Raw genomic sequence first — 141,180 nt, 5'->3', positions numbered from 1 at the left:
TAGTGTTGGCTAATTAGCATACTGCGTGCAGTTAAAGTACAATGGCCGTATGTATATACTGCAGCAAATACATTATATTACACAAGGCCAGGGAACCTTAATAAAAGTATATAAGGTTGTTATAATGCCCTACACATCTGCCCACAGTATTGTTTAGGTGCCATATGTTAGCAAATGTAGGGGGGAAGGAGGATACCCAAAAAAAAGATTTACAATCTTTTTCAGCCTATCACCCTTTAAATAGAAAAAAAACCAGCGTTTTTTGGGACTTAGAAAAATGTTCAACTACTCTATTGCACTTCTCCTGGTCTGAGGTGGTGAAGGCAAGTCTGGCGATAGAGGTAACGGTCAGTAAAATCAAAATCGTACTGAATTTGCGTAGTAACTCTCTTTCGCCAGACCAAAAATTCGCCTGGCTTTAGAGTACGAAGTTGCGCCAGAGTCTATCTCCTTGGCGAAATTACGCCAGCTACCGTTAATAAATCAGCGAATAGCCCTTTAGTAAATATCCCCGTAAAAGTTAACTCAAAGGTGAACAACCCCTTTACTGTATTTTTAGCAAGGTGCTTGTAATTACAATTTCTTTCATTAGGCGAAGTTTATGTTTGGTTTTACATCTTTAGCAGACTTTTATGTCTTTAACAGGTTTATTTTGCAAAATATCTCCATTGTTTTCTCTTTTATAACAGGATTATATTAGCCCTCCGAGTTTAATTTATTACCTTGCATATTCACAGGCTACACTCTGGTTTTGCTTCTAAAATTGTCCTGCAAGCAGGAAGCAAGCGCTTATGAATCCCATAAATATTATCCAGTTGCACCTACTGCATTCAGCAGGATTCTTGTTATACTCTAACCCCCTTTTGCTTTATTCCAGTACCTGACCCAGCTTCTGCACATGACCCATTTACTAAATATGTATATCCAGATGCACGGGTCACACAATATATATTTCACCATAGGGGTAGAGTTACCGTGTGACTTACAAGAAACTAATTAAGAGTTCCAGGAGCCCAGTCAGCATAACAAACGAGGCAGAATGGTGTAATAGATTCCCGTAGAGAGAGGGTAGGATGGGAACAGCTTATTATGTTAAAGTGAAACAAAAGTAGACCTGCACACCTCCATCTGGGCCAGTAAAACCTTTATCTTATCTACCTCTCTGACCTTTGTTCGAAATTATTTACTTAGCAAAATCCACTTCAATATCCAGTTATTGGTCTGTAGTTCTCATGTTCGGCTTCCAGAGACACAATAGGCTTCGATTATTTATTATTTATATACATTTTTGGTGCTGGTTTTCACAGAGATGAATGACCGTTCCAAAGAGGGGGGGGGGGCGCCATGCTCCCTACCATAGTTTTATATTCCAATGTCTTCATTTTAAAGGAAGGGTAATAAATTATTCAGACCGTATAGGTATAGGATTTATTATTCATGATGTCTGGTGCATGGGGTTTTCTGAATAAGGGGTCTCTGTAATGTGTTTGAATGGTTCCTGGTTCTCTGGTTTCCTCCAAGACTCAAGAAAAGACACACAGGCAGGTTAATAGTTAACCGATGGAACGGATCCAAGTTTTTTGTGGGAATGTGATAGGGACCATATAATTATATGTAAACTATACAGTGCTGACATATTACGCACATTACAATATTAAGGCATGCTCCACATTGTTGTTATTAGCCTTTATTTATATACCAGAGCTTTACAGAGATTGCTTATCATTGGCAATCGGTCCCTGCCCCAGTGGAGTTTATAATCTGCATTGGAAAAGTGAATTTAAAAGCCACAAAGTTGCTCTTGTTCTATTCATCCATGTAAACCAATCAGCAATCTATACCTCCCAACTGTCCCTTTTTCGGAGGGACAGTCCCTCTTTTGACAGCTCAACCCGCAGTCCCTCATTTGTACTGGAAAGTCCCTCTTCTATGCACAGAACAGCCAGAAAAAGAAACAAAGTTTTTCACTTAATTGGCTTTTAGCAGAGAGCTCAGAACAGCTAACAGGTGCAAATAAGATACTTTGTAACAATTTTGAGACACAAAAACACAGTTTAGATAAGGAGAAATATTTTCAAACTTTCATAACCTGCCAAATTTTGTAAAACAAACATGGTAATTAGGGGGTGTGGCCACATAAAGGGGTGTGGTCAAAAAATTGCTGCGCTACGTGCGGGAAAACATTTTTTGTTCCTCTTTTTACTTCCAAAATATTGGGAGGTATGCAATACAAATTTACATGTCACCTGTTTGAAAGCACAGGTTGATAATGGTTATGTGCCTTGGTGCAGCATTTATAACCTTTATTAAATTAGCCCTTAGGACCCTTAGATGTTCACACACAATGATCAATATAATCACCTGGAGAGCACAGTGCAAATCCTTGGGGGCAGATTTACTAAGGTGCAAAGTTGCTAACGCCAGCGACAATTTGCTAGAGTTGCCACCCGCAGGGACATCGCTGATTTACTAACAGGCGCAGGTGCCAATTCGCTAGCAAATGAGAACCTTGCTAGCTGTCATTCGCAGTCTTTCGACCAGGCGACATTTCAAACTGACGTTACTCCACTAAAATGCGGATTTTACTGAACTTTACCTCTTTCGCCAGAGTTGCCTTCACCACCTCAGACCAGACAAAGTAGCTAGAACTTCCTCAATCTTCTGTCACTTACATGATATCCTGTGTGCCCAAAATGTTCAAAAAACGCTGGCGACTTTTCCTTTTTTGAAGGCGATTGCCTGCAAAAGTCCTGATTTGAACTTTTTTTGGGTAACCGGTTTTCCCCATACATTTTCAAACATATGGAACATTAATTTTACAGTGGGCACATGTGTAGGGCATTATACTAACTCTATTGTCTTTATTAAGGTTCCCTGGACATGTGTTTTTAAAAGTGGAATTTGTAAGTATTTGCACCAACATTTAACATAAAGACGTCCATACAACTTTAAATTTCCCGACAGTATGCAAATTGACCTAAGCGCAAGATCACTAGCAAATTTTCGCTAGGGGCAAATGAACACTAGCGCATCTTAGCTGTGAAATGCTCGCACTGCCGAAGTACCGCTAGCGAAAAGTCGCGAGGCACCCAGGACGAAAGCCCGCATATTAGTGAATTGGTGTAGTCTTAGGGGGCAAATTCACTAAACGACGAAGCGCCTAACGCTAGCGTGAATGCGCCAGCGTAGCGCATTTTCGTTAATTCGCTGATTCACTAACGGACGCTGGCGTAAATTCGCTAGTGTTACTTCGCACCCTTACGCCTGGCGAATTTGCGCAACGGATGTAACTACGCAAATTCACTGACGCACGAAGTCCCAAAAAACGCTGGCGTTTTTTCATTTTTCATGGGTGATAGGCTGAAAAAGATCGAAATTTTTTTCCTTCCCTCCTACATTTCCTAACTGATGGCACCTTAACTATACAGTGGGCACATGCGTAGGGCAAAATAAACATTTTATTTGCTGTCTTGAAGGTTTCCCAGGCTTGTGTAGTGATGCTACATATACCTCCATTGTAACTTGAATTTTGCGTGCCGTATGCAAATTAACCATCGCTAGCGCAACTTTGCTTTGCTTGGCGAATTAACGCTAGCGCAACTTCGCAACCTTACACTTCCCCTGAGCGCAACTTCGGATTTTAGTGAATTTGCGTAGCACTGGCGAAAATACGCCTGGCGAAGTGCTGCGAATCTCTGCGCAACAACGAATCTTAGGGAATGTCCCACTTAGAGTGCATTTGCGATGGGGGCGAAACGGACGCTGGTGAAAATTCACTGCTTAGTAAATCTGCCCCATGGTGTAGTGTGCCTGTTGTAACACTTTTCATCCTTCTTTCCATTCAACATACATTTTTTTTCTGCACTTCATTTTGAAGGTGCAGAGATTGTGGGTGACAGAGCAGCGACAGACTCCAGACAGAAGTACATGAGGGAATTGGCGCACACGCTAAAAACATCGACACATGAATAACATACCAATAGAATTGTTTTGTCATCTGCATAGATTTACGCTGGCTTTGTTACAATCAAGGTACTCAGAGATAAACTGTCTAAGTTCCTTATTACAGTCACGTAGCCAAGATTAATTCCACCCGTAGCAATTAACCTGGCAATATGTTTGATTGTTTTTGTTTTTTAAATGATGGGGAATAACTTGAGGTAGACATAACGGCATCATACTATCCTCTTCTCCTTGCAGATATTGTTCAGATTTGAATTTAACTCAAGGTCCCAGTGATCACCAAGGTCACTGCGCCTCCCTTTGCTTGAACTTGGTATTATGTAACATGGTATTGCTGTATTTAAGCTCTTCTTGGATGACAGGTTTTCTGGATAATTGATCCCATACCTATATTTATTAAGTGTGCTAATTGGGACTAGAGCCCAACAGGATTCATTTAGAACACAAATCAAAGAGTTTCTTAAAATAGGACTTAGCATCTCCCTATAGACTTGAATAGTCTAATAGCAGACAGGAAACGGCATGCTTTATTTGAGGTTAAAAAAAATAATTTTCCCATTTTTGTTAAGGTTTCAGATTACGGCAGTGGAATTCTCAGCACATCATGGAGGCACTTCATGCTCAGGACAAAGCATACTTTTGAAGATCACCAAAAAGAAGTCATTGATGCCTTTGGAACGGGATTCAAAACAATTTCGGAAGGTTAGGGGCTCCACACACAGGATGAAACATAGGGGCCAAATTCAGCTTGTATAGCTCAGTAGACCTCTACAGAATTTGAGCCAAGTTAAAAAAATCAGCTGCAGAATGTGGAGTTCAAAAGACCTCTGCTTTTGCAAGTAGAGGGCATGGTGATAGCTTTAGTAGGGTGGCTTTTTAGCATCAAATACAATTATTGCTTTGTTTTTTAAACCTTTGCAGTAATTCTGCTTTTTCCTGTACCCTCACAACCAGGCTTCAGAATAAAAGATGAATACTAGTGTGCCTAATTACAAATATAAGCAATACAAAATAGGAATAATAATAAAAATGAAGCCATGAGTTAACAGCCTTTAAGTTGTTTTAAAGTTAATGGACTCATTTCTAAGCAAAGAGCTCATGAGGAACCCAAATTAGGTTCATAGGCCACTGATCCACACTGACATGCTTGACATGATGTATATATTAATGATCTAGTTGGTTGGTTAATACTAATATTTAAACAGGCCACCAGTAATCTTATCTTGGGGTTATAGATATAACAATATGACCTTTTGCAGTCATTAACTTCTAATGCAATAATGCCTTCAGTTTGGCTGTCCACACTTCTGGCCAAAAAACTTAATATAATTGGTCAAATAGTACAAAAATAACGGTTGGAACTCTCCTGGTTTTTATAACCCAACCTTGATCTAGTCCACCACATCACATTGGGATAAGGGTTCTTACCAGCATTTAAACTATAGACATAACATTAGTAAATAAAATACTGAAAAAGTGCAACTATTTTGTTTGAAGAACATGACAGGCTATGCATTCATCTAAAAAAAAGTCAAGAAAGGCATAATATATATAGCAGAGGCTACCGACTTTAGATATGTGCGTTCCTGTACGGGTGCAGGTGCAAAACCCTAGATTGGGGAATATAATGATGAGCAATTCAGGTTAGATTGAGGATTTTTTTTTTTGTTTTTTTAATGTCCTGGGAACTGCTGGACCAATTGCATGGTAACTCTTATTGCAGAGTTTTTTTTACTGTAACCTTGTTATAAGCAAAGGGAGGTCCTGACCATGTTCTAGACTACAAAGGTTAGCAAGAACCAGAAGAATGTGAAAACTTCTGTTCAAGAAACTGGCAACTAAACCAGCCTTCCGGTTCTGTTCTGCTTTTCAGCAACTGCGCTTCATAATGGCAAAGTGTATTTCACCCCTTTTCAGCCTCCACCAGGTCAAACGTTACATCACAAAGTATTTGGGTTTAAATTAACTTAACTTGCAGCCAATCACAGGGTCAGCCAGTGACTGGCTACACAAGGGAATTTGAAATTCACTTGCAGCCATTGACCAGGTGAGCCCTACTTATATCAGCTAAGTGAATAAGGACACATACTGGCCGGTTAGTATTAATTGCTACTTTTTTGAGGCTTAGGGTTTTTTGTTTAACTTGGGGAAGGTCAGTTCCAGGAATTTCCAGCATCTCCCCATGACCATCACCTTAATTCTACATATAAGATAATTGTGCTAGGCAGGGAACCACTGTAAAATCCATTTCCCCAGGTTCTTACATCTACCCCTCCCCGGCCAAAGTCAAAAGGACAAATGAACGGTTTACTACAATTATTGATGTAGTGACCAGATGCATACATCTAGTCACTATTGTATGTGTGCAGACATACAGTAGCTTGGTCAGGATCCATAACGGGGCTAGGTCTTGGGGTGTCATCTGGGCTTGTTACCTCTATATGCAGCAATTGTTTAACATGGGATAAAGAATTAACTGTAACAGTATGTCCTTTAAAAGACCTCAGTCTTTCAAAAATCCCTGACTTTGAAAGTTACATTTCTAATCATCCCCAAAGTTGCAAGTTAGGGAGAAACCCAAGGTTAATGATCGTCGTATGGGAATAAGCAAAGCCCCCTTGTTCTCCGCCGAAAGCTCCAAAATAATGACGCTTATTTAGTACACAAAAAAAAAATGTAATGGAAGGACATTTCTAAACCTTCTTGGGACTCAGTTATTGTCGCTTCGGATTTGAAATGATTTTCCATCTTAAAAAAAAAAGAGTCATTTTTGCTTTATTACTTTTATGTTATCGGTTATATTTGTAATTATTAAATGCTAATAGGACAGTTATCAATTATTACATCTTAATTACCCTGCAATAACTATCTTATTGTATTTTAATTAAATTCTTAATTGTTGCTGAGAGTTCCAACAGTTCTCTGCTATAATCTCCAGGTTTCATTAGCTAGAGCATTAGCCTTTGGTAAAAGGGCATGATTTGAAGATGTGCTCGGCAAAAAAAAATTGGGTTGGATTATATTTTCTAAAAATAATTGAGTAAGAGGGGAAAATAAAAGGAATGTGTTCCTAGAGTGGGCAGCTATCTCTCGGGAGCAGGCAAGCAAAGCAAAAGCAAGGATTTCATTAAAGTCTTCCAACTGAAACAACTTTACGTGGCCGCAAATTCTACCCCACGATAGCAAAGGGTAAAGAGGATTAGTAAACGGTATATATTAAAATGTTAGCGAACCTATCCGCTCTCCCACAGATTTTAAAGTAAAGCTCACTACCTTGAAAGCAATTACATTTTTTAAAATTAAATTTCATTGTCGGAGAAGGATGTCACTCGGCATCTGAAACAAATAAAAAAAAAAAATGAGGGGGGACCCTAATAATAATAACACACGGCGCAAGAGGAGATTGCAGTAATTACAGAAATAAAATGAACAATTTTAATAGAAATGGGGGGGATTGAGTCAGAGGTCTTTACCAGTCCAACTTTGTGCACCCTTTATACTGTACAACAACAAGGTTACAGGTATAAGAAACATTGTCGTTAAGTCACAAGGGGTCATTTACATTGCCTAAGGATGCAAGGGGTTAGAGCACTAAGGGGTGCCACTGGTATTTACTTAGCAAGCAATCGCATCCTGGGGTCATTTTTCAGGAAAGTTTCAGGTCTCTAACTAAAAATTAAACACAAAGGGGTCCGTTTACTAAAGCGCGGTAAAAATATTCGCACAAAATATAGACAAATGTGTTGCCAAATATGTTTTCGCCAGTTTACTAACCTGCGGTAAATATAAATTTGCGGATTTTCTTGCACAAAAATATGTTTTCGCCAGTTATCGCATTCGCTGAAAAAAACGCTACGTAAAAATTAACGCCTGCTTTACTAAATAGCGAAATGTGCAAAAGACTAAATTTACGCAAGAATATTTGCAACATTTTACCGCCACCTATGTAGTGGCGTAAAAGTATTTTTTCACCAGAAGATTCTCAAGGGGCAGGAAATATCCCATAATACTAGTTTTTTTTTACCCATCATTCTTTGCTGACAGGTTTCTGCTTCTATCTGGTGCAACAGCAGCAGTTTCAGCTCAGAGTCGTATTATTGGCAGTGGTATCACAGTCCAAGGATTCGTCTGCCTCTACACCTTTTTGGTTTCATTGTGATTGGCTACATTAAACTCTGCATTTCTATGAAACAAAGAGATTGACTGGTATGATTTCTTGTTCATATGATTCTATTGGCAGAAGGGTTTATATGATGCAGACATGTTTGATTGGTGTTACTCTGGTAATGTTGTTGGATGGTATAATCATCAGTCAATAAAGTTTATAAGTTTTGAAGATGCATTTCTGGCCATAAATGTCACAGTAAAATGTGCCATAATAACCGCCATAAAACAAGACTATTTTATAGGATATATATCCGCAAAAACGTAATTTGTCCAGGAAAATCCGCAACTTGCTAAAATTACCGCTAACGTAAGCTGGTTCCGTAACGTAGTTACCGCAACTGATCGCAATGACTTCTGAGCGCATCGCTGTTTAGTAAACTTAGTCACTGCGAATATTCTGGCGGAAAAATATTCTCAGCGATAACATGCGAAAACTTAAAGTCAGATTTACCGCACTTTAGTAAACGGACCCCAAAGGCCTAAATCCGTTTCCAAAGAACAGAACATAGTGTGCAATGTGCAAAAAACTGGCAGATCACAGGCCTTTTTTTTCCACACTATGATCTACCCTCTTGTAGTTCTACAGATATTCTAATTAGTGACTTAACAACTGTTCTCAAATTTCATCATAATTGGCCTTGGGATACAGCCGCTGCAAACAATAAAATGGTTGTGTCCAGAGTTGGATATAAACTATAAAATGGCCTTTGCTTACCAAGAGACCCAAAAACTCTGTATTCCTGGTATTCCCATCTCATAAGTATTATCCGTCTTGAACAAACTACTGTATATGTCTGTACAGAGCACTATTATTAGCTAAACATGGGTAACTTTTTACTGGAAATGCCCTGATTCTCCATCATATGAATGGTGGTATAAATCAGTTAATGATCTGTGTAAAATTGAAAAAGCTTTGTTTGCTAAGAAAGGTAATCACCAAAATATGCAGAAATCTTAGAAAATGGAATAGGTCTTAACTCAAGTACTTAAATGTGATCATCCTGTTTAGCTTCTGTCTACACTGTTATACCTGCATCATTACCTTTGTCTGTTGTCAAATACTCTTTAATGAAGTGTTAATTGTAAACCTTGCATAACTCTGTAGACCGGTGATCTCCAACCAGTGGCTCGCAAGCAACATTTTGCTCTCCGACCCCTTGCATGTTGCTTCAAGTGGCCTCAAAGCAGGTGCTTATTTTTTGAATTCCTGGCTTGGAGTTTAGTTTTGGTGTTCTGCCAAATAAAGCCTTCTTTAGCCTGCTAGTCCCCATTGGAGCTACCAAAAAGCACAATCACAGCACTTATGTTGCACCTGGAACATATTAGATGCTTGTGTTGCTCTCCTAACTCTGTTTACATTTGAATGTGGCTCATGGGTAAAAAGGTTGGGGGACCCTTGCTGCAGGTATTTGCATATATTCCTCTCTGTAATATTCAATCTTTTATATTCATAAACTGACCTGAGTTAAAAAAAAAAAAAGTACAATGAGCTAACGTTCTCACCTGCTCTAAATGGCTGATCTGAGTCACCAATTGGCAATGACAATTGACAAATAGCTTGGTTGAGTTGTTTGCAGTAGATTGAGCAAGCACACTAATAAAACATAAAATGGTGCTTGTTTATAGCAACTTTAGATTCCCTCGAATGTAAAATCTTCTCATGCTCTGAAGTGTCAAGTGTCAACTGGGTAGAATACTCAAAGCAGTGTTACAATCTGAGCATGCTCCTGAAATTTACATATTATAGTCTCTGTTATAGTCTCAGTATGGCCTCCCTCAGTGAAAGAACCCATATGACAAAGTAAGGGATTTTTTTAAAACCTGCAGTTTTTTTTCCAAAAAACGATATATGTAGTTTGATTAAACGTGTTTATGTTGTACTGGTCAGATTGTTAATATGTGTTTGATTTTGGGTGTGATAGGTGCCCTTTAAGTTTTATTATTTCTGTCTCGATATGGATATGGTTTTTTGAATTTGGTCTGATAGCAAATCCACCACAGAACATTAGTCCAACAAATTGGCACCTCCTTAACCTTTTCCTTGTGCTTTCAGAAACAACTGTAAAACAAAAACAAAATATATATACATGTATGGGACCTGTTATCCAGCATGCTTGGTACTTTTAATACTGGATAATGGCTCTCCTGATAATTTGTATCTTCATACAGGGTCAGACTTGGGGGCCCGGTGCCCACCGGGGCTCCTGCCTCAGGGCCCCGTTCTGGACCCCGGAGGATGCTGCCTCAGTGGCTTCTGTCCGGCAACCCACATGACTCGCATGTGTGCAAGCGCGCACTTGTGCATGCACATTAGCGTATGCACGCCAGCGAACATCAGAACACACTCACACATGCGTGGTAGCACACATACTGCTTTTTTTGCCGCTAGGAAGAAAACCAGAGTGCGGATCTGGGCTGGTGGGGCCCAATGGAGCCAGGGGCCCATCGGGTTTTTTCCCGGCCCAGTCCGACCCTGCCTTGATACCTTAAGTCTACTGGAAAATCATGTAAACTTAAATAAACCCAATTGGTTTTGCTTCCAAAAAAAAATCATCAAGCCTTTCCATTATTTGGAACTTTCTGGATAACAGGTTTCAGGATATTCCATCCCATACCTCTGTGTGTGTGTGTCTGTGTGTATATACATATATACACACATATATTTATATATATTTATATTATATATTTATATAAACGAGGCTTATTGTGACAAGACTATTGTGATGTTGTGTTGAATGCAGTTAAAGTCCCTTGTGCCTATTAAATCTATTTATTTCTAGTAAACAATCCTGTAACATATACTAAGAACACCAGGAAGCTCATTCAGAGCATCAGTTACTGCGACAGATGGCGAATGAGTCAGAATATAGTGCAGCAAATTGCTTAGTCATTCACAGCACAGGTGTTAGGGCCACTGGCAACATGATACACAAAACAGGACAAAAGAACAAGATTCGGTGGTGGTAGTTCCTAAAGAAATTGTCATTTGAATGCTGGAAAGAGTCAGAAGAAGGCAAATAATTCAAAAACGATAAAAAATAAAAAATGAAGGCCAATTGAAAAGTTGCTTAGAATTACCCATTATGTAACATACTAAAAGTTACCTGAAAGGTAAAGCACCCCTTTAACAAGCTACCTACCTTTTCCACATTTCATATATCATTCAGGATCCTTTAATCCTCATTGGGTAGCAGAATATCTCGAACATTCTCTTTTTTTTTTTTCCACCTGCGCCCGACTGTGTCCGCCCGAGCCCGACTTCCGGGTTCCTTTTATAGACCAGTGCCGACCCGCCAATCACATCACAAAAGGGGCAGGTCTATAAAATTTGAACCAAGAAGTCGGAAGCCAGCATTTGTAAGGTTGCAGGAGGGGAGAGCAGTCAGAACAGCTCAACTCACACCCGCCGTGTCCTGGAAAGGGGGGTGCGAGGTTGGCCCGAACCCGCCCGTCCCTCGGGTAAACCCGCGGTTCCGTATTGGGCTGGCCCGCACATCGCTAGGGGGAAAGTTTCCTAATTATCAACCCATTCTTCAATTCCTGGCTATTGTACTTATTAGGGATGGGCATCATTCCACCTATAAAAAATCTCTCTCTCTCTCTCTCTCTCTCTCTAATCTCTCATCCCAATCTCATTCTCCCAATTGTTATAGTTTGTTTCTGTCTCTTCTATAGAATTCATATGTGTCGGTTTATGGTATTTTAGCTGCTCCTTTGGCATTATTTCCATCCACTCAGTAAGAGCCGCACTAATGCGTTTCATATTAGCAGCCTGCACTTTCAAGGCTTGGGATGTACAAAGAGACGCAGTGTTACCATGACTGCAACCAATCACCTTTAACCTTTCTGACAAGCATGAGAATAATAAAGCGCATTCATCTATTTACAAAGGGAATTCGGCACCATACTTTCAAATTAAACAAAACAGAGAATTATGACAACTCATTATGATATAGACCCAGTCTTACAGGTCAGAGGAGGTGAAGAAACTATAACTAACCAAACTTTTTTTTTTTTTAAGAAAAATCTTCTTTTATTTTTAAGGGATGCGCCACCATAAACCAGTTTTGTATGTAAGATATTTTAAATCTGAGCAGCACATCCAATATATTTACAGTCGTTAAAAACTGTCAATGGTTTTTAAGTGATTTATATAATTGCCATTGGAAGCAGCATCTTTATATTCTCTACACTGCTGGTTCTGACTCCTGAAACATCACAGCAGAAGCTAACCGACATGAAGATGAACTGGCGTCTACAAGGTTTCAAGAGTCAGGAGTGGGTGAAATGAACAGACAAGGGATGAGCTAACTCTGCTTTCCATAGCAAATGACTTTTAAACCACTGAAATTCTCGAATTGGAAACTTATTTAGAATTATATTTCTTTTTAGGCAAAAACCAGATATTCAGGGGAGATTTTCTTTACTATTATGAACGGTTCACTCAGTAATAATTACGCAGGGAGCATGGTCACGTCCGTATGATTCACGTCTCATATATCAATTTTGCTTCCTCTGTGTTTCCGCCCTTAAGAAATCGCATTGCTAAGAATATGTCACTTACAAGTGTTTGCATGTCAGTGTTTGTCTTTAACCTCTTACCTCATAATCACGAGGGAAAATCCATGGTTAATGGTTGTCAAAATATAACATGAAGAAAAGTTTCATCTCGGACCCAAATAAAGAATATGTAAAGACAGGTGTGGGACCTGTTATCCAGAATACTTAGAGTTTTCCGGATAAGGGGTCCTTCCATAATTTAGATTGCCTTACCTTATGTTAAAATGGTAAAAACATTTAAATGTTTTGCCTCCAATAAGGATTAATTCTATCTAAGCTGTTATCAAGTAAAAGGTACTGTTTTATTGTTACAGAAAGTAAAGGAAATCATTTTTCAGAATTTTGAGGGTCTTCCCGTGATTCGTAGCTTTCTGCATAGCGGGTTTCCAGATAAGGGATTCCATACCTGTATTATATTGAGCAGCTGGTAGTTGATAGGTTAGTATTGCTGCCTTGCCACACAGTTATGAGTTTGATTTGGATGTGGACACTATGGGGCTGATTCACTAAGCTCGAGTGAAGGATTCGAATGAAAAATACTTCGAATTTCGAAGTATTTTTTGGGTACTTCGACCATCGAATTGGTTAAATTCGTTCGAAGTCGAACGAAATCGAACGAATCGAACGAAAAATCGTTCGACTATTCGACCATTCGATAGTCGAAGTACTTCCCCTTTAAAAAAAACTTCGACCCCCTACTTCGGCAGCTAAAAGCTACCGAAGTCAATGTTAGCCTATGGGGAAGGTCCCCATAGGCTTGCCTGTGATTTTTTCATCGAAGGATTTTCCTTCGATCGTTGGATTAAAATCCTTCGAATCGTTCGATTCGAAGGATTTAATCGTTCGATCGAACGGAAAATCCTTCGATCGATCGATCGCAGGATCAGCGCTAAATCCTTCGACTTCGATATTCGAAGTCGAAGGATTTCAATCCGAGGGTCGAATTTCGAAGTATTTTTAACTTCGAAATTCGACCCTTAGTGAATCGGCCCCTATATGTGATAGGGACTATTAAGCTCTGCTGGGCCAGGGACTGATTTCACAGATCAATAACCTTTAGAAATCCCTTATAAATTACAGACATTAAAGGGGTAGTTCACCTTTAAGTTAACTTTTAGTATGTTATAGAATGGCTTATTCTAAGCAACTTTTCAATTGGGCTTCATTATTTTTTTAATCGTTTTTTAATTACTGACCTTCTTCTTCTTCTTTTTCCAGCTTTCAAATGGGGGTCACTGACCCCATCTAATTACAATGCAATGTAAGGCTACAAGTGTATTGTTATTGCTACTTTTTCTTACTCTTTTTATTCAGGCCTCTCCTATTCATAATCCAGTCTCTCACTTAAATCAATCCTTGGTTGCTAGCGGCATCTGTTGCTAGCATCCATTTTGCTAAAACCGGAAAGCTGAAGCTAAAAAGCAATAAAAAATAAAAAATGAAAACCAATTGCAAATTGAATATCACTCCCTACATCATGCTCAGACTAGATTCGACCAGAATTATGCCTTTTTCAGCAGGATTTGGAATCCTTCTGCCCGGCCGAACCCAAATTGGGCAAATTAGGGGCAGGGAAAGAAATCATGTGACTTTTTGTCACAAAACAAGGAAGTAAAAATTTTTCCCCTTCCTACCCCTAATTTGCACAGTGTCGGACTGGCCCGGGCCAGAACCCCCTATATATTTAGATTTGCGCTGTTGCGCATGCGCACCGAACGGCTTCCTCGCTGAGCCGGCACGTCACAGTGGGGGGACGGGGGGCCGGAGGGGGGCCCTCGGCATCAGTCCCAGTGGGCCCCGGTCCCCCCAGTCCGACCCTGAATTTGCATATGCAAATTAGAATTCGGATTCGGTTCAGTATTCGTCCCAATCTTTCGCGAAGGATTCAGGGGTTCGGCCGAATCCAAAATAGTGGATTTGGTGCATCCCTAGCGCAGACTTAATATAAAGGTGAACAACCTCTGTATCACTTTAAATGACTCATTTGTTAATGCCCGAGACACAAGGGCAAGGGAACTACAGGGAGCAAAATCAAAAATCTTATGCAAAGTGCAGCTCCTAGTGACATAAAGCTTGGCTACAGTAGAGCTAACAAAAACCCCAAACCTGTAAAAATAAAGCTTTTGCCTAGTTCTCATTTTTAAGAAAAAAAAAACCCAAAATCCTCATTGAAAATTCCACTAAATTTTTTTAACAGGATGAAATGAGAAAACATAATGAAAAAAACCTCAAAAATAGAAACGGGAAGTAGGTTGTATATTGTATTCTGCATGCCGCAGGATACAAAGACACTGGCCTTTATTTATATATATATATATATATATATATATATATATATATATATATATATATATATATATATATATGTTAGTACCAATTGTAAAACCAATTGTAAAATATTTATGCATTATTTCCCATTACTACTTTTTCCTCAAATGACTCCCAGCAATTTGGAAAAACTAATAGAACCGGTAATTATCCTTCATACTTAGCGCAGTGTATTAACAGCAGGGGGAATTTATCATAAGTGTCATTTTTATTCATTTATTAATATTGTGATCATTTATTTATAAAGCAGCAAGCGTATTCTTCATTACAGCGGTATAACTTGGAGCAGGCTGGCAGCAGTGACATCCAGTTATAAATGATCCGGGGAGTCGAAAGAGCAGAGGTTTTACACTGCCCAGTAGGGATGTAGCGAACGTCGGAAAAAAAGTTCGCGAACATATTCGCGAACTTGCGCAAAAATGCGAGCGGTTCGCGAACGGTTCGCGAACCCCATAGACTTCAATGGGAAGGCGAACTTTAACATCTAGAAAAGACATTTCTGGCCAGAAAAATGATTTTAAAGTTGTTTAAAGGGTGCAACGACCTGGACAGTGGCATGCCAGAGGGGGATCAAGGGCAAAAATGTATCTGAAAAATCTGCCTGTGTGTGCTTGGAAGAGATAGTGTAGGGGGAGAGCTGTTAGTGATTTCAGGGACAGATGATAGTAAGTTTGCTGGCTAGTAATCTGCTTGATACTGCTCTGTATTGGAGGGACAGAAGTCTGCAGGGATTTGAGGGACATTTTAGCTTAGGTAGCTTTGCTGGCTAGTAATCTACTGTTCTCTTTAAACAACTGCCATACGTTGACCTTGTAGGCATTGTTTGCCCAGTTTTTTTGGACGCAGCCACTGAAGCACAGTTGCCAGAAAAAATATGCCATATAAATGCTGAAAATAGTCATTTTTCGCCATACGTTGACCTTGTAGACATTGTTTGCCCAGTTTTTTTGGACGCAGCCACTGAAGCACAGTTGCCAGAAAAAATATGCCATATAAATGCTGAAAATAGTAATTTTTCGCCATACGTTGACCTTGTAGACATTGTTTGCCCAGTTTTTTTGGTTGCAGCCACTGAAGCACAGTTGCCAGAAAAAATATGCCACATAAATGCTGAAAATAGTCATTTTTTGCCATATACGTTGAGTCAACGTATGGCAAAAAATGACTATTTTCAGCATTTATATGGCATATTTTTTCTGGCCTCTGTGCTTCAGTGGCTGTGGCCAAAAAAACTGGGCAAACAATGCCTACAAGGTCAACGTCGTTGACCTTGTAGGCATTGTTTGCCCAGTTTTTTTGGCCACAGCCACTGAAGCACAGAGGCCAGAAAAAATATGCCATATAAATGCTGAAAATAGTCATTTTTTTGGTCGCAGCCACTGAAGCACAGTTGCCAGAAAAATTATGCCATATAAATGCTGAAAATATAAATTTTTTTGGTTGCAGCCACTGAAGCACAGAGGCCAGAAAAATTATGCCATATAAATGCAGAAAATATGCATTTTTTTGGTCGCAGCCACTGAAGCACAGTTGACAGAAAAATTATGCCATATAAATGCTGAAAATATAAATTTTTTTGGTTGCAGCCACTGAAGCACAGAGGCCAGAAAAATTATGCCATATAAATGCAGAAAATATGCATTTTTTTGGTCGCAGCCACTGAAGCACAGTTGCCAGAAAAATTATGCCATATAAATGCTGAAAATAGTAATTTTTTTGGTTGCAGCCACTGAAGCACAGAGGCCAGAAAAATTATGCCATATAAATGCAGAAAATATGCATTTTTTTGGTCGCAGCCACTGAAGCACAGTTGACAGAAAAATTATGCCATATAAATGCTGAAAATATAAATTTTTTTGGTTGCAGCCACTGAAGCACAGAGGCCAGAAAAATTATGTCATATAAATGCAGAAAATAGGCATTTTTTTGGTCGCAGCCACTGAAGCACAGAGGCCAGAAAAAATTAAACCAGTAGGGTTTGCACCCTAGTTTGTAACGGTGGCGGAGGGAGGAGGAGGACGCTAAAGGACAGCTGTGTGTGGAGTCATGAGGCTTGAAGAGAAGGACAGCTGCATAGAAGTCAGAACAAGTCTTCCGGCGTGCAGTAACCCTCCGAGATCCACCCCTCATTCATTTTAATAAAGGTCAGGTAATCGACACTTTTGTGACCTAGGCGAGTTCTCTTCTCAGTTACAATCCCTCCTGCTGCACTGAAGGTCCTTTCTGAGAGCACACTTGAGGCTGGGCAAGACAAGAGGTTCATGGCAAATTGTGACAGCTCTGGCCACAGATCAAGCCTGCGCACCCAGTAGTCCAGGGGTTCATCGCTCCTCAGAGTGTCGATATCTGCAGTTAATGCCAGGTAGTCCGCTACCTGCCGGGCGAGGCGTTCTTTGAGGGTGGATCCAGAAGGGTTGTGGCGCTGCCTTGGACAGAAAAACATTTGCATGTCTGACGTTACAGACTGGCCAAAGGGCTTTGTCCTTGCAGGTGTGCTCGTGGCAGGATTACTGGCACCTCTGCCCCTGGAATGTTGATGAGTTCCTGAAGTGACATCACCCTTAAAAGCATTGTACAACATGTTTTGCAGGCTGGTTTGTAAATGCCGCATCTTTTCGGACTTGTGGTATGTTGGTAACATTTCTGACACTTTATGCTTGTACCGAGGGTCTAGTAGCGTTGCGACCCAGTACAGGTCCTTCTCCTTAAGCCTCTTGATACGGGGGTCCTTCAACAGGCATGACAGCATGAAAGACCCCATTCTCACAAGGTTGGATGCAGAGCTATCCATCTCCGCTTCCTCATTATCAAGGACTGCATCATCCACGGTCTCCTCCCCCCAGCCACGTACAAGACCAGGGGTCCCCAAAAGGTCACCACTAGCCCCCTGGGAAGCCTGCTCCTGTTGGTCCTCCTCCTCCTCCTCCACAAAGCCACCTTCCTCCTCTGACTCCACTTCTGGCACCTCTCCCTGCGTTGCAGCATGTGCCTGGGTTCGTTCTGGTGATTCCGACCAGAAATCGTGCGCTTCCAGCTCCTCGTCACGCTGGTCTACAGCCTCATCTGTCACTCGTCGCACGGCACGCTCCAGGAATAAAGCGAAGGGTATTAGGTCGCTGATGGTGCCTTCGGTGCGACTGACCATATTTGTCACCTCTTCAAAAGGTCGCATGAGCCTGCAGGCATCGCGCATAAGCACCCAGTAACGGGGGAAAAAAATCCCCAGCTGTGCAGATCCAGTCCTACCACCCAGTTCAAAAAGGTACTCGTTGACGGCCCTTTGTTGTTGCAGCAGACGTTCCAACATAAGGAGCGTTGAATTCCAGCGAGTCTGGCTGTCAGAAATCAAACGCCTGACTGGCATGTTGTAGCGCTGCTGAATGTCAGCAAGGCGTGCCATGGCTGTGTAGGAACGTCTGAAATGGGCCGACACCTTTCTGGACTGGGTGAGAACGTCCTGGAATCCTGGGTACTTGGAGACAAAACGTTGGACTATTAAATTTAACACATGTGCCATGCAGGGCACATGTGTTAAATTGCCTAGTCTCAACGCTGCCAACAGATTGCTTCCATTGTCACACACCACTTTTCCGATCTGCAGTTGGTGTGGGGTCAGCCACCGATCGGCCTGTGACTGCAGAGATGACAGGAGTACAGATCCGGTATGGTTTTTGCTTTCCAGGCACGTCATCCCCAAGACAGCGTGACAACGGCGTACCTGGCACGTCGAATAGCCTAGGGGGAGCTGGGGGTGCACAGGTGTGGAGGAGGAGAAGGAGGACCCAGCAGCAGAGTAAGAAGAAGAAGAAGACGAGGTAGAGAGCGATGGAGGAGTAGAGGTGGTGGCAGAACCGCGTGCAATCCGTGGCGGTGACACCAACTCCACTGTTGTTGTTGAGCTACCCATTCCCTGCTTCCCAGCCATTACCAAGTTCACCCAGTGGGCAGTGTAGGTGACATACCTGCCCTGACCATGCTTGGAGGACCATGCGTCAGTAGTCATATGGACCTTTGGCCCAACACTAAGTGACAGAGATGCGGTAACTTGGCTCTGCACATGTTGGTACAGGTGTGGTATTCCCTTTTTAGAAAAAAAATTGCGGCTGGGTACCTTCCACTGCGGTGTCCCAATTGCTACAAATTTGCGGAAGGCCTCAGAGTCCACCAGCTGGTATGGTAAAAGCTGGCGGGCTAAGAGTGCAGACAAGCCAGCTGTCAGACGCCGGGCAAGGGGGTGACAGTCAGACATTGGCTTCTTACGCTCAAACATGGCCTTCACAGAAACTTGGCTGGTGGCAGATGACTGGGAATGGGAACAGGTGGTCAAGGTGGAAGGCGGAGTGGAGGGTGGTTCAGACGGGTCAAGGAGAGCAGAGGTAGAGCAGTAAGATGCTGGACCAGAAGGAGTGTGGCTTTTAGTTTGCCTGTTGCCTTTGAGGTGTTGCTCCCAAAGTGCTTTGTGCTTGCCGCTCATGTGCCTTCGCATAGAAGTTGTACCTATGTGGCTGTTGGGCTTACCAAGGCTCAGTTTCTGACTGCACTCATTGCAAATTACAATGCTTTTGTCAGAGGCACACACATTAAAAAAATCCCACACTGCTGACTTTTTGGAAGTGTGCGATCTGGCGGTAACAGTAGAAGTTGGCGGAGTTGGCGGTATTGGCGGCAATGGCGGGTGCGTTGGCCGGCTGAACACAGGTGCCGATACATGTTGTTGCCCTACTGATCCCTGCGGGCTGTCCTCCCTGCTTCTTCTAAGTCTTATTCTCCTACTGCCTCTCTGACTCTCCGTCTCTCCATCTGAACTACCCTCCTCTTGCTCTCTTCTACTAGGCACCCACAAAACATCAATCTCCTCATCATCATTCTCCTCAGATGCATCAATTTCTTCTGACACATCACAGAAGGAAGCAGCAGCGGGGACCTCCTCCTCATCACTCATTATGTCCATCTCTATCGTGTTCTCTGCCAGAATTAAATCTGGTGTAAGGTCCTCATCTCCTTCATCTTCTTCTGGCAATAATGGTTGCGCATTACTCAGTTCAAGAAACTCATGGGAAAATAACTCCTCTGACCCCAGTGAAGAAGGGGCACCGGTGGTGGAGGAAGTGTTACGTGGGGTGGCCATAGCAGTGGAGGATGAGGAGGATGTTGTGGTAAAGTTAGAAACGGTAGAGGATGGGGTGTGCTGTGTAAGCCAGTCAACTACCTCTTCAGCATTTTGGGAGTTCAGGGTCATTGGCTTTTTAAAACTGGGCAATTTGCTAGGGCCACAGGATTGCATAGCAGCACGGCCCCTAGCACGGCCTCTGCGTGGCGGCCTGCCTTTGCCTGGCATTATTTTTAAAAAAACAACAACAACAACAAAAACTCAGTTGGTTTTTCTGGAAACGATAATACACACAGCTAGATGGCGGGTTGAAGAAAACAGTGTGCAAATAATGCCTACAAGGTCAACGTATACACTACTACAGCGGTGGATACGGATTACGTAAAATATATGAATGCTGCTTGAAAAAAAGTAACTCAAGTGGTTTTTCTAGAGACGATAATATTATCAATATTTAGACAAAATGTGAACAAGCTCACACAGCTCGATGGCGGGTTGAAGAAAACACTGTGCAAATAATGCCTACAAGGTCAACGTATACACTACTACAGCGGTGGATACGGATTACGTAAAATATATGAATGCTGCTTGAAAAAAAGTAACTCAAGTGGTTTTTCTAGAGACGATAATATTATCAATATTTAGACAAAATGTGAACAAGCTCACACAGCTCGATGGCGGGTTGAAGAAAACAGTGTGCAAATAATGCCTACAAGGTCAACGTATACACTACTACAGCGGTGGATACGGATTACGTAAAATATATGAATGCTGCTTGAAAAAAAGTAACTCAAGTGGTTTTTCTAGAGACGATAATATTATCAATATTTAGACAAAATGTGAACAAGCTCACACAGCTCGATGGCGGGTTGAAGAAAACACTGTGCAAATAATGCCTACAAGGTCAACGTATACACTACTACAGCGGTGGATACGGATTACGTAAAATATATGAATGCTGCTTGAAAAAAAGTAACTCAAGTGGTTTTTCTAGAGACGATAATATTATCAATATTTAGACAAAATGTGAACAAGCTCACACAGCTCGATGGCGGGTTGAAGAAAACACTGTGCAAATAATGCCTACAAGGCCAACGTATACACTACTACAGCGGTGGATACGGATTACGTAAAATATATGAATGCTGCTTGAAAAAAGTGACTCCGGTGTTTTTTCTGGAGACGGTAATATTATGGATATTTAGACAGAATGGGAACAAGGTCACACAGCTCGATGGCGGGTTGAAGAAAACAGTGTGCAAATAATGCCTACAAGGCCAACGTATACACTACTACAGCGGTGGATACGGATTACGTAAAATATATTATGGCTGCTTGAAAAAAGTGACTCCGTGTTTTTTTCTGGAGACGGTAATATTATGGATATTTAGACAGAATGTGAACAAGGTCACACAGCTCGATGGCGGGTTGAAGAAAACAGTGTGCAAATAATGCCTACAAGGCCAACGTATACACTACTACAGCGGTGGATACGGATTACGTAAAATATATGAATGCTGCTTGAAAAAAGTGACTCCGGTGTTTTTTCTGGAGACGGTAATATTATGGATATTTAGACAGAATGGGAACAAGGTCACACAGCTCGATGGCGGGTTGAAGAAAACAGTGTGCAAATAATGCCTACAAGGCCAACGTATACACTACTACAGCGGTGGATACGGATTACGTAAAATATATTATGGCTGCTTGAAAAAGTGACTCCGGTGTTTTTTCTGGAGACGGTAATATTATGGATATTTAGACAGAATGGGAACAAGGTCACACAGCTCGATGGCGGGTTGAAGAAAACAGTGTGCAAATAATGCCTACAAGGCCAACGTATACACTACTACAGCGGTGGATACGGATTACGTAAAATATATTATGGCTGCTTGAAAAAAGTGACTCCGGTGTTTTTTCTGGAGACGGTAATATTATGGATATTTAGACAGAATGGGAACAAGGTCACACAGCTCGATGGCGGGTTGAAGAAAACAGTGTGCAAATAATGCCTACAAGGCCAACGTATACACTACTACAGCGGTGGATACGGATTACGTAAAATATATTATGGCTGCTTGAAAAAAGTGACTCCGGTGTTTTTTCTGGAGACGGTAATATTATGGATATTTAGACAGAATGTGAACAAGGTCACACAGCTCGATGGCGGGTTGAAGAAAACAGTGTGCAAATAATGCCTACAAGGCCAACGTATACACTACTACAGCGGTGGATACGGATTACGTAAAATATATGAATGCTGCTTGAAAAAAGTGACTCCGGTGTTTTTTCTGGAGACGGTAATATTATGGATATTTAGACAGAATGGGAACAAGGTCACACAGCTCGATGGCGGGTTGAAGAAAACAGTGTGCAAATAATGCCTACAAGGCCAACGTATACACTACTACAGCGGTGGATACGGATTACGTAAAATATATGAATGCTGCTTGAAAAAAGTGACTCCGGTGTTTTTTCTGGAGACGGTAATATTATGGATATTTAGACAGAATGGGAACAAGGTCACACAGCTCGATGGCGGGTTGAAGAAAACAGTGTGCAAATAATGCCTACAAGGCCAACGTATACACTACTACAGCGGTGGATACGGATTACGTAAAATATATTATGGCTGCTTGAAAAAAGTGACTCCGGTGTTTTTTCTGGAGACGGTAATATTATGGATATTTAGACAGAATGTGAACAAGGTCACACAGCTCGATGGCGGGTTGAAGAAAACACTGTGCAAATAATGCCTACAGGGCAAATAATGCCTAAAAGGTCAACTTATACACTACTACAGCGGTAGTAAAATAAAAAAAAGTAAAATAAAAAAAAATGAATATTAAAAAAAAAAAATTAAAGTTGGTGCTGCTGAACTACTAGGAGCAGCAGATTAGCACACCAGTCCCACTCCCCAACACTGCTAGACTAATAGCACTGGGCTCTTATAGTAGTAGTAGTAGTAGTAGTAGTAAAACAACAAAAAAATAAATAAAAGCAGTCCTTACAAGGACTACTGTTATTGCAGCAGTCAGCAGATGAGATCAGAAGCAGGACAGCTGCCCACTGCAGCTACATACAGAGCACTGCAGTAGAAGGTAGATTACTAGCCAGCAAAGCTACCTAAGCTTAAATGTCCCTCAAACCCCTGCAGACTTCTGTCCCTCCAATAACAGAGCAGTATCAAAACGATTACTAGCCAGCAAACTTTCAACTGTCCCTGAAATCACTAACAGGCAGCAGCTCTCTCCCTACACTATCTCTTCAGCACACACAGGCAGAGTGAAAAAACGCTGCAGGGCTTCGGTTTTTATAGGGAAGGGGAGTGGTCCAAGGGAGAGCTTCCTGATTGGCTGCCATGTACCTGCTGGTCTGGGGTGAGAGGGCAAAAAAAAGCGCCAACAATGGCGAACCCAAAATGGCGAACGTCGCGCGACGTTCGCGAACTTCCGGCGAGCGCGAACACCCGATGTTCGCGCGAACAAGTTCGCCGGCGAACAGTTCGCGACATCTCTACTGCCCAGAAGCACGGTTATTCCCAATATCCCTGAGGAAGCACCACCCATGGGTGGGATGAGGAATTCTAATGGACCCAGTTGTATTCCTCAGAATTTGCAGCCTTGATACTGAAGTCATAAGTGGCAGAACTAGTTCTTACTGGGCCCCAGAGCAAAGTAAACTTCTTTAAACATTAAATAAACCCAATCGGCTGGTTTTGCTTTCAATAAGGATTAATTATATCTTAGTTGGGATCAAGTACAAGGTACTGTTTTATTATTACAGAGAAAAGGGAAATCATTTTAAAAAAAATTTGATTATATGGATAAAACATAAAAAAAGTCTATGGAAGACTGCCTTCCTGTAATACTGAGCTTTCTGTATAGCAGGTTTCCGGATAACAGATGCCATACCTGTATGTATCGTAGACAATTGGGGCAAGGGTAACTGCCATGCTGCTTGTGACATTCACTATAGACTTTAATCGAAAATGACCATCTAGCAGTTGTACAATATATATATATAAAAAGATGTAGATATTGGATTCAAATCTTCGTAGATCATGGCAGCTTTAGCACATCTGTCTAATTCCAAGTACACAAGGAATTTGCACATGAGTAATAGTTGGGAATTGAACCATATGGGGAAAAAAAGAATAACATTTTCAAATAATATTACTGAAAGTGTGTTGCCTTGCAATGGATTTTATGGGCAGAGAGGTTTTTTTTTAATAGTAAAACATATTTTTGTAGTTGAATTAATGAGACAAAAACAATTTGCGACCCACCTGCTTTTAATTAGTAATATTTTGAAGCAAGTGAACTCTTCCTACATTTATGATGCTTTTGCTCCCTCTAGTGCCTGGCAGGTAGGTAGCACCCCTACTGTTCTTAGAATGGGGACAGAACAGTCTATATATATATATATATATATATATATATATATATATATATATATATATATATATATATATATATATTATAATTAAATGTGATCCTGTTCTCTCTGGGGGGCTCTCTTTACCGGTGGAGGAAGGGTTAACCATACAGAAACACAATCACAGCGTTAGTGTTCATTATACCCCAGGTATGGGACATGTTATCTGTGTCCCGGAAACCTGGATTACGGGAAAGCCATCTACCTTAGACTCCATTTTATGCCACTAATTTAATTTTTTTTCAAAACTTTTACCTTTTTCTCTGTAAAAATAAAACAGTACCTGTACCTTATTGGAGGCAAACCAATCCCATGTGTATTTAATGTTTAAATTATTTTTTTACTAGACATTAGGTATAGAGATCCAAATTGCAGAAAGACCCCAGGTCCCAAGCATTCTGGATAACAGGTCTTATACCTGTACTCACAAACAGGACCGGATTTGTGGCGAGGCCACAAAGGCCCGGGCCTAGGGTGGTAGAAAATTAAGGGCGGCATGCCGCTCAGCCACTTTTTGGGGAGCTGTGTGTCCCCATTCTGCCGGCTCTTACACACATGCACTAGTGGGTGAGGGGAGAACAGTAGTGCAGCCGGGCATTTGGACCGTGCGGCCTAGGGGGGCCCATCCCAGAAATCCGGCCCTGCTCACAAATTAGTAAATCAATCCCCAGCTCTAAACACTGTTTACAGTGGCGTATTGCTCCAGGAATCTCCTATTCCTGAGATTGATCGCTTGAATTCCTATACTGGCGGGTGACATCATGGGGTACTAACCCTTCCTGGCCTCCTTGTTGGAGCCTCTGGCTACTCTACTAACTACCCTGATCCTGCCTCTCACTTAGAGAGTTAACTTTTAAAATATTTCCTAGCTGCTGAGGCCTATCTCCACCTCAGTCCCATCAGCACACACATTCTCTAAGTGAGGACCCAAGAGACAGAACTTGTGATGACTTCCACTTTTAAAGACTGGGGAACCCTGACTCCCTGGACAGTTATTAAACTTCAAGGGAAATTTATTTCACAGTATTATCGTTCACTGTACATGGAATTGTGCATGATGCTGATGTATTGATTTCATGTTCTGGACATCCCTGTGAACTCAACATATTTTCATTTATTTGTGCCAGATATATTTTTTACATCTGGACTGTATTTCAAGGTCCTGCTTTGAATATAAAACTGGCTATAGATGTGCAAGTTTAAGTTGACAATTTGGCTGAGTCAACAGCTCATCTGCTGTATTGGACCTTGCATCTACTCAGCGGGGTTGATAATTCTGTCTGGAGACAACCACATTGGCCCAGAATGTAGGTAGAGCCACTGGGCAATGATCTGCTTGTGTGGCAGATCTTATTTTGTATGGCCAGCTTTAGAGAGAGGTAAAATCTGCTACTCATGAATCTGTCCCACTACTGGAACTAGGAGTAGGCAGCAGGGACACCAGCTTACAGAACAACCATTTTGTAAAATGCAGATGAGGCACAATAGCAGAGTTTATTGAGATTTATTATGCTCTGTTCTTCATAATTTTCACCTGAAACTTCACAACTGATATATGATCTTAGATACAGGCAGCTTTGGGGAGAGCTGAGGGTTTGATCAGGTCACGGCCAAGACATAATGCAGCATGGACCAACAAACTAACATCAGACTCATGTGTATCTTAGACCTGCTCAGTTGGAATAACTGTTTTGTATCCTGCTCCCTGAGTGATCATAAATGTACTGCTTGATTAGCATTGATAGAGTTCAAGTGCAATTAAGACCTATGCTGATATTTGTGGACTATGACTTGAGGTGGGGTGACAAGGCTATTAGGTTGTAGTGGGTACATATTTTTTTCAGTGATGATGCTGAATGCTATGAAACTTTTCATGGAGACATTGACCATATTAGCATTTTTTTAATGAGTGTGTAGGGACCCATAGGGTCAATGTGCCCCTATGGCTTTAAATCCCTATACTTCCTGATCTCCCTAGTTGCTGGGCAGATGCCCATGTAGCTAGTTGTAATTTACATATCCCAGTTATTGGCCAAGAGGTGCTGTGACCACATCCTGTCACACTTTGGTATAGTGAGTGAGAAGGGGTGGATCTTTATTTTTGCGAAACCAATTAAGACCGCTTCAACTCACCACCACTTAGCTGTTCCCCTGTAGTGCCGGGTGCTCAGTCCGCAGTGTCTCCACTGCCAACAGTAAATACACGAACAGGAGGACGGCACTCCGGTAAAAAACAGGTTTTTATTGCTGAGTACTGTAGAAATACATAGGCCTTTGATTAAGGGAAGGTGTTCCCAAAACGCGTAAGGCCTATGTATTTCTACAGTACTCAGCAATAAAAACCTGTTTTTTACCGGAGTGCCGTCCTCCTGTTTGTGGATCTTTATTTTTGGCTTCTGGTTGCTGACCCAGCTGGATGTTTCCAGGGAGCCTGGGTACAACAAGGTCCAGTAAAGCTTGTTTGCCCGAGAGGGACCTGAACCTCTAGTGTGGAAGTCGGGTAGCAGTGACCCCGTGAATGAGGCTATTGAGTGTCAGAAATATAATTGTTATAGTACGCTCTAGGAGAGTAAGACAGTGAGGGAAGAGAGAAACAGCAGTGTTGTGCTCCATCAAGGAGATGTAGCAGGGAGTAGCTTCCCAGGCTGTAAGATTTGCCTACAGTGAAGGGACACAGTGGATAGGGTGTCAGGCTTTAGGTTCTCCTCCATGACCACTCCACTGGGTGAGAGCCAGACCACATGTGAGTTATTTCTGCCTGGAGGGAAGTTATACTGCCTTGACTACATCCTCAGGGAATGCACCTGCATCTGCCTCTGATATACTGTCTGAGCTGTGTGCTTATATATTCTGCAAATACCTCTTTACTGATGTATGTAACCTGTGGATCATTTGTCTCTGATAAATAAAGTTGTTTTGTTCTGATTGATTTTCAAGAACCTCATGGCACTCATTTCTTTATTGGTTAAAGCACAGTAGCCTGTATGGCTGTACAATGGGGCACAGAGCAGTGGAATAAGATTTTCGTTTCAGGGGAGACTCCCTAATCCTGATGATGATAGGGTGTACCTCCCCCTGAAACGTTGATACTGTTGGTGATACAATAAAAGGGGTAAGCTCTCCAACTGCAGAAAATTGTGTGTGTGCTGATCCGTGAAAAATGTTGCTGTAAATCTCATTTAATGCAAAATGCAAAAGTTTATTTCAATATATATGAAAAAAATATCCTTTGGTCTTAAAGATGACATTTACTTGCTCCTGCTTTATGCTGTCAAACAGCAGCCAGAGAAGATATTTTTAATTTGGAAATATGGACCACTCCTGATATATATCAGTTCCCTGATTTGAAGAAGTCCACTTTGTTAAATACCTGTTGACGAAAATGATGCGCTGTTACATTTATGTGTTTCAATTTGTAGTGTTCTCAAACATTAGAAAATACACACACACTGTAAAGAACACATAGGGTTGGAAGCCCTTGGTGGATGAGAGAGTAAGTGTAAAGACTTAGGGATGCTACTATGATCTTTTGCTATCATAGCTTAACATGCTTAACTTCTGCAGGTAATTTTAGCGCTGACACCTCCTCCAGGGTTTCTGCACTTTCCTTTCGGATTTTAAGTCTCGAACTTTGTATTTCTTCTCTGTGCTCACGTGCCTTTGCCCGTAACAAGGCAATACTGCATGACCTACGTGACTCTTTCTCCTCTTGCTTCCCTTGCTTTGTAGGTTCATGTTTTTTGTCTTTCAAAGTGTTTGGGGCCTTAGAATTCCTCCCTTCCCTGCCCTGGGTGTCTACAGGAGGCTTGTCTTCTGGCTCTCCGTGCAGACGACTATCTATCTTCATCTGTCTCCTCATCTTTGCTCTGCGATTCTGGAACCAAACCTTACAAGATATGGAAATAATGGCAAGTTTACTCCATAACATTCTTCAAAAAATGTGCACAGTCTTCTGCAAAGTTTATCTACCCTTTTAGAATTTGAACAAAATGTAATATTGGCAAATCTAAGCAACACTTTAACTGGTACTGTCTTGCATAAAAAAGGCATTAACTCAAGGCATGAAAACATAATTTTGCCTTTTTATAGGTCCCTGGTAAGGCCTCATCTGGAGTATGTCATGCAGATTTGGGCTCCAGTTCTTGAGGGATATAAATGAGCTGTAGAGATGGTTCTTTACAGTGAGGACAGTGAGGTTGTGGAATGCACTGCCAGGTGATTTTGTGATGGCTGATTCAGTTAATGCCTTTAAGAGTGGCTTGGATGATTTATTGGACAAGCATTATATCCAAGGCTATTGTGATACCAAAATCAACAATTTTTATAGATATTGGTGTACATATAGTTTTATATATGTGTATTGATATTGTAGATAGGTCTGTATAGATATGTGTATATATGTGGGGTTCATTTGTTGGCATTAAACTTTATGGACTTTAGTCTTTTTTCAACCCAACTTAACTATGTAACTATGCAGTAGGAGTGAGAAATTTGTATTACTTTGGAAAGGATACTGTTCACAAAAGATCCAGCTTTAGGAAACACGTATGTCCCCTTCAATAATAAAGCTGTAATATTAAAGCTACATAATGCCCCCTCCCAGAGACTCACCTGGACTCTTGCCTCGATTAAGTCCAGCCTAAGCGCCAAGGCCTCTCGTGTAAAGACATCAGGATAGTGCGTTGCCTGAAAAGCCTTTTCCAGTTCTTGGAGCTGCCAACTGCTGTAATTAGCTCGGGCTCTGCGTTGCTTCAAAGGGCGGCCCTCATCTGAATGGGAAAATCCACAAACAAGGCAAAGATAAGGATTCTGGCAGTGCAGAGAGGATTACAGTTATGAAAGGGCTCTGTCATCAGACAAAATCTCAAATAACTTGCAGCCTCTCTGTGCCTACTGCACCTTTGGCCCTCACTGCTGGAAAATTCTTGGTGGCTGCCATATTGCCTTTAGCCGTCAAAAGGATTAATAAGATGCAGAGTTTGGGGAAAACAATCTATGATTTTGTTTAACCATGGCAGCAAAGACGAAGGACCTACCGCTTGCGTCTCAACAAAACATTGCTTTGGTGGCTTTGAATTATTACACACCCTACAGTTTATTTCATGCAGCAGATGTCTCGATTTCTTAAGACTGGTCTTTTGTCAACATCAAGACCTTCATCATTTATGTTGTATGAAATTGCGTTTTCTTTCAACTCCGGCATCCACAGAGAAGTCAGAGAAGGAACGGTATCTGCAATGTTAAACAATTCTCTGTAGCAATATTTAATAAAAATAATATTGTCCGCAAACAACTGGATTGTAAAACCAACAAAAGCTCCAGGTTCAAGAATCAAAAAATGATTTATATTATTATTATTATTTTATATTTTCGCTTCTTATTTTCATCTTTGTTGATTAATAGTTTTTTTTCCTTCCTTGAGAAATAATATTTTGAGTTTCTTATATAAATGTACTCTTAAGTTATGCAGTTAATGTCTAAAAAGTAAAGAATGGGTATCTCCATCCCTGAGATGTTTGCCTGGAGTCAAAGTCAAAATCTTTTGAAATGGTAGAGCAGGCAGGCCATAACTTATATTTCCAAGCTTGGTAAGCTGAGAAAATTGGTACTATCACTGTGCACACATAGAAGTGTGTATGATAACACATGTTCACTGCTGATATCTGTTCTGTTATATAGGGCCTGCAGGGATGTTACTGCTTTTCACCACCTCAATTTAAAGTGTTTCATGTCTACAACCAGGGACCTGGTGCTTACTGGATACTTTTCATACATGTTGAACCACAGTCGGTTGGGGCCTGGTGGATAAAATCAATGCCTTTTACCCATGCCAGGGTTTCCTAGTAACTGATCCAATGACACCTCTTATTCAACTGCAGGCAATAGCCCAATTAAAGGGCTATTTAAGCTTTCCTCTAGCATGCCGTGCTGGATCATTAGCCTTCTTGTTTTGTCCAAGCCGTAGTCGAAGTTCCTGTCCTATAAGTCAGTTGCTGCCCTGCTCTTCTCCTCTGGTTTTGATTCCCTTGTTTCTGACTCCTGGCCTGTTATTGGATTTCTGCTTATCTGCCACCAAATGAGTCCAAATGTGACCATCTTAATGCCAAAGCCCTGCAGATCGGAATATTTTGCAAATGCCATCTGAGAAGATGTGACGGTATTGATCCGTGATTAGCTGTTGTGTGTTGCCCTGTGATGTGAAAACCCAGACTGGTGACAGTTTACATTAAGGAAGATTGGCTGCTGTAATTTTGCTTCTTATTCTAAGATAACTAAGTAAGAAAAATTACCCTTAATCCCCTTCTGCTGACTTGACTGCATCTGTCAGCTGCAATAATGGATGAGCTCTCCTCTCAGGAACCTAACTCTGCACGTACAGCTATGCATTTATCATTCTGTTTGAAATGAAGCATTAGGGGTAGTATCATCTAGCTCAAAGATGTCCAACCTGTGGATGTTAGGAATGGTATTTAAGAGGAAGGCTCGCATCTGGTCTACCATAAGGGCAATGAGCAACTACAGTATCAAACCTGTTCTTGTCAATGTGCAGGCCATTCTTAGAATTTGTGTATATGCCTATCCAGTCCTTTGGCACCTTACAATTTGACCCACTTAGATTTTATGTGTGTGCTGCCCTACTCACAGTGTTTCTGTTTCTCCTTACCCTCATGCTGACTTCATAATTCTGACTCATGTCTGTTTGATCCGTCTTATGAAGTTGTGTCTTCCCTGTGCTTTCTTGTGTTTTCTCCTGGTGCTCAGCATAATTGCCACTTACCAGATAGGTTAAGTCGCTTCTGATCACACTGACCCTAAATCCTGTGGCTGTTATTAGATTATATAATTAATATTCAAATAATATGCAAATGTATCAATTAGGGAGGTGAATTACTTTACAATAATTTCATTGTCCTATTTTGATGGCTTACGGATTCTTAGCAATTTAAGGCCCGAGTCGGCAGCTTATTGGCCCGTGTTTGGGGCCATCTGACAGGCTTCAATATCGGGCAGGTTAAAAGATCCCGTCTGATCGCAGCGCATCTATGTCCCTAGGTCCCACGATCGGATCTGCCCCATATTGCTCACTTCATTGTGGGCATATCGGGGAGAGATCTGCTCATTTGGCAATCTCTACATCTATGGCCACCTTTACTATATATAAGCAGCCATAAAAGCCTGGCATTCGTTTGCTGTCTCTGCGATTGTACAAAGACATTTTGGAAGGCTGGACTTGGTGGACTACAACATTTATTAAAAAAAATTTTATTCTGTGTCTCACTGGAGGTTGAGACAGGAAAAGGAAAAGATTGTAAGATTTACGGTGGCCATAGACGTAGATCGGATCTCTCCCCGATATGCCCACATTGAAGTGGCCGATATCAGGCTAATCCGATCGTGGGCCCTAGGGCCCAACGATCGGATCATAAATGATCTGATATGGGCAGTCAGATCGGAGGACCGCATACACTCATAGATGCGGCCAAGATCTGATGGGATTTTTTAAACTGCCCGATTGAGATCTGACTGACTTTCAGGGAAGCCCATAGGATGACCCCACACACGGGCCAATAAGCTGCCGACTCGTCCTGTCAGTAGCTTTTATCGTCCCATGTATGGGAGCCTTTATCTACAGATCCAGTGACAGAAGCAAATGAATTTACCTCTAGACTACTACTCCTCAGACACAATATTTGTTCTCATTGTTTCATGTATATACATGGTTAGTCCCACCCTAGAGATAAAAGTGATGTAAGTAAACAAATGGAATTACCTGTAACTTCACAGAAAGCTGGGATTCTCCTCTGAGCAGATATGAGCAAAGCAGATTTAAGAGCAGCTGGTGGGTTGCGAGACTGGAAGATCGGAAGCCCAAAAATGTGAGATGACAAAAAAAAGTTGGGAAATTGACCTGATAAAATGGGGCTGTGGATATGAGATCCCATTGGCAAGGGTGACATCAGCCGACCTGGGTTGTACATGAGACACTAAAGAGAAAGAGTTGCATGTGTTTAGATAACAACTGGCTCTAGAAATACATAAGTCTCCTGTAGCTTCATGTAATTTGATCAAAGTAACAAGGAGTTTAAAGAAGAACTTAATCTAGGTTTACCCGATCCCCTGCAGGAAAGGCAAGTACCACAATGGTGCTTAAAGGCCCCCATAATAAGCGACAGTGTCACCAATCTGACCTACCATCCCCATTCCCATATGGCCGTTTCCAACTTTGCAACTCTACAATTTAGGTTTATCGATTAAAATTGGTTTTGCAATACAAAACGAACAATATATAAGTAATATTTCTCAGATTTCTCCTTTAAATACGGTTTACTTTCAATCGATTATCTTATAAACATATATACAGAGAACAAATGTCTGCAGATTTTTAGTTTATTATTAAGCATGGCAGCTGCCATAAACTTATCATTCATGAGGAGGATTCCAAATTTCTGGGGCCCATAAAAATCCAGCATATAATTTGGGGAAATGCTAATCTGCTGTCCTTGATGCTCTTGGAACATTATAGCTAGGGGATGGGTTCAACAAGAAAAGCTATATTAAGAATAAAAACTTGATTTCCTTATAAGGTCCCTGCAATGCTCCAGAATTTATAGGTTTAATTTATGGGCTTTTGGGAAAGAATGGAACTAGATCTGCTTCTACACCATTTTAATATGTTGTCACTGTCCTGATCTCACAACATTTTGTCTTACTACCCCATACGCTAACATCATGTGTCCAATTATCTACTCTCAGATTTGAATATCAATTCCATCAGAGCACACTGAGCTACCATCACATTTTGGGGGGAATAGGGGTTTCCATGAGTCTAGCAGGGATCAATGTCTTTGATACCATAGGGATGTGGTGTAGGTATGTGCATAGTATGTGCATAGGTATGTTGTTCTATGCAAAGAAGTAGACACTTTTCCTCTTTACTTAATCACCCCATAGGATGGACTATGTGGAATTGTTTTGATATTATATGCCCCCTAAAATGTTATAAAGCTGCCTTTGATATGCATACTGATTAATGTATAATAACTAGAGCAACAAAAACATCCAACTAATGGAAGCAGAACAATCAATCCACATTTGCTCAGCTGTCCAACCACTGGGCACAACAAACAAACTGCTTTAGGGTACGGACGCTCATGCAAGTTTCTCCACGCAATGAAACTCCGCACATATGTCCATATACTTAAGGGTAGGACTACATGGACGTTTTCGGCGCGATCCGACGTGCTGCGACAAAATGCCGCCTTCAAATTGCATGCAACGAAAATAAGGTAATTGATAGAAATGTCAGATGAAGTCGCAGAGTTGATCCGACGCGACACGACTGTCGGATGCAGACGCATCGTGCAGTGTCTGCATCCGACAGTCGTGTGGCGTCGGACCAACTCTGCGACTTCACCTGACAATGCATTCACTTACCTTATTTCCGTCGCATGCGATTTGATGCCGGCGTTTTGTCGCAGATCGTGCGCAAAACATCCATGTAGTCCTACCCTTAGGCTAAACTACAACATGAGATTTCGTAGGATGGTGTTGGATTGCCAGAAAGCATCCTACAAGTCAGACACAGTTGCATGGGTCAAAATATAATGGGACTGATACGAAAATCTGCTGTATAAACGACATGGCTGTCGGATGCAGACGCTGCATCTTCACCCAACGAGATAAAATCTGATGGTGTTTTTTTTCTCATTAAAATACATTGAATTTCGGATGTAGATGCATGAACAAACCACACTATCCGATTTTATCTGATCCGAGTTTACATTATAGCTATGGGGATCAGATTTTGTAGGATCCAACAAAATCTGGCAAGATCAGATAAAATCTGACCTACAAAATTTGATCAAAATCTCCTCTGTGTTTTAGCCCTTAGTTGCTGTAATGAAAATGCTTGGCCGGGCAAAAGACTTGCACTTTCATTCTTCAGAAATAGATTTCACAACTGGACACCCCCCATAAGAAACTACATACATTAGCTTGATAATTACTTGGAGCTCTTATAAATCTTTGGGATTGTTTAGACATTGGGTAGGGTCTCAATACTTGCAACTGCTAGGGCCACACCATTTATACATCTAGAAAAACCTTTTGTCTTTCCCCAAGTAAATATAGAGTCTCCAGTGCAGCACTCGCTCTACACAGCAATGACCTTACCTTTCCTCCAGCTGTTTCAGAGCCTTGTAATTCCTTTTCATAGGTCAGCGCTGCAAATATATTCATCCAGTTTTTTTTTTATGTTCGCTGCATATTCCAACAAATCTAAAGCTTAAAAATGACAAATTGCACATGAATCTGCAGATCCTAAATAATTCAACAGGACATTGCTGCAGCCAGTGTTTTCTCAAGAGACACTCACCCTGTGCAGGTGTGAACTAAACCTGTAGGTACGAATACCTGAAGCTTCTTCTCAATCTTCCCAAGATCTTCAATCATGTGCAGGCAACCAAAGAACTATTTTTTAACTTCAAAGAAGCTCTTAAGTCAATTAAAGGGAATAGTGACTGAGATCCTGGATTCGGTTTCTAAGTAAATAGTCACCGTTAATGCATCTCCTGCACTGACCCAGAAAAAAGCTGTCACTAAGGGTATGTGCTCTCCCAGTGCCAAACACACATGTAGCATGAAAGAATGGTTTCTATTGCTGATATTTTTAATGCAAAAAGTGTTTGTCTGTGGATATATATATATAAATATATATATATATATTACATTAGATGTGCACGTACAGAGTTAGAAATAGCTCACAAAAAACATACAGTATATTCTTCATAGTTTTTAAACAATTACATAGTAAGTTAGGTTGAAAAAAGACACACACGTCCATCAAGTTCAAACTTCAAGTCTATATACAGTGGTGTGAAAAACTATTTGCCCCCTTCCTGATTTCTTATTCTTTTGAATGTTTGTCACACTTAAATGTTTCTGCTCATCAAAAACCATTAACTATTAGTCAAAGATAACATAATTGAACACAAAATGCAGTTTTTAAATGAAGGTTTACGTTATTAAGGGAGAAAAAAAACTCCAAATCTACATGGGCCTGTGTGAAAAAGTGATTGCCCCCCTTGTTAAAAAATAACTTAACTGTGGTTTATCACACCTGAGTTCAATTTCAAAGGTTATAAAGCCATTTCTAAAGCTTTGGGACTCCAGCGAACCACAGTGAGAGCCATTATCCACAAATGGCAAAAACATGGAACAGTGGTGAACCTTCCCAGGAGTGGCCGGCCGACCAAAATGACCCCAAGAGCGCAGAGACAACTCATCCGAGAGGCCACAAAAGACCCCAGGACAACATCTAAAGAACTGCAGGCCTCACTTGCCTCAATTAAGGTCAGTGTTCACGACTCCACCATAAGAAAGAGACTGGGCAAAAACGGCCTGCATGGCAGATTTCCAAGGCGCAAACCACTTTTAAGCAAAAAGAACATTAAGGCTCGTCTCAATTTTGCTAAAAAACATCTCAATGATTGCCAAGACTTTTGGGAAAATACCTTGTGGACCGACGAGACAAAAGTTGAACTTTTTGGAAGGTGCGCGTCCCGTTACATCTGGCGTAAAAGTAACACAGCATTTCAGAAAAAGAACATCATAAACAGTAAAATATGGTGGTGGTAGTGTGATGGTCTGGGGTTGTTTTGCTGCTTCAGGACCTGGAAGACTTGCTGTGATAGATGGAACCATGAATTCTACTGTCTACCAAAAAATCCTGAAGGAGAATGTCCGGCCATCTGTTCGTCAACTCAAGCTGAATCGATCTTGGGTACTGCAGCAGGACAATGACCCAAAACACACCAGCAAATCCACCTCTGAATGGCTGAAGAAAAACAAAATGAAGACTTTGGAGTGGCCTAGTCAAAGTCCTGACCTGAATCCTATTGAGATGTTGTGGCATGACCTTAAAAAGGCGGTTCATGCTAGAAAACCCTCAAATAAAGCTGAATTACAACAATTCTGCAAAGATGAGTGGGCCAAAATTCCTCCAGAGCGCTGTAAAAGACTCGTTGCAAGTTATCGCAAACGCTTGATTGCAGTTATTGCTGCTAAGGGTGGCCCAACCAGTTATTAGGTTCAGGGGGCAATTACTTTTTCACACAGGTTTGGATTTCTTTTCTCCCTAAATAATAAAAACCCTCATTTAAAAACTGCATTTTGTGTTTACTTGTGTTATCTTTGACTAATAGTTAAATGTGTTTGATGATCAGAAACATTTTGTGTGACAAACATGCAAAAGAATAAGAAATCAGGAAGGGGGCAAATAGTTTTTCACACCACTGTATAACCTGCCTAACTGCCAGTTGATCCAGAGGAAGGCAAAAAAAAAAACCCATTTGATTTGAAGCCTCTCCAATTTGCTTCAGAGGAGGAAAAAATTCCTTCCTAACTCCAAGGAAATGATTTGTTCTCTGTGTATTTAAGTCAAACAATTATTTCTCCTGTGTTTTTCTGTGTTCACCTTGAAATTATTTAGTTTGATGTAAACCTGAAATTTGAGTCATGCAATTTACCAGCAAAGTGGTAAAGGTTTCGGCCAGAATGATTCCCTGTGGGTGGTCTGCGGGTACCAGTAGCTCCCCATCTTCTTTTCTGCTGATTCACTGCACATGCTCTGTGCTGCTGTCACTTACTGAGCTTAGGGACTGACGCACAATATACAGTACACATAGAATAGAAATGTCACAATATACAGTACACATAGGGGCACATTTACTAAGGGTCAAATATCGAGGCTTAATTAACCCTTGATATTCAACCCTCAAAGTAAAATCCTTCGACTTCGAATATCGAAGTCGAAGGATTTACCGCAAATACTTTGATCGAACGATCGAAGGAAAAATTGTTCGATCGAACGATTAAATCCTTCGAATCGAACGATTCAAAGGATTTTAATCCATTGATCGAACGATTTTCCTTCGATCAAAAAAAGCTTAGAAACCTTATGGGGAAGGTCCCCATAGGCTAACATTGAAGCTCGGTAGGTTTAAAGTGGTGAAGTAGGTAGTCAAAGTTTTTTTTTAAAGAGACAGTACTTCGACTATCGAATGGTCAAATAGTCGATGATTTTTAGTTCGAATCGTTCAAATTGAAGTCGAAGTCGAAGTACCCAAAAAAAAAAACTTCAAAATTCAAAGTTTTTTTCATTCGAATCCTTCACTCGAGCTTAGTAAATCATTGCTGCTGTTGACAAGCTGAAACTTTAGGCTGGTGCAATAAATTCAGCATTTTTAGCCCTATTCGTTTTTAGGGTTTCCTTTAAACATAATTTTTTAGAGTGAAGTCCCTTTCGGTTTTGTGGGACCCTGAGTTGGTTAAAGTAATTTGGGTAGGGTCAGGTAGCAGGGAGTTTACCTGGATGTCCAGTTTGAGGCCCATGGTCCTCCAAGTTATTTTTACTGCCTTACTCATGTATACTTAGAAATGTTAATACATGGTTGCTTTCCAAATGATACTATGATTAATTTCTCACCCACTTATTCGTTTTTAAATCACAGTATTGTGGGTTCTAATCAGATCCCTACTGCAGACCAGTTTTCGTCCTGGTTGAAAGCCATCGCAAGTGATTCTGATCAACGTATACAAAGGTGATGGTACTGTTTTTCACATTTAGAACTAAGGTAGCAAGAACTGGGAGTAAAATCTCCCTGGCATGCACATCAACTTGCTGTTTACTTGACCAACACTTGTATATCCGGAATAATGTACCATGGCCCTATTGTAAAATATAAGGATATCACTCTCATACTGAGTTCAATAAAAGGCAAACAACACCCTTAAATAAACCCATACGGATTGCTTTGCCACCAATATGAATGTATGCAGCTTAGCTACCATCATTTAAAAGGTGTTCTACTGATATAGTAAAGAAAATGGGAATCATTATTGGATATCTGAATTATTTGCTCAAAATGAACTCTATGGGAGATGGCCTTTCAGTAATATTTTGGAGCTTTCTGGATATACATATAGAAATATACATATATATATATATATAAGCATGACCATGCCAAACTGCTTGGCTATGCACCCCGGGAATCTTATGCCATTGTTCCCCATAATCCAAAAGATTATTTTATAAAATGCCTTTTCAACCAAATTGCGCCTAGACGTGAAGAAGTGAAAAGTAAGCTTCTGTGGGATTATCTCTCAAGCAGCTTTGAAGTCATATCACTTTCATAAGGAAGAGAAAAAAAACCCCTTCTTGCTGGAACACATTGTAAAGCGTGACATTCCAAATCACTTACACTTAGTAGGTAATTTAATTACCTCCACTCACCTGCACGCATAACCCCCATCAGCAAGCTGTCCGCCGCTATAATTCACCCGGAACATCAGTGCCTGACACATTGTTAGTGTTTAATTGAATACAGTTAAAAGCTCCTATTTGCAAACACTACAAAGCCCAGTCCTATATAAAATCCTAATCTGGCAGCAGAATGATCCCTCCCCCCACATTCAAAAGAAACTTCCCTTTAAATAGGTCAGGCTTACTTCCCTTTAAAATACAAAATTTCTTTTAAAAGCTTTAGTTCGGATAAGGGCAGCGTCAATAGTTTTATTGACATAAGCAAAATGAACTATTGCTTTACATTATCATAAGATTTGAAAGCAGCTTGTGCTTATTATTTAATGGCAATCCTTTAAAAGACCCACTAATGGAAGAAAAAACACTTTTAATATGGTAAAGATTGGTCTGGAAGTGTCTATTTATTTTCACTTCTCTGCATATTTGAATTGTACGTATTTTGGAGGAATAATGACCAGATGTACTGCCGAACAGAGCCTCCTGTAGGCTGCCAGTACATAAGGGTCTACCAAATAGCCAATCACAGCCCTTATTTGGCATTTTCATGCTTGTCTTGCTCCCCGCCTCTTTTTACATTTGAATGGGAATTTTTGAATTTGATATTTAAGTGTCTCTCTCTAGGGACATACTGTAGATACTCATTATACTAACTAGTGAATATCTATAAATTATATTTTCCAAAGATTTCCCCAAGTTTGTTCCGCTACCAAATGTAATAGCAGAATACACATTTAGGGCTATACTTATTATGCTGTGTAAAATGAAATTCTCTAAAAAAAAACGGTGTATAAAGCTGTGTAAAAGTGTGTGTAATGTTACACCATGCAAACTCCAGATTTGCTGCCGTTATTTTACATTGCTTCCGGCAAAGCCTGATGTTGTGTGGTGTATTATCCCACTGTTTTTCTACACAACATAATAAATATGCCCCTTGGAGTCGTTGGGACGTTCAAGCAAACTTTAAGGAGAGACTTCAGGTCCAAGCAGAAAGCTTACTTTGTTTGGTCGCCCACAGCTTCCAGACAGAAATCTAATAAGAATACAATGGGGGTTATTTACTAAACCTCAAACTTATCTGGTCAGGCTTTGTGGGGCAAAAACTCAAATTTTTCATGGAAAAATTTTTTTTCAAGATTTATTATACCCCGATGCTGCAAAAAGCCAGAAATCGAAAATCAGCCATCTCAGACCTGTCAAGGTCATATAGGAGATGTCCACAACCCAATTGGGTCTGCTCTTGGTTTAGCCCGATAAATTTGGGATTTTTGGGCAAAAACCCATAAAAATTGAGGAGAAAGGTCCGGAAAAATCATGCGGTTTTCGCTCGATTGTTTCACTGATCCAATTAAATCAAGTTAAATCAAGTTACTTTGTTGATACATAAGGCAAAATTGGAGATGGGAGTTTATGTAGTAACACGGTCAAATAGGAGACCGCAACAAGCACATCAAAAGAAGCAGGGATGTGCCATATATCTAGAAATGCCACAGGGAAACAACAGTTTCTTATAAACAAGCTCTGCAGGTACCATTCTGTAAACATTTGAACACTCAGCAGGTACAGTCTATTATCAAAGGAAGATATGTCTGGCTCTTCAACATCAGACAAGTCATGGGTATGCTCCTAGAGGGCTCTTCTGGCTGGAAAGAAAGTCTATCCCCAACATATTGCACTTAGGTATCATTTACCCTAAAGAGCAGGGATCCCCAACCTTTTGAACCCATGGGCAACATTCAGAAGTAAAAGGAGTTGGGGAGCAACACAAGCATGAAAAATGTTCTTGGGGTGCCAAATAAGTGTTTGGTTGGCCATTTGGCAGCCCCTATATGGATTGTCAACTTACATTGAGGCGCAGTTTGGCAGTACACCTGGTTTTTATACAACCAAAACTTCAAGCCTGGAATTCAAAAATAAGCTCCTGCTTTGAGGCCACTGGGAGCAACATCCAAGGGGTTGGAGAGCAACATGTTTCTCACAAGCTTCTGGTTGGAGATCACTGCTAGAGAGGATATCATCATATTAATTATAGCCAGAGACGGCAGAGATGAGCATATTGGAAAGGTATGGATTTTCAGGGGTTATAACTATAGAGAGTAAACCACATGAAGAAGTGTTCCTACAAGCATTAGAGGTCCTGAACTGATTTTTCTCTCCATTTGCAGAATGACATTATAAATAGCATGTGCTTTCTGAGCACAGAGAACAGCCAATGAAAAAATATAATTAATTGGGTAACCTCCTGCGTCCGCACAATGAGCACCAAATCAGTAGGTTTGAATCAGTGCAAGGAGATGGAAGCTCGTGTGCTTCAGCCTATGTCTTATTAACAGGGATCGAAGTGTTCCTGTCCTCTCACAGGAAACTACAGATCAAATGCTTCAGGACACAAACAGGGTGATGATGAACATGCAGGTGAGTAATATTGTGTAAGTAACATGATCACAAACTGCACATAATCTCTTTGGAAGACATGGAATTCGTTATGCTTTCCCCTCACCTACTAAATGGATGCCTCCACACTGTAGTGCTACACACTCATTCTCAGCTAGAAACTGTTCACACCATTCACATGACCCCATCTCACTGCAACGGATACTGGGAGATAATATTAACAAAATGCAAAAGCATTAATGTTCCATCATACGTGGTTGTCTCCTGTTGAACACTCCCCTTAAAGGGCATGTAAAGTCTAAAATAGAATAAGGCTAGAAATGCTGTATTTTGTATACTAAATATAAACATGAACTTACTGCACCACAAGCCTAATCAAACAAATAATTTATGCTTTCAAAGTTGGCTACAGGGGGTCACCATCTTGTAACTTTGTTAAACATCTTTGCAAGACCAAGACTGTGCACATGCTCAGTGTGGTCTGGGCTGCTTAGGGATCGTCATAAACAAACCTGCTTGAGTTTTGCATGGCTGGGAAGTAAGGCGGGGGCTCCCCTGCTGTTCATAAGTATGATTGTTTCCCTGCTCAGCAGTTAGGGACCATCTGACAATTCCTATCCACAGCAGTAAATGAAGGGAGAATTTCACTGCATACAGTCAGATTTCTTTTAAAAACAGTACACATTTTTTAATTAAAGTATATTGGAGATAGGTTTCTTTTTCATTAAAGAAAGTAAAAATTGGATTTTATTTTTTTGACTTTACATGCCCTTTAAGGGCAAAGACACACATTGCGATTCGGGGGGGGGGGGGGGGGGGATTAGTCGCCCGCCAGCTTTCAGCTGTCCTCTGCTGGGCTACATGATTGTAATTTAGTGCTACAGATGTAAAATGACAGCAAGGAAGATAGTTTTTTGTATTTTTAATATATTTGCACCCCTATCTATCTTTCCTTGTTCTTTCATATTTCCCACACAACACTTCCCAAATTACAGAGCTGTGCAGGAAAGTTTAAGGTCACCATGTTTGGCTGCGCCACCTACGGTATGTTTCCATGTTGGATCGTGGTAGAGTACTGAGCCAGGTCAAGAACCAGAAGTATAGTCGTTTTAAGGCAGTATACTCATCTGTTGACCATGCAGGTTGCTAATTGTTGTTGTTTTTTTTTTTTTAATAGAGACCTTTTGAGCTTTCTAGCCCATCAGCCCTATGAATGATGTTACTTCAGGTTCCCACTGGCGAACCTGTCTCAGGAGTGATGTCACTTTCATGGTCATGTGGTGTGTGTTAGGTGGCCATACACGGCCCGATAAAAGCTGCCGACAGACCAAGTCGGCAGCTTATTGGCCCGTGTATGGGGGCCCCAGACGGGCTTCCCCGATCGAGATAGATCTCGATCGGATGGGACTAAAAATCCCGTCGGATCGCGGCCGCATCTGTTCGTTGATGCAGTCCCGAGATCCGACCGCCCGTCTGCGTTCGCTAGGATCCGATCGTTGGGCCCTAGGACCCACGATCGGATCAGCCCGATATTGCCCACCTCAAGGTGGGCATATCGGAGGGAGATCCGCTCGTTTGGTGACATCTCCAAACGAGCGGATCTCTCCATGTATGGCAACCTTTAGGAGTCAGATAAGCTTCTGTTAATTCTTTATTGGGGATGGCTCATGTAGCAAGTGGTTGGGTCCAAGTGGTGGCCTGCACAGACCCTAGCGAGTGGTGATGCACCAGCATCTTCCATAGACACTATGTTTCCCAAGCAATTGGATGGAAATTGGTTACAGAGAGAGCAGTGCAATTGTACCATTGTGGTTTTCCACCAGATAATTTCAGCAGTCAAAACACTCTAGTTTTCCAGTTGTCTCAGAGCCGTTTTATGTAAATTTCTCCCACAATTTTTTTTATTTAAAAAAAAAAAAAATTTCAACCCAGAGCGGACACAGGGTGAAAAATGAGTTAAGTGGTAGTCTGACTTGTCATCTCTCCTTCTTTCTGAAACTCCAGCATTAGTATGGGTGATAAACACAACCAAGAAAAAGAAGGGACAGTTTTAATACAAAAGTTAATTAACTTAAAGTGTTTTTGATATCATGTTTGAATCTCCAGAGCAAACATTTTCTTCTTTCAAAAATCCATATCGAAGTTGCTCCAGTAAGATGTTCCTTTTCAAATAATTGCCTCCATGTGAAGGACCTTTAAGGCTTCTGATATCTGAGGACTTGTGTCCATTTGTCCATACATACCAACAAGGAATGCCCTGTGAAGTAGAACCGCGGCATGTTCTGCAGACAGAAAGAACATTTATATCAGAAATATTAATATCCAGGGCATTTTCTATAGAACCACATCCAAAATTCCAGGACTACTCATTAGACTATTGACTACTTGCCATGATGGCAAGTATTACGGACATGAAGATCTTAAAAGGAAGACAAGCAAAAAAGAATGTATGTGGCAATAATGTGCCGAGAACAACGGGTATCCTATTCAGTTCTGAAGAAGCCACTCGGATGAGCTGTGAAATGTTTTCGGGAAAACTCTAAAAGTCCAGTTGCCTTTGACTTAATTCTACTAGAATTTTAGCAGTTTGTTGAGAGAGAGAAAGGGATGGATATTGGCTACATTGCAAATGTAGTGACATTAATATAATTTTGGGCAGGACTACACCGACTTTTTCGGCGTGATCCAATGAGCTGTGACAAAAAGCCTGCGGAAAATCGCATGCGACGGAAATAAGGTAAGTGAATGCATTGTCGGATGAAGTCGCAGCTTTGATCCAACGCGACACGACTGTTGGATGCACCTTATTTCCGTCGCATGCATTTTGATGCAGCTCGTCAGATCGCGCCGAAAACGTCTGTGTAGCCCTACCCTTGGACAAGGAAAATGCAAAGATTACAACCAGGCAGTAAGTTAATGATGATTCCATCAGTAGTAGTTGCAAAAGGGAGGGAAGGGCCAGGATTGGATGGAAAGATGATCAGTTCTGTTTTTATTAAGTTGAGTCTGAGATGACATGGAATTATCCAAGTGGAGATATCTAGGAGGCAGTTAGAGACCTGCCTCTAAACTATTATGGTTTGTGAAGGGGTGCCTAAATATTTCTGGTTATTATCTGTATACAAATTATATTTAAAAGCAAATACAGTCTCCTGATGAGCGGGTGCAAGAAGAACAAGTGCAGAACCTTAAAGCACCCACACTGAGTATTGCTATTTCCCTTACAATTCTTATTACAAAAAAGGGCCAAAAAAAAAAGCAGTAGATATCAGTGTCCCAATTTTTTGTAGGTATGAGAGGCTTACATGAAATGTGCGGAGGCTGGGGCTCTTGACTTTAATCAACCCAAGTTGCCCATTATAAAAGGGCCTGATTATCAGATGGAAATGTTCTAGACAAGTGAGAAGATTGAGTGGTTCATGTCACTGCAATGAGTGAGATCTACACACAGAATTACCCTGGCAGAGAAGTGTGTACTCTGGTAGGTTCCTCAGTGCTGTCTGAACCACTTCAAAGTCTCTGCTCCCCAGGCAGTACATGAACGTTGGGAGAAAGTCGGCAGCGATGCTGAAAAAAGAATATAACACTTAATACTTGCTATCATTCTATATTACCTGACCTTACAGACTTTATCCTACAGAACCAAAGGAGAAACAACTGTGTACTTGTAAGTATGTAGCTCAAGGTAGGACACTGGTAATAAAATGGCAGGCTTATAAAATAAATATACTTTCAAAGTTGGTAGGATAATGGGAACATTTTTAAAAGGATTCTGTCATGATTTTTATGGTGTTGTTTTTATTTCTAAATTACACTACCACTGCAGATATTTCACTCTACCATGTAAAGCTTCATTCCTGAACCAACAAGTGTATTTTTTTTTGTTGTAATATTGGTGTGTAGGCACCATCTCTGGTCATTTTGCCTGGTCATGTGCTTTCAGAAAGAGCCAGTGCTGCACTATGGAGCTGCTTTCTGTCAGGCTGTTGTTTCTCCTATTCAATGTAACTGGAGTCGCAGAGGGACATGGATTTTTACTACAGAGTACTGTTCTGATATCTGCCAGGGAGTCGTTAACTGTGCCAGGGAGCTGTTATCTGGTTACCTTAACATTATTCTGCTGATGGGCTGCTGGGGGAAAGGGAGGGGGTGATATCACTGCAGTGAAGAGTGACTGAAGTTTATCAGAGCACAAGTCACATGACTTGGGACACCAGAGAAACTGACAATATGTCAAGCCCCATGTCAGATTTCAAAATGAAATATAAAAAAAAATCAGCTCTTTTGAAAAACAGATTTCAGTGCAGAAGTCTGCTGGAGCAGCATTATTAACTGATGCATTTTGAAAAAAAACCATCAGTGTCACCTTAACGTTCATTTACACCGTAAGCAGCATAAATGTGAGCAGAGGCAGGGGGTTCAATCCCCCTCAACACAAGGCAGGCTACAAGGAAGCTAAATTAAAGTCTGCAGTAACTTTTAGTCAATTTGGATTAAAACTGATTGTATTATACAAATACATATATTTAGTCATGGCACTTTTTTTGTTTATAACAAGGGTACACTTATATTGAAAAGCTGCTACAGTAACTTTGGAGGTGATCGCAGAGTATAACAAGGTAAAATCACTTAGAATTGTCAAGTTGCAAGGCACCCACAGTGATTATAGTTGCTCATCTGCTACCTACGCTCCTCATAGTCAAATATAGCACCTGGGCTACTGTATGCTGAAATCCATGATGCCATCTTTTTTGGTCTTCCTGATGTCCCCGTTAAAGCTTTGGCAAGGGCATTTTCAGTACAGAATTGTTTGTATTGTGCATGCCCCTATTAAAATTGGCACAGGGACAAAAAAAGCCAGTGTAGCACTCGGCAAACTGTACCCCTGGCTGGTGTGTTTTTAACAGAAGAGAAGCACCAACATGGATACCATGTGAGAAACTAGAACAACCAACATCAAATGAAGCTGCGAAAGACTGGCCAACCCCAGTATAAATTATATAGCTGGTCATCTCTAAATGTATTGCAATATATGGTAAAAAAAACATCCCTGTTTTGTTAAAATGGTTTCTGACAAGAAGAAGTCTTTATGTGGCCTTTAATATATTTATTAGGGATGCGCCAAATCCACTTTTTGGGATTTGGCCTAATCCCGAATGTTTCATGAACGATTGAGCACTGTAATTTCATATTTTGTCAAAAAGTGTTATAAAGAACTGGGTACGCAACTAAAAAATTGCAATTTAATTGGTGTGATGAAAAGTCCCATTATTTTAAGTATTCAGATTCAGTGTAGCCAGGCACTTGAATACAGCTGAATCTAAATCCTGCTGAAAAAGGCCAAATACTGGTTGGGTCCTGAACAAAATGTTGGATTTATTAAGAGTGAGTGCATGCTAATTATCTGATCACAGTTGAATGGATTTTCACCAATAAGCCGCATTCAGGTTGGGTCATTCCCCATCCACTACAGTGGAGGGTCAGAAGCACAGTTTGGGAAGAACTGTGTTAATATGATACTGGGTAGTTTAGTATGCAATCAATCCTTTATATTCCTGTGTTCATACTGGGCAATAACAAGGAGCTGTATATGACCTAAAAATATTTGATACATTAAAGGAGAAGGAAATGCTAAAATTAAGTAAGCTTTATCAGAAAGGTCTATATAAATACCCCAGTAAACCCTCAAAGTAATGTTGCTCTGAGTCCTCTGTCAAAAGAAACACCAGATTTCTTTCCTTCTATTGTGTACTCATGGGCTTCTGTATCAGACTTCCTGTTTTCAGCATAAACCTCCAGGGCTTGAGCATGCTCAGTTTGCTCACCTCCCCCCTCCCTCCTGTAATCTGAGCCCAGAGCTATGAGTGAGCATGGAAATTCAGGCAGGGAAATTCAGGCAGGAAGTGATGTCACACCAAGAGAATATGGCAGCTGCTATCCTAAACAAACAGAGAGCTTCTAAAGCTTTTTACTCAGGTATGGTAAAGCATTCTACAGAATAAATAGTGTTATAGCTTGCATTATTGTGGCTAATCTATTTGCAATGAAGTAGGCACTCTTACTTCTAGTATCTAGAAAAAAAGAGCCAGCGCCAAAGGCACAGGAGCGATACTAGATACTGTGATTTCGGAATTGAGGGGATACAAGTGTGAGCCGGACATTGCTGATATTTTCAGGACTCGTATTTAGCTTGGACTTAATTCTAGGCCTACTTTGGTAACTATGCATGGGCCAAATTACTGGATATCAGACTTTCCCACTGGACAACCAGCTGGATATATTTATATATACGACGGGGGGGGGGGAGAAGTTTTGAATATATATTTATACAACTCCAAAGGAGGCAGAAGTTTTGGATGCACACATTACAGACAATGCATCCAAACGGACTCAATAGAGAGTATGATCTGTATGCTTTTATTTAGTAAGATTACTTTATACTAGGAGAGGTGATTTTGGGATTATGATTGTTATATGACACACCCCTATTGGTATTAATCCTTTTTTGACCATTATGTTATGTTTGACTAAATGTATGTAATCATGCATGGGTAGTATATGATGCTGGGGAGCTTAAAAACATTGCATATTCATTTACCTGTTTACTATATATATATATATATATATATATATATATAATAAACAAAATGTCCAGACAATTTATGTGCATGAAACAAAAAATGATTTTTAGGCATTTAAGCCATGCACAAGGATGCCCATTCAGACAAATGTGTGTACCCAAATCATACCTACCATGCTCCGAAAAGGGCCACCGGTCATTCCTGTTTTAGTAATAAACATAAACATTGGGCAGTACACGTTGCCTAAGAAGATTAACTAAAACCAACAACACATTCAGCAGCCTCACCTGGGATTGCACTGAATGGTGCGCAGGGCTAAGCTGAAAGCCAGATTGCGACAAGATTCCTCTGTGGAACTCATCAACCTCTGAAAGTCGCTCTGCAAATGCAAAGGAAAGAAGCAAGAGAAACGCTCAGCAGATCTTCAAAGGAAGGGAATTATTATCATTGCAGTGTCGCCATTGATTTGTCCCCATACTGAGTTGCTGTGCAGCCTGTCCACTTGATGGGATGCGTCAGGCCACCACAAGGTGCTAGTAAATACCACAAAGCTTATTAGAAGTAAGCCAGACCCCAGAGGAAATGGAGTGTTCTTAATATTATCTATACATCGCTCTCAGCAGGCTCCCCCCCCCGAAACGTTGATGTTTGGTGGCTGAATAAAAGGGGATATTCCCAGACTGCATTAATCAGCATGTGTGCGGATCCGTTTCTTATACATATTGGTTGCTAAGGGACCCGGCCGGGTCAACGGAAGGAATGCACCACCAATTGCAGGATTGGTGAACTACAGGTGTGCGGTAGGAGATTAACATTGTAGCAATGGGGGCAGCCATTCAAAGTATAAAAGGCTCAGGTTACTCAGCAGATAAGCTCTGTAGAACACAATAGTGTTATCTGTTATCCACTATTTAACCTGTGCCATATAGACTTTTTTTTAATTTCCACCATTGCTACACAGCAGCTTGTTTATATGAACTATAGTAGTGTTTCTGAAGCAAACACATCAGTTTTTACCAGTGCAGGACAACACTGCATTATTATTATTATACAACACTGTATTATTTTAAAACACTTCCATGTTTTGGTGTTACTGTTCCTTTAAGTGTGCATTTTGAACCAAAATCTGCCATTTAATCCAATGTTTGATTACTTTCTATAAGTAACTGCCCGTTATAACCTAGTAAATCAGTTACAGTATTTCTACAAGCAAAGGGGCAAATTTTAAATATTGCATATTATCTGGAAACCTGTTATCCAGAAGGCTCCGCATTACAGAATCCATCACCCATAGAAAGTAAATAATTTATAAGTTTAAAAATGATTTTGTGTTTCTCTGTAATATTCAAACAGTACCTTGTAGTTGGTGATCACCAAGCCGCATGAATCCATACCGGTGACAAAAAATTCTATTGCCATTATTTCATGTTTAAATGTATTTTAGCAGACATTAAGGGGCAGATTTATTAAGGTTTGAATGGTAAATTTGAATTCAAATTTATTTATTTTTTGTCAAAACTCACAAATTTGAATTTAAATGCACCAACCCGAATATGAGATTTATCACATCTCGACCATGGAAACAGTTCTAATTTGAATATTCGCCATCTAAAACCTGCAGAGTTCATTTACAAGTCAATGGCAGAGGTCCATTGAACCATTCGAATATGTTAATTGCCTTCCTGACATTCAAGTTTTTTTTCGGAGGAAAACTCGATTCGAATTCTATTCGAGTTTTCGGGTCGTGACTATTTGTTCGAACATTGGACGTTCGAGTTTTTTCATCAATCTCCCATTCGAGTTGTGAGTATTAGAGTAAAAAAATAAATAAATAACCCCCTAAGGCATGGTGATCCAAATTACAGAAATCCATTTATTAGGACAATACAGGTGATGGCCTAACGCGTTTCATGCCAATTGGGTCACTTACTAATAGGCTACTGGACACCCCTATGAGTAAGTGCTCTAATAGGCACAAAACGCGTTAGTCCATCAACTGTATTGTGCTAATAAATGGAATTGAACTTTTAAAACACTTTTTGGTTTATTGCTTTGAAAAAATCTCATTTATTTGGTTTATGTATACATGCACCCATAAACTGGGGTGAACTGTATTACACTTATTATTACACCTATTAATTATTTTTTCATTTGGTAGTGCCAATATTTGGCTGTTTGCACCTTTTTTTTTTTTTTTTTTTAATTTAGTTTTTTTTTACCCTAATTGCCTCCTAATCACAAAGAAAAAAAAAATAATAGTAATAGTATTAAGAAGTACAAATAATGATACAAAGAAATGATTACTAGCATGTTTGTGTTACAGCCTTCAGCAATTTGGACTGGAAAAGTGCCTGCTGGATTACGGTCTGCAATACAACATGGTGTTCAGTGTGTTACCCGCATTGTGCAGGGATCATATTGTTGACATACTCACAGCAAAGAAAGAAAGGATTTCAGGTCTGCGTTTGGACATTTCATCTATGTCACTAAGAGCCTGCAGGATATCTAGAAAAGAGAAAAGCAAACAAATCCAGCAGACATCAACTTCAAATTCATCACAGGTTGAGGATTGAGAGAAGCTGGGTCAGCGGGACATAGTCACAAGCTTAGATATAACACAGTCTTTCAATCAGGCAATTCATTTTAAAGAAAGAATGAAACGTGATGACATACCGGCGCAGATCCTGGGAAAAGGAGAGCAGCTGCCAAGCTTTGCAGGCCTCAGACTGCCCCAGGCAACGCTTTGACTTTCAAGAACTGATCAGATTGCAGGGAGGCAGGCAGGACAGAAATTGGCAGCGTTGTTACAGAGACAAGCAGACAAAGCTGACACGCCGCTCAATTGTAACTGTGCGGTGACTTTACACATTGCTCCTGGGATTTGTTTAATTATATTTAGCTCCTATCATTTTCTCCACCAAACGGAGACTGAATTTTACTTTGCAAGATCAAAGGCCGCTTACAACCCCTGGGTAACAATGATCAGCCACTTGCTATTGTTGCCTCTGATTTTACAGCAATCCCTGCCATTAGCAGGAGAAAAAACATACAGGGTGGAAAAATAAATGGCAGCCACTACGGAGAGAATGAAATGCACATTAAGCAGAGCATGCTGGGATTTGTAGCTTATCAATAGCCCAATTGATGTGGATTTGGTATACCCGCACAAGAATCCCTAAATAGCCACTATATCATCACATTTTACTGCAAACTTTTGCTTTGCATAATGCATAGATATGGTTGCACAGATGTATCTTTGTACAGGATATTAGAAAACCTGAAGAGTTGCTCCTGCTAGAGAGAAGTCCATTATCTATAGTTCTGCTATAGAGAAGTCCAATAAATGTATCGCCTTATATATGTGTGTATATATTGATCACAAGAACCCACACTCCATATATCTTGAATAAAACGTCTTCATTTATAAATGGATATCCAATGTTTTGGCCCAACCTTAGGGCCTTTATCAAGAGTTAGGGTCATCCTTGATAAAGGCCCTAAGGTGGGACGAAACTTTGGAAATGCATTTATAAATAAAACTTTTGATTCACGATAAATGGAGGGCGGGTAGGGATGCACCGAATCCATGATTCAGTTCGGGATTCTGCCTTTTTCCGCAGGATTCAGCCGGGCAGAAGGATTCGGCCAAATCCTGCTGAAAAAGGCCAAATCCCTGCGGAATCCCAAACTGAATCCTGGATTCTGAATTTACATATGCAAATTAGGGGCGGGGAAGGAAATCAGGTGACTGTCCCAAAACAAGGAAGTAAAAAATGCCACTCCTAATTTGCATATGTAAATTCGGATTGGTATGAAGCCAAATCTTTCGCAAAGGATTCAGGGGTTCGGCCGAATCCAAAATAGTGGATTCAGTGCATTCCTAATAAATATATAAATATATATATATATATATATATATATATATATATATATATATATATATATATATATATATATATATATATATATATATATATATATATATGCCTTTAAATCAAATACCTTCTACGGACTGGCTCCTGGAGATTCTTCTGAGGTATGGGGCCATTTCAGCAGCAGTTAGGGGGGTGAACATGGAGACACTGACTAAAGGTAGGGAACCTGTAGCAGACTCCTCTGTGGAAAAAAACAAAGCCAAAGAGAAACAAATAAAACACAATACAGCTGATCTCAGCTATTAAAACTCAAGAGCCCTGGACCTGCCTGTTTGGTGGATGCACAACTGTAATTTGTTGAGTATTTTTGTTTGAAAAAAATCATCAATTATATTTTTATATGTATTTGACATACTTTGCTTTTAGTACTATTTTGGCAGACTATCATCAAAATAAACACCCAGGCAAAAGAACCATTTACCCAAAAACCACAGGTTCTTTACAGAACACAACTATACTAGTCTGACGTGTAACGATCAGCTTTGACAAACGGGACTGTATAATTGCTTCCCTGAGAACAGATAATAGGTTAATGGCTCCATGTACAGTAGCGTGACTAGATTTTACAGGGCCCCAAAATATCATCTCCATAAGCATACCATCCTTCTCTTCTTCAGATGTCTTCTCTTGTGCTCCACCTCTGCTGGGAAGGCTCAGACCTGCCAGAAGTGACTTCAGCATTGAGAGATCACTGTTCTCTGAAGACAAACCACTGGGGGTTATAAAATATTATATTAGAAGTCTCCTTGGAATTCCATAACTTGATAAAATAGCAATAACAAATTCCCATAAACTGATGTTACACTTTCGGTCTCGGAGATATAGGCACAGAAAATAAGAGTTCCAGTCAACCATTTAGTGTAGAAGGGTGCTGTACCCAAGGTGTGTAGCAACCCATCAATAATGGAGATTAATAACCAAAACCATCCCAAAAAAAACAAAAAAACAACGAGTACAGTTCTGGAGGTCTATACCATGGAAATCACTTACTGTAGGGGATCAGAATTCTTCTGCAGGAAGGACACCGCTGCTTGAGCATCACATGTGATATACTTGTGGATAAACTGGACAAACTTACTGATGAATGCTGCCAGCTGCCTTGAATACTTCCTATAATTCTGTTTAAAATAAAGAAAAAAAATATAGCAAATAGTGTGAGCAATTAAAGGGACTGTGTGTCTTTGAGTTAACTTTTAGTATGATGCAGAGAGTGATATTCGAGACAATTTGCAATTCGTTTTCATTATTTGCAATTTCAACAAATTACCCTAGCAAACGTGCATTGATTTGAATGAGAGACTGGAATATGAATAGGAGAGGACCTGAATAGAAAGAGGAGTAATAAAAAGTACCAATATCAATAAATTTGTAGCCTTACAGAGCATTTGTTTCTTTGTTGGGGTCAGTGACCCCCATTTGAAAACTGGAACGAGCCAGAAGGGCAAATAATTCAAAAACTTCAAAAAATAAAAAAATAAGAGCAAGTGAAAAAGCAGATTCTGTGCACTCACCATAAATCTCTCTCTCTCTGGTAGCTTGGGGGACACAGGGAACCATGGGGTGTAGCTGATGTCATTAGGAGATAGGACACAACAATAAAGAAAACTAGCTCCTCCTCTGCTGGCTATACCCCCCAGCGGGCGGAGCCTAGTCCAGTTTTGTCCCAAAGAAGGAACGAAGTAGGTTATAATTAAGTAACTCTAACAATTAATCACATGTGCTACTCCCTGGACATCCAATAGGAGGGCTAGCCTCCTCTGGAATAAAATGGAGAGAGCCGAGATCTGGGATCTGAGAGAACCAGGGATAGCCCTAAGGCTACTCCTTCTTGGAGGAAATAAAAAAGGTTAGGCATGGAAAAATTTTCAAAGTTTGCTTTGTGTTTGATACACCAACTGTAACTAGTCCACACTCGGTAGAATGCTCTGGCTGATGTAGGCTTTTCATTTTAAGATGTTGGTCTCAAGAGCCACGCAGTGGCTGTGGGGCGTGGGATGCAGAATTGGACCCTGATGGAGTAGGTCCGGTATGTTGGGAAGTGTCCACGGATCTTCTATTGACATGTTGATGAGATTCGAGAACCAAGAACAACGTGGCCAGTTTGGTGCTATGAGGATTGTTCTGGGTATCAGAGGAATTGGAGGAAAAGCTTACACTAGCTGAAAGTCCCATGGGGCCTTGAGGGCATCTGCTGCTAGTGCCAGAGGGTCCCGGCATCGTGCAAAGAATGTTGGTACCTGTCGATTGTGGCGAGAGGCCATTAGATCCACCTGTGGCCAGCCCCACCGTGCCATTATCTGATGAAAGATCTACTCTTCTAGAGCCCATTCGCCTGGATCTAATGTTTTGCGACTGAGAAAATATACTTCCCAGTTTTGTATTCCTGGAATGAATATGGCTGATAGTCTAGCGTTGTTTTGTTCTGCCCAAAGAAATATGAGCCTGACCTCCTTCAGAGCCGCTCTGCTACTTGTGCCTCCCTGGTGGTTTATTAAGGCCACCGCTGTTGAGTTGTCCGACTATCTTTACTGGTTGGCCCAAGAGTTCTGCTTGCCAATGCAGTAGTACCAGTCGAATTACCCTGATCTCCAGTAGGTTTATGGGTAAGCGACTTTCCGCTTGGTTCCACAGTCCTTGTGCTGATTTTCCCTCTAGTACAGCCCCCCATCCTGATAGGCTCGCATCCGTTGTCATCAGTTTCCACTGTGGTTCCCCGAGGGGTTTTCCCCTGGAGAGTAGTGGAGTGCGTAACCACCAGGTCAGGGACACCCTTGTATTGTGTGATAGACGTATCTCCTGTGATAAGGATTTCCTTTTCCATGACGTGAGAATGTTCCATTGGAGTTCCCGCAAGTGAATTTTGGCAAATGGAACAGCATCTAGATTCGACACCATTACTCCCAGTACCTTCATGCAGAATCTGATTGGATGACTTGTACGTGCTAGTAGGGAGTGTATCAGAGTCTTGAGATGTGCTATTTTTTCTGTGTGTCGAATAGTAGTCCCAGGAACACCATGGATTGACTGGGTGTCGTGGAGGATTTTTCCAGGTTGATAGACCATCCGAGTTGTTGAAGTTTGGCCATGGAGAAATGGGTTACTCTTTGCGCTTCTGCTAAAGATGGAGCTTTGATTAGCAAGTTGTTGAGATACGGGGTTATGGTAATTCCTGACTGCTGTATCTCTGCTGTGACGATTGCCATGCTCTTTGTGAATACCCTTGGCACGGATGTGAGGCAGAAGGGAAGTGCTTTGAATTGGTAGTGTCGATTTTGCACAGCAAAATTTAAGTACTTCTGATGTGGAGGGAAGATAGGCACATGCAAATAAGCGTCCTTTATGTCTATAGAGGTTAGGAATTGGCCCAGAGCCATTGCTGCAATGATGGATCTTAGAGATTCCATTCTGAACTGTCGTGGGCGGATGAATTTGTTGAGACCCTTTATGTCTAGTATTGGGCGCACTGACTCGTCTTTTTTGGGAACCACATACAGGTTTGAGCAATATCCTTTGAACTGTTCTTTTGGGGGTACTGAGGAAATGACCTCCGCCTGGTGAAGGGTATTCAGTACGCTTAGGAAGGCATTTTGTTTGGTTGGCTCTCTTGGCATTCTTGACATGAAAAATCGGCGAGTGGGTAAAGTTTCGAATTCTAGGTGGTAGCCATGCGTTAAGACTTCTTGTATCCAAGACTCTGACGTGATTGCTAGCCACTGTTGGGGAAAAATGGAGCAACCTTCCCCCTAAGGGTGCCCCCTGCTTCCATGGCCCCCGTCATGCTGTAGAGGGCTTGTCCGACGTTCTGGTGGAGAGTTTACATCCATGCCAGGAGGTTCTGTTCTTACTGGCGAATTGTCCCGTTAGAAACTGTGTGTCGCGGTGGAGAGTGCCTAGTGTTTCAGTTTTGTGAGGGACGTAAAAATTTTCCTTTACGAAAGGAAGAATAAGTGTTTAGTTGTGAAAGTAGAGTGCCCTTCCCACGTTACTGATGATCTTATCAAGATCTGGACCCAAAAGGAGTTTGCCCTTAAAACGGTAATGATGTTAGGGACTTTTTGGATGATAAGTCTGCAGACCATAGTTTCATCCATAGGGACCTACGGGTGGCTACTGATAGAGCCGATGCTCTGCTGACTACTTGTGTTGCATCTTGGGCTGCCTCACATATGTATTCATACATATGTGAGGCTATTCTCCCCTGCCTGCCCGCTGAAATTAAGAGCCGCAGCGAGTACTGCACCCCAGTTCAGTGATTGGAGGGGGAAACCCGCTCTGTGCTGAGGGGGGCTGCCTCGTTCCTCAGGGGACCACAGGAACCCTTTAAAGGGCATGCAAATTCTAAAATAGAATAAGGCTAGAAATGCTGTATTTTGTATACTAAATCTAAACATGAACTTACTGCACCACAAGCCTAATCAAACAAATAATTTATGCTTTCAAAGTTGGCTACAGGAGGTCACCATCTTGTAACTTTGTTAAACATCTTTGCAAGACTAAGACTGTGCACATGCTCAGTGTGGTCTGGGCTGCTTAGGGATCGTCATAAACAAAGCTGCTTGAGTTCTGCATGGCAGGGAAGTAAGGCGGGGGCTCCCCCTTCTGTTCATAAGTATGATTGTTTCCCTGCTCAACAGTTAGGGACCATCTGACAATTTCAATCCACAGCAGTAAATGAAGGGAGAATTTCACTGCATACAGTCAGGTTTCTTATAAAAATGGTACACGTTTTTTAATTAAAGTATATTGGAGATAGGTTTCTTTTTCATTAAAGAAAGTAAAAATGGGATTTTATTTTTTTGCCTTTACATGCCCTTTAAATGCTGTGGGGGGTGAAGTAAGGACTGGGGGAATCGGTATACTTACCCCCCACGGTCCAAGAGCAATCTGTGTCCAGGCCAGTTTTACCCTTCCTGTGCACAGTGCCAGAGAGAGTATTCAGAAATGGGTGGTTAGAGCAATGTTACATAATAGACCCCAGGGCACATTTCCCACGATGGGAGACAATATGTAAAGGCATCCTAAACAGTGTAGCAGACTAACATATCTCCAAGTAGTAGAAAAATAAAAATATGTGAAAAGAATATAGGACATGTCACACTTCCTGAGGACGCAACAAAAAACTGGACTAGGCTCTGCCCGCTGGGGGGTATAGCCAGCAGAGGAGGAGCTAGTTTTCTTTATTGTTGTGTCCTATCTCCTAATGGCATCAGCTATACCCCATGGTTCCCTGTGTCCCCCCCAAGCAGACACAAGAGAAAGTTGCTTTAATTGGCCAAAAAATAAAAGCCTAAAAAAAGATACGGCTAGAAATGCATATTGTAGTATGCATACTTGCAGTATTTACTGTACTGTAGCAACATACTGTACTTGCAGTATATCTGTCCTTTAATTCAGGTAACTGACAGCAGCCCAGAGCATGTGCAGGAAAAAAAAAACATTAGCTAAAATACATCATGAAGTGAAAGGACATACATACATAGAAAGTTCAGTTTAGTCAAAGCTTTTGATATTGAAGTTTTAATTGTGCTCTTGTTTCAACTGTATGAGTTAATAAACTGATTTAGCGCTGGCATGGGTTTAGTTTATTACCTGCAGCACCTTAATGAAAGAGATAAGGCAGTCCCACAAAGCTTCCTGACGCTCACTATGGAACACTTGAGGCTGCAGCAATTCTAGAATTCCGAGTACATGAGTGAAGAACGTCATATGGTTCTGCTGCCGGAACTCGTGGAAGTTTAAGTGAGCCCTACCATGAAGCAAGGCAGCAATCATGGGCAAATGCCTGAAAGAAAAAGGGGAGCAGTTGCAATAAAAAATGTAATCAGTGAAGAGCCTCTAAGAAATCTTTAGATAACTGCCACTCTGGTTGTTAAAAGGTTAACAGTAAAGCTGCAGCATCCCCTTAATCACTTAGAATTCCTTCTCCTCCTCTAACCCACTTGGCCCTCTCCCTCAGGAATATATTTTGGCTGTTGGCTCATGAGCATGCTCAGTTCTTCTCAGCTCAGATTACTAAACACACCCTCCAGTCTATCAGCCAATGAAGAGATAGCATTGCTGGTTCCCAAAGAAATTCTAGCTGTCCTATTGTATTTTATTCTCCTAACCACCTCTCCTGAGCTCAGCTTAACCATTACAGTGCTCAACACCAGCAGAAGTTTTTATCGAAGTATTTTGTGCCTGTGTAAACCTGCATTCTGCATGGCATGAACTTTACAGCATTCATGTCCTGTTTGCAGATGTCAATGTTACTGATGATGTGCCAGAGGGAAAAATGGCCGCCGGGTGAAAGCTGCTATTTGTTGCTGCTATTTTATTGAGATGGCGCTGGCAAATAGGGTTGCCACCTGGCCGGTATTTTACCGGCGTGGCCGGTAAAAATGATGGTTGATCCCTATGTTATTAATACAGAAAAAGGATATGTAGGAAGGCCGGTATTCTCTTTCCAGAAATGGTGGCAACCCTACTGGCAAATGGATGGGATAAATGCAGTACTAATGATGTGGCTTGGGTGGGGAAGATATGCCCAACGTATATACAAGGTAGGTTTTACATGTCCTTTAAGCTATTTTTTTTAAAAAAAATTACTCTATATATTTGGAGACAAGTTTCACTATTTCTTTATGAGCAAGGGTTTGGGAACTGAATATACTACAATGGGAAAACTCTCACTCTTCAGGAAAACACCACTTTCATTTTACAGCTTATGTTGGGATCTAATGTGAAATTCAAGTGCATTTACATTTGCAGCGAACTGGAAAAGGTTAACTTCATGGTTTAATTTAAGAAAACAACTCTGTTGTGTTATTATTCATCACTTTTAAAAAGCAAAGTATGTTTTTAACTGGCCCTAAATTATCCTTTATAGAGTTAATAACATTAGGGAGGGCCGGTGGTAGGGAATCTTGGGAAGGAAGTAAACAGCAAAGGGCCATACAAGGACCGAGAAGTGTCACATGGCAGTTCTTAGCAGGAGAGACTAAAGAGCTAATTTACCAATGCAAGTGCAGCATGCAAAGTGTAATTATGGACGCATATTTTTACCCATACAGCTGTTTGTAAGGCAACTGCATGCATGTTTTGACAAATCAGATGCCATTGCATTTGATTGATTTATTTATGTTACTTGGTGTCAAAATTATGTCTGCACTTTAATCTTAGGTGCAAGTCTGCTGCATCTTTTGATGCAGCCTGCAATGGGAACCCTGGAATTGACATCAGCTTGAAGGTGCCAATAGCTTCAAGTGTTGCCCTGAATCAACAGGTGCACTTGTATGCAATTCAGAACAGTGGTGGAATTGCACCAATACAACAATTGGGACCTGCTGTGCAATGACACTGTCTATGTTTGCACAAACAACGGTTTCTGACGTAAACAAGTGCTAAATTGTGAGACTATGTAGGCATATCCTGCGGACTGCTTACCTGAGAAGCAGGAGAGGATGGGCCACAGCGAGTTTGCGGCAAGCCATATTAGCATCTGACATGCGACTTTCCTTGCAGTCACTGGTATCTGCAAGGAGTGTTATGAAACGGTGTATAAGGGCATCCATCTAATAAGGTCAAGAAAAACAAACGATTATTTTCTAGTTAAGCATCTGATAAAAAGAGCTGTCTATAAACGCAATCTACCAGTGCACTTGAAATGCTATAAAATAAAGATAGAACAATCCAAAACAGGTTTGGAAGCTGCAGCAGTAACTAGAAGTTCTGGTGTGCTATGCCTGCTTCATTAAATGCATAGCTGCTAAATACAAAATCTATTCATTCAATGGAGTAGGCAGAGCACTGAATGATCTACAGAGAGTCATTCAGTATTTTTAGTAAAGTCAGATTATTGGAATAAACAGCTTCAAAGCAGTATTTTCAAACTGCATATGTTTTATTAGCAGTGCAACACACTACATGTTTCGGGTGAAACCCTTTTTCAAGTGTTTGTCATGTCATTAAGTGTATGTCATTCAGTATTTTTAGTATACAAATATTCTTGTGTAAATGGAAAAAAAAACCCATTAGATTCCAATCCTTTGTTGATATACTTCAGATGAAGAATATTGACCTTGCAGGTGCTGCTGTCTATGGCCCCCTCGCTGGTCAGCAAGATGTCAGGGACAGGAACGATAAGCTCTGGCAGCTGCAGATAAAGCTGCAGGAGGAAGTCTCTGCAATGTTTCCCCAAAGAACTGAAAAGATAAACTCTGCATGAGAAAGTTCAGCCTGACCTTTTACATTGTGCACTTAAAATGTGACATCTACTGAAAGGATCAGGTAGTAAAGTATGTTTGCTTAACTCTTAAAATCCTATGAAAACCTCATGGCTAGTTACTAAAGATGGCCATAGACGCACCGATAACATCGTACTAAACAAAATTTTGTGCGATATTCGGTGCGTGTATGGTGGGAGACAAGCCGACCGTTATCGGCTTCCAAACATCGGCAATTATCAGCACTGAATTGTCAGATGCAGGTAGAATTCTATTGTTTCTACCAGTAGATGTTACTAGGCCCCACAGCAAATTCAATTTATGGCCCCAAAATATTGATATAAAATTGCCCATTAATTAGAGCCTCACTGGGCCCTGTATGCTTCTGCCCCCCTCTGCAGCTGCAGGGTCTGCTTCCTCTGTAGTTACGCCCCTGGTTTGTATCTGTATATCTGATGGTTCAGCTCTACACGTGTGTATTAAAACAAACGATCTTTCTTGGAAAGATCTTTTCCATGCATAGATCGTAATTGTTATGTCTATAGTCACCTTAAATCAGATTGACTAAACGTGAGGACTGGCACAGCAGGAATCAAAGCAGAGCATGACAACAGATATTTTAGAGTGCCAAGAATTCACCAAAATAGCTCACCTGTTTCCCCACTGCTTTATGCAGCTGATCAAATGTTCCATAACCTTTTTGATATTTTCTTGGTCCCCTTGACAAGAGTTGATTAGTAATGGCAAACGTGACTGGATCAGGGGACAAGCTATCTCTTCAGACCCTTGGCCTCTGGTTTCTGCCTCGGAAATGATCAAGTCCACAAGGCAAAGGAGTTCAGACTGTTTCAGGGGCAAAACAAACTCATCGCGACGTTTCTGTTTGATGAAATCGTTTATTTCTCAACAACATTTCCGACAATCATTGGTATGTCTACACAAAGATAGACGGGCTTACCTGTGGAGTGCGCTGGTCCCTCCCCTGCCATATACGTGGAATGTGAATACACGCCCACAGGAAATCCAAAGAAGCAGAAGGGTCAAACCTGCATTAAAAAAAAAAACACCATTACGAATATGTCAAGCATTGCATACCAAATCTAGATTAAATTGGAAATGCATGGCCCTGAAGGACCAATTTGGAGATACCGTATATACTCGAGTATAAGCCGTCCCGAGTATAAGCCGAGGTACCTAATTTTACCTCCAAAAACTGGGAAAGCTTATTGACTCGAGTATAAGCCCAGGGTGAGAAATGCAGCAGCTTCTGGTAAGTTTCAATCAAAAAATTGAGGGTTTCTGCTCCCATTGGAGGTGCCGGCGTCTCGTTATTGGATGCCAGCGATCATTCTTGGATGCCGGCGAATATTCTTGGAGATTATTCTTGGACACTGGCGACTATTCTTAGGAACCGGCAACTATTCTTAGATGCCGGCGACTATTATTAGACGCCGGCGACCGTTTTTGCGCTTGACCCGAGTATAAGCCGAGGTAGAGTTTTTCAGCATATTTTGGGGGCTGAAAAACTCGGCTTATACTCGAGTATATACGGTAAACAACAATTTTCAACTAAGTCACACTAAGGGTCAGGGCACACAATCAGATTCGGGGATCAAGGGCCAATAATCTCCTCTTCTTCAGGGCGACTAATAGCCCCAAACTGCCTCTCGCTACTGGAATGTAAATCACCGGCGGGACGGCACTCAGAGCGCTTTGTTTTCCAAAGTATATTTCCCTTGTGAGGCGACTTCAGGGAGATTAGTCGCCCAAAAGAATAGGCGACTAATCTCCCGAACTGAGCATGTGCCCTGACCCTTAAGCGTAATTTTTACACTGACAAACCTGTAGCCTAGTTGAATTCATAGCAAAGCATTTAGTGAAAACTCACCTTTGATCTCTTTGTTTGCTTAAGAGGATGGCAATGCACTGGTGCAGTGTAGTCCAGTTGGATTGATGAGTGAGAAGTGCCAGGAGATATGGTCGGAAGGAAGGAGGCTGCGATGTGGAGGAACCCTTTACAGTAGGAGGCAACAACAGCACAATGAACTAGGCAGCATTACACATTAGGTAGCAGATACCATTTGTCAGCTGGCATTTTTGCCTTACATGCAATTAGAATTTTGGTCTCTATTTGTGGACAGATAGCTATAGCGGCCAATGATCCTACCTTGTTCCATGAAAATAACAGTCTTTGCTGCACGTCTGGAAAGCTGCTTATAACCTCGGGATCCAACAGTTCCAGCCAATCAATAAGAAGACCAGAGGAAGGATATGAACGGGCAGTTTCAGAGCTATAAAAGGGTAACAAATAGCATTTGAACTTTTTACCAGTTTTGTAATTTACTTCCGGATAAAATCAATATTGGATATTGAGATGCACTGGGACAGGGACTGAAGTAAATCAAGAATAATCACTATAAAACAATACGTTGGTGCTACATAAATAAGAATCTTATTCATCTCTCCCCCACACAGGGTTGGTCAAGCCCTCCAACCACGTTGTGCTCTGTCTCTAATTTGCACACGCAGTGATACAGACATCCTCTGAAACACAAGAGCCTATACATAAACCTATACAGGTATGGGATCCATTATCCAGAAACCGGTAATCCAGAAAGTTCCAAATTATGGAAAAGCCGTCTACCCTAGACTGCATTTTATCCAAATAATCCAAATTTTAAGAAAGGATTTCCCTTTTCCTGTAATAATAAAACAGTAGCTTGTACTTGATCGAAACTAAGATATAATGAATCCTTATTGGAAGCAAAACCAGCCCGTTGGGTTTATTTCATGGTAACATGATTTTTTAGTAGACTTGAGGAATGAAGATCCATATAATGGAAAGATCCCTTATCTGGAAAACCCCAGGTCCCGATCATTGGATAACAGGTCCCATACCTAGATCATTTCAAACTGATCGGAAGTCTGAGTTTTAACTGATGTGCTACCATGGCCTTTGGTTTGCATTACAGCAAGTGCCTAATAACACACAGAGCCCTTTCCCGTTGTCTGAAAAGAATCTAAAAAAAAAATTAATCTCCCACTGATCTGAGTGGGAAATACATAAAAGCACCATTATCTGTTCTCATATTAGTTTGAATGTGAAACAGCTGAACGTGCCATGTTGCAATTATGGGCCATTTTTCCAGCTCGAAAATCCTTTTGTGTTGGCCCCACATATGGCAACACTACAGAGCATGGTGCCTATGTAACACATTTTAACAGAAGACAGAAACTACTTTAGTAATACGGTAAGATAACCAAACACCATTTTGTCCTTTAATGCATCTCTAAAAACAGAACAGATGTAAAATTAAATTATACCTGCAGCTCTCGTTGCCTTTTTTAACGGATGACTCTTGTCTTTCCTGTAGCAGCAAAGAGCTCACCAAAGCAACAGGACCGGTGGCAGTAAACCGTGAGGTTGTCTCAATGGTTGCGGACAGCAGGACAGTCAAGAACTCCTCCACATAGGGGGATTTTGCTTCTATCAGACCTTGAAGCACTAAAAATGTACGAAAAAGTGGAAGGAACAAAGGAAACCTGACTTAACGATATGCAGGTATTCATCTTGAAGGAAGATAAACATGTTAAGCGTTTGTCTTCACAAAAACACTAGTGCAATGTCTAAGGTGATGATGAATGCTTAGAAAACGTAAGCCAACGTCTCTTATACTGTAATGCCCAGAAGTACAGGTATATCGCCGTAACAAACAAAAAAACTGCATTATTGTAAGGCTAACTATATAGGCTATATATATAGGCTGCCTATATAATAACTGGGTGTACTTTAGGCTTCAGAATCATTGTTATTCACATAGTTCTCCACCATCAAGCACTCGCTCCTCATTTCATGATCAAATATTGGTGGTGGGTTTCAAGAGGCTACACATACTACTCAGTATTTCACCCTACTGGGGCCTTGAATTTGCCAGCGGGAAAGCCTTATGCATAAATATATATATCGCCATGATGGTAGAGGTCTGGATTGCAGTGATGTATTTCATTTCATGCTGCTCTAAGCACACTTGGTGATGCCCTCCTTGATTTATCAAACATCATCTTTACAATTGCTGGGGTCAACCAAAGTCAGCTATGGATAAACAGGGACCTGGTTGTTTTTTGTCATAATTAAAAGGGTAGATGTGAAGAATGCATGAGTAGAGGAAGACCATGGTCATGTTTTGCGTATGTCTCAGGTGGTATGTACTGCAACCCTCTGCCACTAAAACTACCTACAATGCAATGTATGGTACATGTCAAGATACAGACCTAAAACTATTGGTCTGTACCTATAACTGAGGAAGAGTTTATATCCCTGAAACATTGGGTGTATTATAGTTATAGGAGCCTGGTATTGAGATTTCAGAATTGTGCGTCTGTCCGCTAGTTTATAGAATTATGCTTGACATGGTAAAATAGATTCTAGGGATAATCTTTGCATGAGCCCTTTTATTTGCATAGGTGGAGTAAACATGGCTATAAGCTAGGGATGCGCAGAACGCAGGATTCGGTTCAGGATTCAGCCTTTTCCCACAGGATTTGGGCGAGTGCGTGTGTCTGACCGAAATCGAATTTGCATATGCAAATTAAGGCCCGGGAAGTGAGATCAAGTGACTTTTCGTCACAAACAGGGAAGGAAAATTTTTTCCCCCCACTTCTTCCTTTTTCCGTCCCTAATTTACACATAGTGGATTTGATGCACCCCTACTATATCGGGGGTGGGGTAAAGATAACTACATGAATGAATTGCATATATCCAAGGCTAAAAACTACAGAGGTGTATGAAACACAAACATGTAAACATGCTGGTTCTATCCCACCTCCTTGTCTCTTAGCCAGTAAATAAAAGTGCTTGTTTGTATTGTAAATCCCAGTAAAGGAAGTGGCCAGGTATCAAAGATCACCAGCCACCACCTTTAATCCTGCTGCCCTAGATCAAGGACTTGCTGAGAATATGGGAATGTTGAAGATAAAGGGCAGGAACAAAGGCAGGGAAAAAAAACAGCCTGCATTTAGAGGATACGGTCACAATTCTTAAAGAATAAGTAAAGGTGCAGGCAATGCTTTAAACCACTTTTTAAACACATCTTTACAAGATCAATGTTTATCACAGAGTTAGTCATTTCATTAAAATATACCACAACCATTAATTTACCTTTGCTTATTAATTCAGGCTCCACGTTGCACTTGTCACCAGATTTCAGCGTAGTTATAATGGTGCGTATGGTGGAGTTAATGACATCCGGTTCCCGACAGAAGGCCAGTGCTTCCGCCAAGTGCAAAAACCCACCACGAACTGCAAAATTATCAACTCCACATGAGATTTACCCTCATAAATACTGATCTTATGTTTAAAACATTTTATTTTACATTTTGATATGCCAAAAGATCAAATGCATTAGCAGAAAATAATTAAAAATGAACACCTTGAAAAAACAAAACAAAAAAAAAACACTTTACATATATTTACAGATTTAAACATACCATGTACCATATACCCTAAGGCTACAGCCACACTGTGCTGATTATTGGCCTGCAGATAGAAGACTGATTCAAGTGTAGGCCTAGGTTTGTGTCTGTACGCAGAGCCACTGCATTGGCGTCGGTGCAAGCACACAGATTGGATTTCATTGCCGAAACGCATGAGTATTTGCAGTGTCGGACTGGGACACCAGGGGCCCGCCCCAAAAACTTTAGACCAGGGGACCACCAAAAAACCTTAGAACAGGGGCTCACTCTCAGTACTATTATTCTTCTGTTCCTCATTCAACCTCTATTCTTGTCATCTCTTTTCTTTACATACTATAATCTATTATTCCAATTATTTAGCCTCTGTTTATATAGTAATAGAGAAATAGGGAATGGACATGAAATAGACCAAATGTTAAAGAGCATGTGGGCCCACCAGGAGTTTTCCTGGTATCCCGGGGGGCCAGTCCAACACTGAGAATTTGTATGAGTAATGTACTATAATTATAAACTAGAGATTGAAAACTGGAGATGAAAGTATTTCGTTTTTGTCCATTGTGTTTAGTACAAAGGTCTAAAGGTGGTGGCAAACATAGGCTCAGGCTATAGCTGGATTATAGTGGGACCTAAAAAAAATAAGTCAGTAGTCACATACCATCACTGATGCGGTGTTTTGAGGTATAGAGAGCAGCAAATGATTTAAGCTGGGCACGGAGAGGACCCTCTTCAACACCAGGACTGTCCAGCCATTGTAACATCTGCATGAGGACTTTGAAGAAGAGAGCGGAGAAAGCTGTATCCTGAGGGACACAGCGCTACAACAGAAAATTTGGAAGGATTATTTTGGTGGTATCCAAATATAATGATCTTATATTAATTCTCTTGTATTTAAAACTTTGAAAGGTCACACACATACACAATATTTTTGTGCAATGTGAGGTGTACCCATGAACTATTTGTATGAGGATCAGGGAGGTTTATAACAGCATTTCTCTATGAATGTTGCAAATGCAGTGGGTGCTTCCGAAGCTGTCTAGAAAAAGCCCGATTTTTAGCCTCACCCTAGGCAAGTTGTTCCAGGCCTCCATGGCAGCAGGACAGATCAGTGAGAATGCATTACATACCTGGTATTGATAAAGCAGTCTCATCAATGGACAAGCAATGAAATGATTTCTATGCATAGCCAGAACCAGGGCTCCACTGTGGGGAGAGCTTAACAATGCAGCCACCGCCTGGAGCAGGCGCACTGCAATCCCTGTCAGCTGGGTGTTTCCCTGTCGGATCCGAGCCAACTCTTGCCCCAAGGCTTGCTGTAAGGCAAGGGAAATAGGTCGTGGATTGAAGTTCTGCCATCTTGGATCTGGATTTAAGGGGAAAAGCTAAAAAAACAAAAAAGAAAAACATCTTTCAGTTAAAATAGAGTTCAGTGTGATATTTGTTTAAAAAAATATCTGCAAATTAACGAATGTCAAAAAATGCTTCATTACTGGTGGTATATTAAGCTGAAAGTGTCAAGAACAGCCAGGCAAAATAAATACACATGACCCTGCCGACAGGGAAGTGTGCAAGCTGTTTACAATATATGCAGTCTGTGTGTTGAGACAGTTCTTCATCTGCCAGATGTATTTTGCCTCCCTAAACATCGATTTACCTGTAGAAACATCCCAGCCAAATCATCTTCTGGGCCCAAGACAGGGATCTGGGTCACAGCTCTAGCTCGGATTTGCCCTTGGGGAGTTTCAGTGCTGGGTTTTCTCTTAATTATTTCAGTGCTGTCTGTAAACACATATTGGGACAGAAATGTGGAAAACAAGTCAGTTACCAAATATTGCAGTCTACGATCAGTAAAAACACAAATTTTGAGAACCATTGTACACGAGTACTACGAGTAAATAGAGAAAAATAAATGGACATACCACGTCTGGGGGGAATTGAAGCCGTGAGCAGGGTGTGGAAGGTTTGCCCCCCTGTGGCCCCTCTTTCATGCTGAACTTCAACAAGATGAGCCATGTAATCTAGAAAAGAAGCACATACATTCTTTTTTTTTTAAAAATGGAGAATATTTTCTATAGTGACACAATACTAAAATTAGGACTTGGGGAGACAAGAATAAATAACAGATCTGCAACATTAAAAGAAATAGAGCAATTTCAATATAACCTTTTTTTGCTTTTTTTTAAAGGGTGATGGGAAAAAGAAATCCTATGCTCTACTTAATTATAATTAAATTGCTTCCTCCCACCTTCTACTGAACCTTTACAAGGGCCTGTAAAAGTTATCAATGGAGCACAAGATGCATTTGTTGCTCCCTATATATAAGCTTGTTGAATGTCATTGCTACATTAAGGACATTAAGCTATTATCACATTTATAAACAGCCCCCCCCCCCGCTCCATATATACAACAAGATGGCAGCTGAAAGCCCAAATTACTTTATCTACAGCAATTACAGTTTTACAGTCAGGTGAGGATTGTACAATAAACTAAAAAAAAGTAATTTGGAAAAGAACAAATAATTCTTCTTAGATATGAGATGCAGCCTTCTTGCAAAAAGTTTGGGGAGATTAGTCGCCCCAAATCTCCTCTTCTTCGGGGCGACTAATCTCCCCAAACTGCCTTCCCCCTGTTAAACTGAAAAACGCCTGCGGCAATGCACACACGGTGCTAAATTTTCCGAAGTCGCCTTACAAGGAAACTTCGGAAAACGAAGTGCCGCGTATGCATTGCCGCAGGCGATTTTTATTTTAGCCGGCGGAGGGTAGGTGGAAGGCAGTTTGAGTATTTGAGTAGTAAATCACTAGAGTATTACTTATAGGCCAAATGTATATGGTTACAGTATCCATAAAAAGCACATTTTCATAATAACTCTGCAAGAACAAATGACCGATTGACTAATTAAACAAAGAATATTTAGGGGCAGATCTATCAAGGGTCGAACGGTAAATATAAAATTTTCGAGTTTCAAAATTGACCAATTCAAATTTTAATCCCCCTATTCGAATGTAAATTCAAATGTGAGATATATCACACCTTCGACCATAGAAACAGTCCTAATGTAAATATTTGCCACCTAAAACCTGTCGAGTTCATGTAGAAGTCAATGGCAGAGGTCCGTTGGGCATTTGGAGATGTTAATAGCCTTCCTGACATTCAAGAGAAAAATTTGATTCGTACGAATCAAATACAATTCAAATTGTCGGTTCGGAACCATTCGATGTAATATTAACCATTCTAATTTTTTCTTAAATAACCTCCATATCAAATTGGGAGTATATTCAAATTTAAAAAAATTCACATGAATTCGAAATTCGACCTTTATAAATGGGCCTCTAAATCTAAAAGGGTTAGGCAGTATTGCCTTGCATCAGTACATGACAGGGGCGAGTAAAATACAGTTAATGAATACAACAAAGACTTAAAGACAGCTTTATGGTTGTATAGCATACTAAAGCCAGCTCTGGACAATAATTATGCAACAATCATTGCGTCTCTTGTGCGGTTTACATATGAGCTCTGCATTGGTATTAATTTAACACAATCTAATCTTTTTTTTTTTACCTGGAACAAGTCCAAAGAGAATATGCTGTGGAATACACCAGAAATCGGAGTTAAAGAAACAGTAACAACAAAAAAATGCAAGTGTTCCAAAGTAATTAAAATATAATGTACTCTTCCTTGAACTGGGGTGTTTGCTTCAGGAACACTACTATAAGGTGCTGTGTAGCCATGGGGGCAGCCATTCAAGGTTCAGGTTATATAGCAGATAACAGATGCACTCTGTAGAATACCATTGTATTGTATTACAGAGTTCATCGGTTATCTGTTAAGTGACATGTGCTTCTTCTCCCTTTTCAGCTTGGATGGCTGCCCCCATGGCTACACAGCAGCTTGTTCATATAAACTATAGTAGTCTTTCTGAAGCAAACACATAACTTTTACTAATGCAGGGCCACAGTACATTATATTTTAATTATTTTAGAATGCTTTAATTTTTTGGTGTTACTGTTCCTTTAATGGGTGCACTCTCCCAGCAGACAGACTTGTCTTCTTGTTTTCCCAGTCAATTCTATCCCTCACCCATTTCAAGTGACATAGGAAGAGCTATTGTCACCAGAGCTAACACAATTTTTTTAGGTAAACTGCAGTATTAGAAAATTTCAACCAATGAGGAAATATCAGCCATGGCACAACCCTGGAAAGAAAATTTGGTGTACCCTAAAATTTGAGGCATGTACAGTTCATTTTTCTTTGGATCAGCACTTCAGCAAAAGCAAGAACATTATAGGCTGCATCGACATTGACAAATACATTCAAATACTAAATACCAGTTTCTTTACGGATTTGTAGTGTTTTAACATAATCAACTGAAACGTAGAAGTATCTGACCCCTTTGAAGTGGTACGTCATCAATACACTCTTCCTGCCAATTTTCCCATTTTACAACACATAGGTGCATTGATAAAGAAGGAGACATTAGGGAAGGGAAAACCCCTGCTAGTATCAACCATTAACAACACTACTCACTTTTGTCCATGATGTTTTGTTCTAGGGCTTGGGGTTCATGTGATACAGCCTGGTCAAGATACTGAAGAAGTTTACTCATGCTGGATACTGGAATTCCAAATGACTGTACAAATAGTAACAGTTGCTGGGGCTCCAAATCCTGTAATGCTAAAGTCATACAAAATCAAATAATGGGCAATATGATCACAGCTTCACCATCCCCCACCTAAGTGTGTACTGTTGGATTATAACTATTTTCGCAAATACTGCAGGAATGTCATAGATCATAAACAAATGCATAAAGATACTACCTTTCCTTATACATAACACTCTAATATGGCTGAACTCCAAACCCAGCCACTCACAGTTTATAAAGACTCCAATTTTAGATTTTAAAAGCTACTGTAACCACAGCCTACATAAAAAGTGATTTTAATAATTTAAATACAGCTCCCACAGATAATATAAAGTGGACTGCGCAAATGAATACAGCACCTTTTATATTTTAGCTTTTTCGCATATTGTCTATGGACTTTAAAAAATGGCCATTGGTCAATGGTGATTAAAAAAAAAACCCCTTGACTGGGTAATCCTGGATTAAAATATTCATACAACATATTCTCTGTGAGACTAACATACCAGCATCAACCAGACAAGGAACTTCAGAGCGGATCATCCGAAGCTTCAACCAATCAGGAAGCAGCAAGGCTTCTTCTGAAGTGTCCACCAGGAAAGCTGTAGGAAGGGGCTTCTTCTCTGGAAACCAGATATTCAGTAAGGCAAAGAAGTCGCTTTCACCTGCAGTGTGAAAATTAAAATAAAACATGAACATTGCATGTGATATCACAATACCCTGCTAACAGCATACGTTCTATCAGTAAGTAGCTAACCTCGTGCAGGTCCTAAAGTGAGCAAAATGACCATGGCATGGACAACTAGAATGTGCATAGTTGCAGTTTCTCCACTGGACCAGCGCAAAAAAACCTGATCCTGGGACTCTGACTGTAAAATACAAATATCAAATTAATTTACAAATCCAATACATTATTTAACTTTTTAAAATAATTATGGAAAACAAGATCAAGGATGGAGATCTGGAAATTTTAACATACCCAGCTGTACACTTCATCCCCTTCTTTGCTTTTACGCATACGCCGCACAAAGCAGGAGAAGATGGAAAGCAGAGCAGTGAGTACAGCGTTGGACTCGGAGCAGTAAGAGAGCTTGGAGAAAAGGTGAGACATAATAGTTGATCGCTCCACAATCAGACGAGCCACATCCTATTGAATACAAAAGAATCCAGTGAGTTTGTGCTATGCTGTATTCTGACTTCAGAAGCTGTTTAAAACAAATTGCACTTAAGTACTGGGACTCGTCTGAACAGACTTTATTCCCATTGCTACCGTATTTATTTCATAACTGTGTTAGTTTCAGATCACACAGCTAGAACTATACATTCAAAAATACAGTTATATACGTTTTAATATGCAAATCAAGTAAGTCAAAAAAAGTAAAACAATAAAATAAAAAAAAAGATAGAATTGTAGCATATGATTCTCACCAAAGCAAGGTCATTATGTTGAGCTTGATCTTCAATAGGTGCATGCTGGGAAAGGTACACTAAATAGGCACTTATTGTCTGTAGGTCAGTCTCCATGTGAATAGCCTGGATCAAAGAGAGCAGCAGAAAGAAAATCATATTCCCCATTAACATTGCAGCTTCCTATATCATAAATACATTGTCAGATGTACAAACTTAAAAATATAATATGAACAGGTTATACTGTATATTCAATTATCAACAGGGATCATTGGCAAACATTAACCTCAAAACGTGCACTAGGTTAAATCCTTCATTGTACATAATACTGTACATTAATCTAATCCTGGTACCTATGGGACAATGCCTTTACATTGTGCACCTTTTCCCCTGCAATGTATGCCTGAATATCAGCCACCCACCCACTTAGACTGTAAGCTCTACGGGCCAGGGACCCCCCCTTCTTACTGTGTCTCATACCACATAGAACTTAAAGGAGAAGGAAAGCTACTGAAGCAGTTTATTGCCAATACATTAGCCACAATAGTGCAAGCTATAACACTATATTTATTCTGTAGAATGCTTTACCACACCTAAGTAAACAGCTCTAGAAGCCCTCTGTTTGTTTAGGATAGCAGCTGCCAAATTTGCTTGGTGTGACATCACTTCCTGCCTGTGTCTCTCTCTGCTCACTCATAGCTCTGGATTAAAATTACAGCAGGGAGGAGAGGAGGGAGGGGGAAAAGGAGCAAACTGAGCATGCTCAAGCCCTAGCACAGGAGGTTTAAGATAAAAACAGGAAGTCTGATACAGAAGCGCGTGTATAAACAATAGAAGGAAATAAATGCTGTTTTTCTTTTGACAGAGGACTCAGAGTAGCATTACTTTGAGGGTTTACTTGTGTATTAATATAGACCTTTCTGATAATGCTTAATTAATTTTAACCTTTCCTTCTCCTTTAAGGTCAATGTCCTCATATAAGCTCTGTGTACTGTGTATATTTATTGTATATTCACAAATAAAGTTATACATACCTAATAATATAGCCTTTTCAAGCTAATAAAATTGTATAAATAATATTTGTACCTGTTGCAGAGCTACAGCTGTAGTTCCTTTAACACTTTCAAAGAGAGGGAGATTTGGCAAATCCCTTAACAACCACTGATAACCTTGCATCAGTTCTGAATCCCCAGAGTCTTCGTCCATAGACTGATCCTTATCGTCTGGGTCTCGTAGGCCTCTTTCCGAAAGTACCATGGAAAGACCCTAGCGCAAAACAGGCCATTATCAGTATAAGAGTGAATTGTCATTTAATTTAAGATCGCAAACAGTGAATAAGAGCTTGGAAAATGTAAAGCTAGAATAAAATAAGCTATCCTTAACAGCACCCTTTGTATAAAAAAAAATAATAAATCATGAATGAAATGTTCAAGGTCCATGAACAGAATATTCCTTCTTTACATAGCTGCACATATATAAAGTATTGGGAGCACCCACATTTCTTGCTTTGGCAGAGGCTTCCTCTATAGATTTCAAAATAAAAAGTCTAAAAATATACTAACTGCTGCATAGATACCCCACAAGGAGCATATTAATTGTATCTACAACAATCCATAACCACATACAGCACTATTGATTGGTTTACAATATCCTGCATGTCCCAGTAGAATTATGCTTACTACAGAATATATGTAATGGATAAATGGATTGCCTCTCTGCACAGGCTCAAAGAAAATCTAGGACCCCAACGAAGAGTGCCAAGTATTGCCTGGTCGCATAGCCACTTCAGAATAATGTTAGACTGCTAGCCAATGCACCAGTCCAGCTTAATTTTAGAGGTATAAAGATAACATGGAGGGTATGGAAGGTAAAAACAAAGTGTCTGATGAGCCCGACTAAGTGAAAAGGGCATCTGAGGCTAGAGTAGAAGTTAGAAAAAAAAAAATAAATAAATAAATAAATAATACATTCAGCTCTTTACAATTACATTAGTCTAATTTTAAAAAAAATACTTCTAAGCAAGGCTTATTTCTGCTTTAAAGGAGAACTAAATCTTAAAAATAAATGCTTCAGCTTCTCAATAACAGCAATGATCCAGGACTTCAAATTTGTCATAGGGGGGTCACCATCTTGGAAAGTGTCTGTGACACTCACATGCTCAGTGGGCTCTGAGCCGCTGTTGAGAAGCTAAGCTTAGGGGTCGTCACTAATTATCAAGCAGAAAATTAGGGTTTGCATATAAGATGATACTACAGGACTGATTATTAAAGTCTGATGCTAGTTGCACTGGTTTCTATGCTGTCAGGTAGTAATTATCTGTATTAATTACTAAGCCTTATATTGTGACATTTATATTCTACGAGTACTGTATATTGTGAGTGGGTCCCTAAGCTCAGTAAGTGACAGCAGCACAGAGCATGTGCAGTGAGTCAGCAGAAAAGAAGATGGGGAGCTACTGGGACATCTTTGAAAACACAGATCTTCCCTGCTAAAGGACTGTGCTTGCCTTGGGCTGGTACAGAAGCCCAAAATATAATGTACAACATTTCAAGCTACTTCTTTACTTAATACAGGCTTAAGGCAGCTCTTGAAAAAGTACTAGTGTTACTTTTACCTTCATGGCTAGCACACGTGATGCAACTTGGGGTGAGCTAAGCCGACGCAGGAAGTAGTCTAGAACTTCGCAGGTAGTTTGTTCATCTGCTTTTGGGCCCAAAAGCAAATCCTGCAGTCGGCCCAGAAGCTGCCTTTGTTTCTGCTGCCTCTAAAAAGGAAAACAAACAAATTTTCCAAAGATGTACTTAGTACACACATCAATAATTACAGTTACTGGCTCAAATAATTTTGTTGCAACCTACTTGCTGTTTTTTGGCACGCTGTTCCTTGCTTTCGTTTTCTTCTTCATCTTCCCCTGTACCAGCCTCATCAGCAGCGTCATGCAGAAGAAACTCACACAGGCATTGCACAGGGAGTACATCCAGAGACCCCTCACTGGACTGCACCAAATCAGCAAGCCAGGGCATGGACTGAGAAGACGCCTAGAAAAGCCAAAGGCATCATGCTTTTAGTTCACAAACATCACTCCACCAGTACTATGAAGTTTTGCAGTGCACAGTAAACTTAGATAAGCCAAGGGCCCAAAATGTGGCAAATAACATTTGCTGTAGGAATAAAGTATTCAATATGTGATCCTTGAAATGCAACTATATTCTAAAATGATCCTGCTAACTAGTACAGAATATCTGTGTACAGGGAATGAGAAGACTCGGGGAGTAATTCAATGCTTGAAACCCTTTTAACAAATATGCTGCTATCTAATTCTTGTGACTAATGCTGTGGTTTCTTGAGGGAAAAACCACCCTTTCTCAGACCACATACCTGTCTTTGGATGATGTTCAGAAGAAAATCTGGATTCCGGCTGCGGCAAAGGAGATGTCCAAGTCGCAAAGACTGATTTAACGACTTCACTTGTTCTATAGCATGAGGTGGAGGGCGACGAGGTGGACCCCTATCAGACAGAAGATGACATTCATAGCTATATATTTATTACTCTAAAAAGAAAAAAAAGACATTTAAGAGTAGGTTCTGTACATACTGAGGGTCAAGGCTGGTTAGCTGAGAAAGCAGTAAACTATTGCTCTCTGTGATTGTCTGCTTGGTTGATGCGGCTGCAAGATGACTCTCAAATGCTAAAATCTCTTGCTTCTCCCTTTGAGAGATCTGAAGTTCTCTGTTGATTATTTCATTTCTTGTTTCTTCTTCTGTCACAGTACAGGGTGGATAAGAATAATTGCTGGCAAAGAATTAAACAAAAATGTGTCACATTATGCAAAAAAGGTTATAATGGAGCCAAATGCAAACTCATTCTCTGATTTTTTTCTAAAATGCTGGCCACAATATTCACATGCACAGACAAATTATATACATGCTTACTTGGTCATCACCATTTCCATAAGCATCTTTAAGGTAGGATATTCTTCCCAGGCAGCTAAACCTAAACATAAGACAGTAATATCAGTTTTATGTCACTTAAGTATAGCACCTATTATAATATACTATATTATAACCCCTTTTCCTAGAATTAATAACATTTGGTTGTTGAAATATGCAGCAGCTATTTGACGTCCCCACTTTACCTCTTGACCAGCCTAACTAATGAATTGGAAAAGTGTTCCTAATAACTGAATGCATACCAAGATTTTCAGGATTAAAAGCAGCGACGACAAGCAAGAGTGGCCACGCCTTCCAATAAAGAGTTGAAATGGCCAAATTAGGAGGCTGATATCTAAAAAAAAAACAAAAAACACATTAACAGCTGGAAACATTTTAAAAGATGTCTGTTTGTAAAGTCTGTTTATAATGGTTTAACACACCTTTGTGCCTGCTATTACATATGGCGGTAAATTATTAATAGAACAGTAAGGGGGTAGTTTGGGGCAAAAACTTACATTTTTCATAAAAAAGAAAAACTCAAATCTTTCGAGATTTATTATACCCTGATGCTACAAAAAGTCTGGAGAGAGAGAGAGAGAGAGAGAGAGAGAGAGAGAGAGAGAGAGAGAGAGAGAGAGAGAGAGAGAGAGAGAGAGTAATAGATAGAAATAAAGAGAAAAGAGAAATAAAGAAAAAAAGAAAGAAAGATCTCTCTCTCTAGGGTGTGTTCACCATGAAACAGGAACACATGCGCAAGTGTCAATCACCATATTTTAAGCACAGTTTTCCAACTTGAGCAGCTCAGATGCACATGTCTGCACCTTATTTATTCGTGTTTGTATTAACTGGGCATAGCTCTACAGTTGGCATGGATGCATACCCAGGGGGCAGCTGAATGTTCTCAGGGTGGTGGTAGGTACACAGATTTAACACAGCGTCCAGAAGCTGAATTCTTTCTATTCGAAGGACTTCCACATCTACGGAAATAAAAAGTTAAAGGCTTAAAAGCCAGGATATAACTTCACAAAGAGACAATCCGAAAATCTGATGGTATATCCAAATACATTTCCATCCTTGTGTTTTCTTTATTGCCTTGTGTTGCCAATAAACATGCAGTATGGCACATATAAAAAAAACCCTGAAAATGTAGCTTTTGCACAATGGCAGTTTTTGCAGGCATTGTATATATCCCAGTTTCCAGGCACTTCTGTGCCTTCCAATTTCCCTGAAGAATTAAATAAACACCTACTCTGGTACAATTCTATGGTATGCCTCTGTGATACTAGAAAATCTATGCTTCATAATATAGAGAGATTTCCTTTACACTCTTGTGCAGCTATCCACACACTCAAATGGCATTAAGCCTGCTCTGCTTTTGGTATCTTGTCATGACATTATAACACAATAGGAGGTCTAAGGTATAGGATGAAAATTTATGGTTAACTTGTTTTGGAAAGAATGGCAGATTAGGCAACACTAAAGGTACACATCCAAAGGAAATGAAAGGTGGAACACTGGCACATTAAGGACATTTTTTCAGCCATCAATTATATAAATATAATATAAATTGCTTACATATATTCTGTGTGCCATCAGCCTGAACTGCAGCTGCCCGCTTCACCAAGTGATCAGCCAGCTCCATGGCATCAGCTGGGCCTAGTGGAAGTTCCCGGGATAGGCCAATGACCAGGATCCGCATCAGGGTGTCTTCAAGAAGAGGCACTTCAGAGCAGAGGCGCAGGAAGAAGCTAGTAGTGAGAAATGGAGAAAGAAGGGGAAACAAGCTCAGCAATATGGCAGTTCAGTTATTTGTACTGGGACAAGGATATTCTCTAGATTAGAAGTCAGCACTCACCCTTAGGGTATGTTAGATGAGGGTGCAAGTCTGAAGTGGCCACTTCCACCTGTTCTGTAAACGAATTCGATGAATAGACAGCACCACACATGAGGTATATGCTTAAAAGGCATTTATTCCAAAAAGGCTTGGTTCAGGACAGAAAAACAGCAGCGACGTTTCAGGCTCACAATCGCCTTTTTTCAAGCTAGCTTCCGGGCTCCCGGAACTCCGGCCGGGGTGGGCCGGGCGAATCCGTCCTCATCGGGGCCTCCGCGGGAAAAAAAAGGCGATTGAAAAAAGGCGATTGTGAGCCTGAAACGTCGCTGTTTTTTTTCTGTCCTGAACCAAGCCCTTTTGGAATAAAGGCCTTTTAAGCATATACCTTATGTGTGGTGCTGTCTATTCATCAAATTAGTTTACAAGGATATATTCTAGAACCACTAATGCTAGTTCTTTTGTAATCAAAGCAAATATTCCTGCCTCCCTGTGCTTAAACAGATGATAAACCCAAACCATAAATGTGTTTTATTATCCACTGAAATAATGTAACTGACAATTCAACACACATATAAAACAAACTGCGTTGCATAAAAGAAAGAGAGGGAAAAGCAAAGGGAGAACTGAATGTTCTGTTCCTAAGTCAACCAGCTAGCACAATCGATATAAACAGTGTCCTCAATTTTTCTTATCACTGAATCTACTATATTGCTTTTAGCTTTTGCTTGTAATATTTGCACAGGTTAAAAAGGGCAGACTGTGCTCTGGTAAGTGTTCTCAGTACTACAGCTAACTTATGGAAAAGATTTCTCAAATGACAGTTAGTGAATAACTAAAGTGACCATCTCTTCAAGAGAGGTGGCTGTGGCTCAGAATAAAATCATTAATCACACCAGACAGATTGTAACTGCTGCAGCAATTACTCCAAACACTACATGAAAGGTATGGTTTCATACTTGCGATCACTTTCTGGAGGCCAGTTGTCCCATTTGTAGTAGGTTTCTGGTTGCTCAGTGAAAAGCACCTTGTGGAGACTTTATTAGAAAGAAAGAATATCTGAATCAGAATCCAGTAACACTTTTACTGAACTAAGTTATTGTATTAACCACCCCCACAAAAACGCCCATTCCCCAAGCTTCTGGACTACAAGTCCATAATAGCATTACCTGTATTCAGTGTGTGTTGAACATTGGCGGGGGAGGATTCAGCCTTCAAATTGAAACCAATGTTCAACACACACTGAATACAGGTAATGCTATTATGCAGAGAAGTATCTCTTTTTAAATAAGCAAGCTAGGGACCGCCATATGGGGTTTACCTTGACGTGGTATGGTGGCTTTTCAACTTTATGATAATAACTTTGTAACTAAAAACCCCTGTTTTGTAAACATATGCACTTGCATTTATACTGAATTACATATGAGACAGGGGACCAGGGAAGTGCATTGTTAGTAGCACTTCCATTATACTTAAATATACTTGATTTAGCCTTGAGTGCTTCCACAACCCCCCCCCCCGAACCACAGTTCTTTAGCAGTAAAGATCTGTGTCTCCAAAGATGCCCCAGTAGCTCCCCATCTTCTTTTCTGCTGATTCACTGCACATGCTCTGTGCTGCTGTCACTTACTGATCTTAGGGAAAGACTCACATAGAATATAAATGTCACAATATAAGGCTGATTAGTAATTAATACAGATAATTACTACATGGCAGCACAGAAACCAGTGCAACTAGCATCAGAATTTAATAATCAGCTTTTGTTACAGGACAACCTTATTTTCTGCTTGACAATTTACGACGACCCCTAAGCTTAGCTTCTCAACAGCTGCTCAGAGCCCACTGAGCATGTGAGTGTCACAGACACTTTCCAAGATGGTGACCCCCTGTGACAAGTTTGAAGTCCTGGATCATTGCTGCTATTGACAAGCTGAAACTTTAGGCTGGTGCAATAAGGACATTATATAAAATATGCCATTTTTAGCCATATTAATTTTTACGGTTTAGTTCACCTTTAACAATGTGAACAGAAAAACGATGAATGCATTACAAGCAGAAAAATACCTAATTTAGACTTAGTTTAGAAGTAGTTTCCATCCCTGCAGGCACTGAACTATTTAGCTCAACACAGTCCATTGCTAAATGTAGTGATGTGCAGATAAACCACATGGATTCACACCTTCAATTGAGTCCCTATCTTTCCTTGAAAAATGTAAAATGGGGGTTTTACTGTATATGGTTACCATACGTAGGTCACTATTAGTGGTCAGCCCGGTTGCCTATTGCATCAGAAATCATCAATATGTTTTGGTGCCTTAGCAAAGACAAAAAGGTGAAACAGAATTCCAGATGTTCTATTTCTAAACTTTGCCACAAACTGTAATCAATTTAGATTCTCTGCAGAATATATTTTTAGAACAGCGATCTTCATGTGGCAGCACTATATAAGTACTCTTTGGTGTCAGAGAAGCTGCAGTTAAATAAAGAAAAGCAAAATATACCAATGCACATATTCTTTAGCAGAGAGTTTGCAGATTGTAGGAACGACAGTGTGAAGCCACCATACTGCATCACGCTGAATTGCAGCAATCTGGTTCTGAAAAGATCGCAGAACCTCTAAATCTGAAACAAAAAAAACACAAAAGCAAAGACATATAAACTGCCGTATACAAAGTCAATCCAAAGCAAATCAATAGCTATTCCCAGTGAAGTGGAGGCAATAATCAAGATGGATTCATTATTGCTTCAGCAAGTCTTCCTGTCATTCACTTTGGGATAATTTAATCGCATGTGTTGTAAACAAAGAAAATAATCATACCCCAATGTTATTTCAAGAAAACTAGAGTGATACAATTCTCCAGAATAAAATATAACTGAATATAAATTATAAACAAGTTCAATATCTTGAATGCAGAAACATACTATTTTTCAAACTAAACGTACACATCTATACAGACTAGAACTCTAGGGAACAGTTGTACTGAGAAATAAATGAATATATATTCCACAGCAATGACGCAGCACTCACAGGACTTGCCTTTATCAAGATTAAGTCTTGTGAGTTCCGAGTCATTGCTGGGGATGTGCTTGCCGAAATACCACTTGGCACCCAGGCAGTTGGTAGATTTTTTTTAAATTCTGGTGCACACAGGGATTTTTTCCCCAGGTGTGGATTGAAACGTCGATTGAATAAAGATTAAGTCTTAAAAAAAAATCCCAGCATTTACGTGTGTGAGCGGTTATCTGGTTACCTTTCCATTGTTCTGTTGTTAGGCTGCTGGGGGGGGAGAGGAAGGGGGTGATTTCACTCCAACTTGCAGTACAGCAGTAAAGAGTGACTGAAGCTTATCAGAGCACAAGTCACATGACTGGGGCAGCTGGGAAACTGACAATATGTCTAGCCCCATGTCAGATTTCAAAATTAAAAAAATTCTGCTGGAGCAGCAATATTAACTGATGCATTCTGAGAAAAAAAAAATTCCCATGACAGTATCCCTTTAATGCTTTATTTCTCACGTTAGTCTTTAAGACACTTCTCTGTTGACATAATTGCATACAATTATTTGTGTACTCAAAGACCACCAGTTTACTAGTAATTTCAAGCATTCCATGTTATGGCGTCTCAACTGAGGTAGCCTAAATTCAAATTTAAAAAAAGGGCATCTCTGACAATGCATACAGCAAGAATATCCTAGAACCAGTATATTGTGATTTTTCACAAGAAAATGAACAACAAGTAGCATTCATACAATATACTTTATTGCTTACTCTTCTTTTCTCCTTTGTCCCATGCAATGCCTGCCTCCTTCACCTGTGCCGTTATCCCCAGCATCATGGATACAGCCAGCAGATCTGTGATGTGGATAACAAAACGCTCCTAAAAAGTAATATGAAGCCATAGCCGATTAGCGTTTAACTTTACCATGATGTGAGGTCAGGGAGAGGAATTGAATAAGGTGGTGACTTTCAAGGAAATCAATATATGAAAAGGCAGAATATCCTCTATTACAGAGTAAGAACAGAATAACGATTATGAAAAGCAGTTATTTCCCCTTTTTTTCTGTATACCTTAAATTCCATATCTGTGTACTGTGCTTCCTTCCTCTCCTGCATTAGCCCTAGACAAAATGCCTGGAAGTTTATCTCATGTTTTGTTTGTTTGATGATTTCGCGGAGCAGGGCTCGAGATGCTCGGAGATAGTCATCTTTATTTGTGAGGAGGTCTTGGAAAACCATGGCTAGGAACTGAGAAACACACAAATGCTACAGTTATTTACAAAGCTCTCCTCATACATTTAAATGAAGGGGCTATAATAACAAGATACCTTTGGTGCCAGTTCAGAACTGTGCTGCAACACTGTGTAAAGAACTTGCATGTTGTTGGGGTTCCTGGCATTGGATAACTCGTTAAATATCACAAACTTCACCAAGGTGCCCAGGTTATCTCTGTGAGCATTTAAAAGCTCCCTAAAAATGACACAACATTATGTTACCCTTTATTTAATGAAACAGAGAAAGTAAAAGGTTTTTTCTTTACGTTTATTTTTCTTTTTGCACTGTTATCAAAAAGTAAACAGATATCATGTTGTCAGGGTCACTGACCCTAAACACCACGGCGCTTACACATAGTTTATCTATTAGGTATATGTATGAGTTACATATTAGAGCCTAGCATGTCTACCTTGGAATACTTTCATGCACAATTCAGTAGCAAGCCCCCTTAACACTACTGCTATGAGTTAGCACAGCTAAGCTTAACAAATCAGAAAGTTTATATATATATATATATATATATATATATATATATATATAGATAGATAGATAGATAGATAGATAGATAGATAGATAGATAGACAAAAAGGAGATTTTGTGTACTCACCGTTAAATCTTTTTCTCTTGGTCACTTGGGGGACACAGGGACAGTGGGTATAGCTGGTACCTCCAGGAGGGCAGGACACAACAGTAGGAAAAACTTAGCCCCTCCTCTACTGGCTATACCCCCAGCAGGCGGAGCTTAGATCAGTTTGTTCCAAAGTCAACAGGAAAAATTTAATTAACCGTAAAACTTAACATTAAACATGTCTAACGGAAAAATGAGGGCCTCAGTCAAGGGAGGGAAGCCCTGTGTCCCCCAAGTGACCAAGAGAAAAAGATTTAACGGTGAGTACACAAAATCTCCTTTTCTCTAAGTCATCTTGGGGGACACAGGGACAGTGGGGACATACCAAAGCTGTCCCCTTAGATCTCCGGGAGGGAGAGTGAGGCCTATGTGGAAGTAGCCACGGCGGCTTGAAGCACCCTTCTGCCAAAGCGAGTGTCAGAAGCCGCAAAGGTATCGAAATGGTAGAACTTTGAAAAGGAGTGGACAGAGGTCCACGTAGCTGCCTTGCACAGCTGTTCTGCTGATGCCTGGTTCCTGAACGCCCAGGACGTACTCATTCCCCTAGTAGAGTGGGCTGTGAGTCTAGATGGTGGCGTTCTTCCACGTGCCACGTAGGCTCGTTGAATCGCTTGCTTGATCCAGCGTGAAATGGATGATTTTGTGGCCGCTCCTCCTTGGTGAGGGCCTGAAGGAATGACAAGTAGGGAGTCTACTTTGCGAAAGTCCTGTACTCTGTGCAGGTAAAACTTTAAGGCTCTGACAGGATCCAGGGTATGTAGAGCCCTCTCCTTAGGATTGGAAGGTGATGGGCAAAAGGTCGGTATAGTAATCTCTTGGTTTAAATGAAATTCAGATACAACTTTAGGCAAAAAAGATGGAATGGTGCGTAGAACCGCCCTATCGTGGTGAAAAACAAGGAAAGGTGGTTTGCATGATAGTGCGCTGAGCTCAGAAACACGTCTTGCAGTGGCAATGGCCAGAAGAAAAGTAATTTTCCATGTAAGCCAGAGAAGCGGTACAGATCCTAATGGCTCAAAAGGAGGGTCTTGGAGAGCTCGAAGAACTAGAGTGAGATCCCATAGTGGAGCTGGTGCTCTAACTGGAGGAGCCAAATGTAATACTCCCTGCATAAAGGTCTTGACATCAGGTAGGAGAGCAATTCGTTTCTGAAATAGAACGGATAAGGCAGATACTTGAGACTTTAGAGCACCGAGTGATAGACCCATGGAAAGTCCGTCTTGCAGGAACTCAAGTATGTTTGGAATAGAGAATCGTTTGAACTGTTTCTTATGACAAACACACCATTGGTGGTAGGTAGACCAGACTCTATGGTAGGTTTTTGCCGAGACAGGCTTTCTAGCTGCGCACATGGTATTAGCCACTGACTTGGAAAACCCTTTTTGGGTCAGGATTTCGATTTCAAGAGCCATGCCGTCAAACTTAGATTTGTTGGATTTGGGTGGCAAATTGGTCCTTGAGTTAGAAGATCGGGGATTTGAGGTAAGGTCCAAGGCTCTGCTACGGACATGTTGAGAAGATCTGTGTACCAGGAGCGTCTCGGCCATTTTGGAGCTATGAGGATGAGAGTGGTCTGCTCTCGCTGAAGCTTCCTGAGAGTCCTGGGTACTAGAGGTAGTGGTGGAAATGCATAGGCCAGCTGAAATTGCCATTTTGCTGTTAAAGCGTCTGCTGATATCGCCAGTGGATCTCTGTAACGAGCCATGAACGTTGGTACCCTTCGGTTGTGCCTGGTCGCCATTAGATCCACTTCTGGAGTGCCCCACATCTGTGTTATCTCCTGGAAGATCTTGTCCTTCAATGACCACTCTCCTGGGTCTAGCGATTGTCTGCTTAGATAATCCGCTTCCCAATTTAGCAGGCCTGGGATGTAAACGGCTGACAGATTGGTCTGGTGAGATTCGGCCCATTTGAATATTAGATTGACCTCGTCTAGTGCACCTCTGCTTCTTGTGCCCCCCTGGTGGTTGATATAGGCGACTGCGGTGGCGTTGTCGGACTGTATCTTTATGGCCTGACCCCGAAGGATTTGTTGCCAATGGATTAGGGCTAGACGTATTGCACGAATCTCGAGCAGGTTTATCTGTAATCTCGCTTCCAGTGAGTTCCATTGACCCTGTGCAGAGAGTCCCTCTAGAACTGCCCCCCATCCGAAGAGGCTCGCGTCCGTCGTGAGTATGCGCCATGACGGCTCTCCCATGGGTTTGCCCAGGGATAAATGAGTGCTGTCCAACCACCATAGAAGAGATGCTCTTGTCCTGCCGGACAGTCGAATCTCTTGAACAAGGGATTTTCTCTTCCAAAACCTCAGAATATTCCACTGGAGCTCCCGTAGATGGAATTGTGCGAATGGTACTGCCTCTATGGTGGATACCATGACCCCTAACACCCTCATACAGAACTTGACTGAGTGGTGGGGCCTCTGAAGAAGCGACTTCACTAAGGCTTGGAGATGACTGATCTTCTCTTGAGGTAGGTAAACCCTCTGTGTTTGTGTATTGAATTTCATGCCCAGGAAGACCATGGATTTGCTGGGTGTTAAGGAAGACTTCTCTAGATTTAGGACCCAGCCTAGTTCCTGGAGTTTGTCCATGGATATCTGGAGAGATCTCTGAGCTTCCGAAAGGGAGGGTGCTTTGATTAGCAGGTCGTCCAGATAGGGAGTGATGGATACTCCGGTATTGCGAATCACTGCAGTTGCTGCTGCCATGATCTTTGTGAAGACCCTCGGGGCGGACATTAACCCGAAGGGAAGGCTTGTGAATTGATAGTGGCAATTTTGGAAGGCAAATCGCAAATATCTCTGATGCGGAGGGAAAATGGGAACATGAAGGTAGGCATCCTTTATGTCTAGAGAAATCAGAAATTGCCCCGGGGACATGGCCGCAATTACAGATCTGAGAGACTCCATCTTGAATCTTCGATAACGAAGAAATTTGTTTAATTCCTTGAGATCCAAAATGGGTCTTACTGATCCGTCCTTCTTGGGCACTACAAATAGGTTTGAGTAATAGCCCTTGAAGAGTTCTGTGGCTGGTACGGGAATGATCACCTGTGCCTTTGAAAGTGTTGATATTGCGCCCAGGAAGGCTGTCTTTTTGTCTGAGTTTTGTGGCAGTCTGGACATGAAGAAACGATTGGGGGGGCTTGAGGCAAATTCTAGATGGTAGCCCTGGGTTACTACCTCGTGTATCCAGGAGTCTTGAATGAGTGCGGTCCATACTTTGGAAAATTTGCTTAGCCTGCCCCCTATCGGGCCTGTGACTGCCGAAGTGCAGGTGTAGTCATGCTGAAGCAGTCTTGTCCCCCGATTTAGGGATATGTTTCTTGTTTTGCCAGGAGGATCTCTGTTTACTACTAAAGCGTCCTCGGTTTGTAAATGACTGTCGAGGTGGAGAAGATCTCGAGTGCTTGGCCTGGGAGCCACGAAAAATCTTTCCTCTGCGGAAAGAGGGACGAGCCTTAGGTTGTGGTAGTAGGGTGCTTTTGCCCCCTGTTGCTTGGCTGATAATCTTGTCCAGGTCAGGACCGAACAGAAGCTTGCCTTTAAAGGGAATGGAGGTTAGAGACTTCTTTGAGGAAAGGTCTGCTGACCAGAGTTTCATCCAAAGTGATCTACGGGCTGCTACGGAAAGTGCCGATGATCTGCTGATGACCTGTAATGCATCCAGTGAAGCCTCACATAGGTAATCATTCGCTTCTTTAATTTGGGAAGCATATTGAGAAAGCTCATGGCGAGGTGTCCCAGCCTCAATGGCAGTCAGTAGGGAGTCTGACCAGGATTGGACTGCTCTGCTGACCCATGCCATGGCAAGGACAGGTCGTATCGAAGTGCCTGAGGCAGAGAACACGGAGCGAAGAAGACTCTCCAGTTTTTTATCCATCGAATCTCTGAAAGATGAAGCATCCGGAACAGGAAGAGCGGTGTTTTTGGAGAGCCTGGATACCGGGGGATCCACTGAAGGTGGCATTGACCACTTTTCAATAAGCTCCTTAGGAAATGGATAGAGTCGTTGAAACTTTCGATTTGTCTGAAAACGTCTCTCTGGAGTGTCCCATTCCTGTTGTATGATCTGATCAAGTTGAGCATGGGCAGGAAAAACTGGTGAGTTCTTACTATGACGTTTAAACAGGCTCTTAGTGGTGTCAGATGATGCCCCTGAGTCCTGAAAGTGGAGTGTCTCAAGCACAGAGGTAATCAGAGCATCTACAGACTCGGAGGAATTCCTGTGTGAATCCTCATCCTCCCTTTCTGAGTCAGATAAGAGTTCGCCTTCTGATTGTCCAAATTCATCACCAGAATCAGGTAGGAATGGCGAAAAACCTCTAGGAGGAGAATCGCTCTCTTCATCGGATGGGGAAGGAGCTCTACGTTTTGAAACTTTCCCCTTTGGCTTATCAAGGCGGGAAAGCAGCTTGTCTAGAGACTGTGCCAACAAAGGTATCCCAGAAGCTAGCTGTGATGCCCACTCTGGAGTGGGAGGCAATTTATGCGAGGGCCCTGGAGGAGGAGAACTTGTAGGTGGAGACGCAGGCTCCCCTTGAACACCCTGGTCTACCTGGGGAAGAGCAGGTGCTGGAGATTCAGGACCAGCCACAGGTGGCTTACATTTATTACATAAAGGCTCTTTATGCCCAGAAGGCAAACGTTTGCGGCAGGTGGCACAGGCTAAATATCTGACCTGAGAAGGTGCCCCCCTAGAAAAAGGCCTGTCACCAGTTCCCTCAGACATGTTAATAGTAAGAGAATAACAATGTATGAATAGTATATATAAGAAGGAAAATTCTTAGCTGAACCGCTTGCTGTGGTAGGGACCAGCAGAGGAGGCTTTCCCTAGGGACTTGCAGTGAGCTGCAGCGTCTCCCGCACTTATCCCTGTGTCGCACAGAGTGAAGAAAGGCTCCGGAATGCTAGGAGCCTGCCAACTGCCTTCCACAGGCGGTCTGCTGTTGCGCTATAGTGTGCGCAATGAAAACTCCGGTGCGGCGAAAACAAAATGGCGGCCGCGACCGACTGAGCGCTTGATCTCGCGAGAGGCTAGTGAAAATGCGCCACGCTGGAAGTTCATTTTGTGCGCGCGCCTCCAAAAACTAGCAGCGCACCGGGAAGGAGCCTATCCCTGCTGCTGACCCGTGCCATTGGAGTAACAAAGGCAACTGACAGGCTTCTGGTTCCCCTTTTTACTGAGAACAGCGCAGTGCTGCCCCTCTAGTGCACCTCAGTGCAATCACACCAGCCCAGGGGAGGCTTCCCATTAAACCTGTAGGAATAGTGAGGGGATTAGCAGCCTGTTACCAGTCAGCTGAGACAGTACCTGTCCTCAGTGAGCCAGACCTCCCTACTAATATGTAGATAGGGGGAATTTAGAGGAGAGAAAGACTGCACCATATACTTACAAAGTCCTGTTCCTCTCCTCTGTCCTCCGGCCAGTCAGTTTCCACCTAAAAGAGGGGAGACTAGAATGAGACTGGGTGGTCTGTACAATAAGGACCCCGGAGTCAGGTCCCACGTTGTAGAATGCCAATGGGTAACCTCTGCTCAGTGTAGAGGGCCTGGGCATTCCCTGGTGTCAAGCAACTGACAAAAATGAAAATAATAAACAGAGAAAAAAATTCTTACGTCCTATCCTCCTGAGGACACAACAAAAACTGATCTAAGCTCCGCCTGCTGGGGGTATAGCCAGTAGAGGAGGGGCTAAGTTTTTCCTACTGTTGTGTCCTGCCCTCCTGGAGGTACCAGCTATACCCACTGTCCCTGTGTCCCCCAAGATGACTTAGAGAAATGCAGGGATTGACAGCACTCCAAGGAAATACATCAAGTCAATAATTTTTTCTTTCCCTGACGAAGGCTTCTGTGCGGAGCCGAAACGTTGGATCACCAATAAAATCTCCACTTGATGTATTTCCTTGGAGTGCTGTCAATCCCTGCATTTTGTCTACATACTTCTCAGAATAGCACCCAGGTTTCTGCATACTAATGGTTGTGCATTCCATTGAGAGAGAGAGAGAGAGAGAGAGAGAGAGAGAGAGAGAGAGAGAGAGAGAGAGAGAGAGAGAGAGAGAGAGAGAGAGAGAGAGAGAGAGAGAGAGAGAGAGAGAGAGATTTAGCTAACGGTCTAATCACCTGTAGCAACCAATCAATGGTTAGCATTTATTCATCACCTATTTAAAAGCAAATATCTTACTGGTTCCTACAGGTTGCTGCACCTGGGCAAACTTTGTATTTTTATTACATATGGATGATAGCATGTAATCCTCTAGTGCATGATTTTACAGAATTTTTCAGTTCAAGGCTCTCTTGGAGATGCAGGACCCTGCTCATTTCACAAGGTAACAGATAGAGGAAAGTGTATCAGGACATCTAATATGTTGCACCCCAATTCTCACCCTAACTGATCTACATGCTGTGCTTTCAGGTATATCTAGAAGACCAAATTGACATTTTAGCCTTGAGGCTGAGCTCCCCACTACTCCCTCCAAGGCCCAGTTTGGGGACTGTTCATGCATAAATAAAAGAGCAAATACGGCTACACTTTTTGTCTTATAAAAATCTGAAAAGAAACATTTCCAGATGTTGGTGCAGAAAAAAATATTTATTAGGATATGACACCTTTTTATGATCTGTTGTATTCATAATAGCAATTTTATTACTGAAAGTTGTGTAATGGCTTACCGCACAGATAGCATGTAATGATTGAGAAGAACCTTCGGTTTAAGCCTGATTTTAATGAGATTAGATATAACTTCCATGTCCTCAGGACCATGGGTGTTGCAATTCATGCAGACAGACATCAGTAATTCTTGGGCTGGGCGAGTCAGCTGGCAAGGTCACAAAAGAAGCAAATAAAATCAGAGCATGCTCTCAAAACAAGAGTGAAATAAACATGCTTTAGTTTAGGAAGCTTCTAGCTGAAATGAGAAAAGAGGCTACTAAGCATAATGCTCTTTTCCCCGAACAACTTGCAATACAACTTCCATGAAGTTTTAGCCTGAAAAACATAGGAATGCAAGAGACAAATAAAAAACATTACTCCTCAATAATTGAGGGGTAGAAGAGGAACAAACTGACATTTATATGATGTTACTTTTTTTTTAAAGAAAAAATAGTAATTAAAAAAAAAACAGTCCTGCTGCACTGGTGTTTAGTTACTTTATGAAGCCCAGGTGATCAGATTATTTTGAAATTTAAGAAGTAATTTCATCATTGGACCCACTAGCCAAAAATAAAAGCAGTACCTCTGATCAATCATCAAAATAATAAAACATGGGGAGATCTGTGGGATCTATAGGGGTACTGGGCTTAAACAATAAGAACTATGCATTAGGTACAACTTTTATAGCTCAGTCCTTTATCAGGCATCAGTTCTGCTCCCAGGGTACAAGAACAAATACAATGCTTTGCATAAGTATTCAACACCCTGTACTTTTTCGACATTCCCTAAACAAAGTACAAAGCTGTTATGAGATCACCCCAAAAGACATGCAGTCATGCAGGAGTAATAGCAGCCAAAAGTGGTTTTACAAAGGTGTGTCTTCAGGGTGGGGAATACTTAAAGGAATAGTAACATCAAAAAATAAAAGTGTTTTAAAAGTAATGAAAATATAATGGAGAGTTGCCCTGCACTGCTAAAACTGCTGTGTTTGCTTAAGAAACACTATTATTGTTTATATAAATAAGCTGCTGTGTAGCAATGGGGGCAGCCATTCAAAGGAGAAAAAGCTCAAGTTACACAGCAGATAACAAATAAGCTCTGTCTCTCTAATGGTGTTATCTGTTATCCATTAGTTAACCTGTGCCATATAGCCGTTTTTTCAATTTCCGCCATTGCTCCACAGCAGCTTAGTTTATATGAACTAAAGTAGTGTTTCTGAAGCAAACAGATCAGTTTTACCAGTGCAGGGCAAGAGTACATGATATTTTCATTACTTTAAAACACTTAAATATTTTGGTGTTACTGTTCCTTTAAGCAACAAGAGCCATAAATGAAAGAGATTTGTAGAATGCAAGTTGGAGTCTGGCCTAGAATACAACATAGCAACCATGCTTTGGATTTGGTTTGACCAGCATTTTACCTTCGGGTTCTGCAGCCACATTTCCAATCGTTGTACAGCCATCAGCCGCACCTCCTTATACCCACACGTAGCAGTAAGTAAACGTAGGAGATTTCTAGAGACGTTGTCCATCGGCTGCCGACGGTTGAGCTGGTCTTTAAGCATATCTAAGACATACTCTTCCACGCTCTCTGCCAAATCATCATACCTAGAGGTGACAACATATAAATACACATATGTAAACAGTATTGAGTTTGGGTTTTTTTTTCTCAATCTAAGAAGAAAAAAAGATGGGGAAAAAATGCAAACATGAAAATACTCAAAACCTTAAACAGTCAAGATCTATCAAAGAAAAAAAAAACTTGAAAAGTTGCCAGAAAAAAACAGGATTGCAAAAAAAAGTCCTATGCGTTTTTTTTCTCAACCTCAAAATTTTATAAAATTTTATAAAAATTTTTATAAAAAGGCTTTTATAAAAGCCTATTAAAAAAATATTTTTAGTAGCTCTTGGTATCTGCCAGATATGTCCCAAATTCAGTTGAAAACATAAAAATACCTTGGCATGACCTGCCCCTCATCTTCAGGGCTTAACTTTTCTTCAGCAATCAGCAGTTCAGACTGGCTGTCTTCTTCATCTGGCATAGATGGATGAGGACTATTGCCTAAATATATAATCACACAGGACACACATTTTGATATTCAAGATATTTTTTGTGTACAACACTACCATATATTTATGCTTTACTGCTGTTTTGCTGGCTTCCCTTAAGGGGGAATATGAGGACAGCAGTGACATCTAGGAAGTTCTGAATTGAAAGTAAAAGGAATTAACTGCCTCGCCTCTATGCACAGGCAGGCAAAATATCATGGACAGCTCAGATATTTAAACACCTTAATAAAAAGTATGGATGTTTTAATAAAAAATGTATCTGGGTCCCATGTTTGGTTTGCAAAGGACTTTCATTATTAGGGATGCACCGAATCCACTTTTTTGGATTTGGCCGAACCCCCGAACCCTTTGCGAAAGATTTGGCTGAATATCGAACCGAATCCGAACCGGAGTGGGAAGGGGAAAACATTTTTTACTTCCTTGTTTTGTGACAAAAAGTCACATGATTTTCCTCCCCACCCCTAATTTACATATGCAAATTATGATTCGGCAGAAGGATTATTAGACCAGTACGTTGTACTTAAATTTTCAGTTTAGTTCCATGAACCAATCAATACACCAGAATATTAATGGTGATACTTTCACTCAAAATGGCAAATGGATCTTACCAGCACTGAGGTCTCCAGCTGTACGCCCAGTCTCGCTATGCAATACCATGCTTTTTGGGGGCATTTTTGTGCAAAATGCAGTCTGAATATTGTCAACAAATGTCTTACAGTGCGGGCTGTCAACCCAAATCCTCTCTCCTAGGGAATCTTCAATATACACCTGGAATGGGGAAAAAACCCCAAGTCAATGAAAATTATAGAATGTTTTATTGGAAAACGAAACCCTAAAAATGAATATGGCTAAAAATGTGGTATTTTATAAACTTACTGCACCAGCCAAAAGGTTCAGCATCTATATAACAATGATCCAGGCTTTAGAATAGAAAAACAGAAACTTGCCTGGGTCTAATCGGGGGCACCCATAACCCACATTTTAAAGTGCTAGGACCTGCTACTCAATCTAACTCATAGGATAGGGAAACAAACAAGAAGTCTTCATTATTCACCATTTTGTACTAAACAGCGATCACTACCTTCACAAAGATCTCTGGCCAGTTCTCATCTTCCTCATAAGCTGCCATGAGCAGGTTACAGGCTAAGACAGACACCAGGCTGTTTCCTTTAGCTTTGAAGTTTATAGTGGCATCTCTTCGAAGCAAGCTGCATAAGGCCTGAAACACAACATGTATACATACTGTAATGAAAGACTTGAATGACATAACATTCAAACTAACCTTTACCAAATCTTGTGCAAATTCAGAAAATCCTTTGTATATTTTACATCCAGTGACAGCAGCTATAGGTGGACTAATACCTATAAATTATCCTTTTTCCATTAACATATATTACTAATCTATATAAAAAAAATAAATAAAAAAAAACACAAAGTAAGATATCACAATTCACCTCTATTACACCCTCTGTGGCAAATATATTGGGTTTCATTTTTGCCAGATACATTAGACTTAAGAACAGCGTTGAGTCCGGTTTGGCCCGGTTCATTTTAAGCTGTTTCACTGCTCCGCAAAGGACGCCTTCAACGCGATCATCATTTCCATCGGATTCAGAAGCTTCAATATCATCCAACAATGATGCAGGAGGGACTGAGAAAAGAGTTGAATATGAGTGAGTCGATTCTTTAAAGAAGAACTGTAGCAGATAAAAGAATGACTAGAACTATAGCAAGTAAAATAATGACTAAAAATACTGAAATTAATATTATAAACAGAGCTCCAGTCGAGAAGTTAAACATCCCTACCATCAGGGCTGTATTTTCTATATGCCACCTGAAGGCCAGGGTCAAGGCTAATTCTGCCACAGGAACCCCCTCCTTCCCTACCAGCACATGTGTATAAAATGTATTGTCCATCCATTAATATCCATTGAGTATCTGTTAAAATTCAGACCATGGCCAATGGGGAGATTTGTCGGCCACATTTACACTACCACTGGTGACAAATCTTCTGAAAATGTTTTTCCGCCGGCAGTAATTGAAATCACAGGTGGTAAAACCTCTGCATCGCAAAGTCACCTGAAGTTTCCTTGCGAGGTAACTTCAGGCGACTTTGGAAAAAAGAAGCCACGTGTAAGTTGTCACATGTGATTTCAATTTCAGGAAATCTATGCAGTAGTGCAAATTAATCATGGGGGAAAAATCTCCCCATCTGCCATTAACCTTAAAGGGCACCTGTTGCCCTAAAGCATATTCCCCCACCAAAGGTGCAGGCTAATAGAGTCCACACTCCAGTGCTAGGGCACTTGCATCGGAAGGGAGCTCCCAGTGTGAGCGGCCATGTTGTGCAGAGTGCTGCATGTGCATAATGAGCAAGCTGCGGCATTTGCTTATTATGTGCATGCGTGTGCCCCAACATGGCTGCTCAAACCAGGAGCTCCCTTCTGGTGCAGGTCTCCTAGTGCTGGCCAGGGGCAATTAATTTTTAAGAAACTACTGCTACCCCCAATCGGAGTGCAGGAAAATATTTTAGGGTAACAGGTGCCCTTTAAGCTTACTGTAAACACACACAGATTAGCTTCTCCATATACATGTAATAAAGGAGAACAATGGCATTGGATACAAATATAACTCTTAAGGCATTCTGCACTTCTCCAAATCACCATTTACTGATAATGCTTCAGGCAGCATTGTAATATAAAATAGGTGGCTGTGACCATGGCTCTTTTGGCAAAGTGTCATGACAGTGCCAAAATCTGTCTTCTTTGAGGGACAGCATGAGATGTTGAGGATTGCAGACCCTCAAATAGATGAACTAGATGTAACCAAGACACCCACAGTCACAGCAGTGTGACCCCACTCAGGTATTATGCACCTCATCATATTCTCTTGGATCCTTATATAGCATTGTATTGATAGCACTGGCCCAATCAACAGTAAAAATGCTAGGGTGTATAATAAGAAAATGCTTTTTGACCATATGTAGGCAAATAGGTATCTACAACCCTCCAACTCTTTTAAATACAAGTTTATCCCTAATAATTAATCTCTTAAAAGAGGATTAAATGTATAATCACTGGGGGTGGCAAACTGACAAGCACCCCCAGTCATCATAATCGCTTTCCTTATACCCTAGGCCAGTGATCCCCAACCAGGAGCTCGTGAGCAACATGTTGCTCACCAACCCCTTGGATGTTGCTCCCAGTGGCCTCAGAGCAGGTGCTTATTTTTGAATTCCAGGCTTGGAGGCAAGTTTTGGTTGCATAAAAACCAGGTGCACTTCCAAACAGAGCTTCAATGTAGGATGACAATCCACATACAGGCTATTAAATGGCCAATCACAGCCCTTATTTGGCACCCCAAGAACATTTTTCATGCTAGTGTTGCTCCCCAACTCCTTTTACTTCTGAATGTTGCTCACAGGCTCTAAAGGTTGGGGATCCCTGCCCTAGGCCAGTGCTCTGTTCAGAAGAAAACAGGACCGGCCTGGGGTATTTCTATAGAAGTTCATTTGCTGCAATATTGTTCCGCTTCGGTCTTCTTTTCTTTGGACAGGAGCAGGCACACGTACAGTAGCGTGAAAATGGAAGGCTTTTGCAGTTTAAGTTCAGCTTTAACTCTACTGTGTGTGTGCCTGCCTAAAACAAAACAAATAGAAGATGGAAGAAGAAGAAAATAGCAATGATAAGCTCCTATAGAAGTACCATGGGCCATTGCAGTTTTTAGCAAAAGGGGGTACATGCCCAGGGTATCAAGTAAGCAATTATAATCAATGGGGGATGCCTAATATATTGGCACCCCTTAGTGATTATACCTTTAGTTCTCCTTTAACAACAGCAAAAGGATAACCAACCACAGTGGTCTAGTCATTGTCATCAAAACCTTTCACAACATACACTTTGCAATGTATGTCTTTATACCCAAGAAAAAAAAAAAATACATGTAATAATATCCAAGCACTGTTATCACAGTAATGACTGAAGAATTTCAGGTTAAAGAAATACATTTGTAGCCCAACTGTGACACATTTTGTCAAAACAGACATCTATTACTAGAAATGCTGGAAAGTTTCCCAGAGCACGGAAATATGAATCAGAAAAATAAATAGGAATTTGGAATGTAAGTTGCTGCTTATAGGGCTGCAGTGCGAATTCTAGTCCCAAATAAACAAAGAACAAATTGTACTGCAAACATTTTAACTGGCACCTTCGATCGGAACAACAGATGGCTCCTTTATTGATGGAGAAATGGCTCTTTTCTCTGCCACTGCAGCTTCTGCCAGCCTTCCCAATGCACTCAGTGGGGGAGTGGATGAGAGCTTGGGGCGCTTAGTAAGGCCAGTCAGTGCAGATGTGCTGGCTAACGTAGCAGAGGCCTCGCGCTTCCGTTCGGAACTCAATACAGGAGCAGCTGGCTTCAGGAGGTTGGATGATGCTTTTGAATCACTGCTTTGGCCCTTGGATCCCAAGGCAATAAAGTCCCCTGGAGGAGGATGCCCTGCAACATTCAGAGAGAGAAATACATAGTTTCATTTTTCAATTACTCTTGCGTGTAAAACAAAAAGTTTATTTCATTACAGTGATTATTTACACAAGAAATAGAATCCTACCCAGTCTTGTTTTTAGAAAAGATTTAACTTCCCTATTTTTCTCTTGCTGTTTGGCTACAGCCTTTCCCATCACCTAACATAGTCCAACTCCCTGTACCACTTTTTCAAGTGCAGGTTTGTGGTTTATTAAGCAAATCGTGTAAAAGCGATCTTCATAAGAGAAGTGAGCAATCAGAACGAATTGAATAGGACCATGCATATGAAGTTGCAACAGGAACAACATAGTTTGCATGATAGAGAGATTCCATAATGGTCATGGTGCACAGTTCAACTTGCCCTTTACTATGGACAGACATTTTAAGGCACAAGATGGCCATAGACCAGTGATCTCCAACCAGTAGCTCATGAGTAACATGTTGCTCCCCAACCCCTTGGATGTTGCTCTCAGTGGCCTCAAAGCAGGTGCTTATTTTTCAATTCCTGGCTTGGACGTAAGATTTGGTTGTATAAAAACCAGATGTACTGCCAAACAGAGCCCCTATGTTGACTGTAGGCTGACAGTCAACATAGGGGCTACCAATAGCCAATCACATCCCTTAGTTGGCACCACCCAGGAACATTTTTCATGCTTCTGTTGCTCCCCACGGGCAAAAAAGGTTGGGGATCCCTGCCATAGATGCATAGATTATATTGTAGGAAACAGATTTTTGTGCGATATTCGGCGAGTATATGGTGGGAGACAAGCGGTCGATATTGGCAGAAGACTTGGATATCGTCAGCTCATTGACAGATCTGATGACTCAGCTCTACACGTGTGTATCGAAACTAACGATGTGGTCACCGTAAAGGGTTGGTTCACCTTCAAGTTAACTTTTAGCATGCTAATTCTATGTAACTTTTCATTTTTATTTCATGTTTATTTTTTATCATTTTTGACTAATTTGCCGTCTTCTTCTGAATCTTACCAGCTTTCAAATGGGGGTCACTGACCCCATCTAAATACAAATGCTTTGCTCTGTTGTTATTGGTACTTTTTATTAATCATCTTTCTATTCGGACCATCTCCTATTCAAATTGCAGTCTCTTTTTCAAATCAATGCAAGGTTGCTAGGGTAATTTGGAGCCTAGCAACCAGATTGCTGAAACTGCCAACTGGAGAGCTGCTGAATAAAAAGCTAAATAACTCAAAAACCGCAAATAATAAAAAATGAAAACTAAGTGCAAATTGTCTCAGAATAGCACTGTCTACATCACACTAAAAGTTAATTTAAAGGTGAATAACCCCTTTAAGGCACATGGTGGCTCTATCAGACAGGAATTGCCTAGTCAAGTGTTTCCTAGTGATCCTCACCTGAAATTGTAAATATACAACTGTAGTTTTCTCTAAGTAAAGCACGGCAGTTAAAACGTACCATGTGCCAAGAGGAGATTTGTTTCTATAAACTAGGGATGCACCGAATCCACTATTTTGGATTCAACGGAACCCCCGAATCCTTCGTGAAAGATTCGGCCGATTACCGAACTGAATCCGAACCCTAATTTGCATATGCAAATTAGGGGAGGGAAGGGGACAAATTGTACTTTGTTTTGTGCCAAAAAGTCACAAGATTTCCCCCTAATTTGCATATGCAAATTAGGATTCGGTTCGGCCGGCAAGGATTCGCCGAATCCAAATCCTGTTCAAAAAGGCCGAATCCTGGCCGAATCCCGAACCTAATCCTGGATTCAGTACATCCCTACTATAACCAGCTAAAGAATGCTGCTATTAATGGCTACAAGATTGTTTCATAAGCAGTACCACACAGCCTATAGCAGGGAGCATATAAACACAAATACAGAAGAATTTTATGTTTTATAATAAACTGCATTGGTATCGTTTATATAGTAAAGTGAAACAATGAATTCTGAACCGTGGATTAAAAAGAATATTTTCCCTTATGATGGAGATACAGCACAATCCCTTCAGAAAAAAAAAAAACATTTTCTGCCTGTTTAAAAGGGATGTTCGCCTTCAATATGTTTTTCAATTCCGTTGTTTTCAGATCACCAGAAATAAAGACTTTTTTCAATTACTTTCTAGTTTCTATTTGTCATCAGGTTTTTTTTTTACTAATAATGAAGTTTAATCATTTAATTTTTCACCTTCTTGCATCTTTCTAAAGCAGCTCTGGTTGGGGTTGACTATGTATCTAAATGTTACATTAGTCGATACATTTCTTATCTTTGTCCCTGCTGACCAGAATCCCTGAGTTTTATGAAATGCAGCTATTATACTTGATACAATAGATGCCAACATTCCACAAAATATATCAACTACTATAGCAAATTGTAACTGTTTAGCAACTGCACCTGGATTACTGAGCTGCCAGACAAACACCAGAGACAGGAGAATTAAACTTAAAAGGAGACATAGCATGGCTGAATACCCATCCTAATATTGTAGGAAATATTTGAATACTATATGGTGTTGGCTTCACTGGGCTAAAAGTTAATATTTTTTTAATTTAATTAAAAAAGGCCCCCTTATTGGAGCTCGCTATAGATCTGCTATGGTCCCTGTCCATGTTTCAGATGAAGGCTAGGCGTGTCCTAACGGTCCCTGATATAAGCACAGTAGGAGGGGAAAGCCAGTCACAGCCCTGCAGTCACACAAGCACAGACAGGCTTCAGTTCCCTATCAGGTCAGCCTAGCTGCTGATTGGTTCCTATCCTACAGTGCAGTGTGCGGAGTGCCGCCGGCTCCCCTGTACAGCCTGGGAAAGGAGGCAGCAGATGGACGGGACAAAGGTTTTTGCTGAAAATTTCAATGAAGTAACCAGAAACACCACTTGTTTTATTATCTGAAAACCACTGAACTGAAAAAGGTGTTTGGAATGTGAACAACTCCTTTAAATGTAAGGGTGGCATTCATTCTCCACTCCCAAAAGATTTTTTATATTGCTATACACAGCAGCGCTGCAACATAAAGATTCAAACATTTTGCTGCTCATAATTTTTCTACCAGTGATATACTTTCTGCTAATTACGTAGGTGTCGATTTATCAAAAATCAAGTTTTAGTTTTTTCACGAAAGTACAAATATATCAAAAATATTCTTTGTAACCTTGAACAGGGGCCATTTATTAAAGAATAAAACCACGAAAAGGCGACAGGAAAAACAAGGTTGTATAGACGTCAATGGGAATGTTCTCTGACAACTTTATTTATTTATTTTCCCAGTTTATTAAAGAGATACTAACACCAGAAAATAAACTTATTTCATATCGATCATAACATTATCTTTGAATGGCATTTATAATTTTGCCATTATACTATCTGCCTGGTGCGTTTTCATTAGCTTTCTTACCCCCTTTTTCACTATGAGGGGGCTGCCATATTTGTGCAGCAGCAGACTGTTAGCATTAGAAACTCTTAAATGACAAGTTGAGAAGGGACAGTCAAGTTGACAATAGAGTCAGGTTTAGGAACTCCAAGTAACAATTACTTACAAGGCAGAACTATCAGCGAAAAAAGGATCAACATGACCTATAGGTAACTTTTCGTGTAGCTTCATATTTTGAATATAACATTTTTAGTGTCAGTATCACTTTAAAACATTTGAGATTTTTAGCCTCATTGGAAATTAATGAGACAAAGAGATTCTCAGTGTGATGAAAAAAACATGAAAAACATGAAAAAAACATGTGGGAATATTTTGTCATATTTTCTTCTTTTTTTTTTGAAATAGGCTAGCATTCCAGAAAAAAAAGTTGCACGAGTTTTGTCAGCATTTTTGTTCCCTTTGTCCACGTTTTTTCCCCCCACGAACTCGGATTTTGATAAATGTGCCCCTAAAAGGGGTTGTTCGTCTTCCAAACAGTTTTTTCAGTTCAATTGTTTTGAGATTGTGCCCCAGAAAAAAATACTTTTTCCAATAATTTTCCATTTTTTAGTTTTGTTTAAAGTTCCCGTCTCTGGTGTCTCAGTCTGGCAGCTCAGTGATCCAGGTGCTGATTCTGAACTGTTACAATTTGCTACATACATAAGTTGTTACATTTCTCAGCAGCATCTCTGGAGTATTAGCAACTATTGTATCAATTCTAGCAGCTGCCTGTAATGAAACTAAGGGATCCAGCTCAGCAGGGACAAAGCTAAGAAATATATCAACTAAATGTATAAATTTTAACAGTTAACAGGGTTGACGACCCCCCCTCCCAGAGCTGATAGAAAGGTGAAAAATTAAACTTTACACTTCAAAATTAGAAAAACAGTTACACATAGAAAAAAAAAGTGTTGGAAGGTGAAAACCCCTTTAATGTATTGGTACAAGCTTGCCTCTTGCAGATTACTATGAAACAATACACAAACTACAAGAATATGGACTGTGTCAGCACTATGTAGCTCATGCATGCAACTCCCTCTCTGTAAAGTATCCATTATACAGACCACCGAGTCTTAAAGGGATACTGTCATTGGAAATTTTTTTTTTTCAAAATGAATCAGTTAATAGCGCTGCTCCAGCAAAATTCTGCACTGAAATCAATTTCTCAAAATAGCAAACAGATTTTTTTATATTCAATTTTGAAATCTGACGTGGGGCTGCACATTATGTCAGTTTCCCAGCTGCCCCAAGTCATGTGACTTGTGCTCTGATAAACTTCAATCACTCTTTACTGCTGTACTGCAAGTTGGAGTGATATCACCCCTTCCCCCCCCCCCCCAGCAGCCAAACAAAAGAACAATGGGAAGATAACCAGATAACAGCTCCCTAACACAAGATAACAACTGCCTGGTAGATCTAAGAACAACACTCAATAGTAAAAACCCATGTCCCACTGAGACACATTCAGTTACATTGAGAAGGAAAAACAGCAGCCTGCCAGAAAGCATTTCTCTCCTAAAGTGCAGGCACAAGTCACATGACCAGGGGCAGCTGGGAAATTGACAAAATGTCTAGCCCCATGTCAGATTTCAAAATTGAATTAAAAAAAATCTGTTTGCTCTTTTGAGAAATGGATTTCAGTGCAGAAGTGTGTTGGAGTAGCACTATTAACTGGTGCGTTTTGAAAAAAACATGTTTTCCGATGACAGAATCCCTTTAACCTCACTCTCTCTCTCTCACAGGGACCAAATTAAGCAGGTAATCAGCTTTGTGACTCAAAAAAAAAATTTCTAAAAGGAGACATATAGGATAAATGAAAAAAACCTAATTTTTTGGACAATTGTGAGTAATATATGGTGTTGCTTTTACATGGTGCTAGAAAATGAATATTATCTTCAAAAATATCCCCTTTATTGGAGCTCCCTATAGATGTTCTATGGTCCCTGTCTGTGTTTCAAACGAGGGGTGGGCATGTCTTAACAGTCCCTGCCAGAAGCACAGTAGGAGTGGAACAGCCAATCACAGCCCTGCAGTCACACAAGCACAGGCAGGCTTCAGTTCCCTATCAGGTCCTGCTAACTGCTGATTGGTTCCTATCCTATAGTACAATGAGCTGAGAGCCGCCAGCTCCCCTGCACAGCCTGGGAATTCAGGGAGCAGGAAGTAGAAGGGAGGGATTATTAGGGTTTTTGCAGAAGTATTCAATAAATCAGCCTGAAACACTACTTATTTAAGCACAATTTCTTCTATATCTAAATAAGGATAAAGCCCTGGTACATTCTTATTTTTTTACACACAAAATCTCCTTTAAGTAGGTTATAGAATTCCCTATTCTTATCAACTTTTCTATATTGGTCTTCATTTTTTATTCTGCGAGGATACAATTTTATTGTTATTTTTTTTATGACATATCGTTCCATTCAGGCCCTCTCCATATCATCTTCCAGTCTGTCATTTACATCACTGCCTGGTTGCTAGGGTACATTGGACCCCAGCATGGAGTCAGCTGGTGAAATTGTAAACTGGGGAGCTGCTTAATAAAAAAAGTGAAATCATGTACCTGAAGATTTGGCAGCAGCACTGGGACGTCGCACAGCAGTCGCCTTGGGACGATTCATCTCGGCTATGGTATAATATATATCAGTCTGTAGGGGAGAGGAGGGGACAGGTTAGGATTTGTTCCATTGCTTATTAATAGAGGAGCAGTAATAGGAAGCAAATGAATGGCTGTAAGGTAGGAAGCAAGAAGATCCCCAGCAGGGTTATATAGATAATATGTTGCTGGTTCCCAAAGCATTAAAGCAGCTCCCAGTTATGTACTACAAACACCAGCACTACCTAATAACTTAAACTCCGCGATCCCGCATCGTTAATTAAATATCCAGCTCCAGAACTCCTGCCGCTCAGCTAACCCTAGCTAACGCAAATCTCATCTCGCGAGCTACGGCGTCACGTCCAAAAGCGCAGTGACGTAACACGTAGCCGCATGAGGGGGGAAGTGACAATGAAGGAAGGAAGGAAGGAAGGAAGGGGGATTATTGATTGCGTTTCACACAGTGGCAACTGTAATGTTGTAGTGCAATGATCTGTGATGGGGACGGCAGGCTGTGGGGGATTTTTGTTTTAAGTTGCAGCACTTACTATTATTAGTGGATAAAATAGACATTGTGTGTTTTAGTAGTGGTTTCAGCCTCAACTTTATCGAAATTTAAATAATTCATCGTTTTTTTTGCTGGTGCCAACTATAGTCCCTTCTACCAATATTTCACCATGTCTCAGCTCAGAGCTCTGGTTTGTGAATAAAAACAATTGCGGAATACCTGCTGCCGTAAAAGCTTTTAGGGTTAGGGCACACGCTCAGATTCAGGGAGATTAGTCTCCTGGCGCCAAATTTCAGCTTCTTCGCGGCTGCTAATCTCAACAAACTGCCTCCCGCCTCCTAGAATGTAAATCGCCGGGACTCGGAGTGATTTGTTTTCCTAAGTTGCCTCACGAAGAAACTTCGGAAAACGAAGTGATCCGAGTGCCACCCCGCCGGCTATTTACATTCTAGCCGATGGGAGGCTGTTCGGGGAGATTAGTCGCCCAGAAGAAGAGATTTGTTGCCAGGCAACTAATATCACCGAATCTGAGCGTGGCCCGACCCTGAGGGTAAGGACAAAGGCAGATTTGGGACGACTAATCTCCCCGAACTGCCTTCCTGCCAGTTTAAATGTAAATCGCCGACGGGATAGCACTCAGATCGCTTCATTTTCCAAAGTCGCCCGAAGTTTCCTCGTGAGGCAATTTTGGGCAACCTTGGAAAACGAATCGCTCCAAGTACCATTCCGCCGGTGATTTATATTTTAGAAAGCAGGGGAAGCAGTTTGGGGAGATTAGTTGCCCTGAAGAAATTGTCGCCGGGCAACTAATCTCCCTGAATCTGCCTGGGTGTCCTGACCACGTGTATTTACTGAGGCCACGTTTTTTTTAAAAAGCCGACCTCCACTAGCGGCAATGACACAATATCGCTAACGTACCTTATGTAATATACGTCAAACGTACCTGCAGCCCACTGAGGAGCTAATGTATAAAGAAACCCCTCCCTGTCCCCAGCGACAGCCTGTTATCGTTTTTAGATAAAGAGCTGCTTATTATACAGAGGGCTTCTAGCTCGACTACTGGAGGGGGATCCGGAGGATCAGCGCAAGCCCTGTTCATTAAACCAACTTTTAAAATCAAGATATATTTTCCCTTTAATGATCACATGAATAAATGCACATCCCAGGGTCCAATTAGGGAAATTTGATCACTAGCAGATATTACATAAGGCGCTGACATACAGTGTGTTTCATTGCAACTGGTGTGTGTCTACATAGCAGACCCTGCAACCACAGGCAGGTCTGCACCCCTCCTGCCTGTCATCATTTTGTCAGATCCGTTCACTTGTGGGTATGGAAAGAAGGTGCAGTTATGTGACGTAGAGAAAAGTGAGCATGTTCCTCAGTTTGAGCAGTTGGCCCTCAAGCTGTAGCAGAACTAGGGATGCACCGAATCCACTATTTTGGATTCGGCCGAACCCCCGAATCCTTTGTGAAAGATTGGCCGTATACCGAACCGAATCCGAACCCTAATTTGCATATGCAAATTAGGGATGGGAAGGGGAAAATTATTTTATTTCCTTGTTTTGTGACAAAAAGTCCCGCGATTTCCCTCCCTACCCCTAATTTGCATATGCAAATTAGGATTCGGTTCGGCCGGGCAGAAGGATTCGGCCGAATCCGAATCCTGCTGAAAAAGGCCGAATCCTGGCCGAATCCCGAACCGAATCCTGGATTCGGTGCATCCCTAAACAGAACTACAACTAATTTCATCCAAGGTTGAAGATAGCTATTGTTCTGTGACAGCAAGTGGGTCACCTAGTTACGACAGTGCATTGTTCTAAGGATAAAGGGAGTTGTAGTTATGTGACAGCTAGAGGACCTCCTCATCAGTGGGATAACACTGTGGGAGCAGACCTGATGACTGCAGGGGGCCTAGAGCATGAGGGGGGAGTAGAGAGTAGTGAATGTGCATGAGTTTAGGTATATGTGAGCACAAGTGGATGACTGTGCAAGGTGAAGAGGGTCTATAACTGTTTTTTTGATGGGAGCTCACTGCTGTGGTGTAACTAATGTGAAGCAGAATGACAATCCGTCATTTTAAGATAGCCATACACTATAAAATCTGCTCGTTTGCCGAGATTGTGAAACGACCAGATCTTTCCCCGATATGCCCACCAAAGGTACATTGATACAGGTCTAATCTGATCGTTCGGCCCTAGGGCCAAACGATCGGATTACAATGATGGCAATGGGTGCCGATAGGTCGTGGACTGCATCGACTAGCCAATGTGGTCCTTGATTGCAAGGGAAAAAATCAAACCTACCCAATCGATATCTGGACAATTTTTGGCCAAATATCGATCGGGGAGGCCCGTCGGAATGTCCCATACATGGGCAGATAAACTGCCGAATTGGTCTAAAGGACCCGCAGTTCCAGATTGTTACTGAATGTCCTGACTTTCTCTTTAATCTCCTGAATTGAACAACCAGAAAAAGATACAAAGTTCTAAAACTTAATTAAACAATAGGCTTTTGGCAGAGAGCCCAGACTATGCGGTGGCTGCAGTTTAGATACATTTGTAACAATTTAAGATAAGCAAAGATACAATTGAAACTATTTAAGTTAAGCAGGTCACCTGGGAGAAATTAGACTTGCAGTTTAAGGGTGGTGGCAGACGTGGCTAGGCATTAGTCGAGGCAATGTTTTGCTGGGCGACTATTCTCCCCCAGTTACTTATTTGCTTATCTCAAAATTGTTACAAAAGTATCTTATCTGCAGCTGTGGCTGTTCTGGGCTCTCTGCCAAAAGCCAATTAAGTTGAAACATTGTTTCTTTTTCTGGCTGTTCAGTGCAGAGAACCTCAGGACTTTCCAGTACAAATGAGCTGTCAAAAGAGGGACTGTCCCTCTGAAGACAGTTGGGAGGTATGTTCACCTTTATTAGCAAAACTGTAATAACACGTAAAACCTGACCCTAAAACTCACAGAAATGTGCTCCTCACAGCAAATCTTTTTGTCCCTCTTTCTATTTTGCAAATGTTGGGAGGTGTGAATCTATCACCCCATTGCCAGTGATCCCCTTTCCGTATCCTCATTCCTGGTGCAAAATGACACCATCGGCTGAGTACCAAAAAAACGGTGTCACTACACAGCAAACAATCAGTGCTACTGCTTTTAATAAGGGCCATGTACAAAGGCAGATATTACACATTGCAGAAGTTGTGAAAATAAAAGTGATGGCATACCTCCCAACTGTCCCTTTTTCGGAGGGACAGTCCCTCTTTTGACAGCTCAACCTGCAGTCCCTCATTTGTACTGGAAAGTCCCTATTTTCTCTGCACTGAACAGCCAGAAAAAGAAACAAAGTTTCTCACTTAATTGGCTTTTAGCAGAGAGCACAGAACAGGTAAAATGTGCAAATAAGATACTTTGTAACAATTTTGAGACACAAAAAAAACAGTTTAGATAAGGAGAAATATTTTCAAACTTTCATAACCTGCCAAATTTTGTAAAATGAACATGGTAATTAAGGGGTGTGGCCACAGAAAGGGGCCTTGTCCAAAAAATTTGCTGTTCTACGTGCGAAAAAATTTCTTGTCCCTCTTTTTACTTCCAAAATGTTGGGAGGGATGGGAATCAGAAAGAACTGACGATAATAGAGACAAAAAAAGCACTTCAGGGAGAAAAGCTTCTGCTTTGGCATGAATAGGTACAATGTGACACAGATAGGGCTGACTAGGGAGGGAGAGGCAAGCTGCTGGGCTAGGAGCCTGGTGACAGGGGGAAGGACCAGGACTGGATTAATAGAGTGTTGTTTGTCACTCACACTTATGACCACTTCCTGTGACAGAATGAAAGGACACGCCCAGCCCTCATTTCAGCGTAGACACCGGGCAGAGAGGATCTGTGTGCAGCTCTATTAAAATTCCATATTTAAAAGGTAAAAACCAACATTTAAAGCATTTTGTTTCTGGAGCACTGTACAGATAGAGAAAGGGGCATATCATTACACAAGATGAGCCTGACACAATATGACCCCCTTTAATGGAAAAGATCAGCAAGGCTGGCTGCAGGCAAGAACAGTGAGGGCATTTGATGTATTCCCTAACATCAGGGATGTCTCACGTGAACTCCTCCAACTGTCGGAACTGCAATTCTCTGTATCCCTCTGACAGATGAAGGCTCTCTGGGGGATGCTGGGAGTTGTAGTTAAATAACAGATGCAGGGTTGCAAGTCTTCTCTTTTGCTTGAGGCTATTTTTTCTTTTTAACAGCAGTCCTGACTATCAAATGTAATATCTGCAATGGGAGTTCTAGATAAGCAGAGCAAAAACGGTTCTTTGTGATGGAAATAAGAGATGTCATACTTTTAATATGGACCACCTGCTGTTGTTGTTGACCACCCATGCCTATCCTTCACCGGCAGTCAGAACAGCCCAGGAAGGGGCTGGCACTCCATATGGTACTGGTTATAGTGCTTTTAGAATCATTTTAGCTGCAGCTGCTAGGCAAGTGGTTATTATTATTGCTTATTATTATCCTTTATATAGAGTTGACATATTTTGTAGCACTTCACCAAGTTTGTTTACCATTTACACCTGTCTTTGCCTCAATGGAGCTTACAATCAAGGTCCCTGTCTCGCAAACGATTGTATCAATTCTAAACGCTGCCTTTAATAAAACCCAGAGATTCTGCTCAGCAGGGACAAAGATAACAAATGTATGAACTAAATGTATCAATTTAGAACAGTTTACAGGGTCGGCGACCCCCTCCCAGGGGTTGCTTCAGAAGTTGAAAAATGACACTTTACACTTCAATATTAGAAAAACAGTCACACATAGAAAATATAAAGTAATTTACACACAGTGGGTATATTCCGACACCTGCAGTTTTGTATTGTGACACCCACAGCGGGCAGTCTCTGTGCTTGTAAATGACGGAGGAGCATAGAAGTGGCTTGGTACTGACACTAACCTTATCCAGGTATAGCTATTGTACTAAAGCAGCGGCAGCCTATACACGTGCATCTGCCTTCCCTCTGCTGCCACAAAGTGTCAACAAAGATGTGTCAACAAATGCAGTGTCATCAGGAAGGCATTTTCCCCTGGCATGAAGGAAATGGGAATTTCAGCAAACATAGGTATGGATGGAGCACATAACTCGCAGACTCTGCCAGAAATTAATATTTATTGAATTGGTGATTCAATAAATATTTATTTGCGGCAGAGTCTGCGAGTTATGTGCTCCATCCATACCTATGTTTGCTGAAATTGTCTGTGGGTCTTCTGGTGTGGCCTGACTGGAGAGTGAGCATGATACACAGGTGAAGGTGACTGAACGAATTTGCTGAAAGCTACAATTTAGTGGGAATGCCAGTTTGTTAGTCCTAGTATATTTGTACGACCCCCCCCCTACCCTGTGATTAAACCTTTCCTTCTCCCGTTAGGCACAGCACTTTACAGATACATGTGGAATTTGCCACATTAAATAAAAGTATAGGAAAGGTAGAGTACATTTTTATAAATGTGCCTTTTAGTATGGAAAAAGTTTTAGTTTCTCTAACTTTGTAATTAAGTGGCTGATTCCTGCTTTGAACTGGTGTGTGTTTGCAAGCATGTAGCAGCTGAGTTTTACATACATTTAAATAATACTGTATTGTTATGATGCTTTTCTTGACCCAGTGGCTCACGTGGTGTTTTTGATCTCTGCTGCTGGCTGGTAAAAAGCCGTGCCCCTGACCGCATCGCCGCTCTTCATGTTATGAAAAAGAAAGTGCCATGGCTGATGCACATGCAGTCACTGCTCCTATTGATTACATTATGTTTTTTTAATAATAATATAACGTGCTGCATTTTGAAATGATACATACCTGTCATTTAACAGGATCAGTGCTGAATTTGGGTCTGGTTTTGCCTTAGGAACTGGACCTCCAACTTCCCCCTATGCTTGCCAATGGCAACATATACTGTACAGTCTGTGTATGTGCTGATCATGGAAGAGAGAGGGGTCCAGCGGCAGGCAGGAGTGCATTATTACATATATAATACATAAAAGCCATGAATATCCTGTAAATTATATCCTTATAAACGGTGAGTTCTGATGTCATCAGTTATAAACGGTGAGTTCTGATGTCATTTCTGTCACATGACTCACTGAATTTGTATTATAATAAATAAAGTACCCCCAGTTGTAAAATATGAGGATATTAGAAGTTACCTCGGAGTTCCATGACCTGTATAAAAACACTCGGCCTTCGGCCTTGTGCTTTTATATGGTCATGAAACTCCTCGGTAACTTATAATATCCTTATATTTTACAAGAGGGGGTACTTTATTCACTATATATATATATATATATATATATATATATATATATATATATATCTCTATATATATATATCCAGAATGCTTGGGACCTGGGGTTTTCCGGATAATGGATCTTTCTGTTATATCTTGTCTACTAGAAAATCATGTAAACATCAAATAACCCCAATAGGCTGGTTTTGGTTCCAATAACGATTAATTATATCTTAGTTTGGATCAAGTGCAAGGTATTGTTTTATTATTACAGAGATATAGGAAAATATTTTTAGAAATGGGAAATTATTTGGATAAAATGGAGTCTATGGGAGAGAGAGAGTGAGTTAGTAAGTTGCCAACACAGCATGTATACAAGTTTAAGGTGCCTGTGTGCGAGGCTGTAAAATGGTGTACAAGCGCAATGGAAGCTCGCACTCACAGGTCTTAAGGTGGAAAAAAAGTCTTTATTCAAAAACAAGAACTAACGTTTTGGCTAGGTCCCTAGCCTTTCTCAAAGTAACAAGAAACAAACAGCAACAACCATTTTAAATCACCAGTGGCGGAAAACAAACTGGGGTGACGTCATACAGCATTATTGACATGGGGGAGGTGTGCAAAAACAAATAAACACCATGAAAAACAATTAAACACCATAAAAAACAATAAAGCAAAATTATATACAGATCGTATAGTGCAACTCAGTGTTTACATAGCAGTAGTAACAAAAGCGGGATAATACATTGTTACAAATTCATATTCGGCTATCCGGTTGTAACAGAAACAAGATAATAGTATACAATGTTACAAATTCATATTTTGTAATATCAGTAATCTGGAGGGGAAAAAATGTTTTTTTCTACTAGCCCACGTCCGATTGAGTAGATAAGTGGGAGACTCTAACCTGTTATCTATATATAATTGGCAGATGAATATGACCTGCATCTAATGGGTTTGGTTAGCCTACTGTTTGCCACAGGGCTTTGATATAAATTCTCCTCCGCACTCAGTGGTAAGGATTTAGTGGTTTGATACCACGCATAAAGAGTGGGTGGAATGCCTAGCCTGATACCAGTGCGACCACCGCTACTTACATCTGGCTAATTACCATAAAGAGTCTCTGATATACTGTCTCCTTTTTTTCAGCACACCCGCACTATGTTGGACGGTCCTAGTGCTTATATACCCCTCATAAATTTACCGAGGAGTTTCATGACCAGTGTCGGACTGACACCGGGAAAATAGAGAGCAGCTGAATAAAAAGCTAAAACCACAAATATAAAAATTTAAACCAGATTGTCAAATTTTCTCAGAATATCCCTCTCTACATAATACTAAAAGATGACTGGAAGATTAAACGGAGAGGCTGCTTTTGCACCCATTAAGGATTAATTATATCTTAGTTTTGATCAAGTACAAGCTACTGTTTCATTATTGCAGAAAAAAGGATATCGTTTTAAAAAAATTTGATTATTTTGAAAAAATGGAGTGAATGGGAGACAGTCTTTACGTAATTTGGAGCTTTCTGGATTACAGAAATTAACATTTGATTGCACATGCTTCCAACAGGGCCTTATTTTCTATATAGGCAGCTTTAGGGGGACGGCCCTCAGATGTATTCTACACAACCTGCCAACATTAGTGACTAAATCCAGCTGGGGTACCTCTTTCTTCTATGTTTGCATGCTCCATTTGGTGAGGGGATGCTGATAATAGCATGCTGATGTAATGACGCAATGATAGTGCTCAGTTTGCACCCTACTTTGGGGCAAATTCACTAAGCGCCGAAGCGCCTAACGCTAGCATGAATTCGCTAGTGTTAGGCATTTTTGTTACTCCGCTAATTCACTAACGGACGCTGGTGTAACTTTGCTAGTGTTACTTCGCACCCATACGCCTGGCGAATTTGCGCAACGGACGAAACTACGCAAATTCACTAACGCACATTGTTCTGAACGCTACCTTTTACGCTAGACTTCCTTCGCCACCTCAGACCAGGCGAAGCGCAATAGAGTAGATAGGGATTGCTTCAAAAAAAGTTAACATTTTCCCAAACGCTGGCGTTTTTTCTTTATTATGGGTGGTAGGCTGAAAACGATCGAAAAAATTTTTGGGGCTCCCCTCCTTTCCCCCTAGATTTCCTAACTCATGGCAACTTAACTACACAGTGGGCACATGTGTAGGGCAAAATAAACATTTTATTTGCTGTTTTGAAGGTTTCCCAGGCTTGTGTAGTTCTGCTAAGAATACTTCTATTGGAAATTGAATTTGGTGCCGTATGCAAATTAACCATCGCTAGCGTAACTTCGCTTGGCAAATTAACGCTAGCGCTACTTCGCAACCTTACGCTACCCCTGAGCGCAACTTCGGATTTTAGTGAATTTGCGGAGTGCTGGCAAAAATATGCCTGGCGAAGTGCCGCGAAGCGGACACCAGCGCAACTACGATTCTTAGTGAATGTCCCACTTTGAGTATGCCAGCAATAACTCGGGAATTTGGGAAGTAAACATAAATTCAGAGGTAGGAAAATACACAAAGTTAATAAATGCGCCATAATGTAGTAGTAACTTCTTTTTGTGACTGCCGCCAGGGAGAATATTCAGCTGCAGTTCTAGAGTCACAAAAGCACACGCTCTTGCTAAGCATTATGTAGGGCCTCCTGATTGTTACTTCTGGCTCTAGGTATTTTTAGATCTGGATTGCACATTTGACTTTTAAATCTGTTAAACTATGTGCTCTGTTAATGTCAAAGTCGAGGCACCGCAGACAGCATGGTTCAAATTACCACAAAGTAGGATCCTATTGTTTTCTCTGAAGAACAGAGGAGCCATTATGGCTGATGTGGAGATGATCAAACTTGCCCTGATGCCGACACCATTATGGTCTGAAATGTGATACTGCTGCTTTCCTGATAGCGTTAGAGTACATTGATAACATCCCCAAGGGCCAATATCGATATAAGGGCAGTGGCACATGGGGCAGTTGTGGGTACAAGGACACCTACATAGTTTCCAGAAAATGCTTGAAATTGTCCCTCCATTACCATTAATGTTCCATTTAGGTGTACTTACAGGGTACCTGCAGGGCCGTAAACTGTTTTTATGAGCAATTATGGCTCCTAATCACAGGACTATTAGCCTTAATATTTGGTTTGGTGGGAATAATTGCATTACGCGTTGTAGTCATACCTCCCAACTGTCCCTTTTTTCACGAGACAGTCCTGGTTTTGGCAGCTCAGCTCGCAGTCCAGGATTGTTACGGAAACGTCCCGACTTTCTCTTTGATCTCCTGCACTGAACAGCCAGAAACGTTTCTAACTTAATTGGCTTTTGACAGAGAGTGATGTGTGGGTCGAGAATTTCTTGACCCGCACCCGACCCTAACCCACCCGCTCCCTACCCGCTGCTCCCCTTTATTTATAGACCCACGCCCGACCTGCCCCGCAGTGAAGTCACAAAAGGAGCGGGGCAGGCAGAAGTCTATAAATTCCGGCGCCGGAAGTCGGCAGTACTAGGTCGCGGTGGGGAGAGCAGGAGAAGAGCTCGACCCGCACCCGCCCACGACCCGCGCATTTTATCCAGGGGTCGGCCCGCACATCACTACAAAGAGCCCAGAACACATGGCAGGTGCACTTCGTTACTTTTGAAACAATTTAAGATAAGCTAAGAAACAATTGTTACAATTTAAGATTAGCCAGTTTAATGGGGAAATTATGACTTGCAGCTTAAAGGGCAATTCACTTAAGCAAAACTAGCAAAACTAATAAAAATAAAAAGCACAGAAATTTGTTCAAGCTTTCATAACCTGCCAAATTTTGTAAAATAAACATGGTAATTAGGGGGAGTGGCCACAAAAATGGGCATGCTCAAAAAAATTGCTGTGCTCCATGCAGAAAATCTTTTTGTCCCTCTTTCTATTTCCAAAATCATTTGATGTAGGCATAGTGATGCCAAATACCGGCCGGTGAAGTAAGGGTGGGGGCAGGCCAGAGAGGGGCGGAGTTGTGCTGGTCTGGGGTTGTGTCAGTCCAGGGGTGGGTTGTGATGTCCCAGGGTGGGGTTATGTCGATTCGTGATGGAGTTTCACCAGGAAGGACTGCGCCCTTGGATTAGGTGAGATGGGGAGAGGGGCGGATCTGAGGCAGGCCAGGGGCGGAACAATAGGAATTCTAAATTTACCGGCTAATACATTGAAGATAAATTTGTAATACCAGCCCCGGCCTTGGCTGGTATTTTACTGGCTAGGCTGGTGAAATACTGGCCAGGTGGCAACCCTAGTGACAGCAGAGGGTTATCCAAAGGAGAAAGTCTGAGTTTATAAACTGTCCCCAATAGGCTAGAACTGCCCATGGTTGTAAGTGCCTTAAAGGGAAACTGCAGCTGAAATCCTAATTGTTCCTATAGGAAAGGTTGCAGTGTACCATTAAAAGTACAGAAGCCAGTGTCAGGTGCATATTCATTTACAATGGGTAAGGGTAGTGTGCGGAATTTTTTAACCCACATATCACTTGGCCAGAGCACTTGAAAAACACTATTGTATCCACCATCCAGAGTGCCCGATGTATTAGTTTCTGGGGGTCCTTCAGAGTTAATGAATTATACAATGATGCAATGTATTTTCCCACTTATAAGCAATATTCTTACGTCAATAAGTGTAAAACCAGCATTGCCTTTCGTCATGACAGGCGAGTACCACAAAGGACACACACAGTTCTTAATCACACGACCTGTTTACTTTTTAATTAGTTTCCTTTTACACTTGCTGTGGGAAAAAAAAATATCAGATTAGGTTCAAAAACAAATATGTAACCTTTAACTTTTATTACACGGAGCAAATTATGATTCCGAAGAAAATGCATGGGTGTGGTGCACAATATGTGACTAAGCTTTAACTGCAGAAAGCTGACTCGTCTCACTTTACACACCTCTACTGCAACCACCCACAACTGTCCGAAAAGCATAAAAAAAGCTTCTCAGACCAACGTTAGCAAATACACTATATTCCATGCGCACTCAGCATTAACATCATGTGCATATTGCTAGGAAAATCATATTTTTAGTGCTCTTAATAATAACTTTTGGTTTTATTGTATCACTCATGTGTCATACCTAAAGCCAATTCTGGTTTTCCAGCTGACTAAAGGGCACCTATCACCTAAAAATTGTTTACCAATCAAAGGCTAACAAAGGACACATTCCACGTTGGGGAAAACAATAGTGAAAATGCACCCTCTGGCCCCTATACTAGGAAACAGTTCCTGGAACACCAACAATTTCCATGTTTTAGCTCTTAGGGAATTCTGGGTCACAACCAGTCGAGAAACTTTCATCTGGTTCTAATATGAAGTGCAAAATCCTCTATATATTCCATCCACTATTCATAGCCAGATGTGCAAGTGCCAGCATGGACACACTCCAGAGAATACTGAACACTTGGGGGCAAATTTACTTATGGTCGAATATCGAGGGTTAATGGAAATCCTTCAACTTCGAATATCGAAGTCGAAGGATTTACCGCAAATAGATCGAACGATTAATTTCTTCGAATCATTTGATTCGAAGGATTTTAATCCATTGATCTAACGATTTTTCTTCGACCTAAAAATTGTTCCAAAGCCTATGGGGACCTTCCCCATAGGCTAACATTGACTTCGGTAGGTTTTAGGTGGCGAACTAGAGGGTCGAAGTTTTTTTTAAAGAGACATTACTTCGACTATCGAATGGTCGAATAGTCTAATGATTTTTTTGTTTGATTCGAAGGTCGAAGTAGCCAAAAAAACATTCGAAATTCAAAGTTTTTTTTATTCTATTCCTTCACTCAAACTACGTAAATGGGCCCCTTGCTCGTTACTTGGTGATCATGTGGCAGAATTATCAAGGTTTGAATAGTAAATTCAAAATTGAATTACCAAATGTCAAAATCCACACATTCTAATTTTGATCCCCTATTCGAATGTAAATTCAAATGTGAGATCTCTCACACCTCGACCATGGAAACAGTCCTAATTCGAATATTCGCCACCTAAAACCTGCAGAGTTCATGTACAAGTCAATGGCAGAGGTCTGTTGAGCCATGAGGTGATGTTAATAGCCTTTCTGACATTCAAGTTTTTTTTGGGGAGAAAAACTCGATTCTACGAATTTGAAATGAAGATTTGAATTTTCTGGTCGGAACCATTCAATCGAATATTAGCCATTCTAATTTTTTCTTAAATAACCTCGCAGTCGAATTGTCAGTTTTATTCAAATTAAAAAAAAATTCACATGACCTTTGATAAATGGGACTCCACGATTTGACGTCCAGTGTTGGGCATCAAACACATTGGCACTTTACCGTGTTGCAAAATTGAATTGTTCAGCCAATCCCTATGATCCTGTAATGTCAAAGACCAAACCGGCATCTGAATATGCTGCTGATGTACTACATACCTAAGAAAAGTTAGTCTTTAGATTGGAGCTACAGTATATCATCTTGTTAGCAAGAGCTAGATGGATCCTTCGGGGGTGTCCCACTTTTGAACCCAAGCAGATCTAGTCTTCTTTGTATTGCTCTAAGGCTAACTGCACACATGGGATTTTCTCCACTAGGGGAAAATGGCAGCAGAGAAAATGGCAGTACTTCTTCAATCTGCCATGTATGTTCATTGACAGGCAAATGCCGTTTAATGAACAGCACCATTTCAACTGCCTGCTTGAGAGAATGCTGATCCTTCTGCCAACTTGATTTCAAGCACTACCTCCTTGCAGCATACCTCCCAACATTCCTGATTTTGACCGCTCAACCCACAGTCCTGGGTTTGTTACTGAATGTCCCAACTTTCTCTTTGGTTTCCTGCACTGAGCAGCCTGAAAAAGTTACAAAGTTTCTAACTTTATTGGTTTTTGGCAGAGAGCCCAAAATAGATAGGTAGATACTTTTGTAACAGTTACAGATAAGCAACGAAGCAATTGTAACAATTTAAGATAAGCAAGTCTCTTGGGAAAACTGTGACTTTCAGCTAAAATGGAAATTCACCTTTATTAGCAAAACTGTAACAACACAAAAATGTGTTCAAACTTTCATAACCTGCCAAATTTTTCAAAATGATCATGGTAATCTTTCTATTTCCAGAATGTTGGGAGGTATGTTGCAGAATACCATAATTGGACAAGAAATAGTTTGTATGGTTCCAAAATAAAGCTAGGCCCATGTAGATGAAGCCCAGCATTGTCCTACCTGATGAAACTAACTCTTTAGTAGTGAGGTACATCAGCACCATATTCAGATCCTGGGGTGGTGAAGCCTTAGACATTAGAGGATCATAGTGCTTGACTCCACTTCCAACTTTGACAGTGTCTCATAAGTAAAGATGTGTCTCATAAGTAAAATATTGCAACAATTTAAGAATAATGTTCTTCAACATAAAATTGGACTTTGGTGATTCCATAATTTACAATGCGTAAATGCGTCACAGTAAAATTGCAAAGAATTTGGGGATTTCGGCTTCTATAGTACTTTATAACGTTAAAATGATTCAGAGAATCTGAAGAAAATGAAGACCGAAAACTGATATTGGATGGCCGTGAGCTGTGCGGTATTTACATTTAAAGTAGACATATAGGATAAATAAAAAAACATCATTTTGTTGGAAATAATGTATACTATATGGTGCTGATTTTAATATCGGCTGTAAATTAATATTGTCTTCAAAATTAGCCCCTTCATTTGAGCTCCCCATAGATGTTCTCTGGTCCCTGTTTCAAATGAAGGATGGGCATATCCTAACAGTACCTGCCAGAAACACAGTAGCAGGGGGATAGCCAATCACAGTCCTGCAGTCATGCAAGTAAAAACAGGCTTCAGTCCCCTATCAGATGAGCCTAGCTGCTAATTGGTTCCTATCCTAGAGTGCTGAGTGCCGCTGGCTCCCTTGCACAGCCTGGGAAAGGAGGCAGCAGGAAGTGGAACATGGGCAGGACTAGTAGGGTTTTTGCAGAAATTTACAATAAAGTAACCAGAAAATGTTTAAAGCACATTCCTTCTATATCTAAAACAGTTTAATGCACTGGTACATTCTTGTTTTTTTAAATAATATGTGTCCTTTAAATCTTAATTTTAAGGGAACTTCCCCTTAAAGGAGGAAATAACGCCCTTTTCAGGAATGTAACTGATTTGCGTTAAAGCTATGCAGGCTTCTTTGCAATCAGCCATTTTCAGACCGTTGGTGCACACCAATTATTAGGTTTTTATTTCAAGCTTTCTTACTTACTGCTTCATTAGCACATGTTTTTTTGGGGGGGGCGGAGGTTGTTACAATATCCATATCTGAGAAATATGTCTGAAATTAAAGTATTAAAGGAACTGGCTGTCCTTTATAGACTTAATCCTGATTATTTTAATACTAGATTTGATTATGAATGTTCCTCTAACTATCCCCAGTATGTTTTGGGGTGGTACCTTGTTGGTTAGTAGGTGGTAATGAGTGCACAAAGAGCACAGTATGAATTCTGACTCAGTTGCATGCCCTTTCGGTACTGGTATTTCCTTGCTGGTGGTTGTAAGTTTTTTCCATTACTGACGTCTTGCGGTAGAACAATGACAGACATAGCTTTGGTTGCAGACAAACGTATTCATTCTGCAGTGCCACCTTATATCGGAAGCGTGTAGCTGGGGTGAGAGCGTGCACCGTGTTAGGGAAGAAAGGGTGCTATGTATTTACACTGCTCTATTTTTACTAAAACGCTGCTTTCTTGCTTATACAGTTGGCACAGCCTAAAGAAAACATTACTCTGTACGACCAGTTTCCCTTTTTTCCCTTCTATTGGCAATGGCCCCTGTACATGAGTCACATGAAAAGTATGTTGTAGCCTTTCCTCCAGAGCTGTCACATTTCCTTTTCCTATGGAAGTTAATTTATGTCCAGGCATGCTAATGCATTATCTATGAAATGTTGGCTTCCATTTTTTTTTAATTTGTATTTTTAATTTCTATCAAAGTTGGTGATTTTTGTTAAACGTTGTCTCAAAGCACTGGAAACACAAGAATACCAGTTAGTAATTATTGGTTGGAAAAACACATCAGAAAAGGTGTCAGATATAAAAAAAAAAGTGTGAGCAACAGTATAAAAAATAAAAATGTGGTCATAGCAAGAAATAGAAGCTACAATTGGTGTGATGACTTACAAATAATCGGTCCCATTTTGCTTCGCTTTGAAATTCGCAAAAATTTGCAAACGCATTAAAGTCAATGGACGTCAAAATTATTTTGATGCCCGACAATTTTTACATAGGCGACTTTTTTGACGCAGCAAATTTCTTTACTGGTGATTTTTTGCAGCAGTTTCGTGAAACAATTCATAGATGGTGAAATGCAGAAATTCGCTGCGAATCCACTCGCCCATCACTAGGAGCTACTAGGGGGGTATCCTCCCTATTGATGCTGTGGATTTGGACTTATACAGAAGCTTATTTGCTGAGCTTTAGTGCACATACAGGGAAATGTAATAAAAGTCGCAAAGAGCAAAACAATTCGCACCAATAAGACTAAAAATCCACATCTCGCAATGTAATATTGTTCCTTAAATTGTTATTGCATTGCGAATTTTAATTGCGCATTGCGAATTTTAATTGCGCACTCATAAGAAGTGCTTGAAGGTGTCGTAATCTTTTGGAGCAAACATAACGACTTTTTCAGTAAGAAGTTTTATTACATTGACTGCGCATTGGCGCAAACTATAAAATTCGCAAACATCTTTCACTGTCGGAAGTGGTCGCTAAACAGTTTCCGGGCTCGCAAAAGCTATATTAAATTCGCACAAAGCAAAAATTGTTCGCGCAAAGGCATAACTTTTCGCATTGCGAATAGTTTTTCCGTTAGCGATTTTTATTACATTCCCCCGACAGTGCACTAAATTATATAAAATATTAGGACTTCGACCCACTGGTGGTTCCAGATCCATTCAAGATGAAGTGGGCTAGCTTAACCCGAGGCTGCCACACTTGCGCATTTTGGAAGATGCCGGAGTGGGACATCTGATTGCTATTTCACCCTTATTCAGATACTGCCATTAGCTCAAGGTGCAGTATGGGAATATTACATTAGTGAGACATTGCCATACTACAGGCAGATAAGGAGTACTAATAATAATCAAGTCCACATTTACAATTAGGGATGCACCGAATCCACTATTTGGAATTCGGCCGAATCCCCAAAGCCTTCGTGAATGATTTGACGAATACTGAACCAAATCCTAATTTGCATAGGCAAAGGAAATGAAAAGCGTAAAAACATTTTTTTACTTCCTTGTTTTCTGACAAAAGGTCATGTGATTTCCCCTTCCTGCCCATAATTTACATATGCAAATTAGGATTTGGTTAGCCAGCCAAAAGGATTCGGCTGAATCCTGGCCCAATCCTGAACTGAATCCTGGATTCTGTGTATCCCTATTTACAATGCCTCTGATAGAGTGCAAAGTGCAAAAAGTTAGCAATCAGGGATTATTTTCACTGCGTGGGGCATGGGAAAAATGGCCACAACACTTTTTGGAGAGGAGAGACCTGCCCTGTGGATCAATCACTGACTATCGCAAATAGGGGGGGGGGCACATAGACACTCCTGCACTTGCACCCCCGGGGTAAGTAAATGACCCCTTTAGTTGTGTTGGACCATTAGATTCCATAGCACCCATTAAAAGGATTGTCAATAAAAGAAAGTTTTACAATTATTTTTGCATAATGAAAAAAATGTAATTGTAAGCCACTGTTTAATATAAAAGTAATTTGTTAGAGGTTTCTCTCTGTCCCTTTCTGTTCTCTGTGCCTGGTCAGCTGATGAACCGAAGTGTGACAAAGCATGGCCTTGGCTGAGGGAAGAGTTGCAACCTTGTTTTAGACTTGCGTTGGGAAGGGGACAGACGAAAAGGCTTTAGCAACTACAGGTGAACATGATGAACTACTCAAAAATCACTGAAACATTTTAATGAATGTAGATTTTCGGGATGGAAGACCATTTAAAGGGCCATGAATACCAAAATGACACAAATTAAATTAGACATACTACTGTATTTATTTCTGTCATGAGCAACATGTACAACTGGTGTTTTGGAAGTGGAATGCCTGGTATTTATTTCAGCTTACCTGTTATCAGATCCATGTTTATTATCTATTGTCTATACAAAGTGGCACCTGCGATCCATGAACTTCCCCCTAAAGCCCTATCACTAGTCCAATATTCAAATAAAAAATATTGTGCTTTCTAGACACGGTGCAGAGTTTGCAATAACATAGACTAAGAATTGATATTCTTTAATTCCGTGGTGTTACTGGCCCTTGAATTAAAACTTCCTCTTTTTGTATTGCTGGTATCAGGCATGAGAATCCAGGCCATGCTGTCATTTGTAAACATTTTCACGAAATATGTGATTGTTTTTACATCCTTCGTTGTGTGTTCGTGTCGCTGGAACTTATCTTTAAATGAGATTCTGTTGGTTTTACAATTGACTTTATATGAACCCACACCCGACCTGTACCTCCCTCCAGGGGTTGTGGCTATGATAAAAACTTTGGGGTCACTTTGCTATACCCACCCAGCTGCTGTCCTTGTGTATTTTGTTGTATGAGACTCTGAGTGCACTTTTACAGTTGTCACACACCAAACATGATCCCCACCTCAGTCCCTAGATTTCATCCCAAACCCGTCCCGCAGGTTTGAGGTCAGCTCAGACCACTACTGTTCCTAGCAGGTGTTTGCACCTTGCTTGCACTTAGTTTTTGAATTGTCTTCTTCTACTACCTCTTTCCAGCTGTCAGAAGGGGGTCACTAATCACAGCTGCCAAAAACTTATTGCTCTGTAAGGTTACAGTTTTATTACTTAGCTTTCTATTCATATCCTTTCCTATTTCTCTTCCAGTCTCTTGTGTAACTCATTGCCTGGCATGGGTAAACTAAACCCTAGCAACCATTTAGCTGCTGAAAGTCCTCACTGGAGGGCTGCTGAATAAACTGCAATATAATTCAAAAACCACATAAAAAATGAAAGCTAGTTGCAAATAGTTATATAATATGTAAAAGGCAACCCACTCCTTTAGCCTAATTTAGAGCCAGCGTCACTAAAGCAATCACAAAGTTGAATACATTGATTGGAATTAGAGCAACAAAGCTCAGGAGTTAACTATATTCTTTTTTTATTAATAGTAAATCCTCCATAGATTGAATGTTGCAATGCTGCTTTGCAGCTCTGGGGTCCTAGGTTTGATTCCAGACAGGGCACTATATACAGTTGGTTTGTATATTTTGTCCAGAATTGTGTGGCTTTACACAGGGCACTTCCACACTCCAAATACAGGCAGTTGTTCACCTTCCAAACACTTCAGTTCAGTTGGTTTCAAATTGTTCACTAGAAATAATGACTTTTTTTTCAATCGCTTTTTATTTTTTATCATTTTTCCAAAATTGACGTTTGATGTTCCTGTGTCGGGTGTTTCAGTCTGGCAGCTCAGTGATCCAGGTGCAGATTCTGAACTGATACAATTTGCTCCATTAGCTGATACATTTCTCAGCCGCATCTGTGGGATATTAGCAAGTATTCTACTGTATCAATCATAACAGCTGCCATTCATGAAACTCAGGGATTCAATTCAGCAATGGCTAAACAGAAGAAATGTATGAACTATTGTTTCAATTTAGGAATAGTAAAAAGAGATGGACAGCAGTGCTCTCCTCTGCACAAGAAGGGGAAACAAGCAAGACTTATGTGTTTCAGGCATTCCTGCTCTTTTTATATAAAGAATGACTTTTTATCAAAGAAGAGCATTACTGTCCATCTCTTTCCTATTTGTATTACATTGAAGGCCAAGAAACACAGGTGCAGGTCCTCTCCGGGTTGTTGCAGGTGGTGAGCTGGGAGCGGTAAATATATATATATATATCTATGTCTCTATATACATGAATGTGATAGGGAGTAAAGCTGACCACAGACATTCAGATTTTATTCCTTGTAGGGATGCACTGAATCCAGGATTCTGCCTTTTTCAGCAGGATTTGGTTTCGGGTGAATCCTTCTGCCAGGCCAAACTGAATACGGATCCTAATTTGCATATGCAAATTAGGGGCAGGGAGGAAAATTGCGTGACTTTTTGTCACAAAACAAGGAAGTAAAAAATGTTTTCCCCTTCCCCCGATTTGGATTCGGTTCGGTGTTCTGCCAAATCTCTAGAGAAGGATTCAGGGGTTTGGCCGAATCCATAACAGTGGATTCGGTACATCCCTAATTCATTGTACAATGACAATTTGGATACCAATTGTTCGCTTTAATGCCACAATCTAAAACTAACCATTTAGGTTGAAATTGCAGGACAATGTTCTGGCCATTAATGGTGATGGACGAATCTGTCCCGCTTTTCTGAGAAATTGGCGAAATGCTAAAAAAAATTGCAAATGGTGAAAAAGTCCTTAAACACATTGAAGTTAATGGGCGTGAAAATAGTTTTGACGCGTGACAATTTTGACGCGAGCGACAACTTTTATACACTCGACAATTTTATCCAAATGCACTAAAGTCAATGGGTGTCGGAATAATTTTGACGCGCGACAATTTTTATGCGTGCGACAATTCTGACACGCAACAATTTTTTTTTTGTTGTGTCAACATTTTCGCAGCTGTTTTGCAAAAAACATTTGCGGCCCGTGAAACTCGCCGCAAATCCATGCCAATAAATTCGCCCATCACTAGCAATTAATTGACAGTGGGCAACTGTACGAAAGTTATGTCTTAGAAATAGTAGTGACAGTCACCTACTGATATTATCAGAGATATTATCGTTAGCTGACAAAAATCTGTCCGACTGACTTAACGACCAATCGCCATGGTACAAAAATTGCCTATGACCTGCTTTAGACTGTAAGCTCCACTGGGGCAGGGGCTGATGGGAATGATTACACTGTAGAGCAAAATATGTCTGCATTTTATAAATAAAGGATAATAATAAAGCAGGGACAGTCTTGGGATACCAGCATAATGTGGTTGGTAAACAGCTCTCTGTGGGCCCAGTAATCTGCTGGGCTGCCGTACATTTTCCCATTATTCAAGTGTGTTTTTTAGTGCAGGCAGCCAAGAAGTTTCCTGTGCTGGTCCACTTTGCAGCCACAAGCACATGTGGGAGCCAGGGGAGTGTTGGTCTGGTTCTGTGGGAATGTGAGCTGTGCTGAGCCTGTAAACAGCCGATGAGTCAGAGCATTGCTATGTCACGGTGACTGGAGGGCCTCCCTCGCTGTGGCTTCCTTCTGTGTAAGCAGTGGGTGTACTCATGCAATGTCTTTATGGGGAACAGGGCCCCAGCCTTCTTATTTACACTTTAAGCAGCACAGGTCTCCTTTCCCTTACCAGGTGAGTCTCAGATCTTCAACAAGAGGGGAGGGGGGTGCTGAGTCGGGCTTTAGCTTGTCCTACATGATACACTATTGAATACTTTGCTCTGTGCTGCAGCATCCTTTCTATGCATTCCTGCAATATTTCTGTCATGGAATTTATAGGAAAGCTCTCTCCTTCTATTCAGGGTCCTGTTGCTTCTAATACACAGCAAGACTTCCAGAGAGTGAGAGTGGTTTTGCCTGTCGTAAAGTCCTGACTGTGCAGCCGTGACGTGTAGCAGAATATGCCAGAGAATAATAACACAATGCTTTTATTTACTGCCTGGAAAAGCCCAGGGTTCTGCTCCTACGTAACATGTTATGCGGGGATATTGGCTTTCGGATAAACTGCCTGTTGCCTGTGTAGTACTAGTATTTACAGAGCCTTTAGCAGATGATTATGTGTTTATATATATATATATATATATATATATATATATATATATATATATATATATATATATATATATATATATATATATATATATATATATATCAAGTGACGGCACACCAAAGAATATATCAACAAAAACAAAAAAATTAATCTAAATCAAAGTTGATTTAATCCAACGTTTCGGTTTATATATTAAAACACAGAAATGCACCTGGCATATCCAGCACCGTGATAAATGTAGGAAATAAGGAACAAAATACCCACCCTCGTCCCCACCTCCCGTTTGCTCCAGTAAACTCTGAAATTTGAACTGCACTGTTGATTGTAATGTCACATCATGGAGGGATTGTTGTGAAAGGGTGTTAGTCAAGTCTTGCCTTACAAAGTCCCTGGGATCGTAACAGCAGCCGTGCACTCATGCGATTAGCAAAACTGTCGACTCATGAGTACAGGGGAGCAGTATCTGCCAGCTCCAGCCAGGGCACCAGCATACCTAGCGCTTACGTTTTAAAATAAATGCCATTTAAAATGCAAGGCTGGCTTCTGCTGCTTTGTTAGACAGAACCAGCAGTGCAGAACTTGTACCGATAACCTTAAAGCCATTAATGGATTGTGGGAAGTTGCTTAGAAGAGGAGGGAAGGTTTTATTTTTTGAGTTAACTACCTTTTTAAGTAGTGGAGAGTTTGGAAACTTTGAAGCAGATTGTCCCTGGCCTGCAGTTATACTTGAATAATCCTGTAGCACTTTCCCTTTCGTTCTGACACAAGTCTGAGCAGAGAGAGCAGTGTGTTAGTTGTCCATTGTTGTTCATTTGTGCATCTTAGAGCCTGAGGTTCCTTAATGGATTTAGGGGCCCCCAATCAGACCTATGCTGCAGCTCCTTCCACTGATATGTCAGTACAGACCTGTTGTCCAGAATTCTCTGCACCAGGGGTTTTTAATTTGGATCTTCATACCTTAAGTCTAATAGAAAATCATGTAAATATTAATTAAACCCAATAGGCTGGTTTTGCCTACAACAAGGATTAATTATATCTTAGTTTGGATCAAGTACAAGGTACTGTTTTATCATTACAATTACAAAGAAAAGGAACTCAATTTTAAAAATTTGGATTATGTGGATAAAATGGAGTCTATGGGAGATGGCGTTTCTGTAATTCTGAGCTTTCTGGATAACGGGTTTCCGAATAATGGAACTGTAGAAGAGAGGGACAAGCCAAAGTCCTGATAGGTTGGGGCATTGTTTCTAAATGTCTTCAACCTACCAGGACTTTGTTGTGACCATCAAGTGCAACTTCATCTACTGAAACATTTTGGTAATATGTATCACCAATCAAAAGAGGTCAGTAACCAGCCTGTCGGAAGGCAGGGGGAGGCACGTTCCTAATTGAAGTGTCACTGTTCCTTTAAGTGGGTGACTCATATCTTGTGCTAAATATATCCCTTGTGTATTACTATTTTCTTCTTGGTCAAATATTACTTGTCTTACGGCTTGTCTTGTAACCAATCAGCAGGTAGCATTTACTGGTCCCCGCTTTTTTAAAAGAAACATCTGATTGGTTGATATTAGGTACTAGATGCAGGTAAGATTTTATTACATTAGCCCAATCGGCAATTGGTATTTTCTCCAAGGCTTTAGCTTAAGTTACCCTCTAGTTATTGGATCTCATGGACTTCTTTTTTTTTTTAATACCTTCCCTCTTGTTTCCATGGTGACTGTTTCCAAGTTGGCTGGTTTTTGATGGTTGCCATGGTAACCATCCTTGAGAAATCTGTAGTGTCTCAGCCACATTTTCTTTTCATCAATGATTTAAATGCCGGGTTTGTAATGAGGATCGGTGTGACCGTGTCATAATTTGTGAGAATTCATGATTCAGGTTCCCGGCATTGTGCCTGGGGTAGCTTCCTCTCCTAAGCGTTCCTCCCCCAAATAGGTCTGTTAGCCTCTATGCAAATCTTACTAATCCCATATAACACAACCTTGAACCATCCATTATGTGAGTTCCCGAATCCCGTGCCTGGAATTCCCTATAGTAGCATCCTTCTCTTCAGTAGATGAGTGCTATTCCTACGCATGGTAAGTACATGGCAACTACCAGTATAGCTGGAACTGAATGCTAAGATGCTAATAAGGATGATTATTAGGAGATATTCTTGGTTTGAGTGACCACATGCTAATACATTGTTTCTGCCTTCTCTTTTTATAGTTGCTTTTTCTGCACCGTTCTGTTCTGGCGATTGTTTACAGGTTATGACGACTAATCCCAAACCAAACAAGGCATTAAAGGTGAGAAATATGGTGGACATGGCCCGGTGTTTGTGCATTACTACTGTCACCTCTCCTGGTGCCATTAAACAGAAACCACCCTGGTTAACGCTTCATGCACGTCGAATAGTTTCCATTTGGAGACTTCGGGAGCGGTGACAGACGCACGCGGGTGTTTTGACCTCCTCTGTTTTCCTGTCGAATGGCAGTGGGCGTCAAAATGCCACGTACCATCAGTTAAAAGCGTGTAAATATAAATATGACTTTATGGGAATATTTATCAAAAAGTGAAGTTAGGGATCGTCGCAGTGCTCTAGAGTGAAATTCCGCCACTTTCCATTCATTTCTATTAGATTTTAAAAAGAGTATTTGTCAATGGGTGAACGTGTAAGTTCATCCTTTGATAAATATGCCTTTCAAAATCCCATAGAAATGAATGGAGAGTGGCGGAATTTCACTCCAGAGGACTGTGGCGATCCCTATCTTCACTTTTTGATAAATATGCCCCTATGTCTTTTGTTGAGAACTTATGCTGTTATAGTTGAATGAATATTTATTTATAGGTATTTAAAGGAGAAAGAAAGCTGAAACCATTGGAGAGGGCCAATTATTAGGCAAGGTGTTTCTATTGGCTTAGCTGTTGAGCCGGTGCTCTTTTTTTTTTAAAAAAAACATGCATCTGTTTGCAGAGCACCAGCCTGCCATCTTCCGTTTCCCCAGGTCCCCTGCCCCTTAATTCTATTACCCTTTTTTCTCCTTTAGATAAGCTTTTAGTAGGTTACAGAATGGCCAATTCTAAACAACTTTTCAGTTGGTCTTAATGATTTCTTTTTTATAGTTTTTGAATGATTTGCCTTCTTCTGATGTCCCAACTTTCAAATGGGGGGTCACTGACCCTATCCATAAAACAAATGCTCTGTAAGGCTACATTGTTATTGCTTTTTATTACTCATTTTTCTATTCAGGCCTCTCCTATTCATATTCCGGTCTCTTAATAAAATCAATGCATGGTTGCTATGGTAATGTGGATCCTAGCAAGGTCGCAGATTTCTGAAATTGCAAACTGGAGAGCTGCTGAATGAAAAGCTAAATAACTCAAAACCCACAAGTTATAAAAAAAATCAAAAGCAAATTGTATCTGAATATTAATTACTCTCTACATCATACTAAACGTTAATTTAAAGGTGAACAACCACTTTAATTCTGTATACCTAGCCATGCTTGCCTTGTGTTTACATCATCATTGCATCTTGAAATGGGAGCCTCTCAGGTTCCTTCAGTTAACGTTAATCTAGTTCTATCTCTTACTTTTAACTAAAAAAACCATCAACTGCATGCTTCCCTAAAGCAAACAGAAGTGACACTTAAATACTACTCTAGATGTGGTTAAGGTGGTTCTCCACCCAAAAAAAACTGTTTTAACACTTTTAAAGAAAATGTCATTTGTATGAACTTTCCATACTTTAATTTTTCAGTTATTTGTAAATGTAATTGCTATTGTTTCCGTTCTCTGCACTCGAAGGCCCAATGATTGGATCAGCCAGATATCGCCCACCACGAGGTGGGCATATCGGGGGGGGGGAGATTTGCTCATTTGGCGACCTTCAAGTGTGCTGAGGGATAAACAAGCACTTTTTCCAGTTGCAATTATATTTACAAATAATTTAAAAACTTGACATTTAACGGACATTGGAAAGTTTGGTTTTAATTTTATCTTTCTTAATCCAAAAAAAATTCGGGGGAGGAGTTTTTTTTAAATCTTGTATTGTATGTTATTTATTATTCTATAGCACCACAAACGTACCCAGTGTTAAAAGGCATAAACACAAACAGGGTTATAGATATTATAAATTAGACAGTCAAAACAAATACTTAAGTGCTTGAAGTTTCAGTACAAAACTGGGATGCGATCACTGCCTGCAATCTGCTAAGAAGAGAAGAGGTGAACTATCCCTGTAAATAAGGCCTAACTTACTATACTAAACATTGCTTCTCTATATTTTGGTTTATACATATACTTGGAGCTGCTTAGGCACTTTTCACAAATCAGGAAGATTCCATGAAGATTTCGACACAACAGCTAAATTGGTCTCTCCAATATTCATTGTTGTGGGTATTGTCTTGGCTGGGTGAGGCAATATGGCTGCTTATTTTACCAATATGTAGAGAAGGAGAAGATTGGGGCTCCCAGTCCCATTCAATAGTATAGGTATACTTGCTGTGCTTCTCGGTGATCGCTCCAATCGGAGACGCCGTCACATCCCCATGTAATATAGAAATATCGAAAGAAGAAGCAGCACTCGTATATTGCAAAAAGATGTATTAGAAAGTCAGTGCAACAATGTTTCGGATAACACGTGTCCTTTATCAAGCCAGATCTGGCTTATTTGGCTTGATAAAGGACACATGTGTTGTCCGAAACTTTGCTGCTAAGTGATGCACTGACTTTCTAATACATCTTCTAATACATCTTTTTGCAATTTACGAGTGCTGCTTCTTCTTTCGATATTTCTATATATATATATATATATGTACACATTAGATTGCTGCATTGTATTGCTCTCAGAATTTCTATTTACCTAAGGCCATTTTTCGTGCCTTTTCAGTGCAAAAAAATGAGAAGGACACAGCTGCAATAATCTAATATCTTTTCTACTGAAAAAAGTTGTATTTTGTACCTACAGTATATCCCAAACAATGTTTATATTACATACAGGGTTAATAATGATGCACTGAGAGAGAGAGGACATTAGCGATAACTGTTTCACAGGCTGGACATTTTCTCTTTAGCGCTCAAGTTTTTTATTTTTTTGTTGAATAAAAGGGATGTGCATATTACTGCTGCTTGTGGTCAGCTCTCCTTATTCTGACCAGATAACACCTTATTTGTGATGACTAATTTCTCTAGAGTTAGTGGTCGGCAAATTATGTTGAAGGAGGCAACAGTGTCTGATGCATTTATGGTCTATGGTAATGGAGAGCAGGAAACGCTAAGAATAGGCGACCAGCTGACCACTGAGCCTTTACTCAGCGCAAATACTCAAACAGACTCTTATGGTGACCCTACACGGGCCAGTAAAAGCTGCCAACTAGTTCCCACCCAGTTGACATCTTATTGACCCTTGTCAGATATCAATTAGGTTTGAAAACCTTGTTGGATGTAGACACATCAGAGCACCTATGAGGTCCTCATCCAACAGGGCTTGTAGACCCCATTGTAGGATCAGATTCTTGTCTGGTCAGATTTCAGGGCCCTCCAGCCCCTGCCACCATAGTGGCAACACCCCTTCTTTTGCTGCGACCGAGGTTGGAAAGTGTGTTTGGGGGCAACCAGGGGAGGGAGTGGGTCTGGGACGGCTGGGCCCACAAGAGCCGGGGCCCACTGGGTTTATTTCCAGGTGTCCCGCTTGCCTAGTCTGACCCTGACTAAGGGTGTGTGTACTTTTGTTTCTTAGCACTCATCTAACCTGCTCTTGGGCCCCCCAGGGAAAGCTGCACTCTGTTGCAAAGAGCAGAGAGCAGCTTCAGGCTATAGCAAGGACAGGACCCATTTGCAGCCCTGGTATGGTGAAAGGAGGACTGCCTATGTGCTTTTCCCCCATCCTTGCCTGTCCCCATCCTTCCCACTTGGATAGAGTGCTGCTTAACGCAGGCAGCGCTCTGTTCAAGGGGCTAGCATAAGGTATTTGTGCTCCAAAACTACAAAATCAGAACGCAAAGAAAATAGTCGATTGTGGCCTTTGTAATTTGTACATTGTGTACTGCAAGGTAAATAAAGCCTTATATGCTCAAAGTAATCTGTGCCACTCCAGCTATTAAGGCCAAACACTAAAAATAAATGAAACACATTTATAGGTCATATCTGTCTCTCCAGGAGCTGCAACTAAAATATTTTCAGCGACAATAGCTTTCTAAGACCTGCTTTCTCCAGCAGGCATGTAGAGAGCCATGAATGATATTTAACTTTTAGTTTTAGCACGTAGTGTTCATAAGCATTTTATCACAAATATCTTATCAGCTGTTATATGCTGTGTAAATGTGGCCCCTACAGCCCTGCATGCAACTGAATTACATCCTCCTTGGCTACATAGTAGATTATTTATATAAACTATAGCTTATTATCAATGGTGCAGGTCCTATTGAAAAAAAAAAATATGTTGATCATAAATGTTGTATCCTATGCCAACATATGTTTAATCTAAAACAAATGCCAATGGATAATATACAGTATAGAACAACATGAAATGGAAGTGACAGCATAATAATATTAAATGATCTTTTTTTGTAGGTCAAGAAGGAGGCGGGAGAAAACGCCCCAGTATTAAGTGATGATGAGCTTGTGTCAATGTCTGTGCGGGAGCTGAACCAGCACCTTCGAGGTCTCACCAAAGAAGAAATCATCCGCCTTAAGCAGCGCAGGCGTACACTCAAAAACCGAGGCTACGCCGCCAGCTGCAGAGTTAAGCGGGTCACCCAGAAAGAGGAGCTGGAGAGGCAACGCATAGAGTTGCAACAAGAAGTAGACAAGCTGGCACGGGAAAATTCCAGCATGAAACTAGAGTTGGATGCTCTACGCTCCAAATACGAAGCTCTCCAGACGTTCGCTCGCACAGTCGCCAGGGGTCCCATAACCCCTACTAAGGTGGCTACCACCAGTGTAATCACCATTGTGAAATCAGCCAACATTTCTTCAGCATCCATACCTTTTTCTGCAGCATCCTAGTGCCCATGAAAGGAGAGAACTAGCCGCCTGTTCTAAAAAGGACATTATGGGATAAACCTTCATTTATTCTCAGTTCCTTTCCTTCCTATCCAAATGTTAGCTGATGTGTTTTATTCCATTGTCAATGCCAATGTGATATATATAGAGGCAAGAAACATGACCAGAGCTCCATGGCCCTGTTGTGATTGCACCTGGGAATTTGACACGCTTTACTGGATAAGCTCCATTTCATTGAGAGGAAATGTGCTAGAATTGGGTTAACTGGTTCAAAATGTAAATAACAATAATGCTCGAATTTCTATAGGAAATGACAATGGGAGCAGAAACCCCTGAAATCAAATTGCCAGAATAAAATCATTTACTAAAGGTTAGCTTAAATCGAGAAAGAGAAACGTGCACAGAAATGGGTTGAACTTGTTGAGTATATTTGACTTTTGCTTTACCAATGTTATTTCGGCTAAACAACTAGATCACAGGGAAGATTTGCATTGGTTTCCTTTTGCCTTTTCAGAGTCAGGCATTTCCACATACTTTCCCTTTCCAAAGCCATTCTGTTGAATATATTCTTGAGCCTACCCACTGTCTGTTTGTTGCTATAAACTATAGCATTTCTGATTATTAACTCAGGATCTCTTTATTGACAGTGCTTTGGGCACTTTGATTACTTATATTCCTTTTCCACCCAACTTTGATTCTTTAAACCATTACCTGTTCTATTTTTAGTCTTTGAGGCACAGGGTGGTATAGTGGCGTTTGACATTTAGATCAGGTTAGTACTCTGAAGGCCAAATGCATTCTGCTGCCCACATTCCAGGTAACCAACTGATTGACCTAAAGATTAACTATGGATTTATGACTTAGATACAAATCAACTTACTTTTATACTCCTGCGGTGATATAGCTGCAATTCTTACTGTAACAGCATAAAAACAAAGCATAGTTAAAGTTGGAATTCATTATTATACTCTGTTTAGCAGAGATGAGCCCAAGGACCTGGTTAACTGGGTGACAAAGAAAGTAAGCAGACTTGCACAGCACACTTGTTTTATTGGACTAAAGGCTAAGGATAAGTTACTGCATAGAAGTATTCAGATTTAGTGTTATGCGATTAGAGTGCAAAGGAAAGTAGTTTTTGTTTGTGTTTTTAGTATGTGAGCCTACTTTTTCCATTATGGTGGTTGCAGTTAGGTTTCAGAAAGACAAAGTATTTTAGGGCATAGGTGTGGTTTCATGTTTAGTAGGGGTTTAAGAAGGAAACAAAAGTTTTCAGTAGGCATTTAAGTATGTAGAAGTGTTTAATTACTTGATTGTATGCATTTGTAGGGCTACGGCATATGGTGCAATGTGTGCCATAAGCCATATGCTCAAGACCTACCATATATTGCAGGTCATGCTCCTTTATAATCTGGCCATCATTAGAAAATATCTATTCTACAGATAAAAGTCCCTTGTATAAAGTTCTCCTAATTGGTATTGGTTCAGTATATGCTTGCGGTGTTAAGATTGTATTTGGTTACTGAGAATAAAGTGTGCCATTGCAAGGTGCAGCTGCCCGTTACGGGTAAGGTTTGGTTAAAACTGCTTAGCTGTTATCTAGCCTGACATGCTAATGTTTGGCAAAGGGTTGACTAGTTCCCTATACCAAAAGGGCTAACTGACAATTACAGTTCCGAAGATTTGTACCTGTTTCTTTTGACGGCCCTGACATTATTACAAGCAAAATCTAGAGACATGCAAAAGAGGCGCTGTACTGTATCTTCCCTTCAAAGTTTTTTGTAGTACTTTTTTGGGGTCCTGTGTGTGCGCGTGTGTTTGTAAAGTTTATACGATGTACTGTGAAAAGTGTGTAAGAACAGCGCTCCTTTGAATGGCTTTTCCACAAAACCAAAGAGGTTTATTTTGTGAGAATATAAAGGGCTACTGAACAAAGACTAAACTTGAAAAGGATGAATCTGTCTATGATCCCATGAGTTCAAGTTCCACTTGCAAGCTTGGCATGACTATACCATTACCAACCCACCTGGAGCAAAGACTTTAGTTCTTTATGTTGGCTGGAATGACAGAGCTACAGTAAGCAGTTGACCACCCTTGACATTGCCAAAGGTATGATGAAACTAATGGTTTGTATTTATGAATGCAGAGGAATAGAGGTTAGAGAAGAGGATGCTGATGGACTGTTGAATGTTGAAGGTGGCATAATGCCTCTCTTGGTTCTTCAGCATCATGTGTTTCTCACAGGGAGATGGGATTTAATGTTGGTTATCGTTACAGGAAAAAAAAGTAGTACGTTATGTGCAGTTTGGGTTCTGAAGATGTCTTACTAGGCCCAGAAACCAAACCAATCAAATTCCCTGGACAACACAACAAGGCCTCTCTGAACTGTAGAATGCGATAGCTGGAGGGCACCTATGGAACTGCTCTAGATTGCCATTTTAATGTCTTTGAAAGTGCCATGCATGCAGCTAAATTGCCTCCTTCATCTGAACCTAGAGAACTTGACTTATCCTCTATAAGGCAAGGATGAGTGGCAAACAAACAAAACATTCTTATCTGGGTTACGTTGGCTCCATATGCATTCAAGTAGTTCCGAGATCTACATGTAGCTTCATCTTGCTGCATGCACCTTTCAAACTGTTTTTATTTATGTTTTTCTCTCCCTTTTCTAATTTGACACGTGCCAAAATACTTGGCTATCAAAGAGCTAGCCCTAAACGATCCCTTACCATATTTTATAGTGGGGGTAATTAATTTTTAGAAACAGGAACAAAAAGGAGAACAGGAACCTGGGCACAAATAATGCTGATGATACCATAGAAATGGTAGGTAATCCATATTGGATATCAATAAGGAACATATGGAACTATTTAAAGAGATTTAAAAAGAAAAGTTTTATCGAACAGAGTTTTCGTTTTGTTTTTATTTTTTTTTGTGGGGGGGGAGAATTTTACAAGTTTAGTAATGCAGTTCTTACTGAAAGATGATGCAAACAAATGGGTTACTGTGAAGATATTTGGGGGTATTGGAGGAATTAACCCTCCGTCTTGATCTCTATAGGCCAGCCAGTTTTAATTTCAGATGTCTAAGACCATCAGAGAATAAAAAATCTTCACCTGTACCCTTCTGTGACCGAGGAACCTGTAAAAAAAATGCTGCAGGGCTTTGTACCACATAAGGGATTTCAGATTCTTGTACCAATTTCTAAATTTTATTCTTTTTTTTTTTTTTTTGTTACTGTAGTGTGTATTTAATCTGAAATTAATATTTTATATGTAATTGTATTTTCAAGACTTATGATCATTTGTATTTTTTATGTTTATGACCAGAAATTGAAATCTTCCTCTGTGCTCTTATTTAATGTCTTTATGTGTAAGAATGCTGCTCCACGCATCCAATTTTAGAGATGGCAAAAATCTGACTTTTTTGTTGTTGTTGTTGTTTTTGATTATGGATATTAAGTTATGAATCCTGTTTTGTGTCATTTTCATAGTTGTGATGCAGTAATGCTTTAAAATGAGTATGTATGGAAGGGCATTTTTCTTTTCAACATAGCAAATGAAAGTAGACTCTTTTTCTGCACCAGGTCCTTGGGGTGGTATTGTATGTGCAATGAAAGAATTTAGTGGCATAAAACGGGTGCTGCCACACCTTCAGGTGGTCAGCACAACCAGAAGCCACTCTGAAGAGGATGTATTTTGGCAGACCCACAGAAGATCCAGTAGTGCCCTTGTGTGCCTCTAAAAAGTCTCAAAGTACCCACTACATCTAAGGCAGGGGTCCCCAACCTATTGTACCTGTGAGCCACATTCAAATCTAAAAAAAGTTGGGGAGCAACACAAGCATGGAAATATTCCTGGAGGTGCCAAATAAGGGCTGTGATTGACTATTTGTCCTTGTGGACTGAGCCTACAGGAGGCTCTTTTTGGCTTTGGTTATTTTGCAACCAAAACTCACTTTCAAGCCAGGAGGCCACTGGGAACAACATCCATGAGGTTAGTGAGCAACATGTTGCTCGCTAATCACTGGTTGGGGGATCACTGGTCTAAGGTATAGGGGATAATTTTACACAAAGAGGGGAAGGTTCAGTTAAAGCTATCAACTAGTATAACAAGTGGGTTGCATTCATGGAGAATCTTTGTAGTAATGAAATAACTATACAGTTTCAACTTCTATAAGATTCTGAACCTATTTAAAGGGCATGTAAAGGCAAACAAATAAAATCCCATTTTTACTTTCTTTAATGAAAAAGAAACCTGTCTCCAATATACTTTAATTAAAAAATGTGTACCGTTTTTATAAGAATCCTGACTGTATGCAGTGAAATTCTCTCTTTATTTACTGCTGTGGATAGGAATTGTCAGATGGTCCCTAACTGCTGAGCAGGGAAACAATCATACTTATGAACAGCAGGGGGAGCCCCCGCCTTACTTCCCAGCCATGCAGAACTCCAGCAGCTTTGTTTATGACGATCCCTAAGCAGCCCAGACCACACTGAGCATGTGCACAGTCTTGGTCTTGCAAAGTTCTTTAACAAAGTTATAAGATGGTGACCCCCTGTAGCCAACTTTGAAAGCATAAATTATTTGTTTGATTAGGCTTGTGGTGCAGTAAGTTCATGTTTATATTTAGTATACAAAATACAGCATTTCTAGCCTTATTCTATTTTAGACTTTACATGCCCTTTAAGAGACGTGTTGGCTGGAAGGATTATTCTCCTGCCTGATATATCATCATTTAATTCTCTAGAGCCTCACCATGCATTCTCTGTGACAAGGACTCTGTGACATGTCTCTTGATTGGAGTGGCATAATAGGTGTAATAGAAGAGTTGTAAAGGGCACTTTACTAACATAAGGCAATATTCAGTTCACAGTAAATAAGCTAGCTGATGGTAAAGTTGACTATATATTTGAGAGTTGCCTTCCTAAGTATCTAGATCTTTTGCTTCAGACTGCATTTTTTTGTACAAAGTACAGCATTTTAAAGGCAAGAAAACTATTTTAAACCATTACTGCTGTTTAGTCTATGTTTTAAACCCATCACCCCAGATCATTGTGAAAGGGGTTACTAAAGACAAGCCATGGCAAACATGGTATACCTGAAGTTACCATTCCAAGTAGTGATGTGGGCTGATATATGTGGGACTTGTGGGTTTACCCAAGGGTCAGGAGGGTTTTGGGCATCTACCTAGGGGTTGGTGGGTGGTGGTCTCAATAGGCCAACGCAGCCCACAGAAATATTTGGCTGTGCACTGCAGCTTATCCCCTGTAATACCTGGCAATTGTTGGTGGGATTGAATTGTGCAGAGTTCTCTGGTGAGGGTGGATCAGGCTCAGGGAGTTAAGTCCCTCTTCAAATTTGGGGTAGTTGTGGATCAGGAAATGTCTGACCCACAACATCACTAATTTCTAGCTTAATCTGAGGTACGAGACTGGGATGTCTGCTATCCTCACTTAACACCCAATATGACTAGAGTATCTCTATGGTTAGACTCTGGATTCTTCTAAAAAAACATTTAATGACCCAAGACAGGCATTAGATGGCTTGGTATATGTAGAAATTATCCATCTACCCACATAGTGGTAATCCAGTTCCCAGAATAACATTTTGAATGCTATTGGCTGATAAACACATATATTGATGGGCTCTCAATATACAGAAGGTGTAGGTAAATCAACTAAAACAGTTTTATGCATTGTATTGTTACTATAAAGAAGCATTCTGGATTCACTGAGTTATTCTCTTCTTTGCTACCACACGTCAGTCCTAGATTAAGAGGGACAACACCTTTGGATCTTTTTGTTTTATCGCTTAGAACTTCTTCTTATCACAGTGGACTCTCGGGCCACGGGCCAATGTTTATTCTAATTTATATTGGTTTCTTTAGTCACCCAAGCATATTTGTACTTGTCAAAGGAACTCTAATGCAATACAAATGTTGATATGGGTAGGACGACAATTGTTCTTGTATTCCCTAGAAGATTAATAGAAGAAAAATGTTTCCAATTCATCGAAGTGCCCATATTGGCGTCAGTGTTCTTTTGACATGCAACTTTTATTTTAAGAGTTAAAAATGTTGGCCATCATGATATAGCTGCAATGCTTATAGGGTGAAAGTAGATCTTCACTTTCAAGATAATTTTAAGCCCACTTTCTGATATATTTATATATATGATATATTATATATATGAATATAATCTTGTTCAGTTTCCTTTGCGCTCCATATGCAATCAGTTTGTCCCTGTAATGTTTCCTTCCAGTGTGTCTCAGAGTTGTCAATGTTAGGTAACAAATAGTTGAGCGGTAACCGGGATAGTGTATTTTGTCTGGTGTTTATAAGAGTAGATGGCTTCCCTCACACTCCGTCATCAATTTTATTACCAATTAATCTCTCAAAAGAATTGTTCAATAGCCTGAATACTGGCCAATTATCCATATATAAACCAACATACTCAATGGCTGTTTTCCTTGTAATACCTGTTGGTGCATTTTTGTCAATGCGATGAAGCCTGCGTAAAAAAGTGTATATCTGTATTACTATTGGAGAACAATGACTATAGCTTCCGCTCTTGAATATTACACATTCTGTTGGTTTCAGTACTGGGTGTTTGTGCTTCAGACTCACTAAACCGACATAAAAGAGCTAACATATAGAGCAACATCTTAACTCGCCGTCAGTTACTTCTCCGCTTTGGCTTTAGGCTCAGTATAAACAAATATCCAGGTATAATTTAAGTGAAAAATTTTATATTTTATTGCACATATTCTTAAGACTGAAAGCACCTTCTCCACCAGTTCTGTTTAGCCATTTCATATCCTATATTTTTTGTAAATTTAATTTAAAAGACACCACCACAAGGGCCGGTTTTGTCTTCATGTCATTTAGGGGTATAGAGATCATTCGTAGTAGAGTTCAGTGCCTCCTTAGTTTTTTTTTTCTTGTTTTGTTTTTCTTGTTTTTTTTTTTCCTATGGTTACTTAGTAGGCTAATTTCAATATTTATTATTTTCCTGTGCTGCTTTTTTGATACATATATAAATATAAAAAAAATAAATTATTGGGATATATCCAAGTAATTGTGGATGTATGTTTGTATGTCAAGACCGTAATCCTGTGTACTGTATGTTGCACCGATTCTCCTTATCTGACAGCCACAAAGTAATTTATTGCTGTATATAATACTGCTGTGACTGGTTTTGTACCTTTACAATAAAGCGTTCTCATTGAATTCTGAGACTGAGTGGTGTCTTTAAAAACAAAGAATATTTATTCAGAAGCTGATAATGATGAAGATCTCAAAAAAAGTTTAGAAGATGATGAATTAGTATCAGTTTTATGGTAATGATGACCAAAAGATGTTATTTTTTCATGTCAACATGGAGCTGGGCTAATATTGCTGCCCTAGGTGATAATACTCGGCCAAGGTCCCCTCTGGCCTGCCAACCCACACCCCCTTCCCCTGATGTCAAACCCTTGCTTTTTATTTTACTTCCTCTTGTCTGTCTACCTACAACTGGCACTTGCCTACCCCTTGTTCTTGCCCTGAGACACCATTTTGGTGCAGTGATTATCATTACTGCTTTTCAAAGCTAGGGACAATGAATTCTCTTAGTGCCTGCTTGGGCTTTATTCAAGTATTCCAGTTTCCATCCATATGGATTTTACCAGTTGAAGGTCTCAAAAAAGTTTAGAAGATGATGGATTAGTAACAATGTTATGGCAATGGTGCTTTTTTTCAATAGTAGTATTGCCACCCAGGCCAGCTTGGCCCAGCTTCTTTTGGCCCACCACCTGCCCACTCACAATCCCCTCTTCTTCCAGCTGTCACTCACTTGCTTCTTCACTTCCCCTAGTCTGTCTGCCATCAACTGCACCCTAGGCATGCTTCTATTCTGCATTCTGGCCCTGGGTCAGCATGTTGGTGCAGTGGTTAGCATAACTGCCTTCCAAAACTAGGGCCGCAGGTTCAATAGCAGCCAGGTCACTATCTGCAAACAGTATTCTCTGTGCCATGCATTGCCCCCAAGTATTGCATTGTCCACCCACACTCATGCAAGATGTTTAATTGGCTTCTGATAAAATTGACCATAGTGTGGGTGCATGTGATAGGGACCGTAGACTGTAAGCTGTAGAAAAGCTGTGAACTGAAAAGAAGTGAGACAGAATGCTTGACAAAGGGGATCACCCCGAAACGTTGCATCACGTAAATAAAATACAGCAAGGGTTGTCCCTGCTTGCAACTAAGACCTGTGTGCTGGTGGAATTACTTATTATACAGAATATTGTAAGACAGCAGGACAAATTCAAGCCTAAAAATCCATCTCCTGAGACTTTGTTTGTGTGTTCACCATATGGTGAAACATACTCTGTCTCAAATTGAAGATGTCCTTCAGGACAAGGTACAACAATTTCAACTCATACCATTCATCCCCATTTCAATAAAAGAAACAAAGGTCAAAAAATTTAACCTTCAAAGAAAAGAATCCCATCTTTACATTCAAAAATGGAGGAGGATCATTGATGTTTTGGGGTTACTTTTCTACCCCTGGAACTGGGAGGGGGTCTGTGCATGATATTTGAAGATTGGCATTTTGGAGCATAATATTGAAACCAATGTTAGAAAGCTGGGCCTGCATCACAGATAATTGGTCTTCAAACTTGTTTTATTGTAGATCAGTTTATTTTAGAATTGTTTAAAAAGTGCAAAGGTGCCAGTATTTTTGTTCACAGCTGTACATTGCACTTGTGTATCTGGCAACAGCTGGGCCGTGGGAGCGTTTGATGTTTTGATCTAGATCTCCAACCGCCTCTTAGCAATCTCCAACTGGATAAACCGATGCCACTGCGAGCTAAACCTTACAAAAACGGAACTCATCATTTTTCCATCTATACCTGGTCCTACTCCCCTCTTTATTATCTCTATTGATGGAGTGCTCATTAACCCTGTCAACTCAGCATTTTGTCTGGGGGTAATCTTTGACTCCTTTAGAAAGAAAGTCCCAATATAAAAACCTAAAAAGTTAGTTTATAATATCTCACCAGTAATATGTGGGGGTTGGGTGCTCATGCCTCAGACCTACAGCTCAAGGTGGAGGTATCCAACCAAAGAAGAAAAACAGCAGGCACTGTACCTCTCTCTCCTACTCTAATCATATTAACCCTATTTTCAAAACGTTCTCTTACGCAATATTGCCAAAATCCATCTCTTTCTTTCACAAGTAACCACTAAGACACTTATGCATGTTCTCATCCTATCTTGCCAAGACTACTGTACCCTTCTATTAACTGGCCTCCCTAACTCCTATCACTACAGTTTGCATTAAAAACAGCTGCCAGAATTCTCCTCCTCCCATCTATGGCTTCCCATAAAGCAAAGAATTGCTTATAAAGTCCTTCATAACCTTCAAGGCCCTTCACTCTTCTGCACCTCACTACATCTCTTCTATTGGGTCTCCATATGTTCCTGGCCACTTCTCCGCTCCTCACAGAGCAACCGCATGGTCACTGCCCCCACTACTACTGCTGTTTCCCACCTTAAACCCCTCTGTCTTGCGGCTCCTTACATATGGAATGCCATTACTGAATTCCTTCCTGAAAGAATCCTCCCTCAGTCTGTTCAGAACATCAGAACTAAACTCCAAGGGCACTCACATAACACATGAACTGGGAATTGGCACTTATATCGCTGTTTCAACCACTGTACCCTGCAGCACTTAATATCCTACTATATGCATCTGTAACTTACCCTTCTACATAGATTGTAAGCTCTATGGGCAGGCACCTCCTTCCTCTCATCTTTAAAACTGAACTCAATCTTTAATGCTTTGTATTTGCGCTTTGTATTTATTTATTTATATTATTGTAACAACTCCTGTTTGTTCTATTAATTTATTGTTCTGCTGTACAGTGCTGCGTACATACCGGTAAGTAGCGATATATAAATAAAAATATACATACATTAAATAAAATATAAACTCCTAACTGAATAGTTGTGCCACCAACATGGATTTATGCAGATGTTATCTTCATTTACAAATGTTACTTATATTGTTATAGAAAAAAAAATCTGAATTGTTTGCTTAAATTGGATTTCTGTATAATAGATCCCATACCTGTAGAAGTGGATACTGTTTGAACATGTTGATAAATAAATCCCTTTGGCCAATTATATTTGCATGTGTAAACCAGCAGCTGATACAGTTCTTGTCTTATGGATCACTCGGGCAACTGATGAAAATATGAATCTGGGGAGGCCCAATTTGTTTGTTATTCATTTAGCAGAGATTATACATTGCCAAACGTTCACCAAAGTTGGCCAGTAATGCCTGCCATGCCTAAGCTTGGTATTATGCTAATTGTAAGTATTGTCTCACTTTATCAGAAATAATAGCTCTGGGGATATATGTCCCTCTAGTAGTCACCCATTTCCACTTCTTCTGTCTGCACTTACAGGGTGCTGGAACCATCCAGCCAGCTTGTGATTTTTGCCTGGAGAAACTATTTGTCTCTGTTCTTTCCAAGAAGAAACAAGGACATAAACATACAGCAAGTGTTCAATCAGGCAAAGTGGAGTTTAGCCTGCAAGTTACACCATCCCATTCTGTAGAAATTGCTCGAATACACGGCAGCAATGTTGTCAGGAGGTGCAGGATCAGTTTACAGACCCGTAGCCTGTGACATAAAAATAAACTGTAGGACACATATTGCCTAAGAGGAAACAGCCTCCTTGTGATGACTCTCAGCAAGAATACACAGCATTACACCTCTGTTTAGTCTTGTTAAGTCACAGGGGTTTATACTGCACCACGAGGATCCAAAAATTCCCTTCTGCTTTAGTTCTAACAGTTTGTCTCCCCCTAGTGTAATTCAGGAGATGTTTCAGGAGAGTGACCCACCTCAGCTGAGAGTGTTTAGCTCCAGGTTGAACAGTGAACAGAGATGTGTCTCTCAATTGCTTGTTCATAAAGAATGCACTTCACTAAAAATTAAGTAATTATGTAAAATCCGCATCTTAGTGAATTTGCATAGTTACGTCCCTTCGCAAGAGCGCAAATTTGCCTGGCGTTAGGGAGCGACGTACCGCAAGAGTCTATCTCCTTCGCTAGCGGAGTGGAGTTCCGAAATGATGTCACACTGGCGATTTTTAACCAGCGTTAGTCACTTCGCCCTTCAGTAAATTTGCTCCTTAGCTTCTAGGAGTTTCCACTTCTGCTAGTCCTGACTTT

General features: G+C 40.7%; 2 protein-coding genes across 4 annotated transcripts; one reads left to right on the top strand and one right to left on the bottom strand.

Moving 5' to 3' along the window:
* Window positions 1-43,158: 43,158 nt before the first annotated feature.
* Window positions 43,159-101,808, bottom strand: ints1.L (integrator complex subunit 1 L homeolog). Its single transcript, XM_018236365.2, has 48 exons — window positions 101,649-101,808; window positions 101,371-101,455; window positions 95,107-95,397; window positions 92,355-92,551; window positions 91,982-92,119; window positions 91,509-91,668; window positions 90,787-90,892; window positions 90,252-90,438; window positions 88,852-88,997; window positions 81,604-81,745; window positions 81,347-81,523; window positions 81,047-81,155; window positions 79,780-79,900; window positions 78,238-78,315; window positions 77,023-77,195; window positions 76,328-76,424; window positions 75,708-75,799; window positions 75,448-75,508; window positions 75,110-75,307; window positions 74,893-75,022; window positions 74,373-74,552; window positions 74,129-74,278; window positions 72,601-72,780; window positions 71,536-71,640; window positions 71,087-71,254; window positions 70,865-70,976; window positions 70,614-70,772; window positions 69,996-70,142; window positions 67,388-67,486; window positions 67,123-67,247; window positions 66,596-66,850; window positions 66,127-66,286; window positions 65,158-65,298; window positions 63,324-63,504; window positions 62,167-62,290; window positions 61,888-62,012; window positions 60,958-61,045; window positions 60,652-60,878; window positions 59,855-59,978; window positions 59,221-59,348; window positions 57,385-57,577; window positions 52,786-52,913; window positions 52,395-52,507; window positions 51,863-51,976; window positions 50,295-50,365; window positions 48,148-48,239; window positions 44,737-44,846; window positions 43,159-43,561 (listed from the first exon to the last, which is right to left on the bottom strand). The coding sequence occupies exons 2-48, from the start codon at window positions 101,426-101,428 to the stop codon at window positions 43,446-43,448; spliced, it is 6,576 nt and encodes a 2,191-aa protein (XP_018091854.1). The 5' UTR covers window positions 101,429-101,455; window positions 101,649-101,808; the 3' UTR covers window positions 43,159-43,445.
* Window positions 101,809-105,729: 3,921 nt separating this feature from the next.
* mafk.L (v-maf avian musculoaponeurotic fibrosarcoma oncogene homolog K L homeolog) lies at window positions 105,730-133,386 on the top strand. 3 transcript variants are annotated; one of them, XM_018236362.2, is made up of 3 exons: window positions 105,730-105,833; window positions 125,178-125,257; window positions 129,525-133,386. In XM_018236362.2, the coding sequence occupies exons 2-3, from the start codon at window positions 125,222-125,224 to the stop codon at window positions 129,957-129,959; spliced, it is 471 nt and encodes a 156-aa protein (XP_018091851.1). In that variant the 5' UTR covers window positions 105,730-105,833; window positions 125,178-125,221; the 3' UTR covers window positions 129,960-133,386. The 3 variants fall into 3 exon arrangements, with proteins under 3 accessions (XP_018091851.1, XP_018091853.1, XP_041432184.1); XM_018236364.2 differs by lacking the exon at window positions 105,730-105,833 and adding an exon at window positions 121,993-122,552; XM_041576250.1 differs by lacking the exon at window positions 105,730-105,833 and adding an exon at window positions 124,103-125,047.
* The last annotated feature ends 7,794 nt before the right edge of the window (window positions 133,387-141,180 follow it).

The sequence above is a fragment of the Xenopus laevis genome, chromosome 9_10L (genome assembly GCF_017654675.1).
Source record: "Xenopus laevis strain J_2021 chromosome 9_10L, Xenopus_laevis_v10.1, whole genome shotgun sequence".
Lineage (NCBI taxonomy): Eukaryota > Metazoa > Chordata > Amphibia > Anura > Pipidae > Xenopus > Xenopus laevis.
This window is presented reverse-complemented; position numbering and strand designations above follow the sequence as displayed.

Coding starts and splice junctions, on each gene's coding strand:
- ints1.L (XM_018236365.2), bottom strand. CDS start 101,428: ATGAATCGTCCCAAGGCGACTGCTGTGCGACGTCCCAGTGCTGCTGCC. Junction 91,669..91,981: donor GGCCAGAGATCTTTGTGAAG/GTAGTGATCGCT, acceptor TCCCCATTCCAG/GTGTATATTGAAGATTCCCT. Junction 62,013..62,166: donor TGTTATTTTCATGGAACAAG/GTAGGATCATTG, acceptor CCTACTGTAAAG/GGTTCCTCCACATCGCAGCC.
- mafk.L (XM_041576250.1), top strand. CDS start 125,026: ATGAGTGCTATTCCTACGCATG. Junction 125,048..125,177: donor GAGTGCTATTCCTACGCATG/GTAAGTACATGG, acceptor CTCTTTTTATAG/TTGCTTTTTCTGCACCGTTC. Junction 125,258..129,524: donor AACCAAACAAGGCATTAAAG/GTGAGAAATATG, acceptor CTTTTTTTGTAG/GTCAAGAAGGAGGCGGGAGA.